The sequence below is a fragment of the Halichoerus grypus genome, chromosome 8 (genome assembly GCF_964656455.1).
Source record: "Halichoerus grypus chromosome 8, mHalGry1.hap1.1, whole genome shotgun sequence".
NCBI classification, from domain to species: domain Eukaryota; kingdom Metazoa; phylum Chordata; class Mammalia; order Carnivora; family Phocidae; genus Halichoerus; species Halichoerus grypus.
In genome coordinates, this window is record NC_135719.1 from 106009007 (window position 1) to 106153185 (window position 144179).

Below are 144179 nucleotides of genomic sequence, written 5' to 3' on the forward strand. Positions count from 1 at the left end.
ACATGGCTATCAGTTTTCCGTAACTCACAGAGTTGTAAAATAGCTCAAAGGCAAGAAAAGGTGCAGAGCCCCCACGGGAACCAGGTAACCAAGAAGCGTGTGCTCGGAGCAACGCCTGGCTTTCCATCAGGGCACAGGTGTTCCACAACAACCGAGGCCCTCTTTAGGTGCCAGGCACCGACTAAGTGAGTTAGAAAAAGAGGAACTTTGTGTGTGCCCTGCTCCCAAGGATCTTACCATCCAGTCATATTACCATATTCTATACATGGAATGTTTGTGTCCCCCCAAATTCATCTCTTGAAATCTTAGCCCCCAATGTGATGGTATTTGGAGGTGGGCCCTTTAAAAGTGGTGATTAGGTCATGAGGGTGACTCCTCATGAATGGGATTAGTGCCCTTAGAAAAGAGACTCCAGAACAATCCCTCATTCCTTCCTCTGTGTGAGGACACAGAAAAGACAGCTGTCGGTGAACCAGGAAGCAGGTCCTTACCAGACACCTTGATCTTGGACTTCCCAGCCTGCAAAACTGTGAGTAATACATTTCTGTTGTTTATGATCTACCCTGTCTATGGTATCCAGCCCACATGGACTACTATATTCTGTGATAATAGCAGCCCAGATGGACTAAGACACTATACATCCCATTACTAACGTTGGAGCATATGCTGGTTCTCATACACTGATGAAGTATTTCTGAGGGTTCATTTCTGTCTTCTGGGTAATAAAAGCTACTGTCCGTTTAGTGCCTACTGCATTTCAGGTTCTTGGCATCCTCCTTAAAGGCCCTTTGGATAGAGAATATCATCCCGTCATTTTACAGGGAAAGAAGGAGCAGCTGAAGAAGTTCAGTCACACACATGTCCAAGACCCTGGTGTATCTGGCTTCGCTTACACTCTCCCTGCTAGTTCAGTGCTGACCCAGCAGAGCCTCCCGGGCAAAACATGCATTTTGCAGTAAATAGTCACACCAGAAAAAGTAGTTAGTTGTGTTGACCCTTGAAAATCATGTGTTTTTATGAACCCCTGAACCCAGTGCAGAATTTTCAACAACTCTTGCTCAGTAATAGTAGGACCTCAAAGAGCTGTTTTGTTGCCTTCATCGTTTTTGGAGGATATTGCTAGATGGTCTCGGGGAGAAAAATTTACAAAGATATTCTCTCAGGGAGGTGTTGCAATTACAGATGGAGTTAAAAGGGGGCTGACAGATGGCTTAGAGCAGGAGTTTGGCAAACCACGGGCTATGGGCCAAATCTGGTCTTTGTAATGGCCTACAAATGAAAAACGGTTTTTACATTTTTAAATGGTTGGAAAAAATCAAAAGAAGAATGACATTTGTGACCTGTGAAAATTAGACAAAATTTAAAATTTCAGGGTCCATAAATTAAGTTTTGTTAGAAAACAACCACACCCATACGTTGTGTAATTTTTGTGCTACAACAGCAGACTTGGGAAGTTATGACAGAAACTGCAGAGCCCGCAAGCAAAAGTGAAAATACCTATTATTACCAGAAGAAGTTTGCCAACTCCTGGCTTAGGGGGGTTTTCTGCATGAACGTTGAGAATAATTTCTCAGGAACGCCAAAGTAAGTAGTTCTGACTTTAACGCAGCATGAGCTAAATGTGGCAGGTTTCAGAATTACTTGGGGGAAATTTCTCTTACTGCAGGAGTCTTGGTAAGGAGGCAAACCCCACTAGAGGCTTTAAATCCTCATCTGAGCGTCACTTTGGGAAGGTTCTCTGCTGGGTTTCCCGCCCTTGGCACTTCTATCACTCTGTGCCTGTTCTGGTGTATGTCCTGTGGAAGCTCCACTTGCATTTACCATTAATTACAATAATTAAAATTAAATGGTGCCTCCTGTGTGGGAATTTTCCGGTCCCGGCAAAGCGGCTTCCAAATAATTCTTTTTTAAAGAGCACCCTCTGCTGGTAAGTTCTCAGAAGGCACCACGTCATCGTGTTTCCATCTGCAGGTGGGTTTTGGGGCCAGGAAGAAGCCGAAGGAAGATTTTGAGCTAGAGACATGAAGCATCGTCTCAGTGCTGTGGTCAGGTTTTTCACAGCACACGGGCATTACATCTAAAGATAGAGAATTTCATTGTCGGACTTGGTGAGAGAACCAAACTCCCTTTGAATGCAAACTAACAATCTCCTCGTTAGGTAGGAGAAGCCTGGAGAGGACAAAGCGCTTTTGACTGCTGGCTTCCCAAACAACCTGTTAATGAGGCAAAGCTGAGTTTATTGCTAACCACCGTACGGAAATCTGATCGTGTCTTGATAGGGAAAGGGGAAGGTCTGATTAAGACTTTGAGGTCTGGTTTAAGGTAGGTTTTGGGTTTTTTTTTTTTAAAGGTTTATTTATTTATTTATTTGAAAGAGAGAGAATGAGAGAGAGAGAGAGAGAGAGCACATGAGAGGGGGGAGGGTCAGAGGGAGAAGCAGACTTCCTGCTGAGCAGGGAGCCTGATGCGGGGCTCGATCCAGGGACTCCAGGATCATGACCTGAGCCGAAGGCAGTTGCTTAACCAACTGAGCCACCCAGGCGCCCCTTGTTTTGTTTTTTTAAGGTTTTTTTTTTTATGTTTAAGTAATCTCTACACCCAACGTGGGGCTTGAACTTTCAACCTCCAAGATCAAGAGACGCATTCTCTACTGACTGAGCCAGCCGCACACCCCTAAGGTAGATCTTTTGATGTGGGGAGAAGGAGGTTTGTTTAGGATTCGGTAAGGATTGGGTAAGGAAGGATTGGGTAAGGATTCGGTTAGGATTTGGGTAAGGATTGGGTAAGGATTATAACAGTCTACGACTGTGGGAAACAACAAGGTAAGGCAAATCTAGGATGTAAACTATCTGCTGATGACTTGACAAGACTTCCCAGAATTTCTATAATGAAACAAAGTTTTGCAACTTTGCTTTTCCAAGGTAAGAGTCTCTAGACTAGTAAAGTTATGCTAATGGAGGTGACAGAATAGTGAGGATGAATTCCTAAAGACAGTAAGCTGCAGGGTTTGGGGATAGAGGGTTTGGGTTCTCAGCTCCTTAAGAGGGTGAATGTTGTCTCAGGAGCCCCTCCCCCTGCTCCTGTGTGTGTGCTCTCTCTCTCTCACTCTCTCTCTCAAATAAATAAATAAAATCTTAAGAATAAATAAATAAATACAAATAAAATAAATCAATAAACCTTAAAAAAAATGTGTGGATGGGACGGCAGCACAGCCAGGGCGCTGGTGACTTGAGGCAGAATGTGGGACCTGCTCTGGGTTTCCAGATTTGCTAGGAGTTGGAACGTGTTTACAACTCTTCATGTTTAGATGTGGGACTCTGTGGCTATGAGGTAGCCCATGAAGGAAACCAGAATATGTCACCCCAAATTATACCTCTTTGACATAAAAGTTATTTTGAGGGTTCCTGGGTGACTCAGTCAGTTAACCATCCAACTCTTGATTTTGGCTCAGGGTTGAGAGATTGGGGCCTGTGTTGGCTCCGCACTCACCAGGAGTCTGCTTGAGATTCTCTCTCTCCCTCTGCCCCCTCACCACATGCACATGGTCTCTCTCTCTTTCTAAAATAAATCAATAAACCTTGGGCGCCTGGGTGGCTCAGTCAGTTAAGTGTCTGCCTTCAGCTCAGGTCATGATCCCAGGGTCCTGGGATAGAGCCCGGCATCAGGCTTCTTGCTGAGCAGGAGCCTGCTTCTCCCTCTCCCCCTCCCCCCTCCCCCTCCCCTCCCCTCCCCTCCCCCTCCCCTCCCCTCCCCCTGCTCCTGTGTGTGTGCTCTCTCTCTCTCACTCTCTCTCTCAAATAAATAAATAAAATCTTAAGAATAAATAAATAAATACAAATAAAATAAATCAATAAACCTTAAAAAAAATTGAGCTGAAGGCAGTTAGGGAGCAACAAACCTTGAGGGGAAAACTCCCCCTTTTCTATCAGCAGGAAATAAATTCTTCTTTTACTGGAGTCAGACTCCAGTCAACCCAGAGATGGGATCAGAGCAATCTGCAAACAAATCTTGTTAAACTAACCCTTATCTTCCAAGCACTACCTAGCCCTAGTTGGATTACACCTGGCCCAAATCCCTTTGTCTTATCAATTCTTCACAAATTCACTGTTTCTTTGTCTAAATGGTATAAAAGCTTCCTGCTCTGGTCACCTTTCTCTCTTACAAAGACTCTCAGTACACGTAAACATTTAAAAAATGTGTATGCTTTTCTCTTGTTCATCTGTCCTCATCAGCTTAATTTTCAGACTCAGTCAGGGAACCTAACAGGGTAGAGGAAAATGTCCTCCCCAACACCTGGAAAGGGGTTGATCTCTGTAGGCTGCTGCAGTACTTGTTAGTGTCTGCATTGGGCCCCAGGGGGGCCAAGACAAATGAAAGACCACAGTATCCCCTCCTAGTAGGGGATATGCAGGGGTTCTCATTTAAATGAGAGCTCTGCAGGGGCTCTCATTTAAAAGCCACTGCAGGTGCACAGGGGATAGGGACCAGGCTCGGCTGGATGTGAGGAGAAGTCAGGGAAATCTCCAGAGTTGACACTAGAGCTGGGATTCATGGGCTGGTGGGAAATCGCCAAACTGGGAAAGGAGGGCCCACCGGTAGGCATCCCAGGCCCAGAGGCAGGAAGGCTCCTGTGTTCTGGGAATGGCAAATGGTTCTGTGTGGTTGGACTCCAGCATGCTTTGGGAACAACACAGCAAAGAAGTTTGGGATCAGGTGCTCAAGGGCCTGGTTTGCGAGAGTGTTGAACTTCATCCGGCAGGTGGTAGTGGAAAAAGTTTTCATAGGGAAGCGCCAAATGATTTGATTTGTTATTTAAAATCTGCTTCAGCTGCTGAGTAGGGGGCAGGTGCAGAAAGGACTGCCCAGCTTGGAAGCTGTTTTCTCAATAGACTGCGGATCTTCACTAAGAACGTGGCTTTCAGGGTACAAGGAGGAAAGATTCAGGATGAAGGGGCAGAATCCCCACACCTTGCTAACCCACCGAATGTGTATGAGGAAGAGGCAAGGTTTTCTGGCTTGGATGATGCAGCAGACTTTGGCTCAATTAACTGAGATGGGAAAGGCAAAAAAATAAGTGGGTTATTGTGGAAGGTGAAGGGTGAGAATTTGTCATCCCCAAATAGGCCCTGTTGGCATAAAGATTGTTTTGAGCTGATTATTTTAAGAAACAGCAGACAGAGGAGAAGCTCTGAAAACAGAGTAGAAGTTACCTTTTTGTAAGGGAAAGTTACATTTATAAAAGAAATCTGCATTTGTGAGGGTTTTTCCCTTCTATACCTGGAGGAGAGGGGTGAGTGAATCCTAAAAAAGTCTTATCAGTGGGGAAGCCACCAACTTAAATCTGCATAATAAAACTCTGATGGACCAAACTTTCCCTGGTTATCCCCATACACTGGCCTTCCCCATACCCTTTTTTGTTTCTAGCTAAAGATGGTACTTCAGCCTGAATTCTAAACCACCTCTTGGAGAGTTTCTCAGTTTTCCCCTGGGTGTGTCCCATGTATACATGAGATATACAAGCTAATAAACTTGTTTGTTTTTCTTTTGTTAATCTGTCTTTTGTAGTAGGGGCCTCAGCCAAGAATTTAGAAAGGTAGAGGGAAAATTTTTTTCCCCTCCCCTCAAAGGTGATATGTTCTAGCTTTGGACCTGTTGGCTGGGAGTTTCAGAGGATGGGGATAACCCAGGGAATGCAACAGTAGAGCTTCTCTGAGAGGTGGGGGTGGAACAGAGAAGATGGTTAGGCTTCCCTGGCAGGTAGGAAGCTGAAGCATGAAATAGCTGAAATCAGCATAGTTGAGCGCATAGGGGGAGAAGAGATGAAGAAGCTGCCTGCAGGAAACAGTGATATTGAGACAGAGAAACTAAAGGGACCCCAGGACGGAAAAAGCTGGTTTTTTCCCTTTGCTTCTTTTCTGGCTTCTATTCTTGCCAGGACCTGCACGCCCACCTCACTCTACACACGCCTTATAATGCAAATAGTATATGTCCTCCTTGTAAGGGACAAGGAGTTAATGATTTCTCTAGAATAGATAACATCTAAGGAAGGACCAGCTGAGAAGGACCAGAGGAAGGAAGTTATCCTGCATATTCCAGACCACTGGTGCTAGACATCTCAACGTCAAGACCCCTGACTTCAGGGAATAAGTGACTTATGATGTCCACTTGGATCTTGTCCTCATTCTGACGAGTTTCTGGATGTCTGAGAGGACAAGTGCACCAGCCAATCATCAATAAAAACCCCAGAGCCCAAGCAAAGATGAGACTCCCTCTTTTCCTTTCCTAGTGTCCCTGATGCTCTGTATCTCTCTCTGTATATATCTTCAGTAAACTCTGCTTTTACCTACTGCCGGCTCACATTTGATTTCCATCCTGCTCGAAGCCAAGGACCCTCTTGACTGGTGCTGTGGGACCCCAGTTTGGGTCCTTGGACTTGTCCTGCCGGCATCAATATGTACACTGCAGTGTCAATGGCTGAGCAAAGCAAGATGGCTTACAAGCTCCTATGATTCTCCCTTCAGGGATAGGGGTTCTGCTCAGAGGACCAGAGACGCCTCTTAGAGCACCTACGCAGCATCTGAGATCCTCGTGCCCCCCTGCCCCGTGGAGAGGGCCTTGACAACGTAGAAGACCATGCTGAGAAAAAGGAAGGAAAAAGATTACCCCACCTCACAGGACAGAATGAGGAGGACAGAGAAGGTAACTAGTTTTTATGGAACAGAGGATTTGACCTATTTCTTCCTCTGAATTTAATCAACTCAATGCCCGAAAGATTGGGAAACAATAAGGTGGGAAGGAAATTGTTCCAAAGAAGGCTGTGCTGGCTGCAGGAAGAGCAGGTGCGTCTGTGCTGTTGCTCATGTCTCCGTGGCGGAACCAGAATGATGAACGGTCCTGCAGGGAGGCAGGGCTGAGCCAAAGCTGGGGGAAGGGTCTGAATTAGAGACTCCTGGGTAGAGGAAGTCAGCTCATGGGAGTGCACCAACTTCTCTGACAGCCATTCTCAATCTTGAGCGCATCACCTGGGGGGGCCTGTTTAAACACAGATTGCTGGCCCCACCCTCAGTCTGAGAGTCAATAACTCTGGGGTGGGGCTGGAGAATGGCATTCTTAACAGGTTCCCAGGTGATGCTAATGCCGTTGATCCAGGGAATCCTCCTTTGAGAACCACCCGTGTCTGAGATTCCCCAAAGGGTAATGAGCATGCCATCACCCAAGATCATCGTAGAAACCACGCAGATGACTATTACACATTGTAACAGTTATATTTTTTTTTTACGTGTATTCAGAAGTGCCCCTTGCATATCAAATTCATGAATTTAAGAATATTTTTGCTTAGAACAAGGCTTAAATGGGCATAAATAAAAAGTGATGAATTTAAATAAAAATGTTAAGCCAAAAATGAGTGTAGGTAAAATGTGAATATAGGAAAAATCAGAAAGTGGTATGCAAATGACTAATATTTATGAAATATGAGACGAAAAGGAAAGCAACTTGACATTTATACCTAACATGTAGCTAGGGGCTAGGGTGGCTGTTTGAAGCTAACAACCAGAAAGGCATGGACACTGCCCAGTCAGGAGGGACACAGCCCGAAGTAGTCCACTCTGCCACAGAGGTTGATCCAGCTAAATGCCATCGCAGGTAGAGTAGTTAATTGGGGATGAGGAAGTTGAAGTTAAGCGAAGTTGTTTTCCAAGATCACAGTCAAATTAGGGGCAAAGCTATGGCTGGAAGCTACAGCACTGCAGAGATAAGAGCAGCAAAATGTACCCAGGGCACTCACCTGCAAAGCTGGCCATATTCCTGCTAACCCTGCCCCCTTCCTCCACTGCCCGGGAAATAGAGGGTCTTCTCCCATTGTACTACCCTATGCCCTCCTCCCTCTCCTGTAGATGGCCCAGGCTCTCCACAGTGGTCATTGTCCACACTTACATATGTATATATGAGCCCTGCCTATAGATTTTTTTAGATTGCACTTGTTCAACAAATATTTTGTGAGCCCTACTCTGTGCCTGGACACTGTGCTAGATGATGAGCATCCCAAAGTAGTAAGACACAAATGCTACCATCAAGGAGTTCACAGGCTAGTGATGGGGACAGATAAGAAAGAATTACATGGAGTGGCGATATGCTGAAGGGAGTTGCCATGTGGAAAGGACACCTAACTGGAGAGAAGGTGATCTAAGGCCACCTAAAGGTGGTGACCTGATCTGAGTCAGAAAGACAGCCAAACGGAGGCTATTCTAGGCTGAGAGAGGAGCAAGTGCAAAGGAGCAGAGAAGAGAGGAAACCACTGTTGATTCAGTGTGGTTCAAGCACTGAGCATGAGAAGAAAATAATACAATGTGTACTATGTTGCAAGCACTTTATATACACATAAACACATTCCTTGCATATTCATGTATACACATATGTACATATGAATTAACATACACACAAACCTATACACATGTATATATATAAAACATACATATGATATGTATGTCACTGCATACAAATTTGTGTGTACTGTGTATATACATATATGTACATGTATGCATGTATAATGTACAATATATTGGTGCGTATATTAATTAAATTCTAAACTTCACAAGCCTATGAGGCAAGTGCCATTATTATTCCCATTTAACAGATCCAGAAACTGAGGCATAGAAAGCTTAATAATTTCCCCAGACCTGAGGGTATGTGTTTGAGAATAAGCAACCATATGGCAATTAAAACCATGGAAATGAATAAGAATGTTGGGGGATGTTTGACTATACAGGGGGAAATGGCTGCAAATGGTTCCCAAGACAGACTAAGAGGCAAATATTCAAAATTTGGGGGGCAGAAAGAAGGGAACATCAGCCACAAATAACCTGAACCCCCATGTCTTGGCTGAATTCCAAACAATCTCACATACAGACTTTTAACTTCCACGTCAAGCTACAAATGCTGTGTGTGTGTGTGTGTGTGAGAGAGAGAGAGAGAGAAGAGAGAAGGAGTAATTTGGTATATATTAAACATTTAATATATACCACAATTTTTACAAGGTTTTGAGTTCCTTAATTTTCAAAATCAACCTAAAACCTCAAAAACTGGAAATGGTCTAGCCTCCCTCAACTTCAGGGAGGCCCTGAATGGGAAGTCAGGATTTTACATGGGTCCTCAATATCCCTCCCAAGCTGGCTGGTTCCTTCCCTGTTGCAGCCCTGAGAGGTGTTCTTCTCCAAGAACAATCTCTTTGAAGCTGGATGATCTCCCTCTAGCATCCACCTGAGTAACACCCTTTTGGATCTCTTGATTCTCTTGAGTTCCTCTCCCCATCCCCTTTTTTAAGCCAGAAAAAGAATTAGGAATTCCCATTCTTGGGTGAACATGTACCAAGGTCAAAGAACGTGTGAATTCTAATTCTGAGGCTTTTACATGTACTTCTTCAAGATGTCTGAACATTCATTATAATTCAGGTAAGATACTCAGACTGCCAAATTTCACTCGGCAACAATAAATAGAGCTGTGGTTTTTTTTGTTCATCAGATTTTTCTGTGATACTCTATAATAGCTCAAGGTTTTTTGTTTTTACTTTTGCTTCTAAAATTCAGATATGCCATAAAATATCGTGTAAGTTTAAGGTGTGTAACTGAACCAAATGAGAGTTTGTCTCCCCGATGTGCAGTAAGCCAATAAAAACGGACACTGGGCTTTTTCGGAGAAGAAAGAGAGCTTGTCTGTTGGTGTGGCATCACCCAGGGGAACAGGGAGCTGATGCTCAGAAGTCCTGAACTCCCTGATGGCTTGCAAATGGAGGGGTTTTAAGGGCAAAATTTGGGTAGGGGTCTTTTGAGAAAGTGGGTGCTGTTGGTTGGATGCCCATGATATCATGCTAGCAGGTTCTCTGGTACTGCTTTGTCGGGTCCCTCAAGGTCTTTTCCCTTTCGAGAGACTTAGAATCTGAAAAGATTTCTTTATTCTTTATATTAGAGAATTCATTAGGTACACTTGGTGATTATCTCTCTAATGTCGTGCTGGTTAACTACTCGTAAGCTAGGGGGTTGCAATTCCTACAGGTTCCTTGGTTAGTTGGGCTGAGCCTGGGGGTGAGAGGACATCTAGTGTTAATGGACGCTGGCTTCAGGTATAGGACATGTTGGTTTGGTGCATTTATATAATGCAATAGGATTAGCTAACACCTCTATCACGTCACATAATTATCATTTCTTTTTTGTGGTGAGGACAAGATCTAGTCTCTTAGGAACTTTAAAGTTTATGATACAGTATTATTGACTGTATTCACTATTCTGCGCATCAGATCTCCAGAACTAATTTCTCTGCTAGCTGTACCCTTAACAACATCTCCCCAGTGTAGTAACCCTAGTAACCACCATTCTAATTTCCATATATATGAGTTTGACTTAGTTTTTAGGTTTCACATGTAAGTGATGTCATACAGTATTTGTTTTTCTCTGTCCGACTTACCTCACTTTTAGGGCTAAATTTGTGAGAATTCGTGGTAATTAAACTAAGAGCCCAAAGCACTGAGTTTTGTTCCCACTTTGCCAGCAACACTCTGTGACCAATCCAATGGCTTCCTCGCCTTTTTTTTTTTTCATTGAAGTACTTCAACCCAGCAATGGTGTGTTGAAAGCTTACCATATACAAGGCTCTGGGTTAGTACCGTGGGAAAGTGCTAGAGCTGAGGAGGTTTAACATCGGGTAGGGGTATGACGACAGAGTGCACAATTATCATTATACGATGCCAAGGGGATGGGAGTCAGTCTGTGCCCAAAGGGGGTTTCCAGAGCAGGTAAGATGCCTCCTGCCAGAGGCTACATTTGAAAGGGCCTTGAAGGATCAGAAGGTCTTCGGAAGTTGAACACGATGTGGGGGAGGGAAGGAAGGGAAGGTGGACAGCAAGCACGGCATCCTGGTAGAGGGAAGAGCGTAAGCAAAGCCACGAAGGCAGAGAAGTCTGGGAATTGTTTAGGGCCATGCTTACAATTGTTATTGATCCACAGTAAGGGAAGTACAGAAACTCAGAGTAAGCATTTAAAAAGCTTATATAGCAATTTTATAGAGTAATTTTGTTTCTGTTCACACTAAGAATAATAATAAATAGAGCTTGTATTTGTGTGTATCTTTTTAACTTCGTTTTTCTGGTATTACATTTTATTATTATTATTATTTTTTAGAAAACGACTGATTTGTGATAGATTGGAAACTTAAAAATTGGTCCTCCACCACAAAGAGTTGGAGAAACATGGGGTTTAGGGAATGTGGAGTCTTTAGGGCCATACAGTGTTACCTGTGAAGCAGACCCGGAAAAGAAAGCTTGAAGTGGTTGATAGAGGCATGTTGTGGGCAATGATTTTTTTTAAGGTGATATAAGCCTATTTGTGGGCTCTGAGAACACCAAGAGACAGAAAAGGATGGGAGGAGAATCTGAAATATGTGAAATCTTCTGATTTATGGGATGGCTCTAATTTTTAATTTTTTCATCAATCGGTACATATCAAACAAGACACACCTGAGGGCTGCATATGGGCCACCAGGTGCAATCTTCAATGTGAGCAGGTAGGGCTGAGTTACTCTGTTTCACAGGCTGTGGCAGGGGATCGATGCTGCGGTGCCAGGGGTCCCAGTGGCCATGGAAATGGAGTTCCTGTCACTTTGATGGGGCAGGAGCCCTGAGGTGTTTCTGAACAACGGAGGGCAGCACGACACAGAGAAGCCGGAGACCCGGTGGTGGGCAAGAGGCAGGCACAGCAGTCTGGCCACAAATGAGAACATCCCAGTGGAGGTCAAGGAGGACACTGAACCGATCTGCCACTTGACACCCGCTCCTTGGCTTTAGAGAAGTTGCCCCCAAATTTAAGTGCAACCCCTAGAGAAAGAGACCCTACGTGTGACTTGGCTTCTACCTTGTGTGGAAAGGAGGTTCAAAGCAGAAAACAGGTTCACATTTGTGGACTGCTTTTATTTCCCTTTCTCCAGCGATGCTTGGAGTGGACAGGCTGGGACCTACTTTATTTCCCAGGGGCGCTATCAAAGACACCCACATAAAAAAAAATTCCAAATATTTGCTGACTCTGAGGCAAGGGTGTGAAAATGACAGCAGCTGCCAGAAAGCTGGGCTCACTGGGAAAATAACTCAAGCCCTCATTAACAATCTCAATTATTTATTCCTATGCAGTCATTAGCGGGACCGATGAAGTCCGGTCTCAGGTTCCAGCAGTGCCGTCCGGGAGACTGCCTGATTTCAGCTGGAGAGGAAAGGATGGGAGAGACGGCCTGTCCCCTGCCCTTGCTGACACCTGTGCCCACCATGGAATATTAGGTACCGAACGCTGACTTCCCAGGAGGCTGCTTGCTGTTCTCATTTGCCAAAACTAAAAGCAGGAATGACCCAGCAAACATGAAAAGCAGACTGTATTCAAGTGTTAGAGGAAAAAATTTGCTCTTAGTATCCAATGTCGTAGTGCATTGACAATATTTTCCAGGAGCTTTGTAAAAGAAAAAGCATATAGGGAAATTACCGTGCTTTTCCTGAGCTGAGGGGAGGAATGGGGACCAGCATCTCACTGGAAAATAGGAAAATCTGTTTGAATTAAGAGGCACAGTGGGAGAGCTGGGAAATGTGTGTCCTGACTGATCACAGCTGTATTTCTCCCTTTCTTTCTAATGTTCTCTTTCTCTCGGCATTAGAATTTATTTTTCTGCATTTGAAAAATTACCCAAATGGTGATCCAGCTCTCCCAGCAATGCTGAGTAATAAATGGGAGAAGTAGGGAAGCAAACAGTTCATGGGAATGACTCTCACCCACAGTGATGGCCGAAAGAGAGTAAAGGGTAATTTGCGACAGCTACCTCTTGATAGTTTATGATGTACTAGATAGACACTGCGCATAGCTTGGATGTTCACCCACCCACTGCAGTGGCCTAACTGGCCTCTGACTCTCATTCTTTCCCAGCTACATTCTGTTCTGCACGCAGTAGCCAGAGGGATCTTAAGACCTAAGTCGTAGCTGCTTAACCCTGTTTAAACCCTTCACAGACTTTCTGTTACACTTAGAATAAAACCCAGACTTCTGGCCGGGCCTCGAAGGTCCTGCTGGCCTGAGTCAAAGATAAACAAAGCTGGACACTAATTAGAGTGGCAAGGACAGATTTTAATCAGTAATAACTATTGCAATAGGAAAAAGGAGTCCATCCTGAACTGAACTCAACCTGGATTTGTAGAGCTGAATGGGCCAATGAGGGAGTAGGGAGAGGAGGCAAATGGGGCCTTAGTGCAGTCGGGGAAGTGACAAATTACAGATTACAAAGAGATGGTATAAATGTGGTTAGGCCAGCTACGTCTGCTAGCTGGCAACTACCCACATTTGGACTATAGCCTCCCATGGAACTGAGGGCCAGGGGCCCTGTCCTCAGGTGATGGCTTAGGAACAAACAGTAAAGGTTTTTGACAGCCTTGAGTTTTCTCAGGCAGGTACTTTAAGGTGGGGGGTGGGGGGGTGGAGTCATCTTAGGGATGTGGCTGTGAGCTGGTAGAAGCTGGTCTTTATACACCAAGGTTGAGGGCTAGTCGAGAGCAGAGGGCTCAGAGGACCTGAGGGTCTTTGTCACTTGCCCTTCCCCTGTCCTCACTCCCTCCTCCCTGAACCCTGAACACCCCCTCCCCCTTCCTACCACTTGGTGTACCTTCACTTCCACAGTGTCACACCCTTCCTACCAAATGGCCTTTGTGCTCACACTGGTTTGTGTTTTTTCCCCTCATTTTTACATCTAATAACAGCTCATGTCTTATGACTTAGCCTAAATGACATCTCCTCCAACAGGCCCCCTCTGACCACCCTTATCTACGGTAGTGCCATCATGTTCATCTCTATCTCCTCTGCCTGTTGCTGTTGTTGCCAGTCTCCTTGGGCTGTAAACACCATGGAAGTGAGCATCAAGTCTGTCTTCATCATTATAATCTCAAGGGTCTCGCATGGTACATAATCGCTGCTCAATAAATATCTGCTGAAAGAGTGAATGAATGTCCTCGACCCTCGCCCAGGTCTGACTTCCCCCTAAACTGCCCTAATTTGACAAAATCCAACCCAACCTGGCTCAGGCACCAAAAGGAACTTATTGGCTTACGCATCTGAATGTCATTTGAGCGCAGAATAATTCTGTGACGCTTTGAAGCAAAAGGGAGAGAATCTTGTGTTCCTGCGTCAAAATAGAATTTTCCCTAAAATGTCCTCCTGTGTGAGAGCCAGTGTGAGATCTGGGCCGATCTGGAGGAGTTCACCATCCCCTGCCTTCTTTGCAGCTTGCAGGCTGAGCTCCAGGGCTGTGGTTTGCAGGGAGGTGCCTGGGAAGTCTGGTCCCAAAGTGAAGCCTGAATTTGGAGCCTATCCTACAGGACAGTGCCTTTTACAAGATGATCATGGTCCTTGGAGAAACCTGACTTTCCAGCACGACCAGGATCCCCGCAGTAGTAGCCTGGGGCCAACTCCCAGCATCCTGGAGAAAGACCAGTTCTCAGAAATTTGAAAAAAAAAAAAGAAAAAGGAAATGGCCAAGACTTTGTGGCTGCCTCAGAGTGAGCCAATCTGCCTGAGCGCTCACTGGGGTGATGAGGAGAGGGATGAGGAGTATCAATGGGAGTCTATAAAGCAGATTATCTAAGTTGGACTGTATGTTAGTTACTATATGAGATCGTAATCTCTCCCTTATTACCTGCTTTCAAGCCCTCTAAGGTGGCTTTTTAATAACTTTCAGGAGAAGCCTCCACAGAATTCTGTCCCCCAAATGTTGATCTCCATTGTCCTGCCCTGCCTCTCCAAACCCTCTCCTCTCTGCCTTTTGGGACACGATGTATTCCTTGTACCATTTATCCTTCCAACCACTTTCTCATGAAAACTTTTCCATGACTCTCTCCTACCCACTTGAATGGGAATACTGGGTTTTCCTGAGATGCAGTTATCACCCCTCTTTTCTTTCCACGGCTTCTCAGGGAGCTCATCTTGGTGGTTTCAACTACAACTTGACATGGATGGTTCCCCCGCTGACATTTCTAGTCTGGATGACTCACTCTAGCTCAGTCCTGAGTCTCAGGAGTGTGTATGGGTGTACTAGAGAAGACATAATTTTCCCTCTACCCTCTGAGTTCTTGGCTGAGACCCCGGTAACAAAAAGATTAACAGGAGAAAACAGTTCACAGGAATACCTTGTTTTATTGTGCTTCACTTTATTGTGCATCACAGATACTGTGGTTTTGTTGTTGTTCTTTTGTTTTTTACAAATTGAAGGTTTGTGGCAACCCAACATCAAGCAAGTCTATCAGCACCATTTTTCCAACTGCATTTGTTCACTTCACGTCTCTGTGTCACAGTTTGGTAATTCTCACAATATTTCAAACTTTTAAAATTATATTCATTATGGTGATCTGTGGTCAGTGATCCTTGATGTTGCTAATTGTTTCGGGGCACCACAAGTCGTGCCCACAGAAGACCGCAAACTTAATTGACAATGTTGCTTGTGTTCTGACTGCCCCACCGACCTGCTGTGTTCCTGTCTCTCTCCCCCCTCCTCAGGCCTCCCTATTCCCCGAGAAACAATAATATTGAAATGAGGCCAATAATCACCCCATGATGGCCTCTAAGTGTTCAAGTGAAAAGAAGAGTTGCACGTCTCTCTCTTTAAATCAAAAGCTAGAAATGGTTAAGCTTCACAAAGAAGACGTGTTGAAAGCAGAGATGGGCTGAAAGCTAGGCCTTCTGCACCAGTTAGCCAGGTTGCAAATGCAAAGGAATAGTTCTTGAAGGAAATGAAAAGTGCTTCTCCAGTGAACACATGAATGGTAAGAACGCAAAACAGCTTTGTTGCTGTTAAGGAGACGCTTTCAGTGGTCTGGATAGAAGATCAAACCAGCCACAACATTTCCCTAAGCCAAAGCCTAATCCAGAGCCAGGCTCTCACTCTCTTTAATTCTGGGGAGGCTGAGAGTGGTGAGGAAGCTGCAGAAGAAATGTTTGAAGCTAGCAGAGGGTGGTTGTAATCTACTCCTGGTGGAGAAGTTGTGAAGAAGTTGAAATGATAACACAGGATTTAGAATATGACACAGACTTAGTTGAAAAAGCAGCAGCAGGGATTGAGAGGAGTGACTCCAGTTTTGAAAGAAGTTCTAATGTGGATAAAATGCTACCAAACAGCAAGCATGCTACAGAGAGATCATTCGTGAAAGAGGAGTCAATGTGGCAAACTTCATCACTGTCTTCTTTTAAGAAGTTGCCACAGCCACCCCAACCTTCAGCAACCACCGCCTGATCAGTCAGCAACCATCAGTGCTGAGGCAAGACCTTCCAGCAGCAAAAAAAAAAGTGACTTGATGGTCACATTCAGTTGGTGGTTAGCATTTTTTTAGCAATAAAGTATTTTTTAATTAAGACTATACATTTTTAGGGATGCCTGGGTGGCTCAGCCAGTTAAGCGTCTGCCTTCAGCTCAGGTCATGATCCCAGGGTCCTAGGATAGAGCCCCGCATTGGGCTCCCTGCTCAGCAGGGAGTCTGCTTCTCCCTCTTCCCCTCCCCCCTGCTCATGCACGCGCTCTCCTTCTCAAATAAATAAAATCTTAAAAAAAAGATCATACATTTTTTAGACATAATGCTATATAGCATACTCAATAGACTACAGCATAAACATAACTTTTGCATGCACTGGGAAATAAAAAAATTCATTTGCCTCACTTTATTGTGATATTTGCTTTATTGCAGTGGTCTGGAATCAAACCTGCAATATCTTCGAGGTACGCCTGTATTAATACATGCAGCGCACATCACGCAGCAGAAACCTAAACCAAAAGTAACTCGAAATGAAGGCTTAGAATTCCAGCTCATGTAGCATCTTCAACAATTCATTTGTAAAGAAATGACAGGACAAAGCAGTTTTAGTCTCCAAGGGCAGCAAACCATGGGAAGGTAAATATATGAGCGGAAACAAATGGAGTTAAGTTTGTTTGCAGATTCCTCTGTTGCGACTCTGGGCCGGTAAGAGTCTGTCTCTAGTAAAAGGAGAATTTATGCCCTGTCTTTAGGTATAAAAGGGAGAGATTTTGATAGGTTTAGCTGCTTCTAATTGCTTTCAGCTCAAAATAATTTTTATGTTATAACAGCATATTTAGAGGTTTCCTACATAGGCTACACCTACCATCACCTCAAATTCAACTTGAACTTGATTCCTGAGCCTGCCCAGCTGGTTCACTTCTACCAGTGTTCCTGTTTCTATGCCTGTACCCACTGTTCTTCAAACCTCTGATGTGCGACACTTCCAAGGTCACCTTTAAGCCATCTATCTCCTTCTCATCCCTCATTGAGTCCCACCAACTCTGTGGATCATCTCTTCTAACTCTTCCTGGAATCTGTCCTCATATTCAGACTGCTTCAGTTTTGTTTTGTTTTAAGATTTTATTATTAAGTAATCTCTATACCCAATGTGGGGCTCGAACTCACAACCCTGAGATCAAGAGTCACATGCTCTACCGACTGAGCCAGTCACGTGCCCAAGGACTATTTCAGTTGTAAGTGACAAAACCCAACCCAAACCGGCTCAAGCACCAAAAGGACTTTATTGGCTCACATATCTGAAAGGCTGGGTCTAGGCCCTCATAAGACATTTTCAGAAATTGCCTTTCTCCACCTCTTGGGTCTGTTTTCTCTTTGTTGTTTTCATTATCGGGCAAGCTTTTCCCATGCTGTATCAGATATGGAAGGTGAATGCTTCATGATCCTTGTATGACTGAGGAAATTCCTACTTATTCCTCTTCTGTTTCTACGTTTCAAATTGAGCTCTACTTGCTTGCTTTTAGCTTTTCGCTTTTCATGCTAAATCATGAAATTCCAGTGCCTGACTTAAATTAAAAAGAAAAAGAAAAAGCAAGTCTTCATAATTAACAAAAAGAGTCTCAGAAAGAGATGAAGGAGATGTTTGCTCTTCAGTAGCCTCCGAGGAAGAAAGACCTCTTTACATTTACAACTTGTTAAAAAAGATCTGATTTAATGGGGTGTTAAACTGATAACATTCATTAGAACCTCAAACTTGTTTTTCTGTGCAATATAGAGACTTCTGTGGATATTCCTAAGTGTTACCAACTTGTTCTGTTCACTGTCTTTGGAAGAATAATTCGAACAAAGGGGTCTAGTAAAACAGCTAAGACTTTAAGAAATGTTGCGAAAATAACCTTCAAAGAACAGCCTGTATCTATGATTTGTTATCTTACTTGATAATGTGTTGGCCTGGTAATAATGGTGAAATTGCCACCCCTGCATTTATGAAACCATATAAACTCTTACAAATATTTTAGTGTTCATGCCCTAGTTTCTGTTAAAACTATTCCACTCAGTCCTTGTAGTGCCAAAGCAGCCAATAAGCAAATGGGTGTGGCTGTGGTCCCTTACCACTTTATTTAAGGACACTGAAGTTTGAATTTCATACAACTTCCCTGTGTCATGAACTACTATTTTTCTTTTGATTTTTCAACTATTTAAAAATCTATAAGCCCTTCTTACGGCTCATTTGTACCAAGTGCTTGATCTTGAACTGTCTTCCTCCATTCATTCACGTAGCTAACTCCTTTATCTCCTTCAAGTCTCTGCATTTCCGTTTCTCAATGAGGCCTAACCTGACCATCCTGTTTAAAACTGCAACCTGCATCATTTCCCACTGCCTGCCCCCCATGGTCCCCACCTCTACCCCACACTCCTCTTATTTCATTATGATTTTCCCATAAGACTTACACATTCTAAAATACTAAATAATGTACTTATTTATAATAATACTGTCTTCCCTTGCCAGATGGCAAGCTGTCTGGGGGCACAGGTTTCCGTGTATAGGTTCACAGGTGCATCCAAAGTGCCTGGAAGACTTCCTGCCACACAGATGACACTTAACAGCTTTGCTGGATAATTAAACAGATGGATTCATGACCCATCAAACCCTAGATCAACCACTAGGTTGGAGTTCAGGTTATTTGATGGTGAAAGTTGGTTTCTCCTCCTCGAAGCATAGAGGGCTTAGTCTTCAGAGATGAAATTGTCTATGATTCACTTCCCGTTGGACACTTCATTCAAGATAGGCCAAAGGAACTCCTTCCAATGCAGGAAAAAAAGACAAAAGATTTTCTTGTAAAAAAGAGATTGAATGCTTATAACCTATTATACTTCTTTTCCAGAATTAGCTTTATCCTCTACTCAAGTCTTGTGGGTCCCTTCAGCATTCTGTCTGAATCCTCTTTCAACTGCCCCACACCTGGGGGTGGCTAGAGCTGATGACCAGAGACAGTTCCAAATGACTGGAACCTTAGGGCCCTGAAATAGACAGTTAGGTGCAAACAACTTAGGTTATTGTTGTTGTTGTTGCTGTTGTTTTGCATTAAAGGGTCAATTGCAGAAAACAAATCTTAACAGATGCTTTTTTCCGCTTGTTAAAGAAATGCATTATCTGCAACTGCATGTAAACATTCCTTTATTATTTCCCTTCCTTGTCTGGTTCATTTTTTCTTCTTTTTTTCACTAGTATTTCATTGATTATACAACTAGCATGCACCACAGTATATGCCTAAAGCTGCAGCTTTGATCAAATTTCAGTTGAGGCAAGACACTCTTGAAACTGGTTTTCTTGATTCACTCTTTGAGCTGCTTAGTTGGAAACTACAGATTGTCTCACAGTGCCTCCTTAAAGCTGTACAGGTATCCCCTGCTTTTCAAAAGTTTGCATTATGCTACTTCACTTTTACGAAAGACCGCTATCAGCCCCTCTTTTTGCTAACTGTAAGAAATCTGAAGGGGATTTTTGCTTTTACAATAAAAGGCGAGAAGCAAAAATAGTTTGCAACTTTTGTTTTGCAGTGAGCCATCCTAGAGACAGCAGCACCCGAAGCAGCAACAGGGGCCCAGCCAAGCCCCTTCCCCAGGAACTACACTTAGCATCTCTGCATCAAGCCTCAGGGCTTTGAAGTCTGTCTGTGAGCACCTGTGCTTTATTTTGATTTATTTTGTGCATTCATTAGTGAGATGTGTTTTAAGGTATCAGAAAAGCCTAAGAGAGGTCATTTTTGAGGTCTGGGAACACTTACAATTTTTTTTCCATATAAATTAATGGTAATTGCTTCTTAGCTTACACCATTTATAGCTTATGAAAGTTTTCATAGGAACGCTCTACTTTGGGATAGCGGGGGATACCTGTATTTTGATCTAACAGCACACTTTGCATTTCCTATAAATTATTACTTTCGAACTCTATAAGTATTTTTTTACATATCTATCTTTGCTATTAAACTTCCTGAAAATATTTTATGCCCCACAAGTGCTAATACAGTATTTAATAATAATCTGTTGAATGAAATGAAACATATAGAATTGGCTTACCACCAAGAACTTCAGAAGCTCCTCTTTTTATGGCATGAAAGGCTTTTCTTGATCAGGCCCCCGTCTCTGCCCACTGTCGTATCAGCTGTCATTCTCTCCTACCTTCCAGATCCCATAAGCTCTAGCCCCTCTGGACCATGCTGCTGCTCACTCCTTGCCTTTGTACATTTGCCTCCCTCAAAACACATTACCCTTTGACTGCCTGGTGAACTCCTGGCCATCTTCAAGCCATAGTTCATACTTATTTATCTCTTTATTGTTTGTCTTCCCTCGGTGGCCTTTTAAATGTTATGAAAGTGGGGGGCCTGGTCTGTCTTGCTCACTGCTGTCTCACCCATGTCTGAAAACAGGGACTCAATCAGTCTTAAATACAGTGAGTTTTGACTATTTCCAACAGGCAACAGGGAATCACCCAAAGATACTAACCATTAAAAAATTATAAATAGATCTTTGTTTTAGAAAGGCACTATGGTTGCTGTAGAGAGTGGGAGGGAACGGATTGGAGAAGGCAAGACTGACCCTAAGAAATCTGATCATTGGAGTAAGCAAAAATGATGAAGGCCTGATTTGAGGTAGCATCAGTGGGCTGGGAAGAGATGAGGGATATGAGACATGAGAGAACAGCAGGAATGGATGATCTATGGGATGCCATGACAGGGGGTGAGAGGTAGTAAAGGATGGCTCCCAGTTTCTGGCGTCAGAGATTCTGCAGCTGGTGGTGATGTCTGGAATGATCACACAGTGTTACAGTTGTATGTTTACTTGTGGGTGTCTCCCAACTAGTCTGAAAGGGACCTTGCTAAAAGTCTTTGAATTAGCAGTGTAACAAGAGCACCTATTGGGCACCTGGGTGGCTCAGTTGGTTAAACAGCTGCCTTTACCTCAGGTCATGATCCCAAGGTCCTGGGATCCAGTCAAGAGTGGGACTCCCTGCTCAGTGGGGAGTCTGCTTCCCCCTCTCCCCTGCTCATGCTCGCTCATGCTCTCTCGCACGCGCGCTCTCTCAAATAAATAATCTTTTTTTTAAAAAAGAGCACCTATTATGTGGGAGGCATATAACAAATGAATGAATGAACGAACACATTAAAAATACTAAACAGTACTTCTATGGCCCAATGAGAGGAATGCCTAATAGAAATTCTACAGTTACTATTCTCTGCCTGCTCTATCAAGAAGGCAAGCAAAACAAGAGGAAACTTGGCTCGGAAAACGAAGTAACTGGCTTCCCAGCCGCTTTCTGCCTATTGTACAACCAGGAAGCTGACAATAAAGTTTATTTGAGCGTCGACGTGCCCCGACGTGGCCCCGCCTCCCCAGCCGGAGCCGCGATTGGTGGGCATTCGCCGGCTCCGCCGTTCCTAAGCCCCGATTGGCGAGGGCCGCCGTCGTTTCGGAGCGTCCCGGCGCCTGCCCGCCCTTTCGCCGCGTCGCCGGTGCCTGTGCTGCCCGCTCCTCCTCGCCTGTCCTCTCCCGGCCGAAGCCCGGGGGACCAGAGCGAGACGCGGGGACCATGTTCCGACGCAAGCTGACGGCCCTCGACTACCACAACCCGGCTGGCTTCAACTGCAAAGGTGAGGCGGCGGCCCTAGGCCGGCCGCGCAGCTGTGACCCCGCCGGCGGCCGCTCCCTCAACGCCCCCACCTGGGCTTCCCACCGGGACCCTCCGCGGCCTTGTTCCCCCCCCCGGGGGTCCCCTGGCCCCTCTCTTCTCGGCCGCCAAGCACCTGTTTTGCGCCGCCCGTGCTTGGCTTCGGAGCCCCCTCACCCACTCCTGCCTGGGCATTGCCACTTTGTGCACTTGCTAAACTCCAACCTCTACCCCGCACCCACACCTTCAGCACACGAGAGGGTATTCGCTTTCTCACGTAGCTCTTCACTCCATCGTTCCCCGGGTAATTGGGCGATATTTTAAGCACATTGCTGAAATCTGAGGAATGTGCTGAGTAACTTGAAGACTAGTTCACTGCCCGCCAGGAACTAAGGGGTGACTGGGGGTGTGGGTGCAGTCGGAGCCCACCCAGCAGTTTGAAATCAAGAGAGTGCACAGTTAAGTCCAGGACCGACAGTTTCCGGGTAAGCACGCACAGTAACAGGCTTGTGGGGTCGTGCAAAAAAGTTAATAGGTGATCAGGGCGGTTGAATTGTAAATGGAAAGGTATTTGGGATTTCCCAGCATTAAAATTTTAAAATGCATTAACATTGCTACCCATGTTATTCAGTTACTACCCACCACTACTCATTTCTTCCAGAGTGTTTGGCCTGTGGTAGACTAGTAAGTTTGAAAGTGATCCCATACAACTCAGGGTACTAAGACCATTGTATAATTCTCAAGACTTCATCATGGAAGCCTGAATTTGAAATTGAAAATGATTTCTGAGCAGTATAAGGGTGTTTTGTTGATCTCCTGTAGAAGGAAAAAAAAGGGTCAGTGGTAACAGAGCTTCGATCTAGATTTGAATCTTTGGACTTCAGTTTTCTCATGTGTAAATTGGGGATATTACCTTCCTCAGAAAGCTGTGGGAGGATTAAATGAAATGAATGAACTTTTCTAATGTATGCACTTAGGATAGTAAATGACAATGGTATCTTCTATTCTTCTGTGTTGTCATTTAGTTTCTTGTACTTTACTATTACTTTGCTATAAATTTTACTTTGCCCTGTCCTCCCTCATTCTCTGCCCTCAAAGGAACTGGAATAATAACCAACACTTAAAGAGCAAAACTATGTGCCAGACACTGTTTTTATCTTTATTTTCATAACAACCCCAAGAGGTAAGTCCTATTATTACGCTCATTTTGTAACTCAAACTGAGGCACAAAAATTTAAGGTGATAAGCCCAAATCCACACAACCACTGAGTGTTTGTAGCTAGAATATGAATGCAGGCCAGAATTTGAACAGAACTTGTTAATCTGTTCATCCAAAACCTGCACTTTCAACTCCTACTTCAAGCAGCTCAGTTAATTTACTATTTGAGTTTTTTAAAAAATCCATGAGACCTTTTATTTGTAAGAAGAAAGTGTTTTTATCTAGTGCTTCTAGTGACTTATGAGATATTTTTGTTGCAGATGAAACAGAATTTAGAAACTTTATTGTTTGGCTTGAAGACCAGAAAATCAGACACTACAAGATTGAAGACAGAGGTAATTTAAGAAACATCCACAGCAGTGACTGGCCCAAGTTCTTTGAAAAGGTAATGAATTAGAAAGTTAAATAAAAGTAGTACAGAGAGCTTTTCTAAAAATTATGTGATGACAGTTAAGCTTAAAATTACTTTGTTCTGGGGCGCCTGGGTGGCTCAGTCATTAAGCGTCTGCCTTCAGCCCAGGTCATGATCCCAGGGTCCTGGGATCAAGCTCCGCATCGGGCTCCCTGCTCCTCAGGAAGCCTGCTTCTCCCTTTCCCGCTCCCCCCTGCCACCCCCCCCCCCCGCTTGTGTTTCCTTTCTCGCTGTTAAATAATTAATTAATTAATTAATTACTTTGTTCTTTTAAAATAAGTAAAAATAATAATGATCGGTGTTAGAAAAGCTAGATTTCAGGGATTTATTTTTTTTATTTGTTTTTAAAGCAAATCATGTTACCTTTTACAAGATTTCAGTGTTAGAAAGTTTTGTCTGAAAACACTGAGATTTCTTAAATAAACGGTGACATGTATTCTATAAATGGTAAAGGTGGCCAAAATCAGATTTTTTCTTTAGACCAAAAGGTAGCTATAACACACTTACTTTGTTAAAGGAAGACACTGACATGCTTGAAAACTAAGATTATTTCTTGTTTGTGGTTCTGTTTAACGTACACAGATGTCCATTGTTGCGCACAATATAAGTAATCCTGAAAAGGTCTGTGTATATATCTTACTTTTGTGGCTAGACTAATTTTCCTGTTGACTTAGTGTAATTGTAGTAACATTTTTGCAGAAAAGGGAATTGTTTTCAAAGTAGAATAAAAATCACATTTTCCGGCATCATTATTTACATTAAACATTTTAATCAGCTGTATTTGAAGAGTAAGATATTTTCCTTTAAAAATATGAAAAGTGACTAAATTTTTTATTTGCTGTAAAGTGATCAGGTACTTTCTCTTTAGAATCAGAGAGTTTATAAATTAGGGAATTGTGTAAGTTACACACTAGCTCTATGACCACAGGCAAGTTTTATTAAGCTTTCTGTGTCTCAATGTTGTCAATAATAAATGGGATAACAGTGGTTCCTATGTCAGAGCAGTGGCATGTGTTGTTAATGAGTGATACATAGCTATGCTTGGCCCATAGCAAGTGCTATGTGCTTTATTATTTCCCCTGCCTGTACTACCATTATTGCTACTACTGGGTTGTTTTCTTTCGCTCTTAAAAAGTTTTTCTTGTTTGTTTGTTTGTTTTGAAATTTCTGATATGTTTAAGACTTGGAAATATGTTGTTAGGATTTTATATTTGTTTATATCACATCTCATGACCCATTCATGTAACAAGACAACACATAGTTTCACAGAAGGGTATTTGAAGAATATAAAAAATTTTCTAATGAAAAACACCTAGAAGTGATGACAGTAGAGTAGGATAACTTAAATAAACAATCCAGACAGACATTATCTTTCAAGTTGGTCTCTTTGGAATGATGATGTCATTGTTTAAAGCATATTCATAACTTTTGGAATTACTTTTAGATCATGAGACATATTTTGAATATCTTTAATATTGGTAATTTTTTATACTTTGAAGGTAGATTTGTTTTTTGCATCATGACCAAATCTTGTGAATGAGGTGTTTTCTTTAAAGCAGGGGTATAAAATTTTTGGTTAGAAAATGAGTTACAGCTAAAAGTACTGATTTATTAATTAGGCCCAAAAGGATTTCCAAAGGGGAGTTGCAGAAGTTTTGACTAATAGCATTGTTCCTGGAATGAGATTTTAAGCTCCTAAGAGACCCATTTGAAGGACAGTGGTCACTTGGATATACAGCTTCTGGCAATCATCTGAAATGCTTGGTTACCTTCTACATGTATGTCACATGGTTTACTCTATTCAGTGGCATTTCTGTAATATGAAAGCTAAGGTTTAGATAATAATTGGTTTATTTGTATATTCTTCTTTTTAAAGTTTTTTTTTTTTTTAATTGTTCCATGTGTTTTCAGACCTGAAATCAGAAAGTTTTAGGTTCAAGTCCCAGATCTAAGTTGTGTAAATGTTGGCAAGTGTTATACTATCTAGGCCTTTTTTCCTCATCTGTAAAATAAGGAAGTTGTTTTAGAACAGTGGCACCCTACCTGGAATCTGCAAAAGTAAAAATTTCCAAAAGCATGATGGAAATACATTTTTTCTTTAAGTGCTACATTTAAATGTTTCCTTCCTTTGGATTATATAATTGTGTCAACAGTTTAGTAATGTAAATGTTGTTTATATTCTTAGAGCTCCAAACTAAGATCTCTTTCAACTCTACCATTTTTTTCATTCTCTGATGTTATAGTAATAGTGAAACTAGATATTTTTTTTTCTTCACAGTATCTCAAAGATGTTAACTGTCCTTTCAAGATTCAAGATCGACAAGAAGCAATTGACTGGCTTCTTGGTTTAGCTGTTAGACTTGAATATGGAGATAATGGTATGTTTTGTGGGGAATGTGTGTTTTAAAGAGAGGGAGAGGAAAGGCGGGGCAAAAGGAGTTTTGTTAAAATGTAGGGAACTTACCAGTTTGAGTTTCTTTGTCTTACATTGTTTTGCCTTGGGTTCATTGTAAATAAGTTTTATATAGCCTCATTTCCCTTTTTAGCATCTATTAAAAAGTTTACTTTTGTAACTATCCTTCTGTGTGCAGCTCTCATCCACCACCACCCCCCCCGTAACTCCCAAATTGTCTAGGAAAGAGTTTTCTTTTCAAAAATTATAGTCTTTTATCATAAAACATGAAAAGCAACTGTTTTTCATTGGTATTTAGATTTTTCTTTTATAGTTTGAGAATGGTGTCTCCTGGTAATTGTCTTCTCACAAAGTAACATTACGTTGGTAAATTTGGTATCTTTCACAGTCTGTACCTTAGCCTTCTGGGTTAAATTGTTAGAGCCCCAGAATTGATAGGATTTCAGAGTGTTGATTGCAGCAGGTAATTTCACAAGAGACTGAAACATACATCTAATGCCAGTAGGTACTATAGGCCAAAATATGTTTCTTATTTACGTTTTGTGTTGTTTTATTATAGATACTTATATTATTGGAAACTTTTAAATATTAGTACCAGTAGTAAAAAAAAAAAATTAGTACCTGTAGTAAAAAAAAAAAATCCAGTAAACTTGTGTTTCCTCTCATTAGACCATTTGATTTTGAAAGGCCTGCCAATGTCTAAATGCAAATCCAATTATCTTACCTATATCCTCTGAGTTTTATGTTCTCTTCTATGGGGCTGTCACTTCCAGTCCTTTTCGTCTTCTGCTTTTGAAGCCTTTTTTTTTTTTTAAGGTTTATTTATTTTAGAGAGGGCATGCATGTGTGCACACAAAGTCGGGGGTTGGGGGAGGGACAGAGGGAGGGAACCTCAAGCAGACTCCCTGCTGAGTGTGGAGCCCGAGGCAGCTTAGTCTCAGGACCCATGAGATCATGACCTGAGCTGAAACCCAAGAGTGGCTCAGTCGTTAAGTGTCTGCCTTCGGCTCAGGTCATGATCCCAGGGTCCTGGGATGGAGCCCTACATCGGGCTCCTGCTTGGCAGGAAGCCTGCTTCTCCCTCTCCCACTCCCCCTGCTTGTGTTCCCTCTCTCGCTGTGTCTCTCTCTGTCAAATCAATAAGTAAAATCTTAAAAAAAAAAAAAAGGAAACCCAAGAGTCAGACGCTTAACCATCCAAGCGCCTCTTTTGAAGCCTTTTTGCCTTCTCCTTTTTCCTCCCATTCTGTCACCATCCATCTTTTCCGATGTCCATTGTACCTTTTCTTCTTTATTCCCACTGCTATCACCCTGGTTCAGGCTCTTGTCATTTTCTGCTGAGTTTATTGTAGTATCTTTCAAACTCATCTCCCCTTAGCGTCATCCTCTATTTTCATCCTCATGGCCCACCAGGTTTAGTTTTTGAAACATAAATGTTTTAAAATGTTATGCTTTCCTTTCAAAGAACAGCTCTTATTATATATTCAGAAACACCATTGCTTTCCCTTTTTCTACAAAAGGAGCTCCAGGTCCTTTGGCCTGGTATTCAAGGCCTTTGAATATTGGTGTCTAACCAGTATTCACATACTTGACATCCCAGCCAGACTATAAGAGTGCTGTTTCCTGTTTACATCTTTTTTTCTCCCCCTAGATTTCTTTGCTTACACTTTTCCTTGGCCATTATGCCATGTCAGTCTGTCTCTACACATCTAAATTCTATCCATCCTTGTAAGATCCAGCTTAAATGCCACCTAGCAACAATAATATTTTTTCTCAACTTTCATAGGTTTTAACTCTGTGCCTTGTATACTCTTTATGTCATTTGTCACTTTGTTTTGCTTATATGTCTTACTTACCTCATTGTTTCCCATGTAGTACCTCTCTTTCTTATTGATGCTGTAACAAATTACCACAAATTCATGACTAAGACACAATTTATTATCTTACAGTTTTGGAGGTCAGAAGTCCAACATCTACTGGACTAAAGTCAGTTTGTCCACAGGGCTGGTTCCTTTTGGAGGCCTTATGGGAAGATCCATTTCTTTGTCTTTCTTGCCTTCTAGAGGCTGCCTGCATTCCTTATCTCTGGCTCATTTATCTTCAGATTTATAGCATAGCATCTTCAAATCTCTCTCAGGACTCTGCTTCCATTGTCACATCTTCTCGGACTCTGATCTTCATGCCTCTTGTAAGGATGCTGTGATTATATTGAGCCCACCTGGATATAAGCCCCCCCATTTCAAGGTCCTTAATTTAATCACATATGCGGAGTTCCTTTTGCCATGTAATGTAACATAATTGTAGGTTCCAGGAATTGGGATAATGGACATCTTGGGGCTGGGGGGGTTGGGGAGGCAGGGGACCAGTCATGATTTTACTGCCGCAGTATCTGACACAGTAGATGTGCTCATCATCTTTAATAAATATTTGGTGAATATAGTGTATGAATGTTTACGTATACTGATACGGAGCATCAACCAGTGTTTTTTGCTGGTTCTTCAGACTTAAATTTCAGAAGCCTCATGGCAGAAATCTTAAGGAAAGCTCTAAGGCTTTCTTTACTTTCAATTTTAGTTTAGAAAGAAAATACCGTGATTCTCTTCCTTTAATAAATAAATGTAATCATAAGCCTTGGTAGCATTAGTTGATTTTTAGGGTCTTTAGCAAAATCTTTATCTGTTGTGGTCTGAGTTGGCAGAAACTCTGTTAATTTGCAACAAAATTTTCTCCAGCTTTTCCAAAGTGTTTTTCAGCTATTCCCAAATAAAATTGTTGTCACATCTCAGTTTATTTCTGTTTTACCCTTCTTTTATTTCACTTGTCCCGTTTTTATAATACTGCAGTTTAGGTTACCTAGGTACCGAGAACAGTAGATGCCATATAATTGTGTGTCCCTACAGTTGACTGTAGCTCTTAAGTACATTTATCTATCAGTGATAGCATGATCTTTTTTAGTGGGAAAAAAACCAAAAACTGAATTTGTATCTGAAATATGGTAAATTTTTTTATATTGAAAAATTGTAATTGAATTTTATTTGAAACTTTAGGTGAATTACAGTTTAAAAGTAAGTAGTATCAAAAACGTATTAAAAATTTAAACTAGAAAACAAGTTTTTGTTTAATTTTTTGGAAGGTTTAAAGTAGTAATACTGTCCCTTATCAATAGGAGGTGCTGTTGTTCTTTTACATTAATATGTTGCATTCTTCTTGACTTTTAAGGTATTTAGATTTTGATTATTTGATGAAACCATTGTGGATTTTTATTATCTGTGCCTTAACATTTTTTAATCCTTTCATTAGCTTGTCAATTAAGGTGATTAAAATCTGACTTAAATGTTTTCTTTTAACTTCTTTGACATAATTTCAGATTTACAAAAGTTGCAAAATAATACAAAGAATTTTTACATTTCCATATTTTGCAAATGTTAACATTTTACTTCATTTGCCTTATTGTCTGTGTACACATATACATATATGTAATTTTTTTCTCAACAATATGATAATAAGTTGTGAATGATTCTTTTCCCCTTACATACTTTAATGCACATTTCCAAAAAAAAAAAGACACTGCCTCACATAATTATAATAAAGTACTGACTCAGAACTGTTCTATATAGCTGTTATTCACATTTCACCAGTTGTCTCAATAATGTTCTTTATAAAAGCAAAAAACAAAAGCAGTCCTGGACCATGTGTTTCATTCAGTTATTATATCTCTTTAGCCTCCTGTCATCTGGAACATTTACTCAGTCATTATTTGTGCTTCTTCATGTTGACATTTATTTTGTAGAATGTCTCTCAGTTTGGGTTTGTTTGATGTTTCTTCATAAGTAGATTCAAGGTTTGTACTTTTGTTAAGAATAACACAGAAGTAATGTGTTCTTTTAAGTTAGTGATATGCCCTGTTACTGGTCATATTGTTCTGATCACTTCGATAAGTTTTCTCCACTGTAAAGTTAATATTTTCCCGTCTGTAATAAATATGTATCTTGTGGGGAGATACTTTGAGATGATGTCAGTATGCTTTTGCTCCTCAAAGTTTACCTCTACCTTTAGCTTCCATTTGATTATTCTTGCCTGAGTCAATTATTATGTTGATGATGGTTGCTAGAGGTGTTTTTCTAATTTCATCATTCGTTCTACATTTATTTGTTGGCTTTTTAATGTGAAGAGGAACTTTTCCTTCTCTCCAATTTATGTTTGTTTGTTTAAATTAGTGTAGGTATGTGTATTCTTATTTTACTCAGTGGGCATAACGGTTTTTTTTGTTGTATATTTTGATGTTTACACTGTTCTGATTTGGCCAGTGGGAACTCCTTTAAGCTAACCCCTGTCTGACTTAAAGTTTAATGCTTTTATTTTCCCTCCTGTTTCATTTACAAATCACAGAAACACTGTAACCAAAGATGGCATTTTGGGCATTACTTTTAATAAATAATTATTAAATACTTAACATTTGTAAAGTCTTTTTAAGTACTGTTAAGTATTTCTCGAGTAAAAGTAATAAAACCTGCCTTCTAAGTTTCAGGTCTCCATAGAATTATTTTAGGTTTATGTATGATGTGTATTTGAAGTGCTGATTTTTTTAGAAGGCAAGGTTTTTGGATTCCATATATGGCATTCAAGAGATTTGGAAAGAAACTTTTTAGTGAATTTGTATTGAATCTCATGTAACCTATACCTACCTTCCTCCCACTCTTCTACCCCTGCTAAGTTTCTGAGCAAGCTGTAAATGCACACCCTCTCTCCTCAAACTTAGATGGTGTTTGAAATGTCTTACTTTTACAAATGATAATGAAGAGATATTTGTATAGATATTTCAGTAATCATTTTAGCTTAATCAGAAAGCTACAGTCACATTGTCTTCTGATGGATTTTTTAATAACATAAAATAACTTTGGATGAGTTATCTTAGTCTTACCAGTTTGGCGCAAGTAAATTCAGTAAATAAGCAATGTTTATTTTACCTTAAGGTACAGTTCTACAAATTGTATTTTTGCCTCTGTTTACAGCTGAAAAATACAAGGACTTGGTACCTGATAATACAAAAAATGCTGACAATGCAGCTAAAAATGCAGAGCCATTGATCAACTTGGATGGTAAGTATGTAAGTGCATAAAAATAATCAACTTTTTTGGTCCCTTAAATGTTCTTTATTTCCTAAAATGAGGAAGCCTGGGTTTCTTTGGTTTTAGTAAATTAAGAGTGCTTTATGTTGATGTTTTAATCTCTGTTGTTTTTTATTATCATTTACAAGATGTTTTCTCCCTCCTCTTATAGCTGAATATCTGTTAGAATGCTGTTCTTTGATCTCTTCATAACTGATTTGGGGGTTTTGATTTGTATTTAATCATGGTGGTGATTGTTTGCCTTCCTGAATGCATAAAATATTTTTTCTAACCTAATGACATGAGACAAGTGGTAAAATTTTTCATTATTTTTGCTTCCAGATGCCTTTAAGTATTCTCTTTTTAAAAGTATAAAGTTTCTAATTCTATTATAATAATTTAAGTTACTGTTTCGTGACAGATTCATTGTGACCTATAATTTACAAGTTACTTTTATGAATTAATAAGCTGCTTACCCTTATGAATTAATATGCTGCTTGGACAGACTGCTGCTGCTTAGAGAAAAGGTTTTGGGAAAATTGTCCATTGAAGGGGTCTAGTTTAAAATTAATAGCGTTGGGAAGAAATATTACTTAAAAGTGCTACATAGGGCGCCTGGGTGGCTCAGTTGGTTAAGCGACTGCCTTCGGCTCAGGCCATGATCCTGGAGTCCCTGGATCGAGTCCCGCATCGGGCTCCCTGCTCGGCAGGGAGTCTGCTTCTCCCTCTGACCCTCCCCCCTCTCATGTGCTTTCTCTCTCATTCTCTCTCTGTCAAATAAATAAATAAAATCTTAAAAAAAAAAAAAAAAATGCTACATAAATGTGCCTTGCAAGAAAAGTTACAGCACAATCCTACCGTGAGTTAACTTAGTCATTTGTTGGTTTGTTCAGTGTGGCTTATCAATAGGGAACCCATTGATCTGATCAGCTTACCTAGTTGTCAGTGTCCCTACACTGCTCTTAGCAGCAGCAGTTTTAAAAACAAAGAGATTTTTTTTGTTAGGAAAATTAAAAATGTTTTTTTGTAAGTTTATATGCTTACATATATGTCTGTAATTACATGCTTGCAGAGCTATAAGTATCCATTTTTAATCTTTTATAGTAAATAATCCTGATTTTAAGGCTGGTGTAATGGCTTTGGCTAACCTTCTTCAGATTCAGCGTCATGATGATTACCTGGTAATGCTTAAGGTTAGTTTCGTATTCTTGATTCTTGACAGTAACTCTGTATGTAGAAGAAAAACCTCATTTTCTAAAAATTACCTATGTTTGATATGTAGATATATGGCTAAATGACTGAAATGTGGAGGAGTGTGGGACTTAAAGCAGATTTCATGATTTCATCTGTTTTAGATTATCTAATAACCAATATGAAAGCGTGTTTACTTTGTGCCTGCTACTGTGCTCAGTCCTTGGCAAAGATGATTTCATTCAGTCCTCCCGGCAATCCTGGAGGTAGTGAAGGTAGATGCTGATATCCTTTCATTTTAATATGAAGAAATTGAGACCTAAAGAGAATAGGTAATGTCCAAGATGACACAGAAAATGAGAGAGCCAGATTTTAATCTAGGCACTCTGACCATGTGGTCCATTCTTTTTCCTGTATCTTCCTACTTACATTTAATCAGTCCTTTTAAAGGTTTGTGATCTGTATTCACTAAGATAATAGAAAATGCCATATGAGTCATGGTGGATTTGGTAAAAAATATATGCCCCAAAATGTCTTTGAGGACTGAATGTTTTTGTTTTCCTAGTGCTCCATCCTACATAGGCCACTCAGTTCATACCTATACTTTAGGTAACCCAGTGATCTGAATGAGATCTCTTATTTCTAAGAGGAAGAGTATACTTCTACTTCAGAAGATTATGTCACGTAATTGTGATAGTACAGTGGGCCAGGATGGGGGGAAGGGAGTAGTATTTAAGATAATTAAGATTCCAGACTTAGAAATTATTATTGATTTTATGAGAAATTGAAGAGCATTTTTTATAAGTAACAGTAACTCTGTATGCTACTTATACATGTAAATTATTTTAATCTACTTTGCAGTAAATTTAATAGTTAAATTCCATTCTACCCACCAGAGATTAGCCATAACTTATTCTACTCTTTTTAGAATTGTATGTACTAAATGATAGTTGTAACATGAGAAAAACTTTCTAGATTATTATAATTCTCTATACTGAATCTGCATGTTAACTCAGATTTTCTCAACTCAGACTGGATGCCAAGAGACAAAAATTTGAGAGTTGGTAGAGCACGTGACTCTTGATCTCAGGGTCATGAGTTTGAGCCTCACGTTGGGTGTAGAGATTACTTAAATGAATAAATAAAAACTTCTTAAAAAGAGACAAAAAGTTGTTTTTATTGAAATTTAGCTCTTTCAAAGGCTTGTTCGTTACTCAGGCAGTTATGTAGATTGCTTTGGAACAGTTGTGCAGTGGTCATGTCACCTTAAATCATAAACTGAGTGAGAAGACAAATAGACTAGCATATTTGGGGCACTTTTGTTAGACTTTAAAACCCCAAAGGGAAAAAGTATAAATCAGCAATAATCAAAAGCTTTATAAAATTGTAAGCTGCATGTTTGGAGTTACTTTAAGAAGCATTCAAACAATCCATGAGAGCATGGAAAACATCTTGATAGATTTGTGAGAATCAATATATATTGACTATTGGGCAACTGAACTGATTAATAAATTTGTGACTCCTATTAAAGACTGGTTTAGTGGTTCTTTTTAAATGTAGCATTTGGCTTGTTCTAGTAATAATTTTTCAAGTTTTTGCACTTGAGTTACAATTGTTATCCACTAATTAAAATTCCATTTAAAAAATCTTATTTTTTGAGTGTGTGTAGGTGCATGAATGCACTTGTATCTGCTATAATAAAATGCCTTGGTGATGAAGAAAAACAATGTGTCTATGAGAGATCTGAAAACATTTTACTATAATTAAGTGAAAAAAAATTAAGGGTAGTGTATATGTTATGCTACCCTTTGTGTCAAGAGTTTGCACCTGTGTGCGTATTTATACTTGAGCATGTTTGTAATATAATAGAATCCTTGTAAGGATACATAGTAATCTGGTTCCAGTGATTGTCTGGAGGGATGGTTGAGGCTTGGGTAGGAAGGAGACCCTTTTTCTTTTTTTTTTTTTTTAAACCACGTATCCTTTGTTTAAAAAATTTTTTTCATGCATATAAATTACCTATTCCAAAAAATGTTTTTAATTGTTGTGAGCATCTTTCCACATTATAAAGGATTAAAATGAAAACTTTCATTCTATTAGCAGTTTTGTTTTTAATTTATTGGTGAATTTTGTTAATGAACTAGGTAATTCTGACTTCATCCAACTGGGTATCCTTATTCTCTAGACTCAGAGCAGGAAAGATGAACAGCCAGTAAAAAGTCAAAAAACTATTTTTGCGTTTCTTAGGCAATTCGCATTTTGGTCCAGGAGCGCCTGACCCAGGATGCAGTTGCTAAAGCAAATCAAACGAAAGAGGTATGCGTTATTTTTTAAATAAATTTTAAATTAATTATTAATGAAAGTTTCTTCTGGTATTGTCATGAGTTTAAATTTTGTACGTATCTGCTTAAGATAACCATTCTTTGTTAGAACTGTCCGGAGAAAGGGTAGCTTATTTCAGTGGGATTGAATTTGGTTCTTAAGCAAATTACAGCCATTTTTGAGTGAAAAACTTCTCACTTCATACCTTCAAGCAGCTATCAGTAGCACATCCACAGTCTACCAGCACAAACCACTGCACGTGCCCACTGGTTTATTTAAGAGAATTTACCTTATAAAATTTACTGGGTTATTTTGTCTCATTGCTGGAAAACAGAACACACGTTGTCTTTCTTACTAATTTCCTTCTTTTGACTTAAATCCTGTCCTTTCTCTTTTGTTTCTTCAGAGAAATCTGTTCTCATTTTATTCACATTTCCTAGTATCACTTATGAGAAAGTAACTTACCTCAGGCCATCTGGTTGGTAAGTGGTTGAGCTCAGGCAGTCTGATTGAAGAGCCAAGTGCTCTTACGGTAGTTGGGGACAAAGGTCTTTGTGTGAAGGCCTCCATGAGCTAGTTGAGCACCCCTCATGAAGGGGTAGGGGTGTAGAGGCTATATTATATTAGACTGTAAGTTTCTGGGTACAGGTGACTGTACCTGTCCTCTTTCAGGCCTACTTTGTAGGCTGAGGAAACCATACACCGTAACTATTTTTCCCTTAATTCTGAGATATTTTAGATGAAGTGCATTAGATATCCAAATACTCCGTAAAGTCTCACTGACTGTATGGACAGTTCTCAGAATGTCCTCAGGGGTTAGCAGCAGCAGCTGCAGGTGTCTGATAACGCTTCTTGCTGTGCATAGATACTGCAGTGAATGCCTTGGGCACAAGGGACATTCTTGATTCTGGTCCTTTTTTGTCTCCCCTAATTCCCCAGTGTCTTTTGTCCTCTGATCTCATCTTTAGCAGGGCCCAGCAGTGTGAAAAGGTTATTAATGCCAGGGCAGTGTAGTCCCCCCTGAAAGACACTGTTTGTTTTAAAGGCTCTTATTGCTTATTAATTATGTATGAATCGGGCCACTGGAAATTGGATTAAAGATCAGCTTCTTTCACCCACACTGTAGAACAGTCAGTAAATTGTTCTGGCATAATAAAATCATTCATTCATTCATTCAGCAAAACTATGCCTTAGGTTTGAAGGCAGTGTAAATAAGGGCATAGGCAGATCTTTTTGCTCTTGTTTGCACAGTAAAATTTTATTTTCAGTGCTCTAAGTCTTAAGTTTAGTTCATCTCAAGGTACCATGCTATATAGTAATACCAGAGGAGAAGTTCTTACAGTTAGTGTTCTTGTTTATAACCATAATTAGCATTTGGTCAGGATCTTTAGGGGTAGCTGTTCCTTGGTGGTCTGTTGGCAAATAAAATGAAAACAAGACTGACATAGAAAGCCACTCAGTGCAATTCTACTTGTTAGTTTTGCTTGCTGAATTTACATACCCGTTTATTTCTTCATTACATAACGTAGTAGTATTTGAAAGCAGTTGGAGCCTAGGTAGATTTGCGTTAATAGATTAGGCAAGAATCAAGTAGTGACAGCTTAGCATTTTGTAACATTGAAAGTGTAGATTTTATACAGTATACGACCAGCAGAGTGTTTAGACTGCCTGTTCTTGTTACTGTGAACTCCACAGAGTTCGGCATCGTGGTCACCATCTTTGGCGTACCTCTGGAGAGCTGCTGACAGGTTAACGAAATGCTTTAGAATCCGTTCAGTTTCCTAGATTTTAGAGTAACTTCCAAATGAACTCTTAGTGAAAGTTAAATTATATATAGGTAATCTGGTAATCATGCGCTGAAAAAAAGGTAATAGATATTTTAGATTTTGTATAAAGACAATTTAATATAATGCTGTTCCATTGCCCTGTACTCTGCTGCTTACTGTAGCCGAAAGAGGATAGAGCAGCCCTGCTCCGTCGTCCTTCCGTCGCAGCAGCGACAGAGCATAGCCGTCAAAGGAGCTACTGTTTTATATGCCTAGTCTTAAAGGAGGGACTGGGTGATGGAACTAGCTTCCCACTACATGCAGGGGCCATTCTTGCACTCATCGAAAGGCAAATCCAGAGAGAAAATTCTCCACCCCCTTGCCACTGCAGCTCAAAGGCCTAACAAGAGCTAGCTTAGTTCAGTTATAGATGAGAACAGAACATGAATCTTAACTATAAAGTTTTATTTTGTCTTTTTTTTTTAAGGGCTTGCCTGTTGCTTTAGACAAACATATTCTTGGTTTTGACACAGGAGGTGAGTGATTTTGTTTGAATTCAAACTATTTTTAGAGACTAGGTGAATATTTGGGGGAGAAATGGGCAAGTAAATGGTCTTGAATACTGATTAATGCAGTTTTCTTATAAAATAGATGCAGTTCTTAATGAAGCTGCTCAAATTCTGCGATTGCTGCATATAGAAGAGCTCAGAGAGCTACAGACAAAAATTAATGAAGCCATAGTAGCTGTTCAGGCAATTATTGCTGATCCAAAGACAGACCACAGACTGGGGAAAGTTGGAAGATGAACATTTTAGGATTTCAGCTTCTCACCTCCTTAGTACCATTGGGAACCATGTACGCTCTGGCATGTGTTTGGAAATCAAATGTCACATTTTCAAGGGAAGAATCCTAGAAAATTGACTCTGTTCTCGAGATTTACCATCATTGCTTTTTCTTTAATAAAGTTCAGGAAAGTGGATTTTTTTTTTGACTGTTATGTTTATGTATCTATAATGCCGACCCCGAGCTTTGTTACAGAGACAATACAGATAGTCAAATCATAGGAAAACTTAAAATATTTTATTGGAGTAATCTAGAAAATTTGAGAATTGTTACATCTTTGGTATTTATAAATGTAGTAACTTCTGTGGGTAACTATAGAGGGACTTACAGAATCAGAAGATACAAATTGAAACATTCTAGCACCTTTTAATATAAATAGAAATGCAGTGATGCAGAGGTAAAAAAAACAAAAAACAAAACTTAGAACTTTCGCTGGAAAACTATAAATAAGTTGTTTTTTTCCCCACCAGTTCTGCATAGCCTTCTCCAGGTCAAGGCTTATGATCTTTAGGATTGTATCTTTATACGGATAACCTTGCTTTAACTTCTTGGCCAGAAAATTAGATTTAAAAAATTAGATTTAGGGTTGTCACATATTCTGATTGGTTCTTAGTTGAATGAACTTGACCTTTTAAATGATAGAAATGTTTATAAAAAAATTGCTTTAATAAGCAGCAATTAAAATTGTTACTTTTTAAAACTTGTGGTAACTTTTATTTTTCAAAATACAGTAGTAAAGATTGAGGTATAAACTTTTCACAAGTTATATAGTCTTTGTCCTGCAAGTGTTCATCTTGTAAGTCCAATTCCTTTTTCACTTTCTTCATCTTTGTTTGTTTGCAGTAAATGTTCTTTAGGGTCCAGATTCTGATTGTAAACTCCCAAGTCCTTTGTGATGCCATATTTACTTTCTTCCTGTGAGGAGAGGTGGAAGGAACAGTGGGTGAATATTTTATAACCAGTTGCAACAGCAAGTATTGTTAAGGGGAAATATCCTAATAGGCTGACCTTTTATGTGTATAGTTAAGCTAGGTAGACTTAGGGGTGAACAATCGTTAGTACCCTATGTGTTGGCCATTAACTTTTCCATTCAAAGTGGCTCTCACTGGCGGTGGCAGCCGTATTTGGGCCACAGGTAATTGGTTACCAGATACATCCTTCTCTACCCTGCTGGTCCAAAGGAGCAGCCTGAGCATTTTATTTACCTGTTGGGCAGTAGGGATAGACTGCAGTTATCCCGTAGAGATGAGATCGCTGCTCTGGGAGATACTCATCAGCAAACTGGCCGCTGTCTCTATTTACTGATATAACACCATCCCTGGTAACAGAAAGGAAGAGTAAATTCGTAGGATTTAAGGTGGGGAAGAAAAAAAGTCACTTTCAATAGAGAATCTCTGTTCGCTAGCCTTCTAGAATGTATTTTTTAAATTTAACCAAATGTGTTTTGACTCATTTAGATTCAAAGATTTTTCTCTATCACTGGTTCTCAAAGTGGTCCCCAGACCAGCATCATCTGGGAACTTGCTAGAAATGCAAATTCTTGGGCCTCAGCCAGACCTACTGAATCAGGAATTATGGGATGGGACCTGGCAATATATTTTAACAATCCCTTGGAATGATTCTGATGCCACCGTAAAATTTTGAGAACCACTGGTGCAAATCAGTGCTTCTCAACCCTTGCTGAACAAATTACTTGAGGATCTAGTAAGATACTGATGCCTGGGCCTCCTGCCAGACCAATTAAATCAAGACTGCAAGGGATGGGGTAGAAGGGCTTAGACATCTAGATATGTTTTTAACGTTCCTCCTTGGAGAACTAGTCTAAATTACAGTACTTTTCCTTCTCCCAGGTGGACAACTAGTATGTCCATAATGTCATTTTTAAAAAAATCAATTTAAATCACACAGCTAATAGAGCTCAGGGTACCACTTAAGTGTAGTCTTTTATTCTCTGAAGATCAGATTTAGATTAATGCACTTCCTTTTTTGGATAGTTTAGTATCAGTTCTGCCACTTTTGAGCAGCATGTGAGCAATACCATTAAGTATGATTTTAAAAGCAATAACGCTTGAACAATGTTATCTATTAATTAAGAGATAATGAAAACTTCAGTGAAAAGCTTAATTACTAAAGTCATTAGTGACATTAGGTAAAAGGTCATAAACGGTGGTATGTCTTCCAGACTAGTCTGCCTTTTCAGGCTTGGCCAGGGTGTGTCAGGCTCACCTCCTCCAGTCTGTGTGGTAGAAGTGATCTGCATAGCTGACAATACTGAAGGGGTAGTTGAGGTTGTTCTGAATGATGCGACGTCCAGTCCCATCAGGTAGCGTACACTCTAGTTTTTTGGTTCCTTTTAAAACACCAGAGAGGGAAAATGAGATCATTCATACCATGAGAAAAGAAAACTTTGCCAAAAATTGTGGCAGGTAGAAGCCTTCTGAGGTAGAATAGGAAATAAGACCTTTTAATTATATACAGTGATACAAATTAGAAACTAAAATCTTCCTATTCTACTACCATTCTTCAGTTTGTTTGTTTAATAGCATTGTAGTTTTTAGAATTTAGACTCTTGATCCTTTCTTGGAAGAGAGGATTGCATTTTTTTCTCCCAAAATAGGACATTAGAGATAAACTTTGTTCTAATTAATTTCAAGTGTCACCTCGTAAATTGTAAACGTAACATCTAGATAAATACTTGCCCTTCATAAGCAGTGTATAATGCCTTTTAACTAAAATCCTTAAAACATTTTTAAAAGACCTGTTATTTCCTAGATAGGAATTAAAAGTAGCTAAAATGGTAACATGGCTCATGTTTTTCAGTGTAAAAGAAGCAGTCTTCAAAATTTTGTAATACCTAAACAAGTTTCTTATGGAACCTGGCTTTAAATTTCAAATAGTTTTTAAAAATGTAACTTTAAAAAAAAAGTAACTTGTTTTGGACCAACTGGATTATAATATTGACTCATCTGCGTTCTAGTCCTTTTTATTACATTATAAATTCTTTAAGAATGGACCTTTTTGTATTCTTTAGTATGTAAGTAGACCTATATAGCATCTTTTCAAATTGTTCTAATAAGGAAATCACACTACAGAAAGAGGCAACCTGAACTTACTACTGATGGCCATCCTGCCACATCACTTTCCAAAGAATGTTCTCAGCATACTAGCCTCCTGACTGGTAAAGCAACAGATATTTAAAAATGTCCTAATACTGGCAAAAAAAAGAAAACCTTTTGTTCACTTACTAAGTTTGTCAGTTTCAAAAGTAAAATTTCTTTTTAAAAAGTATACCAAGTGCTTGTGTGGGGGAAGGGCAAGCATTACAAAAATGAGTTGGACATAGTACTAGCCCTCAAATTACCACCTAATTCACAGACCACCGCCCCCCCCCCCCGAAAACCCTGGGAAGGATTATAAGTATCCATACAAAGTGTTCTTTAACAGTTTATACACCTACTAAAAGGAGTAAGTTCTGTGCTGTACTGTTAAAAATTTAAGCCAAAAGCTCTACATGATGGCATCTGGTTTTGTTGTAAACTCTGAGGTAGAGAGTGGCCCCCAGGGTAATGAAGTGCTGTGTGTTCGCTACCATCAGTAATACCTGCGTCTGCCCAACAGAGCAGTTTGGAGAAGGGGTCAAAGGTTAAACCATTAGGTAGTCCAATGTCTTTATTCACCAGAATTCTTCTGTTTTCTCCTTCTAAAGAAGATGTTTCAATTTTGGGAGCTTCTCGATTCCAGTCCGTCCAGTACAAGTTGCTGTGGGATAAATTAAATACAGTGAAAATGCAGTCCAAGAAATAAGTGTCAGTTTCAGAGTTTTGGTTGCTTTCACCATTCAATGAAGATAAACCTAGGATTTCAACACTAGGATTTCCTAATGCATTGCTGAAGGAGACCCGCCTCATTCCAGGTTAAGTGTTAGGCAGCCTGGCCCGATCATCTGATCCGCATCAGCCCCAGTCCTTCTCACATAGTCTGTGAATTCTCTATGTATTGTACCACAGTCTTAATAATTTTCTAGTTTATTCATTAGTTTACGACCTTACTTCCTCCTAGAATGTTCTCAGCATACTAGCCTACTGACTGGTAAAGCAGCAGATACTTAAAAATGTCCTAATACTAGCAAAAAAAAGAAAACCTTTTGTTCACTTACTAAGTTTGTCAGTTTCAACAGTAGGTAAAATTTCTTTTTACTTTAAAAAGTATACCAAGTGCTTGTGTGGGGAAAGGCAAGCATTCATGAAAGAATGGACCTTGTCTTTACCTAGAACAGTGTCTACACCCAGTAGATCCTATATACTGTTAAATTCACACATTGGAGCTTTTCCGTTCTTGTTCTGACCCTCCCCACATGGCATTTAAAATCCAAGGGCTTCAAATTAGGATCTAAGGAGGCAGGGGAATCAGGAAGCCCAGCTGACCCTTGGATTGGATCCACAGCAATGGCCCGAGGATTCACCAGGTCCGTGTGGAAGAGGGCTTGGCGCTCAGAGCCGTCCAGCCTGGCCCTCTCTATCTTATCCAGGCCACTGTCCGTCCAGTACATTGTTCTACGGAAGTGGTCGATGGCAAGTCCTTCAGGGCTTATCAGACCTGGAAATAGAACAATGGCAGGACTGGAGCATTTGCAGTATGAAAAGGGAACCTGAAGTGGAGAGAGATTCTAGGTTTGAAAAGTTTAAAAAATAAAGTCCTGAGAGGCTCTCAGTTGCAAGGAGCAGGTTAACAGAGGAACTTGTTCTGCCACCTCTAGTTCTCCTCTAGACTAACACACCGTCCGGCCTGGTGGCACCAGGCATATTCACAGTGCGGGGCCAGGCAGCGTCAGCCATGGCCGCCCTGAGTTCTCTCGGGAGCCCTGTTTCTCAGTAGGAATCACCTCCTCATTTCTCACATATGAACGTGTGTTTACAGAGGGGCTGGTATATACCGGTACCACTCAGTGAAGTGACTTGTATGGCACTTGACCTCCCCTTTTGCACTTAGTAGAGTCAGATGAAATACAAAGGGGTCTTCTGGAGGAAGACCTGACCTGAGTTGATGATCGTCTCAGGCTCTGCTCCTGGTTCCAGACTGGCACGGCTGATTGTCCGTCCAGCAACGTCTGTCCAGTACACCATCCTCTCGCGGCAGTCATAGTCAATTCCCACCACTATGGAGCCCTTTGTGGACCAAGACATGAAATGGGAATAATTAGGGCTCCTGGCGTTTCCCTGGAGCTCGCGCTCAGCTGCCCCTCGCATGGCCGTAGTGAACAACCCGTAACGTAGTCTCAGGGCCAGCTAAGCAGCGTGGTTACCTGAGTGGGCCTGGAGGCGGACTTCTGGGGGCCCGGCCAGGCTTAGCCACCGACTAGCCGTGCGACTTAACCTCTCTAGGCCTGGGTTTGTTCATTCGCAAAATGAAGATAACAGTACCTCCTTTATAGTGCTGCTCTAAAAATTAACACCATAAATGCTTCTACAGTGTCCTAATCAGTCATTAGTCTGCAGCAAGTGCTTAATAAGCGCTATTACTGCCAGCACTAGTAAGATGATTTCATGAAAAACAATCAGCCCCTTCAATGATTAAAGGACAAACGTTAGTCTTAGCAAAGTAAGTTCTTAATATTTTACTGGGCAAAAAAATAGCCGTTATTCCTTCCAAATGGTATCTGCACTTTTGAAACAGCCTTTCTAAAATTCACCAACATATAATGACAAAATCTATTCCCCTCCCCCTGTGAATATAATCTTTCCCCTGAGGTGTCCTCCCTCACCCCATCTCTCTCCTTACTACAAAGCAAACTTTTTGGTTGTATGCTTAAGTAAAAGTCTCCAGTTGGATGGGTTAAGGAACTGGAGACTGGTGGTCACCAAACCTCTGGCTAGGAAGGTCTTCCCTTCTTCATTGCTAAATATATTTAACAGTCTTTTTTTTTTTTTTAATGCTGAGTCTGTGATATGTCTTTGCAAAACTCTGCACAGTACTTGCTTCATTCAATTTCCAACTCAGACTCCTGGTCTGAGAAACTGAACAGATGTGCAAAGCCAACATCTAGGGGCCATCTGGCTGTCCCTGAGATCACACCAGTTCCTGACTTGCCTAACAGAGCCTCCTGGGGCTGGCTTGACATGCCTCTGGGAGCAGAGTCAATATAAAAAACACTGAACAAAGCAGGATTTGGCTCCTGTGAAAAAGTGGGCAGTATATATGGAAGGATCTGAAGGTCAAAGTATAGTTTCACTTGAAAAGTAAAAGTCCTCTGTCTCAGGCAGGAATGCACATCCATGTCCGTTTCCATTGACCTAGGGAATCATGGGATCTGTTAACCCATGTATTGACTTCAGAGTTTCTTGGAGGAATAAATCATTTTAAGTAAATTTCCCCAAGATGTGCTTACAGCCCATGTTCCATTCTCTTTCAAAAGAGTTCCACTAGCAGCACCACCACCCTGCCCTAGGAGCGGCAAGTTCAGAGATGCAGGACAGCCGTCAGACTCGGCTGGATGGTTAGACTGAGGTGTTGACAATTTCTTAGTTTCTACATCTTTTACAGAAACTTACACAACAGCTTGCTAGTGTTTGCCAACACGACTACAAAACCTAAATCTTAAGAAAAAACGCATCTTCCTCTGAATACTGGCTGCTTCTACACTTTTTTTGGAATCTGATAAGGCATTAGTTCGTTAACAAAAGTAAAGGCAAACATGGACATCGTACTGTTCTTTTTCCTAGATAGCAAGTACCTGCTGCATGAGGTTTAGAAATGGAATCAGATGGCTTTCCTTTATAAGTGGCAGTGCCTTTCTGGTGAACTCCCTTCTCTTCTCTCCATTTTAGAGAAGAAATCCCTCCTCCAAAATGGAGTGCCTTGTCAGTAGGGATGCTGCTGGCGCAGGAAGCAACAGGCATCTAGGGAAAGCTTGTTGGCTCCTTTCCCAGCATCCCCCTCCACCCAGATCTTCTGTGAAGGAGTTAGAGAAGAGACTGATCCACAGAACCAGAACGGGAGGGGAGGGGGCTGCAACAATGAGGCAGTCATTAATTTCTTTCCACTTGGGATTCGTAACTGACCACAGAAACCACACCCTTTCGCTGGTCCTCCTGGACCGTCTGGAGAGGTCTGGCACGGAGAGGACCCTGGGGACTTGGGTTAAGGTTCTGTCACTTTTGCCTTGGATCATCATACTGCCTCAATATCCTGACAGATCTGAAACTCCCTTTCCACTTATCCGAAACCCCATGAACCACTGGAGAAAGCCTGGGTCAGTCAGACGAAACTCCTGGCAGCAGTGCCCCCACTTCCTGTGAGAGCAGTGTCAGACTCAGGGAGTCGGGGTCCAGCCCAGAAACTCTCCAGGACCTCCCCCTCTACCTCCGGCCCTTGCCCAGATCTGAAAGCCCTCTGCAGCCCCGCCCCCACGGCAGAAATCCACTTTACATGCAGTGACAGCAGGGTCTTGGCCATGTCCTTCTGAAGCCTGGTTCCGTTGAGGGGCAAGTGACCGATCTGCTGGCCCTGGGCGTAGAGCAGGAAGGTGCCCACAGACGGAGGGGTCACGTCAGGCCGAGGCACGGGCCGGACTGTGGGCGGAGCAACCGTGGGGATACCTGCCGTGGGAAAGTACGAAGAACAGAGAGGAAAGGCAACAAGGGTAGGTGGGGAGAGGGGAAGAAGTTACTTTCCACACACAACCTCCAAAAACATCAAAAGGTTTTTACCCTAGACAGATGTGTTCCAGATGTTCCTTAAAAGAAATTCTAATTTCTAAGGTTTTTGTCTTCCCAAGGATTATGTAAAACACTGCCAATTACTAGGGAGGAAGACAACAAAACATTTCCCCTCAGAACAAAGCAAAAGGTTTTTTCTTTTTAAAGGAAAGAAACTAGCCAGTATTGTGTCCGCTTTTCTTTGGGCCCCCAGGGTGACACGTGTCTCCTTTCACCCTGCGCTGGGGAGGAGGAGTAACTGCACGTTGAGCTGAGTTCCAGATGTTCTAATTACAGAAACTGCTAATGACAAAACCAAACATGAAATCCAAATTGGGCTCTTGGGTAGACCAGATTATAAATCAACACGGCATATTACTGACTTCTTTCACCGGCCTTGGGAACCCCCTATTTCCCCATCTTCACCCAGAGCTGGCAGTTGCCCTCCAGCAAACCCTCCGAGCAGATGTGGTGAATGGGGGTGGTCCCTGGGTGCTTACAGGCAGGGGTGGTGCCTGGCTGCGAGCGGGTGCCCTGCACTTCTCTGCCATCTTTGTCCACGCACCAGCAGAAGTCACTCGTCCCGTGGCACTGCAGGGGGATGAAGTGGCCCAGGTCATCACACTGGGGCACATACTGGTCGTCCCTGGGCGTGCCACCGTAGTGCTCCAGCAGGTTTTCCCTCCAGCGCTCACAGACGGTCCGGGGCCTCTGGGTGGGCTCTGAGCAGATGGGGACAAAAAGCCTTTGATGGTGAGCCCAAGACAGAATACAGCATGTAGCTGAAGTTCCCCACACCTGGCCTCCCTCCTCCTAGCGTCCGCCAGCAAGGCCTCGGCCAAGCCCCCGGACACTGGACCGAAGCAGTAAAGTGCTCTACGAAGCTCTCCACAGGAATCCGGAGAAGCAAAGTTTCCTGGGCCAAGAGGATTTGTCATCAAGGCCCAGCCACATCGGTAGCCAGAGGAGGTCAGATCAGGGGTGCAAGGCACGCTCAGGCCGGGAGAGGCCCACGGGGACCACTCCGCCTGGGCCCAGAGCCTCTGCTAACAGAGCACTTGGGGGGGACCCTCATCAGGAACTCAGTGGCCTACATGATAATTAAAGGTAATATTTATTCTTTCCCACTTGGTTCAAGCTCCAGGACCTACACCCCAGAGGGCAATCTTGAGACTGGCCATGTGTCTTAGAAACTCGCTGAGTGCTCTACTTACGTGGCCCTCAGTGTCTGCTCACTGGGAAACTATGGAGTAAGACTTGCTGTAATTAGCATCTGTGAGCACAGCAGAGGTGGGGGCCAACTCCATACTGACTGACAGACACTCCAGTTCCTGGAAGCCCTTTGGCTCAGAGCTGAACCTTTATTTCGGCAGGCTCCAGCTTCCCGCCATAGAGCTCTGCCCCCTCCCTTCTCCAGCATCCTCCCCTCTCTGCTCCCCCTCCCAGCTCCCCACCAGGCTCAACCTCCTGCGAGCTCTTGCAGAGTGGTTTCTCTGGCTGTTTTCTCCCAGCCTTGCTTCCAAAGGGCTGTCACTCTGTCGTAAACATAGCGGTTCTTGGTCTGCAGGGACTCTGCTGCAGGATGTTTAAATAACTCATCCACCCATCTAGCATAGGCTTATCTAAAGGAACTCAAATAGAAGGTGCTGCTTTTTTAATTCCTGCAACTGAAAGCCTGTGGTCTGTAGAATCATACAGCCAAGTACCTACTTGATACCACCACCTAGATGTTTAACATCCATCTCAGAACAAAAATGGGGCCCCTCCTTTCCACCACCAAAGCTGCTCTGCCCTAGACTTTTCCCTATCAGTAAACAGCACCTCCATTTTCCATTGTTTGGGCCCAATCATCCTTGATTGCTTTCTCTCGCTTTCCACATCTGATAGGTCAGAAAATGTCAGCTGTCCCTTCAAAATACATTCAGAAAATCACTTCTCACCTCATCTACCCCTATCACCCTGGTCCAAGCCCCATGGTCTCCTGCTAGGATTATTACCAAAGCTTTCTTACTCGTTCCGTGGCTTCCCCTCCCTTTCCTGCCCCCCAGTGTAAACTACCAGCAGCCAGGAAGAGTCCCTTTAAAACAATCATTTCATGGCACTCCTTTGGTCAAAACCTCCAATGGCTTCAAAGAACAAAGTTGGAAACGTTACACTTTGGTTCTAGTACCAAAGGGTACCTCTAGGAAAGCGGGAGGGTGGTCAATAAAATCCTCAGAGCTCAAACCCAACTAGCTCAACTACAAGACTCACTGGGTTTGGGGGAAGTGGATGCTTTTCAGGTCGTCTCTATAGCTCATGACCCTTGGGAAGCCAAGTTCTTTTTAAGACCTCATGGAGAAGGAGTCTCGCACTTCCTCCCCTAGATGTGTCTCAAAGACCCCAGACGGGGAAATGTCGCTTCCTCAAACCACTAGCCATCCATCTCAAGGTGGGATTCCCTGCAGAAGCTCCCAACACTGCCCCAGGCCCACATGCAAACTCAGAGGGCACGTTCTTGGTTCAGGGGGCCACCCAGTAAGGCGAAGTTCTTTGTCTGGGATGCCGCCACACAGCACACCCAGCTTCTGGGAAATGGGCACCTCACATCACTGATATGTGTGCCTCCCTCTTGTTCCTTACTATTTGGAGCTCCTTCTTAATTCAACCACAGATTTCTCTCTTTTCTGTTTTTGGTTGGCAGGGCTTTTAAATATTTTGAAATCTTAGACACAGAGTGTTTTTTCCCTCCCTTCAAGCCAACCCCATTAATGCAGAGACTAGTCAGAAATGGCAGCCAAGCCGAACCAGCACCAAGAGAGAAGTCTGGGCCATGGAGAAAGATTCTGCACAAGAGAACATGTCCCTCCTTTAGTCGTTAACTTCTCATTCTCTTGGCTTCCTTCTGAATCACTGTCCTTAACACAGGCTTGTCTTAGTAAGTGTAACAGAACTCTAACCATTCCCTAAGGCGTGTCCCAACCATCTGATTTCTTTAAATCCCAGATGGAGTTAGAACCGAGACTTTTTAAAGAGTAGACATGAGTGAAACAGGATTTTTCTGGGTGGGTGTGTTTTTTTTTGGACCTACAAAATCTTTTACTAAAAATAGGGACAGAGAGGAACTAGGAGTGTCACTGTGGAAACAAGGACATACATCGGAATCAAGCATTACCAATTTTTACCTATATGCACCTTAGAAGCACTAATGTGCTGGCCGTAACGATATTATTGAAGGGATCAAAACTGGTGGTAATTCTCCAGCTCTTCTTACTCTTATACGTGAAAAGCCAAAATTAGTATTTAATCTTTCTCAGTAGTAAAAATGGACCTCTGAATAGCAAGTTCATGGCTTCAGGAATTATTTTGGCTACAATGGTATCAAGTCAGTCCTATGTTCTTCATAATAAAGTTCTGCCCACTCTGAACAACTCAGCAAGGAACACAAGTCTGCCCTGGCATGAAACGTGAGCACTTGACCGCCAGGCCCCACCCAGACAGGGAGTGCTCAGACGGTAACAGACGAGTTCACTGTCAGCATCTCCGACCGCACGGGCTAACACGACAGGTTCCTGCGCCTCTTCTGATGCTGGCCGGGGCAGGCAAGGGGTTCCCCATCCACATGCCAGGCCTGGCTGGACACAGCTGGGGTGATCAGCTTAGCGCAAACCAGCTGGACCCACCCCCAGGTGTCCTACCTATTCTTCCTATCAGTACTAAAATGGCCTTCATACTGTTTGCTGCAATTCGGAAGGCGGAGCGAAGGGATAGGAATATGGGCAGGCAGTTTTCCTTTTGGACGAAAGGCCAGTCTGGCAGGATCCTCTCGCTCTAAGATCTCCCAAAGCTGCCGTAACAGGTGCAGGGCAGTGGCCTCAGCCTGACCGACACACTCAATCTCCACTTCCAGGCTTGTCCTGGACAAGTGTGAGGCCACAGTCCAGCGTGCGGCAGTGATCACATATGTACCTCCGTCCGTCCCTGTCACAGCAACATGCACACGGGTGTGCACAGACCATTCCAGTGTTCCTAGGAGGAAGGAGCCGATGACAGGGTGGAGATCGGCCCAGGGTCTGCACGGTCTGGGCAGGGGTGATCACCTGCCCCACCCCGGTCAGCACCGTTCTGCTTCTGGAGCCCCAGGCTGAGGCTGGAAGCGGTTCTCTTCCCTGACTGGCTCACCTGGTGGTCCGCAGCGCGGCGGCATGGAGCCGGGGGGAGTCCGCGTGCCGGGGACTTCGCGGCCGTCGGGGTCCACGCACCAGCAGAAGCCGGTCATGCCGTGACACTGCAGTGGCAGGAAGCGACCCTGCTCATCGCACTGGGGAATGTGCAGCCGGCTGCCGGTAGAGGTGTGCTGAGCCTGCGCGTGGCGCTGCTGCTGTTCGCAGGGCTTCAGCCCTGAGGAGGGGTCTTCCGAGGCCGGGGTAAAGGAGATGTACAAAGGATGAATAAAAGACTGCAACCCATCCACTTTTACCAGCTAACTTCAAAGCTCCTATCCGAGGGGTTTTTTGTTTTTCCCTCTGTATACTTGGACGATAGCATCGCATGGGAAAAAGAGCAAGGCACTGAGATTTTGAACTCCTGGATTCTTTTAGTTCTGTCACTATCTCCCTAATTTCTCCCTGATTCTCACAGTTCACCCTGTCCTGAGCTGACTCCCCACCGCTGTCGGGGTAAAATGAAGAAACACCCATGGCTTCTGTCCAAACATCCCAAGAGACTTGGGAGAAAATAAGTAAAACTCTGTTCAGCCCCTGAAGTCCAGAATTTAAGTCTGAGAAGCTCCGAGTCAATGGCAATCACTAGATTGCACCGTGCTGGCCAAGACGCCCTAGAATAGTCATGGGGGCTGACTACCAACTCACTAGTGCATACGTTTAGTAAGCTTGATCTCAGTACTTCATCTCAATCACACTTACTGAGGCAAAGCCCATCACGAAGGGAGCTGACCACAACTGGTGGGACGCTAGGTAGGACAACGGATGGGTCATACTCCTGGCCTCCCAGAACGCTAATAACCAGTGAGCTCTCAGTAAACTAGGCAGCTAGAGGGAACAGGAGAAGCCTTGGTCTCCAATAGGAGTGGACTGAAGGCTGTAGAAAAATCACACTGAAGGAGTCAGGGTTTTCTGTGCCTTGCCTGGCTCTCCAAACCTTACCTGGTGTGCACTGAAGTCCATCCCCATGGTAGCCAGGGTGGCATCGGCAGGAGAAGGAGCCTGGGGCATTGTAGCAGGTAGCCGAGGGGTGACATCTGTTTTCCGAGCATTCATCGACATCTGTGGAGGCAGGAACAGGGATGAGGGGGTGGGGGAGGGAGGAAGGAACAGCATGACTTCACTGAAAACAATCGGGGCTACTACACGGCCTTAGTACACGTGGGTCAACGGCAAGGGGTCAACCTCAGAAGACCTCTGGGCATGAGCAGGGATATGATGACAGCTAAAGGCAAGCTTAATGTACAAAGTTGAGGGACACGGGAGTTAATGTGCAATGTGGTCACTTCCAGAAAAAAAATATCCTGCAGTGTATTTCTAGAGCATCTTTCATCCACAGTGAATTCCAGGAAGTCATCACCTTTGAACTAGCCTTTAGACTGTAAATCATTCACTTCCTGTCCGTCCCGCAGCAGTGAATGTGTGTAACAATGGCTTTGTTCTTGCACTGCTGGCTCGCTGTCCCTCTAGCATCGAGATGCAGATGCAAAGCAGCCAGAAGAGGCTCCCAGGGCTTTTTCAACTAAGGTAGAAGCACGTTCAGTCTCATGCAATCAGAGTCCTACTATCTACAATGCCCAATCAATCAGAAATTTTCTCTACTTTCTACCTTTAGAAGAAATAGAAAAGTGTAAGAAAAATATCACAAGTTTTGAAACAACACATAAAAAAATCTAAATTTGTTAGGATTATCAGTGTCAACAATTCAGCACCCCCCCTCCACACGGTACCAGAAGATTTTCATAATTCTCAAAACTGCAGCATCCCGGAACTTCAAACGCCGGCTTATAGTCCTTTTATTTACTGCAATCAGCATGGGCTGACAGTAGCAAGGCTCTCCTCCCTCTCCCCACAAAAAACCTCTGAGAGTCAGACTATTAAAACCAATGGCCAGGGGTGCCTGGTGGAGCATACGACTCTTGATCTCGGAGCTGTGAGTTCGAGCCCCACGTTGGGTGTAGAGATTACTTCAAAATTTAAAAAAGAATTCTTAAAAAAATACATAAAACAAAAGCAATGGCCCATGATTAAGCTATCTGCAAAGACAGGAAGTCTTCCAGAGTAAAAGGAAGATAAAGGGTGTAGGTCTGATCAAGTCTCGACTGAAAATAAAAGAAAGCAGTCGCTTCCACAAAGATACCCCAAAAATGATTTAAAAATGTGTGAATAGGAAAAAATGTGGGTTGGGATGATCAGTGTGAAACCTAGAAGTCCCAGAAGCACATTGCATCCATTCGCTACAGCCCGCCAGGATGACAGCCTGAATGTGATGTGAATTGGCTGGGGACAGAGGTGGCTCCTTGCCCGGCCTCCCAGGCACCTGATGAAATCTGCTCTAGGGCTGTCGGTACCAGCCTTGTTATGACCACGCTCTCACCGAGCCCCCTTCCCATGGCTCAGCTCCTTTCCCAGGTACTGGTGAGCGGACATGCTGGATGTGAAACCCAGATGTCTGTTCACAGGAGAGGAATCTCTTACACTGTAATTAGCAAATTCACATTCTGTGTGTCCTCAGTCTTGGGGAAGTCTGGTCAAAATAAATGAGCTCCCTTAAGTCCAAAAGAATCCTGAATGCTTGACACAACCAAGTTCAATGCCACCCAGAGAGGCTCTGCCCAGATGAGCAGCTGGCCTCCCTGGTTACCTTCCTGTCCACCTACAAAGGTGGGAAAGTAGTTATACATTCATCTGCAAAGTCAGAAACAAACCAGGTTTTCTGGTTAGCTCCTCAGTTAACCAATCACAACAAAAACCCTATCTCTGATCTAATCAATACGGGTTCTCTATTGTCATATTTAATTATCCCTGAATTTGGCTCTTGTCTCTTCAGAAGGACAACCCCAGTACCTAGCTGGGTGAAGCCGGTGGCCATCCAGCTCCCTGGGCCTGCAAAACGCTGTGAAACCAAAGCTGTAAAAATGAACATCCAGCAGGAAAGTAAATGCAGGAAGTTAAAGCTATTCATAATACATATGCTAAAAGTACTTCTCATGCTAACAGGAACCCCAGGCAATGACAGGAAGCAGGAATTCCTGAGACACAGGGCCTAATTCTAGAACCCAGGGATCAGTTTCTTGAGATTATTTTTGAACTCAGAGAGAGGGGACGCCCCAGAGCTACCAAGTTAACTCATGTTCAGAAAGCCTATGGCCTAGGAGTTCTGATCAGAGTGAAAGAGCAGGTATCCTCCCCACAGATACGAGAGTTACGGGGGGGGGGGGGGGGGTGTAGTAATGGGTATAAATGACCAACTGGGAGATGGAAAGCATTACAAGTGGGGAGCCCCCGTCCCCTAAAGGCTGGAGGAGGTTAAGTCTCCCCGAAGCACAGTCCTTGATGCCTCCTTGAAAGACAGACCTCCCACCATGACAGAAGATAATCCTGTCAGCCACTCCAGGGCCTGAGCTCAGAGCAGGCTAGGACTCCTCCTCAGGAGTGCTAACACTGCGGGGGGTTTGGAGGGAACTGGAGCTTTTGAGTAAAGAAGGGGAGCTCCTCCCTATGTCACAGGATGTCAGGTGTCAGGACAGAAAGCATGGAAAGACTTTCAGCCCCTTGGCAAGGGAGAAACTGCTTGTACCACCGGGGGAGGGGGCTGCCGTTGATGCTTATCAATGCCAGGGGTCTTTAGGAGCTGTCAGGATACTGAGGTCAAGACAACAAAGTTCAAGGCATAGTAGAGCTCCTTTGCTATTCAGATGATGAAACATGGCTTCATCTCAGCATAATTCTCCATTCTATTACCTATTAAACTGGTAAAAAGAACAAAACAAAACAAAAAAACCTGTATGGAAAATTTGTTAAAATCCTCCATTTTGAATTCATACTTCGGTGTTTCAACACTCTTGTCACTGCCCTCCTTCTGCCCACACCCAAAACCAGGTGAAGTCCCTTTGAAACAAACCCAGGCACTGGATTACCAGATTCCAGCTCCCCCCAACCCATCCCACCCCACCCCCTTTGCTTCCACACTATCCAGTGAAATTTCCAGACCCCAGTAAAGGCTTCTGCCCACAAGTTCTCATTCCCCACCTATTCAATCAAGCACCCGGCTGGTTGCGCCCTGGTGTGGTATGCGGTGACCCTTTCTCTGGGACCCATGAATGTAAGAAACTCCTTCCTTTCAAGCCCTGCTCTCTTCCGCTGCAGCTGCACCGACTTTACCATACCTTACCTAACCTCTGCATTCTTAGAACAGGAGACCTGAGAAAGACTACTCCACATACCTCTTCTCATGTCCCTCCTGAGCAGTCAGGGCTCTGAGCGACGGCCCACCTGTTCAACTCACACTTGCTCCTCCCTGGAAAGATCCTAACTCAAGACAATCTGCTTTTGCACCTAGCAAAGTCACCAAGATCTAGGAGGACCAACAGGCCTGAGAAACATTGGCTCACTCCAATACAAGGTTGAAATCAACCCTGAAACCATTGAAATCGGGGTTGATTGAGGGAAGCTGGAAAAGATTTAACTCTACTCGGGTAAAAGTAATTCCTGCTGGTGACTCAGACTAGACCGAGAGCCCAAAGCCAAGTCCAGTCTCTCCAGGGAACTCAGTTTTTGACCAACTGGCTAGAGCAAACCCCCACACCTTTTTATTGCTACTTTAATGGAGGAAAGAAAAATATGTGTGCTTCAAGAATGCACACTTTCCACAAAATAGAGCCTTTATCTCTGTTTTTCTCGTTTTGCTCTTTTTTCTCTCTCTGTGGTCAGAGACACATGCACACTGTGGCATGCCTTTAAATATGTGCATACACACACACACACACACACACACTTACATACTTATCCTGCAAGTCGCCTTCATGATTAGCCCAGACCGGTTTAGGCATGGCATAGGTCTTTAGGAAAATGACTATTCATTCTCTATTCTTCCAGTCTGAAAAGCTTAAATGGCAACTGATTTTGGGAGGCAGCCTCTAAGGAACCCCAAAGATCCCTCCCTCCTAGTATTTGTAACCTTGTGTAATCTCCTTCCCTTGAGTAACTTGCATCTAACTTCCACTTTGCTAGCAGACTTTCTGCTACTGGCTTTGAGGAAGTAAGCTACTTTGTTCAAGGTCTGTGTGTCAAGAAGCTGAAGGTACCTCCTGGCAATAGCTAGCAAGGACCCGAGGCTCTCTGTCTTCAAGGAACTGAATCCTGCCAGTAACCATGTGAGGATCTTTCTCCAGTTAGGCCTTTAGATGAGATCCCAAGTCTACCACACCCCATGTTGCAGCCTTGTAGGATCCTTTAAAGCAGAGGACCAAACTAAGCCATTCCCAGGCCCTTGACCTATAGACAATAAATGTGTATTGTTTTAAGCTGCCATACTTGGGGGTAATTTGTTATGCAGCAATAGATAACTAATACACTAGGGAGGCAACTGATGGGTTTGGCATGTTTTCAAGTTTGTGGGTTCCAGAGAAAATCCCAAAAGTAGAGAAGCAGAGATTGAATAGGGACAATTAAAAATGGCAGAAATCAGCAAGAAGGCAGTAATAACAATGAATGGCATTATTCCAAAGTCCTCAACTTGGAAAAATGGCCAATTTCAGGGTCCTAATATGACCCCAAAGGTAATCAAAGTCTTACAGGACAAGTAGAAGTTAAAAGAAGGAAAAGAGAATGATTCAGAAGGGATTAGGGCAAGAAACATCTAACTCAATTAACATTGATTATTAACACTCATCACATCTAGGTTGCAACTAATTTCAACTTGTTAGCTTTAAACCAAAGACCTGAGGAGTTAAATACCTTGAAAGCACTATCTCTGCTGTCCCGAGCAGCCAGATGTTTAAATATGAAATTCTGACAAGATTTTGATTCTCCATGTAGTCTCATTTCTTAGAGCCAGTAGTGTGTTAAATGAAACTGAATGACAGGGGTGCCTGGGTGGCTCAGTTGGTTAAGCACCTGCCTTCGGCTCAGGTCATGGTCCCAGGGTCCTGGGATCAAGCCCTGCATCGGGCTCCCTGCTCAGCGGGAAGGCTGCTTCTCCTTCTCCCTCTGCCCCCCCACCCATGCACACACATGCACACACTCTTTCTCTCAACTCAAAATCTTTAAAAAAAAAAAAAGAAAGAAAGAAAGAAAAGAAACTGAATGACAAAGTTCCATGAGAGTGGAAAAAATATTATTCCCACTGTAAGAAATAACAGAACAATGAGGAGTTAGGGCACCTCACACCTTGACCCGCACACCTGTGGAGGCTACCCTCTCTCTGGAGAGTCCTATGACAGATGGAGCTCTTGGGCTGGTCAAGTGAGAGAAGCATCTGTGAATTCCAAATCTACCTCGGTCTAACTGGAGAAACACTCGAGCTCTAAAGCAGGGGGGTGTTTTTAGGAGGGAAAAAAAGAAAAAAAGAAAACAGGGCTGAACTGAGCCACCGCTTTGGGTCATTTCAGTATAAACTGTGTTTTTAAGAAAACCCTACAGCACAGCTTCTGTACAACAGACGTGGAAACATTAAAGAGCCGGTTCAGACAATACCAAATGGCCCGTCACATCTGGGAAGGAGAGCACGGCTGGCTGCCCGGACACATTTGTTCTGTCCACAACATATGGCTTCCGTCTGCTGGTTCAGGCGGCCTCTCCAAGGAAACCGAAGGGAGGCGGAATGGGAGGAGGATGAGAAGCCAACATTTGGTAAAAGGCGGGGCGGGGGGGGGGGGGGGGCGTGCTATTTAAGCTGCTGTAAAACTCCCAGGAGTTACACAGCTGTTCTGGCAAATCAACTCAGGGTGCCCAGGTGTAGGGTGGCCTGGCCCATGCAAGCAGCAATTTGAAGAGAAGGGGGGAAAGCCTATGTTTCGGGTTCATAATCTCCAAACAGATCCTCTCCCCACCATTCTCTCCCAGTGTCTCATTTTCCCATAATTTGGGGGTATTACTGACAGCATGAAATTGAGTTTCAATTCCATCATGTCACTGGATACATTTTGAAAACCTTTAGTGGATTATGCAGATTTGCTAAATAATCTCTGTATTAAAGTACTACTAATCCCGGTTTCATGAACATATATACCCAGAGAATTATACCCACTTTTGTAACAACGTCTCGCATCATTATTACTATTTAACCAGGTTAAATTTTAACAGTCCACATTCCAGTTTAGTGATTTTATTAAATACTGTATCAAGCCTTAACCATCTTAAACATCTTTAGATTTCCGGGAGAAAAGTTGTGAGTGCTTAGGTATGCATTACTGTTCTTTCAGAACGGTAGAGTTCTTTCTCTCTCTCCCCCCCCCCCTCTCTCCGGGGAGAGGAGGGAGGGGAAAAAATGAGAGAGAAAGCATTGCATGTATGTTTAGAGATTGCTTAAAATGCCACTTCGACCAGTGGGATAGCAACCAAAAGTCAGGCATGACTGGAAGTGCCAGATTAAGCCATTAACCAAAGAGACTGAAGGATGGAGACCTCCCAACAGGTGAGTGGGCTTTCCCAAAGTTCCTCCAGCCTACACTAGCTCCCAGGAACAGGAGGTTACAAGCTGCCAGTGGCTTCCTAGTGCTCCAGGGACGTCTCCACCAAGGACAACCATATATGCTCAACAGTCTAGTCCAAGGGAAATCACCCTTGGCTCCGCTTTTCGACTCAAAGGACAGCTTCTCTTTTGCTCTTTAGACAAGTCCAAGGCTGCGTGAGTCAAGCAAGGGAGAGGTCCTTCTGAGAAAGGTTCTGGCTATGTGGGGGTGTTGCATCCAAGGCGACTTTCCAGAGTCACTGAGGCTGACAACCCACAGGTACTCACCACTACACTGGTGCCCGTTGCCCGTGTAACCAGGCAGGCAGGCGCAGCTGAACGTGCCGCCTCCGTGGTAAATGCACCGGGCCTGGCCAGCAGGAGCACAGGAATGGCTGCCATCCTCACAGGGGTTGGGAGGTGGGGTGAGCACTGAAAAGAGAAGAAGGCAAGGACGTCCAAGAGTTCAGGCCTGCGAATGGGTGAGACTTGATCCTCACAGTGTGATCCCCACACCAATGACATCAGGACATCTGAGGGCTTCGAAGGCCCCATCCCAGAGCCAGCAAATCAGAATCTGACTTCGAACAAGATCCCTAGATGGCTTGTATGCATATTAAAGTTTGAGAAGCGCTGCTCTGGGTTTGTGGTTAAAACACTAGATATGGAGATCAGTCATTAAAATAGTCCTTGATTAAAGTTTATAACTCACCAGAACTACACACACACACACACACATAGTTTCTATGATCATGGCTACTTTTTCATCTCACTGGGTTAAAAAGTGTATTTTCTCTATTATCATCTGGCTCTACCAATGGGATGAATCTGGAATCCTAGTTCTTTTGGATCTACTTTTAGGTCCAAAGATGTCTTTTTCTTTTTCTTTACCCTAGAAAGAGCTCTATTACAGAGGGTGTTCTATACCTGGGCACGTGGAACAAGCATCTTTGAATTATAATCCATTCCATTTAAATTTGAGAAATATTTTACTTCTATCTAGAACTGGTGGTATTAGAGGTTCATAGTCTTGCAACATGATTCGGCCAAATACCAAGACACATGGGAATCCCAACTGGGGGAACACCTTTCAATAACTCAACACCAAAAGTATCTATTTAGAGGAAAACAACAACACAGGGCTGAACTGATCCATAGCTTCGGGTTATTTCAACGTTAACTGTTTTCTAAAACCACATGGCAGAACTTCTGTAGGTCAGAGTGGAAACATTAATGAATCAGAGAACAAGATTCAACGCCATCTTGGCCAAAAAGAGAAGCGCCTTAACACTCACAGATGCAAGTGTGCCGGTCATCTGCAAACTCGTAACCACTCCGACACTCACACCTGTAGCTTCCCGGCAAGTTGATACACACAGAGTTGGGGCCGCAGCGATGGAAGCCGGTGGCACACTCATTTACATCTAAGAAGAAATAAGGACAGAAAGGCACTGCTTAAATCAAGGGTTCCCCAAGTGGCAGGTCTGAAAACCCAATGTTTTCTCACTGCCATGATGCTCCAACAGAACAAATAAATTAGTGGGGGGGAAATATGTCAAAACGTAGTATTTCTAAGCATCAGACGTGAATGCATGTTGCAGGATAACCTTCAGATAATCTTTATCTCAAGTCATTCAAGTATATAAGTCACAGGGAAAATATTTGAATATTCTGAGAATTCTTTAAACAGTAAAAAATAAAACCCACTCAACATTTAAAAGAAAAACACACCAACAATTTTTCTTTTAGAAATGTAAAATTTCGGGCGCCTGGGTGGCTCAGTTGGTTAAGCGACTGCCTTCAGCTCGGGTCATGATCCTGGAGTCCCTGGATCGAGTCCCACATCGGGCTCCCTGCTCAGCAGGGAGTCTGCTTCTCCCTCTGACCCTCCTCCCTCTCATGCTCTCTGTCTCTCATTCTCTCTCAAATAAATAAATAAATAAATCTTTAAAAAAAAAAAAAAGAAATGTAAAATTTCTGTGGCTTGTGGGGATGTCATGGGTGAAAGGAACACAAGGTCTGAAACCTAAAGATAACCAGAAAACATATGTTTTCATAAATACAAGAAATACTTACTACAGGGTTAAAATGACCAAACTTGAGAACTCCAAATATGCAGGAATTGCAAATACATGTCTTCTTTTCCCAGTCCCAGCCCCAAATACCCACCTCCAAACTACCCTCTCAACTCTAACCAGAATATGCTTTAGTGTTGAAGTAAGAGCATTTAGATTAACAGCTGCTAAACGTGTCTCGTGCATCAGTAGAGATCCTTAAGCAGACACGCTGGTCTTCTGTTAACACAGAGCTGGAGGACCCCGTGAACAAACAGGGCGCATACAACTTACCCACACAACTGCGTCCGTCTCCCTGATACCCAGAGACACACTCGCAGGTGTAGTCTACCCCTGCCCCCGGGTGGCAACGAGCCCTCGTGTCACATGTGTGTCTCCCATCGTAGCAAGGATTCACACGGATGGGGTCTGAGTCCCCTGCAATGAGTAGAGAGGAAATAGATCACACAAGCACAATCTGGTTGTTATAAAGAGAACGGCGCCAATGGGAGATCGAGGACTCCTCGGGACGGCCCACATACTCATCTGTTTGGGGGCGCGCCTGGCGACCTTGCTAAATTTTTAATACCCCAAGCTGGGCTAGATTATTTAAATTGCAGTATTAAATTCCAGAATGGCCTCCTCTTGCCTACCCTACAGACAACTAACATTTTCTTGCTTACAGTAGGCTTGTGCCCAGGGAATAAAAACATCACACGGCATAATTTTATCGTCAAGTGCTCTCACTCGATCACCTTGTGTGATTCTCAGGATGACTTTGTGAGGTGGGCTGTCATCCCCATGATTGGTAATTTTCACAGATAATTGAGAGACATTGGAAAAATTGCCCCAGCTCACAAAGCCAGGAAACGGTACAGCAAGAACTCACACCCCAAATTTCTGCCTCTAAACTGGGCAGTCTCTCACTAAAATTCACTATTTCCTAGGTCAAAATTTAATTACTGGGAAAATCTTGCCTTTTTTAAGGTTTGGAAGACTAAAGAGGGATGATTTTTGCAGTATTTACTTTTTAGGATTAACCTTGCCACAGATCCATCCATCCACTAGGTCGTGATAATACTTAACATCTGAAATCTTCCCTAAAGAGTTTTGTTTCTGGATAGAGCACAGTAGTAATGCTTATTGCAACCCTATTTGCCAGGCACTGTTCTAAAACCTTTATATATACCATCCCTTTAAATCCTCACGACTGCACTTGTGAGGAAGGTATTACTATCTTCATTTTTCCTATAGCACACAGAGGCCAAGTAACCTGGCAAAAGTCACACAGTCAGAAGAGGTGGACAGAGCAGGGATAAAAAGCCAGGCTGGCTGTGCTTTGCACCACTTTGCTACGGCCACCACCGAAGGAACTTCATACAGTTAGCTAAGCCGAGGGCGCAGAGATGATGTGGGAAAGAACCCCAGACACAATGAGTCCATTAACTCTGGGCAGTTTCATTCACTCCTCTGATTCCTCAGGTGTAAAACAGGAATAAAGATAAGGATTATATCTGCTAAAACTGAAGAAAATAAAGAAACCCTGACATGATATATATGAGTGGCAATTCCCCCCGTGGGCAGGCTTACCCAGTCCCTAGGGGCGACGTTCCTTCTTCCTCCTCAGTGGCACCCCTGGCTCGTCCTCAGTTGGTTTCAGCTTTGTCTCAGTCCCAAGAATTAATTCTGGTCTTAGATCTCAAAGGTTTCAGGAGCTTCACCCAAACCTCCCAGGCTTCACGTCAAGCCATCCCAGCTACCAGTGGGGCTTCGTCTAAGTCATAACTTGAGCTTCTGCCTTGGATTTCGGCCAGTGCCGGAGTCCCTGTCTTGACGGCCAGCTCAGCACAACCCAAGTCCTGCCTCACTCTCACGGCTCCAGGGACCAGCATCTTGGCATCAGTAGACACAGTGGCAGTACCACCTACCTTAACTTCCTGGTACCACTTCCTCCTGGATTCCCTCTCATTTCTCTCTAGCTCACCCACATCTCCTCACCCCTCTTACCTCAGGCAGGTGGGCCTTGCCTATGTAACTCCCAGTCTAGACCCAAGTGCTTGCTGCTGTCACCTGTGTCAGACTGGACGCCCTCCCTGTCCTTCAGGATGTCCAGCCACCTCCCCACAGCTTGCCCCACTACCCACGTGGAGCCTCCCGCTATTCTGTGTTAGTCTGCTGTGAACTGGGGTGCCTTGGCTGAGTCTCCGAAGGGACCTCCCTGCATTCTGGTAAATTCCTCCCGTTGCCTTAGAAGACACCCCCACCATGTGCTCCTGCAGGAGAATATCCTTATTCTCATATTATGGCCTAAAAAGAAAAAAAGGAGGGCCACGGGTTTATCCTTGGATTGCTGCAATGCTGCTGGCTGGACTAGGTTACAGAATCTTTGCCAAGAGAAAAGGACCAATAAATGGCTCCGGCACTTTTTAAACCTGATGAACTTAAGGATGTCAATGTGAGCCTAGCTCCAGATAGCAAGCAGACACCTTGCACATCCCTCGTTCTTCCCTCCGCACCTCTTGGTGGACAGGACGGAAACACAATGCTGGGGTTACGGGGTTGTACGGACCAAGTTCCTGAGACAGTCCCCAGCATGGCTATAGTTAAGAACAATAGGGTCATGTCCTCACGGAAGGCCTGATGCAAGACAATTCTTATTTCTCCATTTTAGGAGAAGATTCTGTATAAAATGCCTGGCCTACCCAGCCAAAGGGGGAAGTGAGCTTTGAAATGATTTAATTTGTAAATACTAACGCTTAACCTTCTTGCTCCGTACTTCCCAGCATCCAATTTGCACTGTGGCACATTCTGGCAAAGATTAGTAAGTATGCAGAGATGTCAAAAGCTTACCACCCAGCTAGGCATGCAAAAAATGCAGTCCAAAAGCTGACTTTCAGACTTGGATGGGATACCCTGGCCTACCTGAAACTGAGGGGGAAAAAAATGTCCATAATGACAGGACACTGATTTAAAATATGCTTCACTGACTCGGCAGGCCACATAATTCACAGAGCCCAGTGCAAGAGGAAAATGTGGAGCCCCTTGCTCAAAAATTAAGAGTTTCAAGAGGACAGCAGCAGAGCATTAAACCAGCATACAGCCCCTCTGAGCACAGGCCCCATTCACGGAATTCGGTTTCCAAAATGCTTGTTTTAAAAATACATTCCTAAAACCACCTGGCTCTGCATGCTCTCTGGCATGTTCGCGTTCTCCCTATTGCAGCACGAACAACGGGATCCTCCTCACGACGAGTTCTAGTTCGCCCTCACCCTCTCCAACAGCCTGACTCTCTGACAGGAGAGCTGGAACTAATTTACTCATTTAATCAAGAGAAGAGCGGTTTTCCTTCAAGAACAGTCCGTTCCGCTTCCCTGCGTGGCCCTCTGCCCAGTCTCCTCAACTTGCCAGAAAGAGCCCTGAAGTGGGCGCCAAGGGGTCCGGTTCTAGGAGCCCAGGAGGGCCGACCCACACCTGAAGTGCAAACACTGGGCGAGGTGCGGGGGCTGCAGCTGGGCCAGGCCCCGGGCTCTGATGGCTCACCAGGCGGACGCAGCCCCGACGGCACAGCCTCCCCGGCCCTGGGAAGCCACGGGCGCCCATGTCGGCTGGGGCGGCCACGCTGTATCCCAGACGTTCCAGCCGGACCGTCATTCCCTCTGGAGAGACGGAAACACTCAAGATGATAATGCTGTGCATGGAGGGCAGGGGAAAAGGGAGTGCAGGGGGGTGGGGGGGTGCAGGGGGGGCGGGGGGAAGGATTTTGTCATTTGTTTTCTTTTGCCCCCGTTTTTCTCCTATTCAGGGAGCATAACCCATATTGCAGTTTTCTATAGGGGTGGATGCAATAAGGTGCAGACACACAGGGTTAAAACACACATTCCCTCTTGCAATTCGGCCCAAATTTTGAGGAGTCCTGAGGCCAGTAGAGTCCATGTGGGAAAGCAGGGCCAGGCGAGGGACGGGGGTGGGCTCTGGAGCTGGTGCCCGGGATTGGGTCCCAGCTGGCCGCCTTGTAGCTGCAACTGGGCAAGTCTCTATAAAATGGGGGCTGATGATCCCCCTACTAGGCAGGGGGTTGTGTGGGACTAAGTACTCAGAACAGGGCTTGGCACCAAGTAAACTATCCTTTGCTATTGTTAGGCTTTGACTTGCGTGGAAGGGAAAATCACATAAAGTTCTAAAGACAAATTAGCAGCCTGGTACCTGATAGTTTGCTGGCGTTCTTTCTGTTACTCCCATCTGGTCGGTCTCCAGGAAAAGTACACCCAGGGATTGATCTTTTCCCTACATACTTCTAGAATCGGAGCGGGATTCCTTGGCCTGGGAGGCTCCTCTGCTAACTATTGGTTTTTACACATCAGACACCTTACACCCAGCAAAGGGCAGAAGGAGGTTTTCCTTTGTTTTTGTTCAAATCTTTTGAGAAAGAGGCAATAATCTTTTCCCTTCTTCCGATACACGTTTCTCTAAAATCAACTGACATTTTCATGCTATTAATTCAACACCTTATAATGCTTGGGCTCCCAATGCCTGCACCCCCAAGCAAGTTTCCTAAAACCAAACTGCCCACCCACCCCGCACCAGCAAACTCCGGATTCTCCTTTCAAGTCATCTCTGCATCCTTGAAGAGTCCAGCCCTCTGGCCTTAATCTCGGTATCCTATTGCTGAAGTGACCGTTGCACCTTGAGCGTGAGGAGGCTTCCGGAGCCCTCCTCTCCAATGCTGAGTCCTAGAATCAGCTCTCAGAGACACCAATTCCGGCCTCAGCGGTATCAATAAGGAGCCACATGTGGGAGACCCTCTCTGTTCTCCTCCTGTGCCCCTCGCATTCTAGGGGAAAGCACTAGCTACTGGCTTTCAGAATTAAACCGTCCCTTTCAGGCACCTGGGTGGTTTAGTCAGTTAAGCGTCTGCCTTCGGCTCAGGTCATGATCTCAGGGTCCTGGGGTCGAGCCCCGCATCGGGCTCCCTGCTCAGCGGGGAGTCTGCTTCTCCCTCTCCCTCTGTTCTTGCTCTCTCTCAAATAAATAAAACCTTTAGAAAAATAAATAAAAGGTCCCTTCCATCTGACAATTTCCTACCTGCTAGGGGTTCCCGGACTTGGCAAGCTCATCTTCTGGCTCGCCTAAACATTTTTTATTTTTTTAATCAAGATTTATTTTTAAAGAATAGTTTTAGGTTTACAGAAAAACTGAGCAGTAAGTAAAGGTTCCATACCCTCCCCTTTCTCCAGTTTGCAGTTCATTAGCTTCTTGTATTAGTGTGGTACATTTATAACTGATAAACCAATATGGATATAGTATTACCTAAAATCTCTAGTTTACATTAGGGCTCACTCTTTGTGTCATGCAGTTGTAGGTTTGGTTAATAGCTTCACTGTCCTAAAAATCCCATGCTCTCCCCATTCACCCCATCTCCCTCCCCCTGAACTCCTGCTAACCACGGATCTTTTTATTGTCTGTAGTTTCACTTTTCCTAGAATGTTATATACAGTTGACCCTTGAACAACGTGGGGGGTAGGGGTGCTGACCCCCTACATAGTTGAAAATCTGTATAACTCTTGACCCCCCCAAAACTAATAGCCTACTATTGACCAAAAGCTTTACCAATAACACATATTTTGTATATTATATACTGTATTCTTATAATAAAGTAAGCTAAAGAAAATCGTAAGAAAATACATGTTCAGTACTGTATTGAAAAAAACCCCACATATGAGTAAACCTGCCCAGTTCAAACCCATGCTGTTCAAGGGTCAACTGTAGTTGGAATCACACCAAGGTAGCGTTCTTCAGACTGGCGTCTTTCGCTTAGCAATGTGTATTTCGGGTTACTCACGTCCTTAATGCTTCATAAGCCTAGAACATTTTTACCATCATGTTTATCAAGCTTCACAGTTGTGGTTAATTCTAACTGAAGCTTGAGAAACACTGCTTTGGTTTTTTTTCCCCCTACAGCTATTTTTTTTTTCCAGTTAAGATAGAACTCACAAACCATATAATTCCCGCATCTAAAGTACACAATTCAATGTTTTTTAGTATGTTTACAGTTATGCAACCATCACCACAATCAATTTTAAAACATTTTAATCCCCCCACAAAAGAAACTTGCATCCTTTGGCTATCCACTCCTTACCCTCCTATTATGCCCCAGCCCGACGCAACCACTAATCTACTGTTTTTGTGGATTTGCCTCTTTTGGATATTTCATTAGATAGAATCAAAATGTTGTCCTTTGTGACAGTTACCTTCACTCAGCATATTTTCAAAATTCATTCCCATCAGTATTTCATTCCTTTTTTATGTGTTGATAATATTCCACTATATGGATACAGGACATTTTAAAAATCCATTCATCAACTGATGGACATTTGGGTTGTTCCTACCTTTTGGCTATTCTGTATAATGCTGCCATGAATATTTGTGTCCAAGTTTTTGTGGGGACATAAACTTTCATTTCTCTTGGTTATATAGCTAGGAGTGGAATTGTTCAAGTGGTAACTCTGTGTTTAACTTTGAGAAACTGGACTGTTTTCCACAGTAGGTATACCATTTTATACTCCTGCCAGCAGTGTATGAGGATTTCAGTTTCTCCACATCTTCACCAATACTTGTTATTATCTGTTTTTTATTGTAGCTGTCCACATGCATGTAAAGCAGCATCATTATGGTTTTGATTGTGCTTGCATTTCCCTGATGACTAATGATACTGAGCATCTTCTCATGTGCTTTGGGTGTTTATCTTCTGACAAAATGTTCTGTCCAAATTTCTTTTTATTGTGTTGTAAGAGTTCTTCATATATCCTAGATACAAGTCTCTTATTAAATAAAGGATTTTCAGGGGCTCCTGGGTGGCTCAGTAGGTTAAGCATCTGCTTTTGGCTCAGGTGATCCCAGGGTTCTGGGATCGAGCCCTGCATCAGGCTCCCTGCTCAGTGGGGAATCTGCTTCTCTCTCTCCCTCTGCAGCTCCCCCTGCTTGTGTTCTCTCTCTCTCAAATAGATAAATCAAATCTTTTAAAAAGTATAGGATATTCAAATATTTTATCCCATTCTGTGGGTTGTATGTTCACTTTGTTGATAATATCCTCCAAAGCACAAGTTTTTAATTTTGATGACACCCAATTTTTCCTTTGTTGCTTATGCTTTTAGTATCCTCTCTAAAGAAGCCATTGCCAAATGCAGAGTCACAAAAATTCACACCTATATTTTTTCTAAAATTTTAGCTAAATTATATTAGCATCTTTGACCCATTTTTGGTTAAATTTTTTTTTAAAGATTTTATTTATTTGACAGAGAGATAGCGAGAGCAGGAACACAAGCAGGGGGAGTGAGAGAGGGAGAAGCAGGCTTCCCGTGGAGCAGAGAGCCCGATGCGGGGCTCGATCCCAGGACACTGGGATCATGACCTGAGCCGAAGGCAGATGCTTAACGACTGAGCCACCCAGGCGCCCCTGGTTAATTTTTGCATATGGTATGAGATAGAGGTCCCTCATCATTCTTTAGAATGTGGATATCCAGCTGTTCCAGAACCATTTGTTTAAAAAACCTATTCTCTCTCCTCACTGAATTGTTTTGGCAAGCTGGTCAAAAACCAACAAACTGTAAATGTGTTTGTGTTTATTTCTGGATTCTCGCTTCTATTGCATTGATCTGTATATCCATTTTTATGCTAGGACCACATGGTCTTCATTACTCTAAGTTTTGAAATCAGGAAGTGGAATTCCTCCAACTCTGTTCTTTTTCAGTATTGTTTTGGCTATTCTGGATTCCTTAAATTTCCTTGAATTTTAGGATCAATTTCTCAGTTTTTGCCAAAAAGCCAGCTAATAGGATTGTGTTGAATCTATAGGTCAATTTAGGAAGCAGTGCCATTTTAATACTAAGTCTTCTGATTCATAAACATGGAATTCAGTCTTCTAATTTTCTTTTTATTTAGGTCTTAATTTTTTTTTTCCAAAAATGCTTTATAGGTTTTAATGTAAAAGTATTATACTTAAAAAAATTTTTTTATTCCTAAACATTTTTGGAACAGAATCATTTAAAATTTCCTTTTCAGTTTGCTCATTGTTACTATATAGAAATACAAGATCAAAATACAAAAATTATATCCTGCAACTTTGCTGAACTTACTAGTTCTAATAGTTTAATGAATTAGATTTTCTACATATAAGATTACATCACAGGGGAACTTCTTCCTCTCCAGTCTGGATGCCTTTTTTTTATTGTCTTGCCTAATTGCCCGGGCTAAAACTTCCAATCCAGAGCTAAATAGAAGTGGCAAGAACACACACCCTTGTCTAATTCCTGATCTTAGAGTGAAAGCATCCAGTCTCTCCTTGTTGAGTACGATGTTAACCTGGGTTTTTCTTACATGCGGTTCTTTTTGTTTTTCCAGCCACTGGCTCTTTGTCTTACCTTGACTTGGTGAAATCGTTCTCTTCCTTTAAGTTCTAGCTAAAAATGTCACTTTCTAGGGACCTCTTCCCTGAACCTCCAGGCTAGGCTCATAGCACCCTGTTCTCATCACAATTGTAACAAATACTTGTCAGCATCATTTTCCCTCCTGACTTGGCCTCACCTTGTCCACAGGTGTCTCCCCAACACAGACTGGCACACATACAGGGTTTGCCTACAGATCAACTTCACATATCGTACTCTATTCCTTCGCTTGGCAGGGACACTGTTCTAAAAGTTCCATTTCTACCTCTGTCTCCACCTCTAAGACAAGACTCTGTTTTATTCATCCTTACCCTCAGCACCTAACACAGAGCCTGGCCCTCAGTAACCCTTAGGAACCTCTGTGAATCATTCTGAGGTGACTCAAAAAGGAAGCAATGTTAGATTCAATTTTTGCCCAAAACAACAGAAGGAAACGTACCTTCAACTGGGCCAATCTGACTGGTCACAGCAAATCTAAGCACCCTTTCTTCATCCGTGTACAAGGCAAAGACCCGGTCCACATTCAGCTGCTGGGTGGTGGGGACGGCCGGGTGTCTGGGGGCGTGCCTGCAGGCCTCGTAAGTGATGTTCTGGTAGATGCGGTAGGACCGTGTTTGGTTGATGGCACCTAAGGTGAGTGAGTAGTCTCTGGAACTTGTGGAGGTCACAGCTGCAAAAGACATTATTCAGCCCAACTGGTAAATGTTTAAAATATTAGAGAGTTTCATGTGGGGTCGATTTTTTCTGTAGGGTTTTTCACCTAATGCCTGGAGCATATTCCCTTGGGAAATTCCTGAGTTTATATGGAAAACCCGCAAGGCAATTCCGGGAATCTGAGTAGATGCAAAGCCAAAGTGCTGTCATTGCTGTCATTATTAGCAAAGAATAAATTCTGCTACCATGTGCCAGCGACGCCAGGCGCTCTATAAGCACGGCCTTCTTCATGCCTCATACCAGCGAGGTGGGCCTCGAGATCATGTGCAGGGAGCCTTACAGAGGTCAAGAAGTAGCCTAAGACATGAGGCCAGCGTGTGATAGAGCTGGAACTGGAACACGAGTCAGCCTGACTCTACACCCCAAGTTTTCAACCAGTCCACACTCTAGAGGACACAGACGTGACCGCTCCCAACACCCTGCACTTAAGCCCAAAGGGCTCAGGCAAAGGAAGGGGCCGTTTCTCTCAGTCTGAGCGTGGAGTCGGAAGCCCGGACCAGTGTTCTGTTCACTGTCTGGGTCTCCACTACCCGTTCTTCTCCCTTCGTCTCCTGCCTGGCTTCCAACTCTCACACCAGAGAAGGGAGAAAGGCACAGCTCCAAGCAAACCACTCTGCGGCAGGACGGCAACTGTGACTAAGCCAGCATCTTGCACTCGGGTGGTTTTCCAGAACTCATCAGGATGGACACATGTCAACCACGGAAAGCAAGGAGGAAAGGTGTTCTTATGCTCATTCTGAAGAGAAAATAGGCTGTCAGATGGTAAGTGACCTTATCCCCATATATTTTCAACTACAAATCCGTGATGTGAATTCCTATCTTCTGACTCCAAATCATTTTACAACACTGTGCAGCATCTCATTTTAAAACAGGCTGAAACGAAGGTACAGGACAAGTAAAAATTCCAATAATCCCTACTTTCCTGTGGTCCAGATGGTTTAAAACTGTATGTACTTATACAACCCTTACACACCCCCAGAGACAAGGTTGCGGTTTCTTACATTATCACTGGCATTACATTAATACTGGGATGGGGATACTGATATTCATTTGTGTAGCAGCCAACACTTCTCTCACTTATACTATATATTTGATAAGAGTAATAAAAAGGATATTGAGCTTCTTTTATGTACCACACGCTGTTCTAAGGACATTCCACGTAATAACTCATCATCCTCACAAATATCTCGTAAAATATGGACTATCCCCATGTTATAGATGTCAAAACTGGTTATACATACCTAAGTCCAAGTAGTGGTAAATCTCCTTGTAGGGAGCTATGTGGACTGTGAAATTTGCTGGGATGTAAGGCACCTGGCCTTGAATATTGGTCTTAATGCTCAGATAGTTCTCTGGGTCAAGTCCCTCGGCAGTTTGAGTGATTCGAACCGTCTCCTCTCCTGGGTAGAAAGTAACTTCCATATCATGGGTAAAGGTAGCGCCTGGAGAGGAAGAAAGACTTCAGCACAGAGCTAGGATGAGGTAGCATCTTCCAGGAATAATTACCAGCGCATACTTCTTAATTTCTACTGCTGCTGGAGATGGTGCCTAAGAAGATCATCTGATATCCAAGACTAAGTACTATTAGCTGCTGATTTCATCCGGTTCCCCAAATTTCTATTAAACAGTGAGGTTTCATCCCGCCTCGTTTCACACTGCTTCTCTTTCTAACAGCTTGTTTTCTGTGAGAAGCTACTGGGGACATCTTGACCCTTCTCTTTGTAAGGTTGCCAGACTTACAAAACAAACAAGCAAAAAAAACTTAGGACACCCAGTTAAATTTGAATTTCAGATAAATAATGAATATATTTTAGCAGAATATATCTCATACAATATTTGGCGCATACTTTTACTAAGTTATGCAGATGATGATTGTTTTATTCAAAACTTGCTGAAAAACAAGATCCTCCGAATAGCTCTTGAGTCTATAGCTGGAGGTGGGGGGAAGAACTTTTCTCTCAGTACGTTCTCTGTGATAAAGATAAATCCAGTAGGAAACAAGCCTTTGCAGGTAGGGAGGAAAGTGCCCCAAAGTATCCTCTACACCCTTGCTATCAAAGGGTGGTCCTTAGACCAGCATGAGCGTCTCCAGGGAGCTTGCTAGGAAAACAGAATCATAGACCCCACCCCGGGCCCACAGAGCCAGCATCTGCCTTTTCACAAGGGCTACAGGTGATCTGTGTGCAGGTTAGAGTCTGAGAAGCACTGGTCTGTACCATTATCGGTCAGCGTTGTTGGGGTGAGAGGAGGAAGGAAGTTTACTCACGAAGTAAACTCCTCTTCAGATACCCTGTGATCACCATTTGTGCATCCCTATTTGACAGATCTGTGCCTAACAACTCAAGTAAACACAGCCTGACAAATAAGCTTCAACCCATTCGGGTGAGAGGACGTTCGTGTTCCAAAGGGAATCATCCTATTCCTCAGGACAACGTGGAGAACATGTGGATGGAATCAGTCTTTCAAAAACAGTCCTGTGAGACCAAACCATTCCCAACTACCTCCCCACAGAAAACGAGACCCCCTGAGGCTCTGGAACACGGAACAAGCCAATCCTCACTCACGGAATATCAAGACCAAAGCATGATGGCCGCTGACCAGCGGCCCCTTCAAAGGCCCTTCCTACTCACCTGTGAAGCTGAAGCCATTCTCCCAGCCTGGTTTCTGTAAAGCAAAGAGCCAGCCAAATAGGCCTCCGATTGGTGTGAGCGGGAGAAGGGCTTGGGCCGCAGGCTGAGGGACGTGGCTGATGGCCGTGTAGGCTCTGCCGTCATTGCCCACAATGTAAGCATGCAGGTCCACGTCCTCGAAGTGCACGGGCGTGTGGCCCACGCGGAGGTGGCCACTCACTTTCCCATTGACCCGATGAGGTGCCCCTGAAAGACAGCAAACCCAGTCGACTAGGACCATCGTCCAGGTTGGCGATGGGCGTGCGGAAAATCATTCCACTCACGATTCCCAAAACTCAGTCTTTGGCCAGCCTCATGATTCCGTAACCGACCGATTAACCGTCTAGGTACAAAACAGACCTGTCTTCGATTTCTTTTCTCCCATCCTCCCACTCTCCCGTCCACTTTGACTCTAATGAGCTGGCAAAAAGGAGGAAAGACTTCTGGCTAATCCTCAAATTGGGAAAGGAGCCCAAATGTGTTCATTTCTCAAACATTTATCCAGCACCTGCGAGTGGCCAGTGCTGGGATTCACGCAGTGGAGATGCGCGGTCCGTAATGCAGAGTTCACAGCCCCAGTCGCAAACCAGCGAGCAGCAAAATCATACACAGCGCAGCCCCCAGCGCGGTCAAGCGCGCACGCCTTACCTTCTGGGAGACAGTGCTTCCCATTTCCGTAAAACCTGGACTGGCAGTGGCAGCAGAAGCCGGTGGCGTAGTCGGTGCAGAAGGCGTGCCGGGAGCACTGTCCGTGGTGGTGTTCACAGGTTTCCTTGCCGGCAGCATTATACGTGAACACTGGAAAGCAGAAACCGACTTGCGTTAAAAGGATAGATTCCAGCACCGTTGCTGTCGAGCTTCATTATGGACACCACATCTGCGCCATAAAATCGGCTTAGATGGCAATAAACAAATGGGTTTTTGATGTTTAAGAGACAGGAACAACGTTCAACCCAGGGGAATTAACTCGCTTGGTCTTCTGGCAAGGAGCACTGCTGACGGCTCCCATCTGGTCTCAGGGCAGAGCAGGGGAAGGCGGAGGAGGCTGCACCCCTCCAGGGCGAGTGCGGGAACAGAAAGGCCGGCCAGGAAGCATATGTTAGGCTGAACTGCATGAAACTGCTGTCCTGGGGGTCTACAACGGTCAAATAGCAGGTTTATGTGGCTCAACCCGAGAGTAACGACCCCGAGAGGAAGACTGAAGAGAGAAATAATGAATGCAGTCTTGGGTCCAAGCATTCTTCTCTTCTAGGGGGACCCTGAACCTAGAGAGAATAGCTTGTAGCTTGTCTCACTGCCCCGGGAAGTAGGTTTTCTTGTGAGAAGGGCCTGCAAGAGCACACACAACCCCCCCTAAAGAAAGTCTATGGAGAGGGAGGGAGGAGGGGGAAAGGAAGAGGGGAGCCAGCTCTTATTTGCCCCGTGCCTGTGGCAGGGTTTCTGGTGGCGGGTATGGTACAAGCAGACTGCCACACAGTATAAGAGAGGGGGCCACAATCACAGCTCCTCTAGGAGACCCATGTGGACCAGTAGTGGTTCCTGCTGTCTCCCACTTATTCTGCCCATTAAAAAAAAAAAAAAAAAAAAAAAAGAGGGCCATCTGTACTTCCAAGAAACAGAGGAATTGGAGCAGATGCCATTGTCCATAAAAGAAATGGCCAAGGGAGCGGGGCGTGGCTGGGGGGGCGCTAATGGAGAAGGGGGGGCTTTCTCCGGACACCAGGGATGATGCTAATCCTGAGCGTGGCCGCCAGGAGGCAAAGTGGCTGTGCACACCTGGCCTCCACCTCCCTGGGAGCAGCAGTTGGGGGGAGACTCCGGGAGCACAGGGGCAAGCAGGGACAGCACGGAAGCCTAGTGCTGGACCCTGCTGATGCTGCAAGGGGTCAGCTCCCGAGGAAGACAGATACCCCACTCCTGGGCGAACCTAGCTGGCAGCCGTGCTCCAGATCTAGGTCTGAGGAGGAAACCGGAGGGCAAGGAAGAAATGGAAAGATTAACGGGTAGGGACACAGGATTCCAGGGAAGAACAGAAAAAGAAACCAAGGGAGGGAAGATGTAGCACCACGTTAAGTAACATCAGAGCCAGAGACTTATCAGCCAGTGAAAACAGCCCACAGTTAACATTTAAATAGTGCTTCCTCTATGCCAGATACTGCTCTATGAAGTTTATTCACGCTTTCAGTTTGCGCACGAGCACGGGCCGTTTTTATTCCAGTTCTGCAGATAAACAAGCCGAAGCACAGATTAAAGGGACTTTCCTGAAGTCATCCAGGCAGTAGGTAGCAGAGTTGGGATTTGCACCCAGGAGGTCTGGCTCCAGATTCCTAACAGCTGTACTCCAGTGGAACCCAAGTACCTAGACCGAGAGAGCTAGGTTGAGGATCTGATCAGGTGCTTGAGGTTGATCAGCATAGGCTTCAGCCGGTCAGATTTGAGGCATACTTTATAAATCAAGCCTAATGAATGGTAGGAGAAGCGCGGAGACGGGCCAGATGGGGCTTACAGCACGCTGGGGGCAAAGCACAGGAAGAGCATTAGCTTTTGGACAGTAGGACAGTCCTTGACTGATGCTAACAGGTTCTTGAGAAAGCGGCAGGCTGAGGCGTTGGCAGGACAGGTAATACGGTCTCAAGTGGAACATCTGGGAGCAGCGGGAGAATGAAGTCAGTATAGCACCTTGAGGACACAGTTGAAAAATTTCAGTTTGATAAAAATAGATATTTAGGCGTAACCCTGAACGTTTTTTTAAAATAGGAAAGTGATACAGAACTCACATCCCCCTCACCCCAAAAAACCCAGAGTGGATATTATAGACACTGTTGTGAAGAAAACTATGCATCACTGTCTACCATTGGTTTAAGAAGTCCTGGGGGATCCAGTTTGAGTAAAAAGAAACCAATGAAAAAAAAAAAGAAAAGAAACCAATGTAACTTGTCAGTCTCAGGTGTCTCCAGGCCCTAAGGTAACCGCTAAGTGTAAAGCAACAGCGCCTGGAGGACCTCGCCCAGGGGCAAACGCTCAGGCAGGACTCACCTCCACAACAAGGCGGGGAAGGGACGTGGCTGTGTGGGGAAGAACAGCAGGGTGCTCCCCAACCTCTAGAACTCAACCTTGCCCATGGCTCAGGGGGCTCTGTGCAAACCGCAGCAATGCACTCTCGGTTCCCTCCTAGAATCGGGTGACACCCCTTCACACCTCCGTTGCCAGAAGTCACATTTTTCCTGAACGTACTTCTGAGTACCAAGGTAAAGAAGCAATGTGATACAGGCCTAAAGGATAGTCATTTTCAGGTGAAGTCGAGTAAAAATAAAACCAAACTCTAAACACTATTCTCCGGAATTAAAGAAATGGTGGGTTTGTGTTATATTCCCTGTATTTGTTATTTGGTGAAGACTTGTCTTTGCACTCAGTCCCCATTGCAAGAGTAGGTCATCAAACAGGGAGAGACAGGAAGCAGGAAGACCACTGATAGGGAGAGTTAGGTTAATTTAACTAAAAGGCGCAGGCATGGCTTTCCTATGGGCAAAAGGAGAGGAGCTCAGCGATGCAGCCAGCAACTTACGAAGGCAGCTGTGCAGAAGTTTGAGCTGATTGCCATATGGACTGCATTTTTCTCACAACAAAAAACAGTGCTTAGGCTCCCATGAAAGGCCATTAGGCAACTGAAACTATAATTATGACAGGTTATTGGTTATTGGGAAGCTGCTCAGGGATATTCATAAGCAGTTTTGTGGAATATTGCATTCTCTGGATGGAGCTTACTGAGTCACAAACAGAAGCTCAACCTTCCAGCCCCATGACAACTACACAGGGAAAGAAGATGGGTTCGCTTCTAACAGGGGCATCCCAGGCTCCCCTTAGGATCCCTTTCCCATGCCTGCCTTCACACAGGTGTGCTCGCAGATGCACACACTTAAAACTTACAACATCAGCTTGTTAGGGGAAAGAGGTAAATGCCTGTTGCACTTTTCTTTCATTTATTAATTCAACAAATAATGGGAGCACTCACTATGGGCCTGGCTCTGATCCAGGAATTAGGGATAGAGCAGACAAACATTCTGTCCCGAAGCTTACATTCTCCTAGACAGCAGTGAACAAACAGGTAAGTTATTTAGTACAGAGGTTGTCGTTAAGAGCTATGCAGAATCTTAAATCAGGGAAGGTCAAGAGGGCTGACGGGGGAGGGGACTTCGCTCTTTTTAAACAGCGGGATCAGGAAAGACCTTGGGAGGTGACCTCAGAGCAGAGGCCTAGAGGCAGGGACAACAGGACACAAGGGACATGGGAGAGGGGCAGGGGCGAGAGAAGGCTGGGGAGGTACTGGCCAGTTGGCAGAGGGTCCTGTAGGTCACAGGAAGGAGCTGGGCTTCAGTCTGAGTGAGAAGGGGAGCCACTGGGGCGTCTGGAGCAGAAGAGTGATGACATCAGACTTAACGATACCTCGAGAATGAGCCAGTAAGCGGCTGCTCTGGCAGCTGGAAGTGCTGTTGGAGAGAAGAAGGGCCCAGATACGGAATATTTTGAAGATGGAGCAGACAGGGTTTGCTGATGGGTTGGACGGAGCAGAGAAAGGGAGCAGAAAGGGGGAGAAGGCGAGAGCGAGGGAGAGAGAGAAGACAGAGCAGAGAGAGAAGTCCACGTGATATTCACATCTTGGTGAACTGCCATCTCCGGAGACAGGGACGCTGTGGCGGAGGTTTGTGAGCGATCGGTTCCAGCAACAGCTTGGAGGCATCAGGGAAGCTCTGCCCCCTCTGACAGGACCTACAGCCTCAGCAGGGCCCCATTCAACCACGCAGAAGGAGAGCTGCATTTCTCTGTGGGCTGGGGAGGGGGGACCATTGCATCAGAATCACCTGGGGTGCCTGTTAAAAACACTAATTCCCAGGGCACACCTTAGTGCTACCAATCCAGATTCTAGGGGTGGATCCCAGGTATTTGCACCTGAGCCACTCCCCTGGTGGTTCTTATGCCCACTGGTGATGATGTTCAGGACGTCTGTAAACTTTCCATTTCTGAGCTAGGGAATGCTCGTTAACGTAGTTAATGAATTTCATCTGACAGCAGCTCCTAGGGTGGTGGGATTTCAGAGAATGCTCTCACATTCATTCCTGGCCGGCTGAGCAACAGGACTCAGTGCTTATTGCCCACTTGGGCCCAGATCCACAAGCAAGCAACGTGAAGATCCTTTAGTGGAGGAAGCCCAGAAGCTAGACCCTTCCCTGAAGAAGAGGCAGAACTGCACCTAGAAACAGATCCCACATGCAGCTATCAATCCCAGGCAAGAAAAGCCAGACTTTTGGCCAATGGGCCTTCTCAAATTTCTATGGGAAATGCAGATAGATCCAAAGATGCTGCACTACTTGAAGGTGTAGAATCAGTGTCTGAAATCCCAGCTGGATGAGATGTGCGATGAGCTCATCCCAAAACAAAGTGGCAATTTTCTTTTTCAGTGATATGCCTCTTCACATCAGAGTTCTGGATGTATTTTCACACACTTCTTCCTAGTCTGGTAAAGAAATATTATCTCCATTTTACGGATGAGAAAATGGAGGTCCATGGACATGATAATGGTCTTCTGGCTCTAAATCCCATGCTTTTTCCATTACACGGGGCAGTACTCAGGTGTGGCCTTTGGAATCACCAGGGGACCTGGTTTAAAAATGCAGATTCTGGTTCAGAAGGTGGAGGAGGGGTGTGGAAATCCGCATTTTAAAGAAGGGCCCCAGGTGAATCAGATGCAAGCGAACTAGAGCTCACCCTGAGAAATCCTTTTTCTTCCATGGCCTCCTTTCTCCTGAATTTACCCACAGGCTCTTTCGTAGACCCTTCTGGGACCCACTCTGCCCGAGAGCACCTGTCACAGAGACTCAAACAGTAGAGACAAGTCTGCTGGTTTTTCAGGGCACAGCAGGAGGGCGGAGGCCGGCCAGGTTTGAAGCACTGAGTTTGCAAAGGCTTTGTGAACTGTGGTTAGACAGCAGGTAAAGCAGTCTTCACATGAGGACTTTTAAATCTCTTTTCTTTTTCCCATTTAATGCTTTTTTTACTCTTCTCATATCCTTAATAGAAAGAAAAATGGGTACATAAAAGAAGCAAAAGCATGGCCAAAGTACTTGAGATTTGTCCTAATTGGGAGTTACTCATGAAAATGGAAAACTCTGCACCAGATTTGATCTGTCCTTCAGTCTTCATTTTGCCAGCAACATTTAAGCACCTGTCTGCAGCCTTGGGCCTGCCCTCCCTTGTTAAGGGCTCTGGCCCAGCCACGTGGAAGAGGGAAGGCGGGCAGGTTCCAGGCACAGTGTGGGAGCACAGAGGAGATGGATGGTGTCCAGCGTGGGGCTGCCCCTGGCAGCTGGAGTGACTTTTACTTTTAACAGCTTTTACTACTCAAGAAAAGGACCCACATTTTCACTGCAGGAAAGATCTTCCTAAGTCTCCCTGCCTTGAAGAATGATGGATTAGTAAGAAAAACCACATCTAACTTTCTAATGAAAAACAGTGGCTTGCTTTTTCCTCCCGTTTTCACGTTTATTCCTGGTATGTGTGTCTGTGTGTAGTGTATAGTGATGCTAGCTGGGCATCATTATTAGGACCATGACCCCAGCAGGCTCTGCCATGCAGGTGTCTTCACGGGTATGGGAGGCCTTGGTGCTCACAGACGCCGAGCAACCTGGAGCTGTACCCGGGAGAGGGGCTTTCTCGTCTGGAAGGCGGGGTGAAGAGGCAGAGCCTGCTCTAATCCATCGCGGGGTGGAAGCCGCATGAGTAACACATTCCTGCAGCCTTTCCCAAAGCCAAAAGTAGGGTGGGACTAGAAGCCGCAGGGAAACCCCTGTGACACCCTGGGCTTTCCCGGCTCGACTGCCATCTAAGGAGGAACACGAGGATCCAACAATGGAGTATGAAGAGGTTTTGAAAGCCAGGTGTCCCTCCCCCTTTCTAACTCACCATGCAGATGGAGGCAGGGTGCTGCTCCTCGTAGCACCACCTCAGCAGGTGTAAGGATATCTAAGAGCTCTGTAAGTTATCATCCCTGCTCCCCACCACACAGGTGGTCCTGGCCAGCTGTCGTCCTCACCTCGCTCACCTGCCCCCTCGACTCTCTCCCTCTTTCCATTTCCACACTCGTCAGTCCTCTGTGCGGACTCTTTCCCCAGTTTCCCTCTCTGGACTCAGAGTCTGACCCCATGGGCTGGCTCAAGGTCCTCCTCCTCCGCGAAGACTTCCAGACTGTAGGGATACATGGGTCAGCTCACAGCTGGGGCCAGTCCTTCCATGGCTTCCTTGCCTCTTACTCAGACAAGTCAGTCAGTATTTCCAGGCTTCAGTTTCTTCCTCTGTAGCATGGGAAGACTAACAGTATCTACCTCACAGGGCAGTTCAGAAGAGCGACCGTGACAGCACAAACTAAAGCAAGTTCCCACTGAGTGTCCCAGTGGGAATGCAGGAAATGCCAGCCCCAACTTCTACTGGTGCCTCGGTCAGAGGAGGACACGTGGCAGGTGCGCACGTAACTTTCTGGGCTCTCAACAAGCTCCTGGAGCTCCCTGGAGAAACAAGACACCTCAGACAGAGGACGCTTGCATTTCCATTTTATGGCTGGTTCTGTGCTCTATGAAAACAGACCACAGCGAATGATACACTTGAGGCCAGAACTGGAGTGTGGTTGGGACATTCTTGCGTGGTGTACACATGTTCTGAAAAGAATCTACATTTCTCAACAACAAGAAAAGTCTGTAAAAAGAGTCCCTAAGGGCAAAAAAAAAATTTGAAAAGAAAGGGAGAGATATTTGGGGTTTCTTTAGCTAAATCTTAAGATCTTCGTTTGGCAAGATGACTTCTAAGTTTAAAGGGGAAATTAAAACATATGGGGCTTGGAGCTTCCCATATTCAATTTTGGTTCTCACAGCTACTTCACGAGGTCTACACTTCCTCCATGTTATAGCTGAGGAAAATGAGGGTCAAACAGAGTATACATCTTACCCCAAACCACACAGCAGAGCTGGGAATCAAGCTCAAGTCCACCTAATACCAAAATCCATGCTTCTCCATGCCATCAGTAGAAACAGCCAGGCAGGATGGCTCACGGTGGGGCCCTTGTAGGCAATGTTCTGTGTGTGTCTCTGCCACCCCCCCCCACCACCACCACCAGCTGTCCCAGAGGAAGTCCACTTCTGCCTGACGGACCTCTGGGGTGCCAATGTTTCGTCTGGAAAAAAAAAAAAGTAACAACTGCATGGTTCCATAATCCACACAGTCTTCCTAAAGCCTGAGGTGAAAATAGAAGCTCACCCATTTTCCCTCTCTGCTTTCAGGTTTTAAAGTCTTCCCTCTGTGCTTTCTAACATGCGGTTGCTGATTTTTTTTGTCCTTCAAAGTTCAAAAATGTCCAGTTAGATATTTTTTTCTAAATGTCTTAGTGTATTAACCAGCTTTTTCATATGCATTCTGCCATTTCTAAGACGTCAGGAGTGGACGCCCTCCAGCAGCTGCTAAATATCAGAGTTCATGCCCCAGAAGTGTGATGGCTGCCGTCTCTGTTCTCAACGTTCCTTAAGCCTCCTCCCTGTCACTCCAGTGAGCTCAGCCTCTCATAGCTCAAAGCAGGCTGTGCAGCCCTTTCTTCTGAACTCTTTAATAAATCACTCCACAAATTTGCTTCTTCATATCTCAACCTCTTCCCAGGGGAGGCAATCACAAAGTGAAAAGACCATTTTAGGATTCCATCTTCACTTCAAAATCCCTTTACTAAAAATCTTTGATACTTGGCTTTACATTTTCTTTAGATATATGGAATTTTCACTGAAAAGTCAGGAGGTTGTCAGAAGGGTGTGAAGGTTCTGAAGCCTTCCAATCAAATTCACATCTTGGATTTGACAGAAATGTAGCCCGTCGGCACAAATTAAGGCTCGGTGATTCAACAAGCCTATTGGCTAGTCTCTAGCCATCCCCCACCCTGTTCCCACCCCTTTAAATCTCCTATAATTAGTAACAGCAGCCACCATTTATAAAGGATCAACTGGTGCAGACACTGAGAACTTTGTTATCTCATTTAGTCCCCTTGGCAAATTTAGGAGAAATCTGAGAGGCTTGGGGGTTCCATGAGTTGCCTCAGGTCACCCAGCAAGTGAGCGTGCAAGCAAGCGAGCAGCTAGGATTCAAACCTAACTTTGACACCAGTGCTCTCCCTCTAATCATGACACGATGCCACTTTCATCACAAAATAGTTTCTTTCCTCCTAAAATAGCACTTCTTCAAGCATATTCTTGCAGATCACTACCACAGCAGAAGAACCCAGAAGGCCCTCTTTGCTGGGTCAACATGTCTTTACTACAAAAGAATGGGAAACAGAAAAGGTAGGTGGGGGGGGGGGCGTGTGAGGGGGTAAAGAGGTCCTGAAGAGTGCTTTCACCTCTGGCCCCCTTCCTCCTATTAGAGGTCAGATGAGCAGTCCCTGGAACAAATGGAATGAATCCCTGCTCAGTTTCCCACTCACGTGTTTACATCCCTGACTGGGAAGAAAGAACTGAAGTGACAAGTCTCAACCAGGAGGAGAAGGCGAAATGGCTCCATGTCTGTATTAATTAACCACTGCCTCCTCCCGGCATTTCTTTTCTGGCCCCTCACTCTGGTCAGTGAGTCATAAAATGAGGACAGGACTCCAGGGAGGTGAACACCACAGCTGCACGGCCATGAACCAGAAATGACAAGACACAGGTGGCTAGCGACTTACTTTCCCCACGGGTCTCTGCTCCCACACACCCCCGATGCATCTCTAAGCAAGGGGCGCACAAGCGTTGTCCCGCAACAGAGAACGAATCGGGAATGTTCATCTGAGCCAGCACAACCAGCCACTTAAAACTACAGCCTGAACCCCGCCATCCCTGTAATGTATATGAAACCTCAGAACGTTTCACCTTTGCTGAACTTTCAAACTGAAATACTTCATTACACTTGAGAGCGTAGCTGGCCCAAGCAGCCTAGTTCCTCCCCACTTGCTTCATGAGGCCCGTTTGTAAAAAAACATTATTAATGGTCAAGAGATTCCAAGAGAATTTGCCTGCCAAGATTTATCTGGCAAAGGAAACATACTCCATCTCCTGAAACACAGGTTTAAAAAGTCCGTTCCAATCTTCGTTTTGCTAAACGTTGCGCCAACTCACTTGAGAGAAAAATCGCAACTGTGCAAACCAGCATTTTAAAAATGAAACGCCAGCACCCGGTCTCGTCAGGCACTTACCCTCAGTGCTGGAACCGATGACGTCCTCCACGCCTAGCACTTGCCTCCCCGGGCCCAGCGGTGGAGTGTGAGCGGGCACGGGGTAATTTAGAAGAACGGCCTTTCCCTCAGGATGGACCGGAGGAACATCCTCTTCCAAAGGTGGTGCCCCTCCTTCTGGGTAGGAAGGTGGGGCTCCCCGGGCAGGACCCAGCGAATCTCCTTCTATCTCTGATGCAGCTGGGCCTCTGGTCCCTGGCTGTTGCCAAGACTCGACTGGGCCTCTTAAACCTGGGGCATCTACCCCGCCCAGAGCTCTACCCTCTTTGGCTTGAGGGTCCAAGGTGGCAAATTCGGTTTCAGGGTAGAGGGGCCGATCACTAGCTGTCAGCTGTGGCAAAGGGGAGGCCGGGTCAGATTCCGACGGAGATATCCCACCTCCTAAAGGTCTTGGCTCAGCTTTCGGCTGGAAGGAAACGTCAATCCTGCTGTGGTCATCCCAGGCGTCCTCTGGCTCACTTGGGAGGTATTCCACTTCTCCCTCATTCTCATCATAATAATCCAGATTGTCCTCAGTGTAGTCACTTCCCGGGGCTGCCGTAGGGCCGAAGGACTGCTCCGGGGGAGGTGAAGGGTGGGCTTTGGTAAGGTCTCCAACAGCGGCTGGCCTGATACTGTCCAGTGGGGAGGAGCTGCCGATATGAAAAGCCCACACTCCAGGAACCCCCAGGTTGCTCTGTCTAAATTAAAAGGAAACAGTGCATGACACAAGTGTCCATTTACCCACCATCCCACAACAGTGAGCAACTTATCATAAAACTGAAAGGCTATTAAGATCAGATTCAGAGTTTTCACTAGTATAAAACCAAATAAAAACCAGGCCTACATGCTAACTAAAAGGAGTATACTGGAATTTTGACGTAAACTACCTCTTATTTAACTTTAGGTTTCAGAATGCTAGACCATCAAATTAGAAATCTGCTCTAAAATTCACATTTTGTCTAAAATCTGGCTATTTGAAAACAAACAGGGAATGTGGGAATACTTTATACTTTCTCTACTTTTAACACACTCAGGAAAATGTATGCTTAAAAACCTTTGCCAAACACTTAAACAATAATGACTAGAACATACTTTTGAGACTTAGTCATGTACCAAATGCTTAATGTTCTTCGATACAATCTGCAAGGTAGGGGCAGTGATCGTGCCCAATTTTACAGAGGAGAAAACAGGTTTAGAGAGGCTAACTAATCTTCTTAAGGTCATACAGCAAATAATTGGCAGAGCTTGGACCTGAATTCAGCACTGACACCAAAGCCCATGCTCCAAACATCTACATTATGTCAAAAAACCAATATACTACAGTCTCTCAGCATCTGAATTACCATTGATCCACAGAACGTTACAGACAGTTCCCTGTTCAAGCACATGGATTAATCAATTAACTAATTGACATACAATGGTGAGTTGATGTAAAAAAAAAGAAAAACTCAAAGAAAAGTAAATGCCCACGTCTAAAAAATGTTGAGCAAGTGCAGAACAAAGTTAAGGGGAATATAAGAAAGCAGTTTAGTCAAAATGCCATGGGTTATAGGTGAGAGGTGTTCAGAAACATCTGGAACCAGACAGCTCATGCATTTTCTTTACTAGAAAAGAACATGGACCCCATTCAGTCTTCCAAATGTTCCAGTGATGCATTATTTTACTCAATGATACATTCTAAAGAGAACAACTACATAAGATTTCTAAAAATTAAAAAAATAAAATAAACTTTGAACAAACAAGGGTCTGGCTAGCTTGAATGCACCAGTTTCTATACTTCTCTGGTAATGTGCAAAATACCAGGCTCAGAGCCCCCACGCTACGGGATTTCCTCAACAGTCAGTCAGTGAAGTATGAGAGTTAAAGACTAATAAGGTAATAAGAAATTGATCCAATCATTATGAGAACAAGGGACTTGTGCTGATTTGGGTAGGTACTGATCACATTCACATGGATTCCTATAGCAGTAATATTTTTCAATACAATTCTGAGAATGTCTCTTTCCCTCCTTTCTTCCTCTTCACCTCTCCCTCTCTCTCTTTCGTGTGTGTGTGTGTGTGTATGTGCATGCACACGCATGTAGTTATTTCTGCTGCTATTATAGTTACTTTAGGGAAAGAGGAGCAGAGAAAGCAAAACCACGATCCTTTGTGCAACATACTATGTATACTTGGTATGTTCTAAGATTTAATGTTGGTGTTTTTTGGCAAGCAAATAAGGAACACTTTAGTAAAAAGATAAGGGAGAATCCTGAAGATCTGAGGATACTGCATTTATTATCACATCAGAGGTGTTGCAGCTGTGATATTTCTTCTTGAAGTTAGAGAAAACTATAAAAGCTTCAAAGAGTAGGAAAATACAAATTATGGCAGAAAGAAGCTAAGTAATATAACCTTCTAATGAAATACAAATCACCATCTTGGCTTTTGTCATTGTGCGTGATGGAAAAGTAACCAATTTGAGCTTATCCTAAAATCCGAGGTCATTTGGAAAGCTTGGTGATAGAATTTATTTTCTAGAAAGGAAAACAAGGCTACAAAATGGGATGACAGCGCCTTCCTCCCTGGGTCGTTAGGAGGAGTAAGTAAGAAAGCCACATAAAATGCCTAGCATGAGGCTCTGCACATAATTAGTACTTAGTAATTACAATTTGTCTTCGAGGAGATAGAAAAGTATAATCTCGAAAAATACAAATGGGTGGATTCACATTTAAATTGCCGGAAGAGGAGTTATGCCAAATCCACTATGAATTACATAATTTATTACCTTTAAGCTTACAATTATGAGACAAATTTGAGGAAGACAAAGATTCTATTGACTAGGAAAATAACTTTATTCTTTAGAGATGCACACTGAAGTATCTAGTATTTAGTATGAGCATGATGTTGGTAATTTACTTTAAAATTCTTAAGCAAAAAAATGATGAATATTGGCAAAATGTCAACAACTTCTAAATCTAAGTGATGAGCTTTTGGGCATTCATTTAGCTATTCCCTCCACTCTCCTGTGTATTTTTGAAAATTTAAATAGTGAAAAGTAAAACAGAAGATTAAATCGGGGAACATTTCTACAATTTGGAGGTAGAGAAGGCTTTCCCAAGAATAACAAAGATCTAAAATCATAAAAGAGCAATAACTTTGCCAACCCTAAACTTACAGCTTCTAGATGCTAAGAAACTTTAAAGATGAGCAACTGGATAAAAATATTCACACCGTATTAAGAGGATTAATTTCCTCACTATATTTTTTCTTATTTATAAGAGCTCTTTGGACACACCTGGACAGAAAATAGCAAAGGACAGGGGCAGAGAAGTCACGAAGATAGATATATGGCTATCAAACATACGAAAAGGTGTTTGGTTTCACTAGTAATCAAATAAGAGTGAGAGTATGAACATTTGACACCGACCAGATTCACAAATATTGAAAAGAAAAGAAGCTGCCGATCACAGCCCTATCTTATTGGTGAGGACATAAACTGGACATTTCTGAAGGACAGTGTGTTCACGTTCATCAAAATGTTTGACTAAGTATAGCTTTTCCCGGCAATTCTACTCTCAAGAAGTTATCTTTCACGGAAATGAGAATCCGACCAATGTGTGTTATGCTGTTTACTGCAATGATATTTATAAAAAGAAAATAAAAAAACAAGTTAAATGTTCATCAATAAGTTATTATCTTAATAGTATATAAATATGACACGATATTTTGTAGCCTTAAGATAATAAAACAAACATCTTCCTGAATGATACCTCTAAGACAGTGGTAAATGGGAAAATGTCACATGTATAGCAAAAGAACCATACTGGTTTTAAAAAGTTCTTGCATTCTAGAAGGACTACAAATATTGGCTAGCACTTGAAGTGGTGATGGTGGGTAATTTGTGCTTTTATTTCGCATTATTCTGCTTTCTTTTTTATGATAAGTATGGGTTATACTAAGGAAAAATCCCTCTGTCAGTCCCATGTCTTCCGTCCTCGTCAAGCAACTCAGCGGTATCTGGGAAGCATCAAAGATACAAATGAGGGCAGGCGTGGAGGGCGGTACATGGGGGTGCTGTGCGGTGCACGTGCACGCCTCTGTGTGTGAGTGAGTTCCGTGGGGTCTTTATCACCGTGGTGGGGGAGCTCAACTGCTTTTTCCTACAGGCTTTTTGGCCCCCACTGCCTCCGGTACGCTGAGTACAGTTGGCACTCGTTGCAGTGCTCCAGACCGTTGATCCGTTCATCTGCCCACCCTACCAGAGTGCAGGCTGCTCATGGGCGGGGCCTGCGCCTCGGATACCTTTGTATTTCAAGTGCTTGGCCCATTGTGATCTCTCGATAACGTCTGAGGAGTAGAGAATCTCGGGGCTCCAGAGTGGAAGAGGAAAGTGGAACCAGAGGAGAGAAAGCAAGGAGCTCAGTTTTCTCACATCTGGACTTAAAGGCAGCCTGGAAGGAGACCTAAAGATGCCCAAGGTGGGTCCTAAGACTGGGAAAGGAGACCAGGCTTCGGCACAAAACAAGTAGTTTGGGTCTCCAGGCTTGTGCTTGAATTTTTGCCACTGAGTAACTTCGAGGTCACAGGCAACTTAACTTCCCTAAACTCATTTGTCAAATTGAGAAAACAATAGAACTTACCTCCTAGGATTCTTGTGAGTTTTAATTAAGATAACTTCTGGAAAGTGTTTTACACAGTGTTTGGCAAATAATAAGCTCTCAATAAATGTCAGCTCTAGGTAACCATATTTGGTGGTAGGGCCCGCTCCCTGGCAGCTGAGCAAAGCAGATGGCATGCAAAAGTGTAAGGGCTTCCAGTGCCCAGGAATAATGTAATGGGAGGGAGAAGCAGTTAAGCAAGGCTAAGTAACCGATGTGTTCTGCCTGGCTTCTAGACCAGGATTTGGGAAAGGAATAAAAGCAAAGATACTTTTTCACAAGCCCTGAAATTAATAAATCTCAACCGGTGCTAACCCAGATATGGTGCTATGTGGACTGACAAACAGCAAAAGGGGCTTATTATTACGCTAGCAGGGTAAGCCTCTGCTGGGTCTCAGGAATGTGCTGGCTACCTCATGGAAAACCAACCAGTATGGTTTCAGTTAATGAAGCCATACAGAAACCCTGAGACCTCTAACTGCTACCCATGTGTCTGGTTTTCCCTTTTCCCCAAATTACACTATTCTTGATTTGACTTTTAACATGTATCTGTCTAAAGGACTAAATCACAACATCTCCTCCTTGTGAAATGATTAACCTGGAAAAATCTCACTCTGGGCAGTTACATTACTGGATATTTTTATGTGGCTCCAAGAGCAATGTTTTTCATAGAAGCCTCAGTGGTTGTGCAAACACACACACACTGCTCTGTTTCCGGTATCTATACCCAGTAGGGCAGGAAGAATAAAGGGTCTTTTATATTTTGGTGAATTTGCTCCCCTCAGGGTCTAATCTGGTGTCTGGTTTTGACCTGACGCCTCCCTTAGAAGCCACCAAGATATTATTTAATGGTCTTATGGCTACTCGAGTTTGGGTAGCTCCGATGGGTCCTTACATCAGACAGGGAAGGGCTTACTTACTGGTAGAGATTTTTCACAGACTGTTCAGTGCTAGTCAAGCTGAAATAGGGTCCCTCTCTCTTCAGGTCATCGATCTCCCCTCGGCAGAAGCCCACCCGAGCGGGAAGCTCGAGCTGCACGTTGTAAGACTCCTTGGGGCGGGTTCCAAAGAACTGAAGGCCATTGGCAGGGTAAAGAAAGAGGGCGTAGGTATCAGATTCATCAGATGCCAAAACTGCCTGGAAAGTGTTCAGCTATGAAAGACAAAAAATAAGAAATAATCTTAATAAAACAAACAAGAAAAGAAAAAACAGAATGCAAGCAAAGCATCATAAAGTACAAGGGTCTTCCCCCTTCTCAGAACTCCTCCAAATTGCTTTTATGCATTTTATTCTTTTTAATTTCCTCTTCAAGTTGTAATTGTGTAAGCCATATTATTATCATAATCCTCCTTTATCATTTAATACTTGAAATAATGCATAGGTAAGAACCACAGGTTACAAAAATAATGTTTTCAAGGTTTCAGACTTCTCTCATCCAAACCTCTTTAAGAGCTAAGAGCAAGTCCAAAATTAACCTGTATATTCCCACAGCCGCTGCCCTAGTTTACTGCCCTGGGCACTCATGTGCATCATTCATTCATTCATTCATTCACCTGTTTACTGAACGCCTATTACGGGCAGGCACGGTGTTAGCCGTTGGCTGATCAAAAGGCCTCCTTACTGTTCTCACAGCCTTGCTCTTTTTCTCTTTCATCTGCCTTTTCACAGCAGCACGTGAGTTATCCAACCCCCCTTTCACAGACCAGGAAACAAGACATGGGGGCTAACAGATCTGCCTAAGGCCAGGTAGCTGGTACATGGTGGCAGGCCAGCCCGCTCCAGAGTCCATGCCCTGCACCACTAGTCCGCCCCAACTACTCCTTAGCATCCCATTCAAGGTGGTTTATAACTGCCCCAAACTCTTTTCCCAGGTTTAGATCCACTGCATCTTCATCAGACTATGTCATATTCCCCCCCTGTGCCATGTACTTTAATGCTTCTGTATTTTTGCTCATTTTTCCCTGTGCCAGGAAACCCTCCTCACCCTCTACTGCTGCCCTTCTGAGGTATTCTGTGATTCCCTGTAGATTTATTTCTGTTCTCTGACCATCCATAACACCGGGTGTTTCTGGTTACCATCCACCTCATTTTGCCTGGTTAGCTGTTTAAGTGTTTGTAAACTCCACTTACTAATAATTCACTTGCACCTTAATTCAGCCAAGTACCTACTAAGCTAGACATTATGCTTGGTGCTGAAGGAAAAGGTACCGAAGGAAGGGAGACCCTGCCCGAGACAGTCTTACACTTAGAAGGGAACAGCCGTGGCTGGCATTTAGGAGAGTTGGTGGAGAGGATAGTGGAGGCCAGAGAAGGGTGTGTGAGACGTCAGGCTTAGGTGCGGAGGCGTCCCCACAGAGGTGACCTGTGAACGTTCATAAACACAGGAGGAGCCAAGCAGACCAGAGTGAGAGACCAGGAGTCTGAATTAGCCGCAAACTCAGCACCCAGGCCCTCATAAAATCACTCCTTAAAGTTCAATTTATTCTTGTATTTTCAGCCAGATAGTTTTTGCCTTTACCTAAGTAATGCTACCTCCACCCACACCCCGACATGATCTGTTAGTGGTACTTCCTTATCTTAAAAAGGTGTTATATTTAGGACTCTGAGAACTCTTCTCTAAGTCCCCCCCTTTTTATAATTTGGTAGGGAACTGGGAGCTATTTATAAATACCACTACTTCCTAAATAATGTGACTCTTAGAAATGTTATTTACTGGTAAAGGGTATCATTTCTCCATTTTGCTAGACAGACAAAGGTAGGCACAGAGAAGAACATCACATCTTACTAAATAAAATAGCAAACAACGGGAATATGTCCTGCATTTTGTTCTGTCCTGGGCCCTTCCCCATATGGTGCTCAGACTCTTCCAATGTTTATTCTTCCTTTCAGTGCTTAATTGCAAAGTATAGTTTTGACACTTTGCTGATAACACAAATCAATTCAGGTGTTAAATGCTTTTCAAGAAAAAAAGCACACAACCTTTCTTTTTGTTCTCTAACATAGAAACACCTTATTTCGCTTTCTTTTTTCCCTTTTTTAAAGATTTATTTTTAAGTAATCTCTGCATCCAACATGGGACTCGAACTTACAACCCTGAGATCAAGAATCGCATGCTCTACTGACTAAGCCAGCCAGGCACCCCTGCTTTCTTTCTTTAAGCTCACATACTTCAAGATGGCGGGGGGTGAGGGGGATGGGCGGGCAGTATATTTGTTATTTTTGCAGTTGTTCATTGTTTCATCAGCAAAGCTTGCCTGTTCCAGAAACAAAAGGCAAAGGATGCTTTCTAGAATTACTCAAAGCTAGGAAACCATAACTTCTGCCAAATGTAAACAAAGCCTCTTCTGCATCATGTCTATACATAATATATACTACATCATCGATTAACGTTGATTCCATAACGTCAGAGTACTCCTTTAGTCAGAATCAACAAAGTTCAGCTAGGGAAAGGAAAGTACTTGAGGAAAGAGAAAGGACCTGTTGTAACAAGCTAGGCTTTCAAACCTCCTGGCATTGATTACTTACAACAAATGTAAGATAGGAAGAATCCTGGTTCTAAGTTTAGAGAAATTCTGTTAAGATAAGGAGGAGGGGGGGGTCCCACAGATCGTGAGGGAACTGAAGGGGATGGGGGAGGAAGGGAGGGAGAAAATAAACAGAGCTGTGAAGGGGAGTGTCTGGCTTTTACTGTGGAGTCTGGGAATTTAGCACTTTATTTTATTCATTCTGTCAGTCAATAAATTCATTTCGATGAAAATTTATTCAGTGCCTTTTATAGGCCATCCCTGAGCCAAGCACTTATATACAGGTGGCAAGCCTTTATTTAATTTACTTGTCTCTACTGACAGGCAAAAAGGGGGATTTTAGATAGAATTTCTGATCCCAAAGTACAGGCCAAAAGAGTTTGGCTGTTTAAAAAAAACACCCACACACCAAATGATCACTTTTAAAGTTCTCTCTTTTGGCTCTACAAAATTCTACATCTAACTGCTAAAGAGCACACTTCACGAAGTCCTGAAGGACTCCTCCTCCCAAAGCACTCCTCGACTAGCTTCCAGACCGGAAAGGAAAGGTCTTCACATTCCTGGAGACGAGCGCCTTTGCAAGAACCGCACATGCTCTGTCTCTGAAGATAAACCCTCAGATGGGCTGCCAAACCCCACAAAAGTTCACCGGTTCCCAACTTCCTCAGGATCCCAGGGAGGAGAGGGGGGCCTCCATTGGAGGACGAACAGCACAGAGGCTGCCTGGCTTCAAGGTTTCTGCCATCCTGTTATCCGAAAGAGAGAAAAGCCAGAGTTGTCAGCAGAAACCCGGCACGCTCTGACTCTCCCTTTCAGGTATGGGACATCAAGCAATGCTGACTTGACACTCGGCAGAGCCAGGCTGATGGATACAGAACATGCCCCTCTACAAGCTTCTAAATTTGCAATTCATTTAATTAATTTCAGCCATGTAGTGAAGAAACAGAAGAGTGCCAGCCTTGTCCCAAACGGGTTTGCCTACGGTGGCTTACAAAAATCACAGAGAAAATGAAGAAGTAGGGTGACTCTTACAGGGGTCACAAAGTTCTCTTTCCTGCCTTCCTTGGGATCACATACTCTCCACGATGGTGGTATCACTGACTTCTGGCCGCCAGGGTTTGGGTTGAGCACTAACCTCCACTCCTTAATATACTTCCCCATCCCCCAGCCCCTGTAGGTCACTGTCACAGGCCTGATCTTCTCTCATTCATTGGTATGCCCTAAATCCTACAGATCCTGCCCCAAATTCAAAGATCTGTGCTCTAGTCTCTAAGGTGACATCCTTCCTGACACTTAGTCTTTAGCAACACTTAAGCATTTCATTAACCAATTTCCATATATGTCTCTATTCAGTACATCTTCATAGTGTATTTTAGCCTCAGGTTAAACGTTTTCAGATAGATCCCAGACCGCCCCTCTTCTGGACTTGAGCTCCAGAAGTCAAAAAGCTACAACAAAGTCCTTCTTTTACCTCTCCTCCTCTCTGTGGATTCGCCCCCCTCCATCAACAACAGTCATCCTTTGAAATAAGTCAACACACTTTAGTCCCCACATTGAGGTTCCACGACTCCCCTCATCCATGTCTCCTACCTCAGCTTTCTCTGCCTGCTCCCAGGACAAGGCTTTGCTCAGAACAATTTCTCCTGCTGCCTCATTCTCAAGATCCATTCTTTCAGCCCTTTTGGCTCAACTTAAATTCCAGGTCAACAAAAAAAACATCTCCCATATCACACTGATTTGTGTGACCCAGTTCTCCACAACTCCCATCCGTCAAACAACAACAAAACAATTTTCCCCCTCCCCCAAAAACCACAGCTGAAGTAAACACTAGTCCTCTTTATGTCTCTGTCAACAAGTTCTTTGAAGGTCAATACCATGACTTCTTTGCCCCGTAAAGTACCTATGACAGCTGAGGAGTCTCAGATTAACTGAACTGATAAGCACTATTTGTTCTTTTTTTTTTTAGAGAGCGAGTGCACCACCCCGCCCCCCACCCCGGCAAGCCAGGGGGAGGGAATCTTAAGCAGGCTCCATGCCCAAGGCGCCCAACACAGCAGATCTCACGACGCTGAGACCAGGACCTGAGCCCAAATCAAGAGTCGGACACTTAACCAACTGAGCCACCAAGGCACCCCATATTTCTTCACCTTTTTTTTTTTTTTTAAAGGTTTTATTTATTTGACAGAGAGAAAGACAGCCAGAGAGGGAACACAAGCAGGGGGAGTGGGAGAGGGAGAAGCAGGCTTCCCGCGGAGCAGGGAGCCTGATGTGGGGCTCGATCCCAGGACTCTGGGATCATGACCTGAGCCGAAGGCAGACGCTTAACGACTGAGCCACCCAGGCGCCCCTCTTCACCTTTTTTTTAGTTGTAGTTACACTTTGCCATTCCTGCAACATCACATACAGCATCCTGTCATACCCATCATGAATATCCACGGAGAGAAAGGGCAACAACTGAAATAGTTTTAAGTGGTAAAGATGTTCCTCTGGTATCTTCAAGTTTGCAACATAGGGTTAGTGTGTAAAGGTTTAAGCCACGTAGAACTCACACAGCCCTTCACACAAGGCAGATTACTGTTTGCCAAAATCTATCTCGAAAGAATTATTAAAATAAGAACTCAAATCACAGGGCTCTTTAAAGTATTCAGAAGAAACTTCAATGTGGGTAATTGAAACAACATCCTCTCTCCAAACAGAACCCTTATCTCCTTTCGAAACGAAACAAATTCTGAAGCCAACTCAGCATATGGCAATGTCTGAAGAATGATTTTAACTAGAAAAGAGAGATGGAATCTACAAATCCTCCTGTACTTCCCACCCAAAAGAGACCAGACAGAAGTTGTAGTTCAGAAAACCTAGCATTTAAAGAGTCCTTATGCAAAGGCCTTACATCACAGTGTCCTTACAAGACAGAGAAATTTAAAAACCAGAATCTTCCTATCAAGCCAACATGGAGGAGCACAGATTGGCTGAGCATCCACACCCACTAGGTCTAAAAGAATACAGTGACTACTTAAAAATGTCACCCTAATTAAAAATGCCACCTTAGTTAATTCTGACAACAATCCTGTAAAGTAGGCATTGCTCCCCCATTTTACAGGTTAGGAAATAAGAATGAGGCTGAGTCATTGCTTCCAAAGTCACTGGATAACCTTTCATAATGCACATCTTCTTTCAAAATGTTTTTATATTGTCATGGTCTTCACAACCACCCTGAAGGTTGGGTGAAAGAGTGGTATTCCCATGCTACAGATGAAATTGAAACAATTAATTAACAAAGTCACCATGTCCGTATTATAATTTTGGTTTCAAATAAGCTGTGAAAAAATGGAATCTTAAAGCTCTAGTGTGATTTCACCATTCCAGCACGTCTGTGTAACTGCTCATCTCCGATTCATCTCACTCAACTCAACTTCATCCTTATTCTGTTGAAACAGTAAGACAAACGCAGCTGAATTCTCTTCAGAGCGCACAAGCTGGGGGTGGGGAGGGGCAGAGGGAGCGAGAGGGGAAGCAGACTCCCTGCTGAGCAGGGAGCCTGACTCCAGGCTTGATCTCAGGACCGTGAGATCATGACCTGAGGGGAAAACAAGAGTCGGTTGCTTAACCACTGAACCACACAGGTGCCCCTGATTTTATTTTATTTTATTTTTTTTTAAAGATTTTATTAATTTTTTTACAGAGAGAGACACAGCGAGAGAGGGAACACAAGCAGGGGGAGTGGGAGAGGGAGAAGCAGGCTTCCCGCGGAGCAGGGAGCCCGACACAGGGCTCGATCCCAGAACCCTGGGATCATGACCTGAGCCGAAGGCAGACGCTTAACGACTGAGCCACCCAGGCGCCCCTGCCCCTGATTTTAAATAAGTTTTTTAACCTTATATAAAAATGAGTGAATGAGTGAATGAATGTAACATAATTCATCTTCCTCCAACCCTCCACCTAGCCCAATGCCCTGCACAAAGGAAGGCCCAATATATTTGTTTGACTTGAATGTATTCTGCTGAACTGAATCACTGAAATATCAAACCCGCATCTGTAAAAAAAAAAAAAAAAAAAAATTACTCAAGAAAAAAACTAAATGCTGCCTGACAAAAAAATGAATGTCAAAAAAAAAATTCAAGTATCTTTTATTTCTAGATCTTCTTTGAATAGCCTTTTGGGGCTATTTCTCTTACAGAACACAAAACAAGAATGGCCACCATCTTGAACTACTCAGTGAGAGCGGGTAAGCTGCTTAATCTTTCAGGGAGGATATGTGCCATCTTTCTATAGCTAAGAAACACTATGATGAGTTAAATAGAGATAAATTAAAAGAGTGGCAGCCCTTTGAGTATGAAATTTTAAAAAATTTTAAACAAATTTTATTTGTTTATTTGACAGAGAGAGTGAGAGAGAGAGAGCATAAGCAGGGGGAGTGGCAGACAGAGGAAGAGGGAGAAGCAGCCTTCCCCCTGAGCAGGGAGCCCGATGTGGGACTCAATCCCAGGACTCTGGGATCATGACCTGAGCCGAAGGCAGATGCTTAACCGACTGAGCCACCCAGGTGCCCCTGAGTATGAAATTTAAATTCAGGTCTTATTTCACAGGAGGAAGCCCTTACCTATTCCAGGAAAGAAGCAGGTTACCATTTGCCAAGCCACCCTGGTCCCACCTGATGTCCGTTTGGAGTTCTTTAAATGTTGCTGCCAAGCCTACAGGGCTGGGAGCTCGGGTTGTTTTACCTTCTCAAGTAGAGACTATAAAACAAATGGAGGACAGTCCTCTATAACCCAGGGAGCATGTAAACTGATGTTTCTAGGACAATTTGGCAAAAGCTATCAAGAACCTTATAAAGTGGATCCTCTCTGGCCCACCAGTTCCACTTCCTGGAATATCAAGTAAGGACATGTGGAAAGATTTAGCTAAAAAAAAAAAAAATGTGCTTCACAAAATTATTTATAATGATGAAGAATTGGAAATAACTTTAATGACCACCGGACACAGTGGTAAATTCACTGGGTGGAATATTATGCAGATATTATAAATGATGTTGTAGAACCATACTGAGTGACAATGAAACATATTCACAATATACTACTGAGTGAAAAAAATAGTTTACAAAACAGTATGTGCAGTGCAAACCCATTAGTGTTAATAGACAGTGACATAAATACAGATATTAATAGGAAAAAAACTTCTGGAAGATATAAATGAAAATGTTTAACAGTGATTATCTTTGAGTGGTAGGAAAATGAGTGGTTGTTCTTTTTTAAATTGCCTGTATTTGCTGATGTTTTCCCTTCAATGAACATATAATTAGAAATAATTCTTATATAGTTAGAGGTGATTCTAAAAATAAACAACCAAACAGTGAACTGCCTTGTGTTCTGAGGGCCTTCCGCATCTGCACTGGCGCCCTCATATCCGATCCTTGCTAGAAGTGGCCATCTCTCCGATCCTTAGAGGACGGCCTGGAGAAAACAGCCTTCTTCACTTTTAAGCCACTTCAGCCCTGGTGCCACCAAAGGATCCATCAGGTTCGCACAGGAGCCGACTCAGAAGAAACTCCAAGCCAGTCCCTGGGCTCCAGCCCAGAATTCAAACCCATCCCTCCATTGGCTCGGCGGCCAAGCACCCCTGGTCTGTTACCTCTCCTGAGGGCGGCACCCGGCTGCTGGCCTCCTCGTAGGCGCCCACCTGCTCCCAGGTGGCCACGAAGGCGTGGGTGGGGGTGAAGTACGCCGCGGGGCGCGGGAAGCCTGCGCGCACGTAGCGGGCGGCCAGGCCCAGCACAGCCAGGGACGTGTCCTCACGGTACAGGACCTGGCCCCTGCCCCGGCTCGTGTCGATGTCCGCCAGGAAGGGGGCAATGGCCGGAAAGTCTGTGGGGAAGTCATCGTCCACGTACTGGGTCTCCCTAGGGAAGTCCTGAGTGGAGATGATACCGTTGGTGCCCACCTGTGGGAGGAGAGGGACAAAAGGTGACGGTCGCGTACGCGGCAGGAGGCCCTCGGGCGGCCACCACAAGTCCAAATGTGCGCGCGCCCACCCGGCTACGCACGGAGGGAAGGGAACCGCCCGGGGCTTGAAGCTGCCCCTTCCCTACCCGCTGGGAACCCGACTCCTGGTTCAGGGCGACCAGCGCAACTTCAGCCCGCGTGCCGCCCACCACCCCCACCCCACAGCGCGGGGCGATAGGTCCAGGAGCCCTAAAACTCCTGGTTCACGTATCTTCTCACTTCCCGCACAACGCTGGAGAAAACCCCCGGGTCCGAGGAGGGAACGCACTAGCTCTGCAGACGTGCACAGCCTTCTCGCCGTCCTTACTGCAAACCCCACTGGCCGCCCCAGCATCCCCACGTCCTTTTCTGCCGGGGACGCTTATGTAGCTGCGAATGTGTGGGTCTGAATTCTCGCTCTTCCTCTCGAGGTAAAGAAAAGCAACTCAGACAGCAGCATCGCTGCAGAGCCACGTCCCACCCCAGGGGCGCTCGGGGACAGCCGGGAGTGCGGACTATTTCCTCCCCTTGGAAGGCAGGGGTTCGGTGAGATCCACACTACATCGGCCCGTGGGAAGAAGCTGCGAGAACTCTGCCGGTTCCCACACCAAGCGGGGGCTGAACTTACGTAGAGGTAGCTGAACTGGGCTTCGTAGAAGCGCAGGGGACTCGCCAGCTTCACCGGGGCTGAGCTTTCGTCGTCGCCCTCCTGCAGGAGCTGGTCCCCCCGCGACTGCCCGTAGGGGAAAAGCTCGTCTGGGTGCAGCGCCCCGGCCCGGGACAGCAGCAGCAGCAGCAGCAGTGGCGGCGGCCGCAGCGATTGCAGCGCCAGTCGCCGGGCTGCCCGGTCCCCCCGCATGCTGGCTCGGCTCCTGGGCTGCCCGGCGGCAGAGCGCGTCCCGGCCCGGCCCGCCAGCCCACTAGCCGCGCCGCGCCAGCCTCCAACCTGGATCCCCGCGGGCGCCCGGGCGGGCCGGGCCTCCGGGCCCTCCCAGCGCGCTGACTGGCTGCGGCCCTCGGCCGGGGACCAATCACCCGCTCGGGGAAAGTTCGACAGCGGCGGCCACATCTGGTTCTTGTTAAAAGTTTTCTAAGGCAGCGGTCGCGGGAGCGGCGGGGCAGGCGAGGTAGAAGCCTCGGGCCAGGGCTGACCGGAGTGCTGCTCCGCCTCCGCCTCCGCCTCCGCAGTCCCAGAGCGGCCGGGCTCGCTCCCGCCCTCCTGCGGGGACTGCTCCGCGGGGCCGACGAGCCCCTCCCCCGGGACCAAACGGCCCGCGAAGTCCGAGGGCAGCGGCGCGGCAGGAGAGGACCAGAGCGCCAAGGGGGAACCCCGCAGCGGCGTGTGCTGGCCGGCGCGAGGCGCCCCGCCAGGCTGGCAGGGCGAGGGTGTGGTGGTGGGGTCCCGGGCGCCCCTCGCTCTGGGGGCATTGTCGCAGCCGCAGCTCCCTTGCTCCACCCAGAGACGCCCTGCCGAGAAGCGCGCTTCTGTATGAAGCCGGAATGATGGGGGGGGGGGGTCCAATTCCTAAGTTCCGACCCCCATCCAAAGACTACCGCCTGGGAAGACTGGGCTACCCGCCGAAATGCCCACAGGTCTGGGTCTGGGTCAAGAGAGCGCTGTGTACCTTTCCCAGGGAAAACGGGACCTGGAAGGACCATGAAACACTACTGTGTGTGATCGGCTCCATGTGGGGCATGGAATGAAGCATCCCATTTGGGCACCAAGCGGAAATGGGTGAGGCGCCAGGGTGGGGGCACCTTGGGTCTCTCACCCGCTGCCTTGCCGGCATCGGGGTTGCCTTTGCGGTGGGCAAGGGGATGGTAACCTGAGCCCCTCCCTGGGACAGGAAACCAGCTGCTAGATGTGGGGGAACCCCATCCACCACAAACAACCCCTCTGTGAAGCATCAGGAGCCAGACGAGATTTTATTACCACTTTTATTATCAAGAACTTGAAATTTCCCAGATCGTCTGTTTTCCCTCTCTAGTCCCCATGGGGTCCTTGGAAGCAAAGGTATTTAAAAAGAAGGAAGAAAGTAAGCCTGTGGAAATGCCTTAAGGGATGTTCAAAAGACAAATTTCTTTTTGTGGGTGTTTATTCCAGTTACACAAATCCTTCTGGGCCCAGAGGGCCAAGCCCTGAAAACTCTGAAGATACCAGACTGTGAGACTCAGTATCAGCACAAAATGGAAAACTGGCTCAAAGCAGTTTGCTTCCTCTGATTGTGAAGAGTTGTTTGCTTGTTACAAAAGTGTATTTGTGTTTGCACATATATGTTCTCATTTCTATGGGAGATAGGTATTTTCACTGTACTGAGGAAGAAATGAAGGCTCAAAGACATGACGTGATTTGACCTAGCCAAGGTCACCTAAAGTTACTCTTTGATATAAAATCCTGCACCAGCTTTCTCTAGGTTTTCCCAGTCTCTCAATTGAACGTAATAAAAAAAAAGCTAACATTTATTTGGTGGTAATATAAGCTATCAGCTACTAATATAAGCTACCAGCTATAGGCTAGTGGCTTAAAATGACTCCCAAAGATCCCCATTTTATGGTGTTCATTCCCTTGTATAATCCCCTTCCCTGGAGTGTGGGCTGGCCTAGTGACTTTTAACCTATAGAATGTGGCAATAGTGACAAGAAGTCACTTCAGTGATTAGGCTACATCTGTCTTGGTCGCAGACCCTCTGTCACTGACTGATGACACAAGCTGTTATGCTGGGGAGGTCCACATGGCAAGGAACTAAGGGTGGGCTCTGGCCAACGGCCCGCCAGGCACTGAATTCTGCCAACAACCATGTAAGTGAGCTTGGAAATGGATCCTTCTCCAGTCATGTCTTGAGGTAATACCTCATCTCTGGCTGACACTTCGACTGCAGCCTTGTGGGAGACCCTGAAGCAGAAGACCAGATTCTGGACCCACAGGAACTGTGAGAACTTAATAAATGTGTGTTGTTTTAAGCTATTATGGTTTGGGATAATTTCTTATGCAGCAATAGATAAGTGATAACAGCTAGACACTGTGCTAAGGAAACCAAGACTTAGAGGAATTAAAAAAAAAAGAAATCAGTTAGTTACATGGCTTGTAAGTACCCGAGCTGGGATTTGAACTCAGATTTGAACTAATCTGTCTGATTTCTAAATCTCTGCTCTGAAGCACTAAATCATATTGCCACAAGGTCCTTTGCGAGTCTGTTCTAGCCTACCTCTCTAACTTTAGCTCTGGCCACAGCTACCATTTCAGCTGAGACTTTAGTTTTCAAATGCAACCTTCTATTTTATGGCGTGGAACACCTTCACATGCTAGTCCCTCTACCTATAATGCTTTTCCCAATCAGTCGCCTCTAGCCAACACTCATTCATCCTTCAACACTTGAATAAAAAATCATTCTCTTTCCAGAAGTTTCCTGGAAACCACAGTCTGATTGAGGATCTCCACGTGTCCTGTGTGCGCCATTATCATATCGCCAATCCCACCGTATCTCCCCTAATCCCTGACCGCCCATGTCTCCCTCACCCCTACCGCCACACCTTGAGGGCAGGGACTTTGTCTTACTCGGGGCCTGCCGCAATGCTTGCCTGGCTCCTCCGGAGAAACTTAGAGAAATGTTTGTTGAATGAGTGAAAGCAAGCAAACCAGCCTGGGGCTAAAATCCATGTCTGCTGACACAAAAGAAACATTCTTTCCCCGACACCACCTTTCCTGCTAATCTGACCTGAGTTTCAGACTCCTCTTTAACCAGGCTACAGAGCAGCTCACCTTCCACTGTTTTCCAGTTTGGGTCATTCTTTCATTCATCCATCCAACAACTATTTCCTGCAAGTTTACCATGACAAACACAACTCGGCAAGACATAATGGAGTATAATGGGTGACCCCTGACCTCAAGAAACTCTTGAGCTGGTGGGGGAGGGGGGAATGAAGCAAGAATATGACAAAGCAGCCACATCACAACGTAGCACAGATTTAGCAGCACAACAAACAAAAAGAGCTGTCGCCCTGAGAAGGTGTCACCAGTTCCGAATCGGACGCGGAGCACAACGAAGTAGACCCGACAGGGCAGGGGCTGAAATGAGCAGTGCTGGCTCCCCAGCTGCTTAAAGTGGCCGAATTCTTCTTGAAATACGAGGCTATAGACAGTTGTGCTTGAGCAGACATTCCTTTGAGCTCTTATTCTAATATTATTTTTAAAAGACCATGGCACCCAGTGGTTTCTCCCTTAAAATGTCACTCTGTGTCTTCAGGAAAAGAAAAAATCTGTCATAGTCATTTCCCTGGTCAAAGTAAATACTGAGGAAATACTTCTCTTGTATCCAGTCCCAGAGTAGAATTTCTGTGACTTGCCAGACTGGCTGAAGAGACAGAGGCCCCTTTGGGGTTGGCAGTTCTATAATTCTTTTTTTTTTTTTTTAAGATTTTATTTATTTATTTGACAGAGAGAGACACAGCGAGAGAGGGAACACAAGCAGGGGGAGTGGGAGAGGGAGAAGCAGGCTTCCCGCGGAGCAGGGAGCCCGATGCGGGGCTCCATGCGGGGCTCCATGCGGGGCTCCATGCGGGGCTCCATGCGGGGCTCCATGCGGGGCTCGATCCCAGGACCCTGGGATCATGACCTGAGCTGAAGGCAGACGCTTAACAACTGAGCCACCCAGGCGCCCCTGGGGTTGGCAGTTCTAAGAGGACCTCTATGGACGTCTTAGTCCTCTTGGATTGCATCTGCATGGTAGCTCCGAGCATTAGTTGAGAGGTAAGATGATTCAGGTGCAGAACTTTTTATCCCAAGCCAGGAATGGTACCAGACGCCTTGCCAATAGACCTCGTCAAGAGTCTCCACAGTTATATTTTTGTGTGTGTGGTTATATGTCTGTTAGAAATACCGAGACTTCAAGAATGATGATACTTCCTGTTATTTTAATCAAGAGAATGAAAACACATTTGCTCCACAGTGTGGCAAATAGATGTGGGGATTCAAGAGCAAGTTCTATGTATAGCCCTGACTGGTATGTGTGTGTGTTTGTACTGGAGGTGGGCTTGGCAGAAAATGTCTGGTTCTTGTTGCGCATAGTGATTCTTTGCATAACTTTACTATCCATTAAATTCCAGGGTGGGTATATTAGCACGTAGAAAAAAAACAGGGCTGTGCAAATTAGCACATCTCCGCAGACTTAGGCTTAATTGAAATCGTTAGGCCTAAGAAAAACCATGCACTGCTTAGAAGTTCTGAGTAGTGCTTGGGATAGATTTGGTGGGATCCCTTTACATTCTAACGACCTCCAAATATATCCCAAGCGCTAGGCTTTCGCTTGAGTTTTTCATTTATATCCCTCCCCAGGTGGGATGACATATGAAACCTACTTCTAGAATTAGATCCACTACTCAGAATTTCTGAGTTGTCAGGTTTTGCTGGTGGCAGCAATAGCCACTCCTTCTTGATTACCATTGCCCTGTTTTCTGGTCCTCATCAGGCTCTCACCCGCTAGCCTTTTGTGGCAGAAACGATAGGTTAGCTACCCAACCCATATTCCCAATCTCCTCTCTTGTGTGAATCCACCACAGACGGAGGGAGATGAGGGGTGCTCTCTCGGGTTCTCTTGTGGCTAGAGTCACCATCTAGTGGAGTCCTGGCCAGACCGCTAGCAGTGTGCGGAAAGGCTGGTGATTTGCTCTTAACTTGGTGATTTCTGGGGATAGTTGCATCTTTCTCCATTCTTGCTGCCTTACATGTGGATGTGTTGGTTTGAGCTTGGACAACCCTCTTCTGACCGTAAAGTGACAACTATGAGGACAAAAGCCTGGCAATGCAAAAAGACAGGTAGGAGATGAGTGTCTGAGTCGGTAACTGCCTCCCTCCAGACTATGTGTGAGGTGAGAAAACAAACCCACATTGGTGTAAGCCACGTTACGTGCTGCAGTACCTAATCCTGATACTTGGCTAACTCCTTTCTCTACCTCTGTCTAACACACAAATCTGACCAGAACATGTTCCTGTCTAGGACCCTTCGGTGGATCCTCCCTCACCTGCAGGCTGAACCTTGAGCTGGAATGGCCCTGAGGCTTGGCCTCTGTCACCTCCTGCCCTTTCCTAGCTAGACCTTTAGCAAAACTGAACTATTGGTAGTTCCCCATCCACACTGATAGCTTGACTCCAGTGTGCCCTGTTTATTCTGTTCCTTGCCTGGAACACCCTTCTTATCTTCTGATGATCTCTCATTGCCTCCAGGACTCAGTTCAGACATCACTTCACATGGGCAGCCTCCCAGAGTTCTGGCAGACTCTGAGGGTTGTAACACCTGGGCACAATCCCGTCTCATGTCCTCACCAAAAATACCGAAGTGGTCTATTTATATCTGTCCCTTCAACTGGCTAAAAGGGCCTCAGGGGTAGTTTCCATATAATGGCACACTTTAGTCTTCTTTTCTTCTTAGGCACTCTTATGGACTCGGTACATCTATATCAGATCATTTTTACCACAAGCCTGAGCACAGAGAAAGAGACAGGCCTTGATAGGCCACTAGAATGCAAACCAACCCTGAAGACAGGACCGTATCTTCCTCATCCTAAACATCACAGGTCTAGGAGAGTACCTGGTACAACCTTCTGGGCTGTTTAGTAAACCGTTGTTGATTTGAATTGGGAACAATTGTGGTAAAGAAATCTTCCCCAAAAATAAATAAATAAAAAGAAATCTTCCATAATGCCCACACTTTTTCCTGAATAACCTACTCCCTGATTTTTCACATACTAGTTATATTCTGGATTGTTGTGGAATAAAAGGAATTGAAAGGTGTGGCTTTTATGTTGATAGCCAGGATACCTTCACTACTAATTATATTTGAAGGTATTATGGTTAACAGCATTATTTTCCTCTAGAAAGAATGGCACAGAAAGGCCAAAATTGTTCTCTCTCTTCTTGTAACTCCCTGGCGGGCACAGGCTGAACCTCACAAGTTAGCACTTAACATCAGCATCCATCTTCACAAAGACTTCTCTCCCCACCCAGACTATACGTTCCTCAAAGGGTCTACTTTTCACTTCCTTTAAATACTCCCACCACTCTCTGACACAATGTTGAATAAATAGGGCTGGTCAACTTCTAATGAGTTGAGTGACTGCCCAAGAGTGACCTCAGTGTGTGCTGTCTCCGTTGGGTAGTGGCTGTGATTGTGTTTCCAAAGGCTGTTGTCCTTGGCTTCATCTGTGCTTCTTTCCTAGACATCCTGTGCTTCTTACCAAATTGAGTCACCTCGTTTCTATTGCATGTGACCTGCTGGCCATTGTCCCTTCCTCTAGAAGTTAGTGTATGAGTCAGAACAATGTTAATAAAGCCAAAGATAATAATAGCAAGCCTTAACTGAACCTCTATATTGTACCAGGTTCTAGTTAAGGACTGTATATACATTATTTCATTAATCCATTCAACATATCCAGTTTGCAGACGAAGAAACGAGCGGAGAGGGATTAAGCAACCTGATCAAAAACTCAGCCAGCAAGAATTAAAACCAGAATTCAAACTCAGGTGGTCTGACTCTAGCACCCAAGCTTTTACCCTTGGAAGACTGGGGATCTGAGTCCCTGGTAGACCAGTTACTTTGCTCAGTAACATGTTCATAGATAGTATCTTTAATTCTGTAAGCCTGATAAAGGTAATTCATTATAATATTCCCTATCATTTATAAAGTTGGAATTGTGTTATCTTTATCGAAAACCATCTCATGCATGTTTAGGGAATTATAAATACCTAACCTTCAGAGAGAAAATATGACCCAATACCCTTAATGAGTTTGCAATCTAGATTTGGAGATAATAATAGCTATAATTGATGGAGTATTTATTATGCAAAAGACACTGTAATATATTATTTGCAATCCTTACAACAACCCTACAAGATAAGGAAAATGAGATTCTGAGGCTTTAACTGACTTGCTCAGGTTCTAACAACTAGCAGGAGCTGAGCTAGGATCTGATGGTGCCGGCAGTCACATCAAATGTAAGTACGGTTCTGTTCCATGCATCCGGTGACAGGAACCTGGTGCATAAGTCATACAGAACGACCGTGAGCACCAAAATGAGCCAGCAATCTTCCAAGCATAAATATCAGAAATAACAAAAACAACAAATAAATGAAGAAAAGACAAAAATGTGAAGGCTACAAAATCTTCTCAGTGCTTGATTCCATTAATATATTGATAGATTCCCCAAGCAGTAGCCCGCCCATATCAGATACTACTCATGTTTCTTTATAATGTAATACTACTACCAAGGTTAGCATGAGTAAGAACAAACTCTCAAGTTCTAAATGATGTACAGTGGGCCATGGCCCATGGCTGCCCTCTTTTTTTGTTGTTTTGTTTCTACCGTGGCCATGTAACCTGATAAAGATACTCCATGAATTGGCCAGGGTGCATTTCCACTGCCAAAGTGAAGTACATCAAAGTGAAAAGCACTATTTTAGCACACAGTCATAGTAAATAAGTATCTCTTTTTGGACCTTATTTTTCAGCCACCTTATGTTGGCAAGGCCCTTTGAGATATGGTCTTACTCTCAAGTCCAGTGTTCTACAGCTATAATTCTCAACAATAGCTGCACATGAGAATTACCTGCGAAATTTTTTCTCTCTCAAAGACAAAATAAAACAGAGCTCCTGGGGGTCAGACTTGGTAATCAGTATGTTTTAATGTTCTCAAGGTGATTCAAAATATCGCCAAGGTTGAAAACCACTGTTCTACAGATACCTTATAAATAGCTTATGCTGGCTGCTTTGACCTAAGGAAAACCTATTTATAAGTCACTGATTGTTTGAACCTACTCTTAGTATTATTTTCAAGATAAAATGGTCTCTTCTATAGCTGTGGTACAAAGCAGTAAGGTTTAAACAAATCCTTTAGAAGTATGAGCAGATTCACTATACCTTTTTTTGGAGAAAACTATGATCTTACCATCTCTGTGACCCACCTCTGTGAGGAAGTAGAATGATCTCTGGCCTGGGAAAGAATAAAAAAAGTAAGGCTTCTAAATTTTCCCAGCAGCATGTCAACTCTGTTGGTATATATCTGTGGCCTGCAGAGCTTTCTTTGATGAGCCGCAATGAATATTGCTGTATTAGGGAGCAGGCAGAGAATGTGGCCAGAAATTAACCAAAATCCACCCTTGGCAACAGTTTCCTAGACACATCTGATATTTGAAATACAGCCTACAGGACATATTCTCTATATTCTATCCCTATATTAATTTATGTCATTAGAAATAAATGTACTTGCATTATTTTGTCTTGCTGCCTCCAAAAACTACCTTGACTGAGTTAAGACTTACTTTTATGCTTTCAACTTTCATGGAAGGTCTTTATGGGAAAAGTCAACTTGACATATATTTTAGTATCTTTTTATAAAACTATACTTATAGATACTGTCTATGTTAATGAATTTTCTCATATTACGTTTCCAAAAAAAAAAAAAAAAGTCTCCTAAAATTTGGGACCAGGAATGAGTCCCAATCTGAATGTCTCTTTGATCAGACACTGAGAAACTATACCACTCCACATAGATCATCACCTGGTGCAAGTCACAAAACCCAAGAGTTGAAGCCAGAGCTCATTTCATTTTAGGAAAGCATTTTTTAAAAAGATTTTATTTATTTATTTGACAGAGAGAGAGAGAGAGAGAGAGACAACATGAGAGAGGGAACACAAGCAGGGGGAGTGGGAGAGGGAGAAGCAGGCTTTCCGCCGAGCAGGGAGCCTGATGAGGGGCTTGATCCCAGGACCCTGGGATCATGACCTGAGCCGAAGGCAGATGCTTATGACTGAGCCACCCAGGCCCCCTGAAAGCATTTTAATTAGATATCAATTCTTCAAGTTCATTGTGCTGAGCGCTGAATGTGTCACCTTTCACACCAACCCAGTCTTCCTCCTGCCTTCCATTGCTGTCAATTGCACCAGCATTTCCCCAGATACGCAAGCTGGAAACCTCAGTCCCCTCTGCTGGATTTCCCCCTTTCCCTTCTCGCTGACTTCCAGTTACCTGACAAATGGAATGGACCATAATTTCACAGAGATCAAGATTCTGCCTATTTTACTTACTGATGTATTCCCTGGCGCAATCCCTGACACAAGGTAAATGTTCAATAAATATTTATTGAGTGAATAACGTTCTATAGCCTTGCCAGCTTGCCTCCTACTCTCTTTAGTCTTTCCCTCCTCCTGCTCCTGCCTGCCATCATTCAAGTACAGGCTCTTCCCACCTTTCCTTGTCAGTAAATAACACGACTCTGTTCTGACCCCAGTCCCCATCTCCCAGTCTGTCAAATCAACTGTTGTTAGGTAAGCTTTCTAAAATGCCTGAATACGCCTCTTCCTTACTCAAAGGCTCCCCTTGACCTAGCATTCGAGATGACCGTCTGATATGATTCTTACATCTGCTTCCAATAATAACTATGTGGTATGAGAGAAAAGAAGTGGGAGCAGGGGCCAGACCATGGCAACTGTGAAGAAAGATGCCAATGAGAACGAAGCACAGGGTCAGGATGGGGACAAACAGCTTATGTGCCTTTCAGTGGGGACAGAAGGACGTTGCGTACGTGAATGCAGGTTAAAATGGTAAAACTCAAAAGGCAAGTATGTTGTGTCAGTAATAGATGTTCAGGAAGATAACCCTGAGCCATCCCAAAAAATTGCAAATTATTTCAATCTGTCTGAGAAAGACTTCTGTCCTGAGTTTTCATTCATAATCTCAGTAGCTCCCAACAATCCTTGCATTTGCAGAGGAGTTTGTGGTTGACAGCGCGTGATCTCCCATGCATTGCCTCACCTAGCTCCTTCCAACATCCTTGAGGGATAAGCATTAGCACCCTCATGGGGAGACCGAGGCTCGGAGAGGTTGGGTGACATGGCCAAAGTCATCCAGCTAGGAAGTGGCAGTACACGCCTAATGTAATTTATACTGTGGAATTTGTTTGCGGGCACATTCTTGGTCTCTGTGTTATCTTGAACTAAAACCCAACTTTGGAGGCCAAGTCTGGTGCCTGAGTCACCCCACCACAGTCATCCCTCCCCCACCCCATCCGCTGCCCCGTGGAGTTCTGGAGCGAGGCATTCACCACAAACTGTACATAGTTGCAGCAGCAGAAGTGGTGTTGGTAACTGACTTCAAATGTGTCACGATCCACGCCAGCAGGCATTATTTTATTTAATCCTCAGAGCAATTCTCTGAGGAGAATACTATTGTTATCACTTTTTACGTCTGAGGAACAGAGACCCAAAGAAAGAAATGTGGCTAAGGACACACAGCTACCAAGTACTGAGACCAACACTTGAACCTGGGCAGGCTGACTCGAAAACTTGAGTATCTAACATCACTATGCCGTGTGCCCTAGAACTTTAGAAACATCCCCGATCTTTCCAAATTGTCCTTCTCTCGTAGTGTCACTTGTCTCCACCTGCCGCTGCTTGACTTTGTATTCTACATATTGAATGAGTAGTATACTCCTACACAGGGGAGTTAATGATTCAGGAAGAATCCTAGGCCTCATGTATCCTTGAGCTCCATCACTGATTTGATCTCATTTTTTCCCCTTATTTCATAGACTCATGGCCTTTTAGAACTGGCAGGGGCCCAGGACACCCCGTCATCTAATCTCCTTGTTTTAGTGTGACAGAACTCTGACTCAGAAAGTTACGGTCACTTGTTCACACGTCACAGCACCAGTAGGAACAAATCAAGCCTAGTTCCCAGGCTAGCCATCACTGAGCCAGAGCTCTAGGCCTTGCGGCCCCAGCGCAAGCATGCCGGGGATAAACAGTGATGACCAGAAGAAGCACCCTCTCTCAGATCAGTTCCAGGCAGCAGTGAGACTCTCTCTCCTGAGCTTTCTGGCTGTTACCCTGTCAAAGACAAAGACCCTGTTCACTTGACTGAGATATGGAAGCATTAACTTGATGCTCTGGGTTAAAAGGACCTCCTTATAGCACCTACTTGAAGCAACTGGGAGCCACAGTAAACAGAATACCAGAGAGAATCAAATCGGCAGCAAGCTAGTGTCCCACTGTTATTTTCTGATGGGGGCAGGAGGAGATGTTCTATTAGAAGAAGGGAAATAAAACGATAGACAGGCATTTGGGGCAGGGCCCTCCCTTCAGTGTAGACACTTGGGCAGGCTGTTATGTGAAGCGGTCACTTCATTAAAAACATCTGGTGCATCATAACCATTACTTAGGGTGCCACTTTAAAGACTTATTTATATGGAACAATCTGTTTCAGGCTCTTCTATTAACAAACCCAAATTTGTCAAGCCTGACTCACTAATAAGCCATGTGAAAAGGGGAGGCTTCCTTTCTAGGCTGAGCTGCAAAATGGATGTGACCGAGAAAAGCTCAGGCTTCTAGCCTTAGGCCGGCAGATTTTGTTATTTTATTTTCTCCTTTTTCCCCTTTAAAAAATTTATTTATTTTTTGTTGCCCCTCCACAAGACACACAAACTTAAAGGGAAAATATAATTGGAAACAGTGCTTTTATTTTGCCAAATACCATGCTAACTGCTAAAGATTATTCTAATGTTGCCCACTAAGCATTACATAGATTTTGGAGCCCAAGCAGTATATGCAGGTAGGATCCACAAAACCGTTAGAGGGGAGAGAACCTTGCTTGTTCTGGCCCTCAAGGGCCTTCTTCACTCGAGGTTTGGATAAAAGGAGGAAGCAGCATAGGAATTTGAGACAAATGTGATCAACGATTTTTTGCATCTAATTGATAGGTGGCCAAGGCAACCTTCTGGTGCAAAAGGGGTTAAAGCCTTAACGGACAGCATCACAGTTTGTACGGTCTACTCCTGACTGAGTATTGACCCACACTTCATACAGTTTGCACTTATACAGAGAGTTTACCAGCTATGGCCCTGAACTCCCAATCTCTCCTCAAGCAGCAAGAATATCACAGTTAATTTACAATTGGCAAGCGCCTCGGTCCATTTAAAAGCAGTTTCTACCCAGAAAATTTATAGGATGGACCAAGACTTGTGGACTTACAAAAATAAAACATTAATGAGATCTTTTTTAAATAGCATTTAAAATTTTTTTTAAATTTACATATAATAAAAGTCACCTTTTGGGTGTATAGTTTAGGAGTTTTGAAAATGCTTTGAGTTGTATAACTGCCACTGCAAACAAAAAACCGAACAGTTGAAGCACCCGAACACCCTGCCCAGTGCTTCCAAGTCCCTCACCCCACCCCTAATCCCTGGATACCAACTCACAGTGGTGCCTTTTCCAGAATGTCATATAAATGGAATCATACAGCTCTTTGGGTTGGACTCCTTCTACTCGGTGTAACGCATTTGAGATTCATCTACGTTGTTGCATATATTAAGAGCTTGTTTCTTTTGACTGCTGAAGAGTAGTTCATTTTATTGACGTACCACTTTATCCATTCACCAGCTGAAAGACACTCAGCCGTTTCAGATGTTGATGATTATGAATAAGACAGCTACAAACATTCATGCACAGGTGTTGGCGTGAGAATAAGTTTTTCTTTCCTTTATCCTAATAGTGGAACTACTGAGTCATATGCTAAGTGTATGTTTAGTTTTATAAGATATTGCCAAACTGTCTTCTAGAATGGTTGTACCATTTTACATTCCCACTAGCAATGTATCCACGATCTGTTTTTTGCTGCATGCTCTCCAGCATTTGATTTTGTCACAATTTCTCACTTTAGCCATTATGATGGATGTGTAATGGTAGCTCGTTGTGGTTTTAATTTGTATTTCTTTAATTATGAATGATATTGAGCAGCTTTTCATATGCTTATTTGCCAGCTGTATATACAGATTTTAAAAAACACTTTATCTGATTTCAAACATGATATACATGCTTATTATTAAAAAATTAAAATGTTCCAGAAATGTTATATTGAATACCAAAGTTTCCTTTAATAATTTTACTTTCTAGAGCCAAGATGCCCTTCAACAGATGAATGGATGAAGAAGATGTGGTCCATATATACAATGGAATATTACTCAGCCATCAGAAAGGATGAATACCCAACTTTTACATCAACATGGATGGGACTGGAGGAGATTATGCTAAGTGAAATCAGTCAAGCAGAGAAAGTCAATTTTCATATGGTTTCACTTATTTGTGGAACATAAGGAATACCATGGAGGACATTAGGAGAAGGAAGGGAAAAATGAAGCGGGGGGATCGGAGGGGGAGATGACTACGAGACACTATGGACTCTGAGAAACAAACTGAGGGTTTTAGAGGGGAGGGGGGTGGGGGGATGGGTTAGCCTGGTGATGGGTATTAAGGAGGGCACGTATTGCCTGGAGCACTGGGTGATATACGCAAACAATGAAGCGTGGATCATTACATCAAAAACTAATGATGTATTGTATGGTGACTAACATAACATAATAAAATAAAATAAAATAAATAATTTTACTTTCTAGTTATAGCTACAATTAACAGCTTAGCTGTATATTCCTCCATATAGTTTCCATGTATATGCTGTACTATGTATATAGTAAAGTTTCATACAAGCGCAAAAACAGTGGCATTTTATCACTTAATAATCTTGGCTAGCCTTCCACATCATGCTATTCAGTTGCATGCTTTATTCAATCATCTAATGTATTATATTTTCTAATAAAACAGAAATTTTCTGGGGTTTCTTATGTAAAAAATAAAATCACATTTTCACAATTCCATATGCTTCCCATGTAATAGCCATTATATTTCTGGTATATTCGAGTAAACTTTAAAGTTGTACAAACTTTTTGATGAAATTATACACTGCACATTTCCCAGCTTTGAACTGAGAATTATGTTGCAACTTAAGGACTATTTTAAAAAGATGTGATCAGTTGAATTGTGTGGAAATAAGAAACAAAGTCTAGTCAATTTCATGTTTATGTCTTAAGAAACTTGGCATATGAGTAGTTGTTGTATCATAAGGAATAGCAAGACTACAAAGAAATTTATTACACTGTATTATTGCTCACCAGGGTTTTCCATAATAAACTGGTTCTGGCATGTACTTTTAATTATTTCATTTCAAGGCAATTACTTTCCACATCAATCACTCCCACTTACTCGTAATATTCTCATGGGGGTCAAATTACTATCACCATCCTTTCATTGATGATCTCATAGAGAATAGATATGGTGGCAAGGGAATGTAAATAATTTATTTCTTGTGACTTAACCTTAGACTCCTATGCTTGCTTAAGCTGAGAGAAATAAAGGGAAAATGCTGATAATATGGTCATTCTTAAGTAGAAGATTCTTCTGGTCTTTTTAACCACGGATAGGCATTATTTAAATCTAGAAGGCTATACAGAAGTAGGAAAGAAAAAGGAAATATCAGAGACCTTAGTGGGTATTTCTTCTCTCTCTTTCTCTCCTAAGAGTATTTAATCTTTTGGTTTTTAAAGCAAATCTCTTGCAGCTGCTTAGTTCTCTGTTCGTGCCAAGGACCCTTTGTTTATACTAACTGCACCCAAAGAATTCTTACACAAGTTGTACTACTTAAGCTCTTTTGCAAGGCTCAGACTTTATCACATCTATGGGGGAACAGAGCTATACTTTTCTTTCTCAACATTCCTTCTGGTCAAAAGAGAATGTAGAGGATTTAATTCCTTAAGCATCAAGTCTTGATACTGCCTGTGATTTGCATGTATCAATGTATGAGAAAACTTTCATAAGCCTGTGTCTAGATTCACCTACCATTTCTCTGCAAAGTGAATTTAGAGACATCTCTAAGAAGGGACCTGGAACAACAGTTTAGTCCATCTGGATTCAGGTGGTTTTCTATCCTAACCTTAAAATCAGCAAGAACGAAAAGGTCTAAGAAACAGAATAAAACAACTGGATCAAGTTCCCCTGGAGAAGACTGATTCCAGATATTCATCCATAAATTCACAACTTTTTAGTTCCATTTAAAAATACTCTTTTTGGACATATTCTTTAAAGCTCTTGAAGATTAAAAAATAATGTATCATTTTTTCTATCATCAAAACCCAAATTACACAATAATTGATCTAATTCTCAATTTGTTTTTTATTTTAAGCTCCACGCCCCACGTAGGGCTCGAACTCATGACCCTGAGATCAAGAGTTGCATGCTCTACCAACTGAACCAGCCGGGTGCCTCTAATTCTCAATTTTTAACATTTTCCCTGAAAGCTCAAAAGTTGTGAACAAAAGGAAGTTTTGTTCAGCAGTGTCTGTTCAACACCAAAACTTAATATTATATAAACATTTGGATGATTAACGCCATTCACTTAAATTGCCTCAGTTGATGCCTATTCAATCATTTTAGAGATGAGATCATCAAAGCTAGGAAGGATCAAGGGACACATCTGAGATCATGATCTATCCACTGGCTAAAGTGAACTCAATCCAGACCCTTCAATTCCTTCACATTCTTTTCACATGAGTTTCACCAAAGTACTTAAACCCTCGCCTCTGTTTCCCCATTCTGTGAAAGAAGGAGAGCAACAGCTATCTCCCCTTACAGAGAAAATCAGATGAGAAAATTGCGTGGGAAGCCTTTATGGCAGTGCTTGGCCAGGTGAAGAACCCAGGGGCAGTGCTCAAGAAAGCACACTACAAGAGTAAGTGTGTGGGAATATGAGGAGTAAGAAGACTGCGGACCTTGCCACTCAATGGTGAGTGACACGGGTTTGCTCCAGGCTCTAAAATATATTTGATAACAACATAATCTACAAGGTAAGCTGTGGTGTGCTGGGGCAGCTGATAGAGCTGAGAGCAGCGAGAGTTGGTTTGGTGTATTTCTTCCCCACTCTGTGTTCAGTGAGGTCATGTTGGTGGCTTGAACGTTTGGTAGTTGAACATGTGGTAGTTGAATATTTGTACTACTGGAAACTGGCAAGCACTATAAGGCAGACCCTCCCCCTCCTTACTAGACAGCTGGATGTTGAACATTCATCAGCACACTACTGGCAGAGACCCAGGCTTGGAGGTCAAATCAATCTAGGTTGGCACCCAAACCTAAATTATGTAGCTCCTAATGTACCCTAGGCAAGTTCCTGGAGCCACGATTCTCTGATTTCCGACCCTTAAAGTGAAGCTAATAGTACTACTGAGTTTAAAGACTATTGAGAAGATTAAGTGAGATAAGGTACGTGAAACACTTCGAACAGGACCTAGGACATAACATCAAATAGTAATTGGTAATGGTTATTATTGTTGTGGAAAGTCTGGAGTAGTTTAAAACTTACCAAATCCTATATATATTTCACTTCTTTTGCATGATACTTAATAAAGACATGAATGTGATTTTAGAGTGAACTTGTTAGTTTAAGTCAGGAAAGAATTTGCTTCACGGAAAAAAAATTTCTATTCAAGTTCTTTTATTGTTTCTGTTTCAGAAAATATTTAAACAAATTTGAACATCTAAACAAAGAAAGTTTTAAAGCCAAACATCTAAGTGCTCTGAGTCTCCTCTGAGCATTTTTCAACAATGTTGGGCCCAAAGCCAGAATATGTTACAACCCTTTTGAACCCACCCCACCCTGCCCCAACACCAGGCCTCCCCCAGAGAAAAGAATTTGATAAAATGCCAACAAGAGAATCTTCCTCCTCAGAATATCTTAAAGCTTTCATCCTTTTTGTTATTCTTCAAAAAAAAAAGTAGATAAAAATTTGGGTGTAACAAGCTTCAAAATATCCAAATGCACAGAGCCCAGAGAAATAAATATTCAGTATATAAAAATCTTTGGTTCAGAGGCATGTAGATGAAGGGCCTGGACCTGAGGTTCCCCTCGCCATACTGTAGAATAATCCAGACAACCACAGGGCGGGATTCCTGTCTACACCCAAGCCTTCCTCTTAGTTCCCACATCATTAAAGGAGTAGCTTGTCACACTCCTGTTGATGTCCTTTGGTGGAGGCCAGTTCAATAGCTCAAGGCAGTCCAGTTGGGCAGTTGGGTGAATGGTCATCCATTCATTTTTCACTCTGTTGCCAGGGCATGCCAGGGTGGGGCAGGAAAAGGAGAGAGCAGACATGACTTAAGAGCACTGGTGGAGTTCTGGAAGTTACACCCTAGAAGCTGGTGAAGGAAGGATGTAGAAAGGATGGTCCCTTGCAGGTCCTCCAGTGTTCTGGGGAAGTTCTACCACTTCCTCTTTATCCCCACCATCCACCTCCTTTTGCTGGAGGGACCGTTGGGAACATGTAATATATAGTGGGGTAAAATCAAGATTTTCTATGGACAGCCGCTTCTTTATTCTGAACCATGAGCTGTACCACCCTTGCCCCATTACTATGGAAGTCAGAAAGACAAACAGGACTTTAGAATTGCACCTTGTTCTACTGATAGGACTCCAAGGGGTGAAATCCTTTTTCTGAGGTTCACAGCTTATTAATTGTGTGCCTAGAGCACAGATTTTTTTTTACTTTCCTCCAAGTGCAATTTTCCCAGGCTACGCAGTGATAGCAGCTTTTCACCGCCAAGATCTTAAACTTCAAGTCTCTTTCTCTGAATTGACTTTCAGAATTCTGCTTCTTTAGGTTAATCTTGAACAAAAGTTCCACAGAGCAATACCCCTTCCAGTCCATTTGCTTTGAACACCAACCTGCTTCTGGATTCACTTCTCCGCATGCAGAGGCTGGACCCCAGGGTCTGGCTCATAGCTTTCCCTGTGTAATCGGCCTCGTCTGGGTCTCTTCAGTCCTCAGCTTTTCCCACTATGATCTCAGGCTGCTGGGCCTGGCTGGGTTCACACAACCTTAGCTAGGTCCTAAGTGCTACTAAGAACCTTCTTGTTCATCATTCCGAATGCTTACTTCAGCATTCATCATTGAGACTGAGCTAGGCTTTTCTCCCTGCCCAGTCCTCTTCACAGTCCTCCCGCCTGCCCCTACTTCTCTAAAAGCTCAAGAACTGAATTACAGCATATTAAGAACAAATTAAAGATTATGTCATTCAATGCTCTCATCCTACACAGAAGGAATCAAGATCACTGATGCTCAGAAATTAATGGGTGCTTCAAGGCACGTGGCCTATGCCTTGCCTTCAGGTAGGTAAAATATTATGTCCATGTTAGAGACGAGGTTCTAGACATCCAAAGACGTAATGTCATTTGTTCAAGGTCACAGAGCCAGCCAGGAGATTGTAGAGCAATACCCTCTACCTGACTCCCTGCCTTCATGATGCTCTCTAACCAGGTATCTTTTTCACTTTCAAGTATCTTTTGTGCAACTTACAATTAATTTATACTGGTGAGCACACCAGAAAGGTACACTGTTTAAAATCAGAATTTCTACAGGAATTTAAATTTTTCTATGACTTCGGTGGGAATTAACAGTATCTTCTTTAAAAATTTTTCCAATTTAAAAATGATCTGTTACATGCCACAGAACTTCAGAGTCTTGGAGTCTTGACTGTTTATCTGTAAGTTAGAGTGGACCCAGAATTGTTTCCTGAGGATGATTTCCATTCTGCCATGGTTCTGTCCAAACAACTGTCCTGGTCAGGCTCCTTAATTTCAATAAGAGGATCATAATCTTACCTTTGACTCCACTGATTGTCAAAGCATTTGGATCTGGTTTTAATTAGCAACCCAGAATATCCCCACTCCAAGTTTTGCTAAATATTACAACTTTCAATTCTCTGTGGTCCGAGATGGATCCAAAGTTCAACTAAAAATTGGAGCTTGACAAAAGCACATGGTCCATCATTCTGCTGGAGATTAGAAATTTTGCCCTTAGCTCAAGCAGACTCTCCAGCAAACATGGCTGTACTGTTAGGCCTCCTCTCCTCCCTTAAAGTTATATTTTTAAATTATATTTTCAACTGAAGAATCTCAAACAGCCATATAAATTCTGTATTATATGTAACCCCACTGAAGCAATGGCCCAGAATCTGAGTGGAGTCCTAGTCAAAGAAACATAGTCCAGCAACCAAAAGGCAGTTTAAAAATAATGGAGACTCTTAACTTGTGTTTCTTAAACACAGCAAAGTTAATACACAGTCGTAGCAATATTTTCTAAAATGTCATCGATAAGTTGGTTGACCTAAAAAAAAAAAAAAAAGCCAGCTCTTTTAGCTGCAAAATAAGTTTATTTAGGAATACCAGAGAATTGCAATTGGGACAAGCAAACTATGGCAAACCACAGGCAAAACTGGAAAACAGGGGAGACCGGCTTGCTTTTACGGAAGAAGGGAGGAAGTTAGGAGGGACTGCTTCCAAGAGTTCAAGTAATGGCTCTTCACTGGCTGAGTGTAGCAATTTCTCATTGGCTGGACTATTGCTGGACAAGGAGAAATTCTTCCCCTCCTCCTGCTGGAGTATGAATGGTAGTTGGTGAGAGCTCCCCCTTCAGGGCTTCCTGACTCCATTTTTGATCATTATGGTTTTCTTTATTTTCACAAGTTCATTATCTTGATTGTAATGATAGTTTCATGACTATCTACACATAGCAAAACTCATCAAATGGTACACTTTAGATATGTACAGTTTATTGGAGGTCAATTATACCTCAATGAAGTTGTAAAAACCAATAAAGCTACTGGAAAAAATGCCACCTGTCATCAACCATCTTACTCTACAGTTCCTACTGCATCTCTTACTCCTAAATCTCTAGGAAAATTCTGGATTTGTCCTATCCTGCCTACCCACTGTCCTTCACCATCCTACCCCCTGTCCTATTGATTTTTCATCATGAAGCCTCAGAAGCACTGGTCTACTAAAGGCAGGACACTGCTTAGACAACAGGACAGGAGGAAGAAAGCTCACTAGCTAAAGCCAGAATTTTCTTTGGGGAGCAACAGAAGTATGAAGGAGAGGCTAGGAACCCTCATTTTTTGCAGCCCTCACTAAGAAATGTCCTATAATTAAATGTGCTACTGGAACAATCACAATCATGCAGAACGTGAATCTGGCCTATACCTCTTCTTGGAGCTCTTTTAAAAAGGAGGCATTCATATATATTGACATAGAAAACAATTTCAAGTTAGTCATTTCTTGAGACTTCCTGTTTTGTTTTCATTTTATTTCTTTTTTAAAAAAGATTTATTTATTTGAGAGCGAGAGTATGTGCATGCGAGTTGGGGGGGAGGGGCAGAGGGAGAGACTCTCAAGCAGACTCCCCGCTGAGCAGGGAGCCCAGTTGGGGGCTCCATCTCACAACCCCTGAGATCATGACCTGAGCCAGAATCACAAGTTGGACACTTATCTGACTGAGCCACCCAGGCACCCCTCATTTTATTTCTAATGAAACAACATTGGTTAAGTGAACACACACCAGTGCATTATCCCTTAGTTTGCAAATCAATGTGGATCAAGTCTTGTTTGGCTTCTGTTCCAATGTTTCAAGATCACCTGTGCTCTTGGCCTAACCATCAGAGTGAAACTGTTTCTTGACTCTTGTCTGCATTGGTGATTTCAGTCCAGCACCTGGGTCCACTATCCCACCTGAAGCCCCTTGTAGATACATAATGACACCATGACCCACATCCATCAGTCTCAGAGTGGTGCCAACATCCACAGAAAAACCTGCAGCAACCAACTAAGATTTCTAAATGAAGCAATCCCTGACTAATATTTCTCAAACGCTATGAGGGCGATGCATAATCAACAGCAATGTTTTTGTTCTTGGGGCACATGGGTGGCTCAGTCGGTTGAGCGTCCAACTCTTGATTTCCGCTCAGGTCATGATCTCAGGGTTATGAAATTGAGCTCTTCATCAGGCTCCATGCTCAGCGGGGAGTATGCTTCAGATTCTCTCTCTCCTTCTCCTTCTGCCCCTCCCTCTGTTCTCTCTTTCTCTCTCTCTCTCTGTCTCTAAAAATAGATAAGTAAATCTTAAAAAAAAAAAAAAAAAAAGCATTTTGTTCTCCTGTGTTTCTTTCATGCCTCATGGCTTCTTCAAGCCAAAACTCCTCCAAAACTCCTTAGAGGGTTTCTCTCCCAATCTTAGTTTACACATATCTTGGCTCCCATCCTTCTCCCTTTCCTCCCAATTAGTCATCAACAAAATCGAGGGGGAAAAAGTCTGCAAAGGCAGAACTGTCTTCAACTGGTAGAGGGGGAGAAGCAGCTTAGTGAGCAAAACCAAAATATTCTTTAAAGAGCAGGGAGAAGGGAAGGCCAGCAGCATTCATATATTAATAAATTTGCACCATCATCAGTCCCTGTAGGGATTAAATGTGAGAGTACATCATCTATTACATCACTGTGCATCTTTCTGTGAACACAGGGAAATATTCATATGTCAGTATCAGGAAAAGCTGTGCTCCCACCAAACAGTAGATTTGTCTTCATGGATACTAGAAATCCTCCACTGGTACGGCCTCTGTCCCTGCACAGATCCTTAAGAAGTCTACAGCCACATTTACGCTATAACCCTAGTAATATGCAGTGTAGTGCTTTAGCATGCAAACCTATGTGCTGATACCCCATCTGACTGATACTTCCTGTGCTTATTTCTCTCGCCCACTAATTCTCTCATCTATTTGTACTCTATGTAATTTTATAAGTGGTTTCAGATCCATTGTGGAATGAGATGAAATGTTGAATGAATGAATGAATGAATGAATGAAAACACACATAACTTTCCTTCTATCTCCTCCTTTACAAGGTTACACATGCCTTTTCCCTTGCCTTTTAAATTTCAGCTCCACTGTACTCTAAACCCATTTCTGTCCTGGGTTCCCTTCTTTCTCCCAGTGACCTGGGATCAAAGTTAGACATCATCTTCAGCTTCTTCTGTGCCTTCTCTCTCAGGCAGTCACTAAGACCTACCAGTTCTCACTGCATTCCCTGCTGCACATCATTCTCTTCCTTTCCATTCTCAAGGACAGACTCTTGTTCAGGTCCTCATTACCTCATAGCTAGACTATTGCAATATTTCCTAACTCATCTCCTTGGCTTCAGACCTTCTCCACTCCAAATCATCCTACAGATGCTTCATCATTATTCCTAAATGCATAGAGACTCTTTTTTTTTTAATTTAAATTCAATTAGCCAACATATAGTACATCATTAGTTTTTGATATAATAGAGACTCTTTTGTCTTTCCTAAATTTAAACCCCCAATTCAAATTTTATAAAAAAAAAAATCTGTGAAGATTCTTTTATACCTAAACTATCTTTGAGATTTTCTATATGGTCCCTAGGTAACTAAAAGGATTTATCCCCTCACCTTATAAAAGGAGTGATGCTAAAATAATAAGGGATGTTTCATGCTCTTTATATTTTAAGTAGCTCTATCAGCTATACGAGTGACTGAAATAATTGTCAGTGCTCGCTTTCTGGATCCAGATACCAAATGAGCCTTTCCTTTCTTAAGCAAAAACTAGACTAACTCCCTACTTTGGACATTTTGACTTATACTAACCCCTTCTAACAATTTGTGCATAAAGGACAAGATTATATTTTAAGGGTACTTATTTCAAACCAGGAACTTATCATAAGCCCATTGCTTATGTTTCTCTTGACCCCTCATCTAAGGCTTATACACCTTGTTTATCTGCTGCAGGCAACCCAACAATAACCAACACTTTAGGCCAGTTGATTATCTACCACCTATTAAATTCTTGTGTTGAAAAAAAAAAATTCCTGTGTTGTCTATTTCCAACACACTAGTTAAATGTTGCTTTGATCTAAACCCAGTAACCCTACCTTCCCTTCCTTTTTTTAAAAGATTTTTAAAAAAATTTTTTAAGTAATCTCTACACCCAACATAGCGCTCAAACTCACAACCCCGAGATCAAGAGTTGCATGCTCTACCAACTGAGTCAGCCAGATGCCCCATTCTCTTCCTAATATAAGAGAATCTCATGACATCAAAGAGCTTCTCTAAGCATGTTCTGTTCTGATTTGACTGATGTTCAACCCTCATGACAATGATATATTTGGTGATTGCTCCCATCTTACGAATAATCAATGTATATTTTGTGCTGCATGAGTAATAGATTCTAGATATTCTGTTATCAATAGCTTATTCTCTTCAGATAGCTCTGACATGAGTATGCCACAATTAAGACAGGTCTAAGCTGATGTTTTGCATGATTTTGACATGTTATTCTAGAAAAGGGGGTTTTCTAACTTCTTTGGGAACTCCAATTAAAAACTTAAAAAATAAATTAATGTCTGCTTATTGGAACAATCTAATGTCTAAAGGAAGTCTCAGTAATTCAGACTGGTACCCATTCTAAAAGAAAATAGACCAGCCTGCAATTATACAAACACCCCTTGCTGGTGTTACTACCATTAAAATACAGTGGTTCAATCTGATTTCTGAATAAAATAGACTTCCTCAAATAAGGAGGGCATGTGTTGTAAAGAGCACTGCGTGTTACACACAACTAATGAGCTGTTGAACACCGCATCAAACACTAATGATGTACTATATGCTGGCTAACTGAACACAATAAAAAAAAAGAAAAAAATAACAATTTTCTCCACTTAAAAGATACTATTTCAAAATTTTCTCACATCCCTTGATGTCTTTCCAAACCATATCTCTAAATTTTTATACTTACACATTAAAAAAAAAACACACACAAGCGACAGTGGCAGGGCCAAATTGGTTCAGATTTTACAAAACTGAGTGGGAAAAAATTTACCTGACAGACTCAACAGATGATCAAGTCTTGCCATATATAGTTATCATAACCCAGGAACAACTGGATGATTTTTTAAAAATCTACTTTTCAATTAAAATTTTTGAAGAAACATTTAAAGAAATATGTTATTGACATAACCTTCCTGAAACTCTATGAACATAAAATAAGCTAATGGTACTTGACAACAAAAAGTGTCCCAGTTTTCCATTTTAATGGGATCTGTCAAAACCTCCATAAATATGCACTGTAAAAAAAATTGTAAATGAAGTTGTTGCATAAAGCCCTGTGAGACTCAGCTTGACTCTTCCCTTGGCAGATTCTATTTGGTCTTGTCAGATATGATCAGGTAGATATGTGGTCATAGGTCCAACAGATGTGAACTGCCATTACAAAAGGTACATAGTTGAATTTATCACTATATGATATAGATTTAGGAGACCAAGTATATTCAAACAGACCCCAATGAAAGTCAGCCTTAAAACTACACTGAGTTCAAGCCCCATGTTGGGTATAGAGCTTACTTAAGAAAAAAAAATGCAGGGCACCTGGATGGCACAGTCGGTTAAGTGTCCAACTCTTGATCTCAGCTCAGGTCTTGATCTCAGGGTCATGAGTTCAAGCCCCACAATGGGCTCCATGCTGGGCATGGAGTCTACTTTAAAAAATGCAATGCAATACATTTTGGGGTGCCTGGCTGGTTCTGTTGGTAGAGCATGCAACTCTTGATCTCAGAGTCCTGAGTTCAAGGCCCACGTTGGATGTAGAGCCTACTTAAAAAAAAATTACACCAAAAAGGGCTATTTCAGGTACTCTTAACCACAAAGACTTTTCTTAAGTTCTAAGACATATATTGTAGACACACGTGTGCCAGTAAACATACTTAGGATCCTCCATTTGTATCCTAAAGTCTAGACCACTGTATATCTGACTCAAGGCTCACTTAAAAGTCCTTCAGGAGCAAGACAACTTCTGGAAGTCATCAGCTTACTTCCCAACCCTCTATGGATGAAAAAGGTGACATTAAGTATAGACAGTTTCTTTTCAACACCTTTGGATGAACATCTATGATTGGTCAAAGGACTTATCATTGAACTTAAGATTTATGGTCTCTTCTTTATTTCTTTCCTTTTGTGTTAATCTCTTTTGCTCTCTTTTCAACTGCTTCCTCTCCTATAGAATTCTCTGAACTAAATTTGCCTTTCTCAAAGAATTGCAGTGACCACCAAACTTTCTAAATATTAAATTTAATCTATCAAAATTCACTAAAATATATATATTTTAACTTTGAAACATTTCTATACTTCAGTGGGATTCTAGATCCCCATCAATTGGCTGTTGTTACTGATATTTTTCAGAGCTTCAAAGGGATGTAAGGATATTAGAAAATAAGGAGACATGTGACTAATTATGCAAACTGGTCCAAATTATTTTTCCATAAAACTGTGCAGGAATCACTGCATGATTTTCTCTTAACTCTCCCAGGATTTTTTTTTTTAAAGATTTTATTTATTTATTTGACAGAGAAAGAGACAGCAGGAGAGGGAACACAAGCAGGGGGAATGGGAGAGGGAGAAGCAGGCTTCCCGCAGAGCAGGGAGCCTGATGTGGGGCTCGATCCCAGGACCCTGGGAACATGACCTGAGCCGAAGGCAGACGCTTAACGACTGAGCCACCCAGGCGCCCTGACTCTCCTAGGATTTTGTCCTCTACAATTAGACCAATTAAGATCAGTTTGTTATTAGTACATATTCTCATTAAACAAGCACCTCAATACTCTTAAGTCTATTCTTCCTGAATAACAAAACAGCCCTCTTGTCCTTACGATACTAAAATATCATCTGTTTTTTGGAAATGATAATCTGGTCTTTCCAAGCATTTAAAACCATTCTATCATTTACTCACATTTTTTTAAAAGACTTTTTATTTCATTTATTTGACAGACAGCGAGAGAGGGAACACAAGCAGGGGGAGTGGGAGAGAGAGAAGCAGGCTTCTTGCCTAGCAGAGAGCCCGATGTGGGGCTTGATCCCAGGACCCTGGGACGGCATGACCTTAACGACTGAGCCACCCAGGCGCCCCTCATTTACTCACATTTTATTAAGAGCTTTACATGATAACTTACCAAGAGTTGTTCAATATAGATTTTGTTGGTTTACACAAAGATTCCTGAACAAAGATTCATAATTTATGTCTGATGATGGCCCCCAGTATAAAATAAGAAAACTCAATCTTGAGTTGCTTAAGAGGCTAGTATAAATTTATTGGCTAAAATAGTCCTAAATAATAAAATTGCCCTGGTCTATTTCCTGGTCAGCCAAGATGCTGCCTGATAATATTTAATGCATTTTTCTGGAACTGGGTAAATAGATCAAAAAAGACAAAACAATCAGGGCGCCTGGGTGGCTCAGTTGGTTAAGCGACTGCCTTCGGCTCAGGTCATGATCCTGGAGTTCCGGGATTGAGTCCGCATCGGGCTCCCTGCTCAGCGGGGAGTCTGCTTCTCCCTCTCACCCTCCTCCCTCTCATGCTCTCTGTCTCTCATTCTCTCTCTCTCAAATAAATAAAATCTTTAAAAAAAAAAAAAAACAATCAACAAAGGGGATAATAGTCACTTGGTTAATTAAAACCAAGCAAACTAATCCTTTGAGACTTACTCTCCTGATTAGGCCTAGACTGACTAAAAATCGAATGCAAAACAGGTTCCAATTTTTTTAATATTTGTAATTATCCTCAACTATGTTTGCCTTGTTCTGCTCTTTACTGATGACACTGCACCAAAAAGAGCCTAAGGCCCTCAGGAAAACTGATTCTTTAGGAGTTTGCTTTGACAAGATTGTGTCCTTGTTTGTTTATTGTCTTTCTCTTCCATTGGAAACATAAGTTTCATGAGAAGAGGGACTCTGTCTTCTTCACCACTGTACCCTCTGCCTAGATGTAATAGTGCCTGGCATGTAATAGATGGTCAATTAGAACTTGTTGAATAAATAGGTGTCCCTCTCCTGCACTGATGGAGGACAATATAGAAGTATTCTCAACACTTGGAAGAACAGCCCAGCCGCATCTTGGTAGGGACCACATGTAGAGCCTGTCAGTGGTCATGCAGAGCGAGCAGTATTCCCCTATCAGCACAGACACCCCTCTGGGGGCTGTCAGAACTAGGAGCTCAGAACCTTGGCTTTGTCACCCACTGTTGCTTCAGTAACCAAGGCTGGGGCTTGGACACAAGTGTGCATTTCTGGGAATCCCGAGATTTATTTGGTGAGAAAGACACTATAAGACACTGAACCTCTAGTAATTGACTGCCATCAAGATGTGGACATGTATGTCAATGGACCACAGTTGTGTTTACCAGCTTTAGACACTAGGATTACACCTATATTTTCCATTTTGAATATGTATAATCAGCCCCCTTGACTCAATTGTAAATTTCTCAAGGGCATGCATTTAACATGAATGAGGAGTTTTATTGATTGATGATGGAATGAAAATAACCCCTACGCGTTTAAGTCTAGAGAAATGAAGAACAATTAAAAGCAGGTCAAGATCTTCCTTTCTTATCCCATGCTCTACTCATAAGGCCTCTGAAAATAATTTTTAAGCCATGTGATATGGGAAAAGGCAGCGGCAAGGAGGTTGACTAGATTAATCTAATTTAACATCCAATGTGATCTGGTGGTAGTATCTGCTTATTATCTTCCAGCATAGTCAAAAATAAGCTTCTTTTTTCATGCTTGTTATTCAAAGACAGTAGCCCAAAAAGAACCTGACAAGAGTAATGGGGTCAGGGGCGCCTGGGTGGCTCAGTTGTTAGGCGTCTGCCTTCGGCTCAGGTCACGATCCCAGAGTCCTGGGATCAAGCCCTGCATTGGGCTCCCTGCTCGGCGGGAAGCCTGCTTCTCCCTCTTCCACTCTCCCTGCTTGTGTTCCTGCTCTCACTATCTCTCTCTGTCAAATAAAAAATAAAATCTTTAAAAAAAAAAAAGAGTAATGGGTCAAACTTGATTTAGCTGATGACTTCTTGTGTGATCCTGATTCCAATATTTAACTTACTTCCAAATGTGTTTCCTCCTCTGCTAAACTAAACAAGGATCATATTTCTCTGTGTCACACAGAGTTGTTATAAAAGATTATATAATTTTAGAAAGGCATTTAGAATGTAAAAGATTCTATGTCAAAAGTGTTCTAGCATCCCTTCAGTCCCGGAATGCATTTTAAGCAGTATTATGCTGCGGGCCATTTGCTATCACTGAAAAAAACAGATGGTCCTCTATGGTACAAATTTATACGGATGACAAGGTCATTGTTTTGCAAAAATATATTGAAAGCAAAGAGTCCTCTGCATAAAGATGCAGAACAATTCAGAAAGATTCAGCTACGATTTCCTCAGGATTTCCAAAAGTGGAAGAGAAATAAAGCATGCTGGGATCACTGAAAGCTACATCTGGCTCAGGCAAACAGCTTACCTGTTTGCTTTTATTTTGACTCCTGGCTCAGAGCAGACAGTATTATTGCTGCTGATGCCTACAGACGATATTGCTCACTGTTACCCTCAGTTTCTTGCTAATGCAGAAGCATCATACAGGAAACATTTCTACAGAATAGGTTAAACATTGAATGAATTAATCAATAAATGTCAGAAAAAATTTGTAAATAAGATAAATGCACTGACATAAGATACTTATAAAGATTCCAAAAACTTTCAAATATTTTCTGTTTTTCTTATTATCATCATGCAGTACAGTCTGGTGTTTGATAAATGCAAATCTCATTAAGAAAAAGACACAGTTTTATTTTCTGGCAAGTGAAGCACAGGGAATGCATAAGGCAGGCTCCATGTCTTTTAATCTCAGGATAATGTGAGAATCAGAGAACCAGGAGTGTCAGGCAAACATTTGGAAGGTTTTCTATTTTGTCTTAAAAGATTTTGCAAAGATGAATAGTCTATTCTCATCTCGCATGGTCTAATGTTTGAGCTCTTAATTTAGATCAACAGGCAGCTTCTCTGCCTGGCTGAGCTCTTTGTTGCTGCAAGTTGAACAAATATTCCATCTCCTCTTAAGGAGATGAAAAACAACTATCTAGCATTATCCGCTTAACTACTGTCAGAATATACACTGCTACTGAATATCTATATATCAATATGTAAAAACTACACCTTCATGAGAATGAATGGGGAAAGATATATCCTCTGCATGGGTGCATATATTCTGGTGAGCCGAAGATGCCATGGTATGAGAAAAAGGTGCTCCTCTTACTGATGAATTCTGCCTGAGCCAGAGCAGATTGGCCAGCCCCCATTGGCTTCCTTGGCTGCAACCCTTTGTGCAGTGTGCAAACCTTACAACTGTATAGAATAATTCATCAGTACTCAAGGATAGTCATTATCATAGCCTGGCTTCCTAGCAATAACATTGTCCCACATCTGTCTGTGTTTTAGAATTTACAAAGCCCTTTTAATATTATCTTCCTTAATTCCTTAAAGAATCATTTAAGGAGATATTATTTCTATTACTTAGATAAAGAAGTTTAGCTAGGTTAAAGTACGTGACTAGAAGTGGCAAGACTGGGCATTAGAGACCAAGCCTTTTCTTTCACAGTGTCCTTGCTCTGCAGCATTAGAGCTGCTCCTTCTTTATTCCCATTTAAACATGCCAGATTATTGGAGCATTTTTCGTACATCTGTTTCTCCTCACTTTAAAATCATCTTTGTAGAACCATCAGTCCCATGTCTTTCTAGCACTTGGAGATCTAACATTGATACCCTGATATAGATCAAGTCATGTGTCCATAGCCTTTATGGACTGAGTGTGTTGTGAGGGGATCCAAAGCACTAAAAAGTGCAGCCCCAGGGCTTGAGTCAAGTACTGATCTCAAATTGATAAGCATGTCATTGTTTGCTTTGAATTGTATGAGTTCTTTATATATTTCAGATATTAACCCCCTATAAGCACCTTACCTGTGTTTGCTTCGCTTGAGAATATGGCATTACTACTTAACACTGTAATTTGACAACATTCATCACATTGTTAATGCCATACCCTCAGGTTTTCCTTATTTTGTTACCTGTAGCATTTCATTTTAGATCCTAGACGGCCACTTCAACTTAGTCATTTATCATATTTATTTTTAATACTTTTTCTGATATGTGATTAACAGTTCTTTCCTCCTCCTGCCTGATTTAGCAGGACTACAAATTTAGCCAACATAAGTTCAATACTTCATTTCAAGGCATGTGGGACATCTCTCTTATATCTTCTACTGTTGACAGAACCCCTCTGTAAGGGTATTCAATTGTGTAAGGCTATGTCTCTAAATGCATTAGAGCAGGGGTCTACAAACTTTCCCTGCAAAGGGCCTGAGAATGAGTATTTTCGGTTTTTGCAGGCCATACAGTCTCTGTTGCAAGGACTCCACTCTGCCATTAGAGCGCAAAGCAGCTGCAGACAATATATAAGCAACCAGGCATGACTGTGTTTCAGGACAGCTTGTTTTATGGACGCTAAAATTTGAATTTCATATAATTTTCACATGTCATAAAATATTATTTTCCTTTCAATTTTCTTCTGACCATTTAAACTTTAAAACCATTCTTAGCTTAGAGACTGTGCAAAAGCAGACTAGGATTGGGCAAGGTTTGGTAGCCTTGATATGGAGATCAATACTTAAATATTAACATATTGTGAGCTAGCTATATATCTTATAGGGGGTTAATATCTGAAATATATAAAGAACTCATACAATTCAATAACAAAAAAAACCCAAACTATCCAATTAAAAAATGGGCAGAGGAACTGAACAGTTTAATTTTTTTTTAAAGATTTATTTATTTATTTTAGAGAGAGAGCACGTGTGTGTGTGTGAGGGGGAGGGGGAGAGGCAGAGGGAGAGGGAGAGAAAAATGTTAACAGACTCTGTGCTGAATACGGAGCCCGATGCAGGGCTCGATCCCAGGACCCTAAGATCATGACCTGAGCTGAAACAAAGAGTCGGCCACTTAACCGACTGAGCCACCCAGGTGTCCCTGAATAGACATTTTTCCAAAGAAGACATACAGATGGCCAACAGATACATGAAAAGGTGCTCAACTTCACTAATCATCAGGGAAATACAAATCAAAACCACAATGAGATATTACCTCACACTCGTCAGAATGGCCATCATCAAAAAGGCAAGAGATAATAAGTATTACCAAGATGTGGAGAAAAGGGAATCCTTTTACACTTTTGGTGGGAATATAAATTGGTGCAGTCACTATGGAAAACAGTATGAAGGATCCTCAAAAAAAACTGAAAATAAAACTATCACATAATCCAGCAACTCCACTTCTGGGTATTTATCCAAAGGAAATGAAATCACTATGTTGAAGAGATATCTGCATCCCACTGTTCCTTGCAGCATTATTTTTATTAGCCAAGACGGAAACAACCTAAGTGCCCATTGACAAATGAATAGATAAAGAAAATGTGGTGTATACACACACACACACAGAGGAATATTATTGAGCCATAAGAAAACAAGGAAGTTCTGCCATTTGCTACAAATGGGTAGACCTTGAGGGCATTATGCTAAGTGAAATAACTCAGACAAAGATGAATACTATATGATCTCACTTACATCTAAAATCTAAAAGAACCAAACTCCTAGAAACAGAAAACAGACTGGTGGCTGTCAGAGGTGGGGGTGGGTGGGGTGGATGAAGGTGGTCAAAAGAGGCAAACTTCCAGGTATAAGATGTGTAAGTTCTGCGGATGTAAAGTGCAGACAGCATGCTGACTAAAGTTAACGAACTGTATCATATATTTGAAAGTGGCTAATAGAGTAGATCTTAAAAGTTCTTATCACAAGAAAAAAATTATAACTATGTGAGGTGATAAATATTAACTAAACTTATTGTGGTGATCATTTCAGAATACATACACGTATCAAATCATCATGCTCTAGTCCTAAAACTAATACAATGTTACATGTCATTTACATTTCAATAAAACCAGAAAAAGGAAAAAGAAAAATAAGTCTACTATCTTCTTTAAATATTCTATTAATTTTATATACAGGTATGTACTCTAGATGATATATTCTTATGAAAAGCCATTGAAATATAAATAAATAAAATACTCTATAAATGTTAGATGCCCAAAGTAATTGAGTCTACTCTAAGCAATATTATTTATACATTGATAAATATTACATATATAGATAGTCATCATTTATTGAAGAAGTATTTGTTAACTATTACTATGAACTTAAATAAAGGACACATAAAAAAGGAAGATGCACTCCTTTTAGGGAATTAACACTTTGGTGGACAGTGTTAAAATATTAAAAATAAATATAATCAAAATAAATATATAAATATATATTAAAATACATATATATATCAAAAAGGATAGGAGGGGCAGAGGCACTGTTGGGAACCAAACCCTAGCAAGTCTAATCACAAAGAGGAGGGATACCATAAGAAGGGAGAAGAACAGACCCCACATCAGGCACACCAGGCTCAGGGGACCTGCACTGGGAAGTCCCTGTAACATTTTGCCTTTGAAAATCAGTGGGGCTTAATTTTGTGAATTTTTACAATCAGTGGGGCTTAACTCTGAGTACTTTAAATAATCAGCAGGCTTAGCTCAGGGAGAGCCAGAGAATGATAGAAAACTGAGTCCCCACCCTTAAAGAGCTAGCATAACAAACAGCCCCTCCAGATACAGCATAGAAGCAGCAGTTTGAAAAGTGCCTGGGGTTTATGAGAAAGAGATTTATTTACTATCTCAGAACACACACTGGAGGGGCAGGAATATTTAGGAGATTTTTCCAAGAACAAAAGTACTGGCTGGTGTCATTTCTTTTCATATTCCCACCAACCACCATCCCCCCAGACTAGATAGCAGGACACTTAGGGGAAACAGTGTGATCACTCTCCACCTATCTCTATAACACCAGGCAACCCGCCCCCACATCTCCTGCAGATCCACCCCGTGCAACCTGCCCCACTAGTAGGCATCCCTCCAAATCCGCTCCTGCTCCAACACACCCTGTAAGCAACCCCAGCAGGGACCAGTGCCACTCTATAGTGACTCCTGCACTGAGGAGAGGGAAAGATAACCACACACACCAGTGCACCCATAGTCCCAAGAGCTGAACCTTATAATAACCTGCAGTACAGATGGAGAACCCTGCAGATTAGTGCAGCTGCAGCCCTGAACTGGGGCAAGCATTAGGTCTGACTGCTGGTGCACCCACCAGTGAAAGCTTCTTAGAGGACAATGCATGGAGAGTGCCCTACAGGTTGGTGTAACTGCAGCCTCAGCTAATGGGCTGAGGGCAGGCTTTTGGTATGACAACTGACACTGCCCAACTACAAACCCAGAGTACCCCAGACTGGCCCCTTAACAACAAAGGACCAAACCCTTCCTGGTGTACCCACAGCAGGCAAAGTGGACCACGGCAGCCAACTGGACTGAAGGTAAATGCAACTCAGAAACAACAGTAAGGCATATGCAGCCTATATAGGAAACATCCCTGAAGTGCCTGGTCCTGGTGAACAGGGGGCCTTGTGCTACAGGGCCTTCTTCTTCATAAGGCCATGACTTTCAAGAGCAGGAGACATAGTTAACTTTCCTAATACACAAACACAGATTTAGACAAAATGAGGAGACAGAGGAATATGTCCCAGTTGAAAGAACAGAACAAAATCACAGCAAAAGAGCTAAATGAAATGGAGATAGGCAATATGCCTGAGAAAGAATTCTAAGTAATGGTCATACAGACATTCCCTGGACTTGAGAAAAAAGAAGTGGAGGACCTCAGTGAGACCCTCAATAAACAGATAGAAAAAATAAAAAAGAACCAGTAAGAGATGAAGAACTCAATAACTGAGATAAAAAATACACGAGAGGGAATCAATAGTAGATTAGAGGAGACAAAAGAATGGATCAGTGACTTGGAAGACAGGGTAATGAAAGGAAGTCCAGATAAACAGCAAAATAAATAAATAAATAAATAAATAAATAAATAAATAAATAAATAAGACTAGGTTAAGGGAACTCAACAGCATCATCAAACATAATAATATTCATCTTATAGGGATCCCAGGAAGAGAAAAGAGAGAGAAGGGGGCAGAAAATTTATTTGAAGAAATAATAGCTGAAAATTTTCCAAATCTGGGGAAGGAAAACAGACGTCTAGATCCAGGAGGCACGGAGAACTCCCAACAAGATCAACTCAATGAGGTCCACACCAAGACACATAGTAATTAAAATGGCAAATGGTAGTGAAAAGAGAGAATTTTAAAGGCAGCAAGAGAAAAGAAAACATTTACATACAAAGTAACCCCATAAGCCTATCAGCTAAGTTTTTAGCAGAAATTTTGCAGGCCAGAAGAGAGGGGCATGATATATTCAAAGTGCTCAAGGAAAAAAACCTGCAACTACAAATAGTCTATCCAGCAAGGTTATCATTCAGGATAGAAGGAGATCAACAGTTTCCCGGACAAACAAAATTTAAGGACTTGATGATCACTAAACCAACCTTACAAGAAATGTTAAAGGGAATTCTTTGAATGGAAAGAAAAGGCCATAATCAGGAGTAAGAAAATTAGGAAATGGATAAAATTTCACAGCAAGTATATAATAAAAGTAGTAGATTAATCACTTGTAAAACCAGTGTGGGAGTTAAAGCACAAAAGCAGTAAATCAATTATACCTACAAAATTTAGTTAAGGCTTTCACAAAATAAAATGATGTAAAGTATGAATCGTATACATAAAACATGGGGGATGGAATACAAATTTAGTGCTTTTTAGAGTGGGTTCGAACTTAAGCGACCATCAACTTAATATAGACTGCTATATGCATAACATGTTATATATGAACATAATGATAACCACAAATCAAAAAACTATAATAGATACACAAAAAATAAAAAGAAAGGAATCCAAGCATAACAGTAAAGAAAGCCATCAAAAAGCAAGGGAAGAGAGCAGGAGGAGAAAAAAGGAACAGAGAACTCAAAAACAACTGTAAAACAACTAACAAATGACAATAAGTACATACCTATCAATAATAACTTTTGATGTAAATGGACTAAATGCTCCAATCAAAAGACATAGGGTGACGGAATGAATAAAAAAGCTAAGACCCATCTATACACTGCCTACAAGAGACTCACTTCAGACCTAAAGACACATGCAGACTGAAAGTGAAGGGATGGAAAAACTTTACCATGCAAATGAATGTGAAAAGAAAGCCATGGTACCAAGGTAGCAATACTTTGGCCAGACAAAACAGACTTTAAAACAAAAACTTTAACAAGAGACAAAGAAGGACACTACACAATGATAAAGGGAACAATACAACAAAAGGATATAACAATTGTAAATATCTATGCACCCACCATGGGAGCAAAAAGGAAGGAAAAAGTATATAAAAGGAAAGGAAAATATATAAAACCACTATTAAGAAACATACGGAAGAAACGTACGGTAATACAACGCTGTTAGGGGACTCTAACACCCCACTTACATCAATGGATACATTATCCAGACAGAAAATTGACAAGGAAATACTGGCTTTGAATGACACATTAGATCAGATGGACCTAACAGATATATTCAGAACGTTTCATCCAAAGAATGGAATACACGTTCAAGTGCGCATGGAATATTCTCCAGAATAAATCACATGTTAAGCCATAAAACAAGTCTCAAGAAGTTTGAAAATACTGAAATCATATCATGCATCTTTTCTAACCACAACAGTATGAAACTAGAAGTCAATCACAAGAAAAATCTGGAAAAAAACATAAATACATGGAGACTAAAGAACATGCTACTAAACAATGAGTGGGCAAACCAATGAATCAGAGGGGAAATTAAAAAAATACATGGAGACAAATTAAAATGAAAACACAACAGTCTAAAATCTTTGGGAGGCAACAAAGCTGTTCTAAGAGGGCAGTTTATAGCAATACAGGCCTACCTCAAGAAAAAAGAAAAATCTCAAATAAACAACCTAAACTTACACGTAAAGGGGCTAAAAAAAAAAAAAAAAAAAAAGAACAAACAAAGCCCAAAGCCAGTGGAAGGAAGGAAATAATAAAGATTAGAGCAGAAATAAATGATACAGAGACTAAAATAACAATAGAACAAATCAGTGAAACCAGGAACTGGTTCTTTGAAAAGATCAGCAAAATTGATAAACCTTTAGCCAGACTCATCAAGAAAAAAGAAAAAGAGGACTCAAATAAAATCAGAAATGACATCACGGAAATACAAAGGATTGTAACAGAATATTATGAAAAATTATATGCCAACAAAGTGGACAACCTAGAAAAAATGGATAACTTCTGAGCAACATATAACCTTCCAAAACTGAATCAGGAAGGAATAGAAAATTTGAACAGACTGACTACTAGCAATGAAATTGAATCAGTAATCAAAAAACTCTAACAAGGGGCACCTGGGTGGCTCAGTCAGTTAAGTGTCTGACTTTGGCTCAGGTCATGATCTTGGGGTCCTGGGATTGAGCCTTGCATCTGGCTCCCTGCTCAGTGGGTAGTCTGCTTCTTCCTCTCTTTCTCCCTCAGTTCCTCCCACTGCTCACTCTCTCTCTCTCTCAAATAAATAAATAAAATCGTTAAAAAAACCAACAACGCACAAATAGAAGTTCAGGACCAGATGGCTTCACAGGTGAATGCTACCAAACATTTATAGAAGAATTAATATCTATTTTTCTCAAACAATTCCAAAAAATAGAAAAGGAGGGAAAGCTTCTAAATTCATTCTATGAGACCAGCATTATCCTGATACCCAAACCAGATAAAGACACTGCAAAAAAAGAAAACTGCCAGTATCTCTGAAGAACATCAATGTAAAAATCCTCAACAAAGTATCAGCAAACTGAATTCAGCACTACATTTAAAAAATCATTCACCATGATCTAGTGGGATTTATTCCAGGGATGCAAGGGTGGTTCAATATTATAAATCAATCAATATGATACATCACATTAACAAGAGAAAGCATAAAAACCATATGATTACCTCATTAGATGCAGAAAAAGCATTTGACAAAGTGCAACATCCATTCATGATAAAAACCCTCAACAAAGTAGGTTTAGAGGGAACATATGTCAACATAATAAAGGCCATTTGTGAAAAACCTCACAGCTAACATCATATTTAGTGGTAAAAAACAGAGCTTTTCCTCTAAGATCAGGAACAAGACAAGGATGGTCACTCTCACCACTTTTATTCAACATAGTACTGGAAGTCCTAGCCACAGCAATCAAATAACCAAAAGAAATAAAAGGCATCCAACTTGGTAAGGAAGAAGTAAAACTTTTACTCTTTCAAGATGACATGATACTATATATAGAAAATCCTAAAGAATCCACCAAAAAAAACTACTAGAACTGATAAACAAATTCAGTAAAGTTGGAGGAAACAAAATTAATATATAGAAATCTGTTGCATTTCTTTAATAATGAAGTAGCAGAAAGAGAAATTAAGAAAATGATCCCATTTACAATTGCACCAAAAATAATAAGATATCTAGGAATAAACTTAACCAAGATAAAAGACCTGTGCTCTGAAAACTATAAAACACTGATGAAAGAAATTATAGATGACACAAACAAATGGAAAGATATTCCATGTTCATGGATTGGAAGAATTAATATTGTTAAAAAGTCCACACTACCCAAGGTAATCTACAGATTCAACGCAATCCCTATCAAAATACCAACAGAACTAAAACAATCCTAAAATTTGTATGGAACCACAAAAGACCCCAAATAGCCAAAGCAATCTTGAGAAAGAAGAACAAAACTGGAGGTATCACAATCCCAGATTTTACAATATACTACACAGCTGTAGTAATCAAATCAGCAGGGTACTGGCACAAAAATAGACTCATAGATCGATAGAACAGAGGAAAGCCTAGAAATAAAACTAAACATATATATTCAATTAATCTATGACAAAGGAGGCAAGAATAAACAATGGCGAAAACACAGTCTCTTCACTCTCTTCAACACAATGTCTTGGGGAAAGTGGATAGCTACATGCAAAAGAATGAAACTGAACCACTTTCTTACACCATACATAAAAATAAACACAAGAAGGATTAAAGACCTACATGTGAGACCTGAAACCATAAACTCCTAGAAAAAAAAACATAGGCAGTAATTTCTTTGACATCAACTATAGAAACATTTTTCTAGATATGTCTCCTCAGGCAAGGGAATCAAAAACAAAATAAAACTGTTGGAACTACACCAAAATAACAAACATTTGCACAGCAAAGGAAACAGTCAATGAAACAACAAGGCAACCTACTGAATAGGAGAAGATATTTGCAAATGACAAATATATCTGATAAAGGGTTAGTATCCAAAATATATAAAGAACTTATACAAGTCAACATAAAAAAAACCAAAAAACAAATATTCTGATTTAAAAATGTGCAGAGGAAAAAAAATTAATTAATTTAAAAAGTGCAAAGGACCCTAATGGATATTTTTCTAAGGAAGACATACAAATGGCCAACATGAAAAGATGGCCAACAGCACTAATTGTCAGGGAAATGCAAATCGAAACTGCAATGAGATATCACCTCACACCTGTCAGAATGGCTAAAATCAAAAGCACAAGAAATAACAAGTGTTGACAAAGATGTGAAGTAAAAGGAACCCTCATGCACTGTTGGGAACACAAACTGGTGTAGCTACTGTGAAAGCAGTATGGAATTTCCTCAAAAAATTAAAAATAGAATTACCATAGGACCCAGTAATTCCCCCACTGGATATTTACCCAAAGAAAATGAAAATACTATTTTTAAAAGATAGATGCACCCCTATGTTTATGGCAGCATTATTTACAATAGCCAAGATATGAAAGCAACCCAAGTGTGCATCCATAGATGAATGGATAAAGATGTACTGTGTATATATAGAGATTTAGATACAAATATAGATAATGAAATATTACTCAGACATAAAAAGGAATGAGATCTTGCCATTTGAAACAACATGAATGGATCTAGAGGGTATAATGGTATGTGGAATAAGTCAGACTGACAAAGACAAATACCATATGATTTCACTCACATGTGGAATTTAAGAAACAAAACAAATGAGCAGACAAAGAAAAAAGATACAAAAGAACCTAGACTGATAAACACAGAGAACAAAACATTGCCAGAGGAAAGGTGGGTGGGGGATGGGTGAAACAGATAAAGCAGATTAAGAGTCCTCTTTTTGTGATGAGCACTGAGAAATGCAGAGAATTGTTGAGTCATTATATTGTACAGCTGAAACTAATATAACATTATATGTTAATTAAAAATAAATAAGGGGCGCCTGGGTGGCTCAGTCAGTTAAGCGTCTGCCTTTGGCTCAGGTCATGATCCTAGGGTCCTGGGATCGAGTGCCGCGTCAGGCTCTGGGCTCAGCGCAGAGTCTGCTTGTCTCTCTCCCTCTGCTCCTTTCTCTCTCAAATAAATAAATGAATAAAATCTTAAAATAAATAAATAAATAAAATAAAAACAAAAAGTATTCTTAGCTCACAAATTGTACAAAAGCAGGCGAGAGTTTGGCAAGGTTTGTTGGCCCTGATGTGGAGATCAATGTTTATATTAACATTTTGTGAGCTAGGGACACCTATAAATTTCATGCTCCCTACTCTCAGTTCCCCAGGCAGTAAAGTCACTAGAATCAAATCCTAAAGACTAGAGATAAAAACTAATCAAAATGCCTTCGATGAAATAAATTTGAAATTAAAATCTAGAAACAACTGCTCCCTTCAAGTTTAATTCCATATTACTGTAGCTAAGAATATTCATTTATTCCTACGAGGTTTCAGATTTTCATATTTCCCTTTTCTCTTCAAACTTCAGCTTTATGAAGTGTTCACAGAAAAAAATATATGAAAAGATTTTTGACTCCACATTAATAATAAATAGCTCCAGGCAGTGAACGCTGGCTGCTCCTGATATTACCCTTGGCTCCAAAGTCTGATTGGCCATGTTGACTTCTCCTTCCCGTCTTGAGTGCTTTTAATTCAGGCCCCCCAGTCCAGGTCCAAGGTACTTGATTTCTAGCTTAGTTACATGCTTCTGTAAGTTAAATAAATGATTTGGATTCGGGACAGTAAGTTCTGGAGAAATCCTTTCTCAAGAGGAATTTCAAGCTGGCAGGATGAACTGGGAAGAAAGATAAAGAAATGGAGAAATTACCAGTGGTAAAACTGTAAAGTGGCCTCCAAGACTCCTGGCCTCATTTGGCCTTTGGACCTAAAAACACCACACACTAGAAGACAAAAAACTTATATCCTGTGGAGTTAGCTATTTTGGGCTTTAGTGATGAGGTCTGCATCGTAGACTGCTGTCTAAACCTTCCTGGTTTTCGCAGGGTCGACTCCTGTGGTCTCCACTCCTTTGCCTCATTCTGCTCTCAGGTGCCTCTGCTCCTGGCTTCTTCTACCTTGGCTGGGGACTTCTGGGTCTCTGCCTCTAACACTCATTTCCACCTCCATTGTCGTGTCTGTGCCATGGCTGTCCCTTTGAATTAGGGAGACCCTTTCCTTGGTATCCTGCCCTTTTCAAAGAGCAAAGTTGGGTTCTTGGGGACAAGAAGAATGCAAATTAAAAACAAAAGGTACTATGTTTCTGTATTAAATCAATAGTGAATATATAATATAAACATAAACATATATATACATTATATATTAAATATATATACATACATATATATTTGATGCTGTTAAAGGTGTCAGGAAGCGTAGTCTCACATAATATAGGTACATGTTCAAATCAGAACACTTGGATAGCCCTGTTGGGATACAATTTGACAACATACATCAAGAGCCTTAAAATTGTTTCTACCCTTTAATTGCACAGCCCATTTCTAGGAATATATCCTAGCAGAAGAATCCTCAATATAGAAAAAAGTTTTTAGCAGAAAGATATTAATTATAACATAATGATGACAGAAAAAGGAAAACCTAAATGTCCAACCATGGGGGAAGACTATTGTTAACTAAGCTGCATATAGTTGATGAGGAATGTTAGTGTTTATAATACAAGAAAAGGTGAAAAAGATGGATACAAAATTGTATGTACAGTATGATTGCCACTACTTAAAAGGATATTTGCATAGGGAAAAAAAGAAAAAAATTCCAAATAATAATTTCCTCTTCATACTTTCATGTATTTGATATTTCCTCTTGTATACACACTAGTATAATCGGGAAGAAAACATGTACAGTACTGGAATAGTCAGGGAGAAAGGTTAGTGATACAATGCTTAGGGAAAAGGGCTGAGGGGCGCCTGGGTGGCTCAGTCGTTAAGTGTCTGCTTTCAGCTCAGGTCATGATCCCAGGGTCCTGGGATCGAGCCCCGCATTGGGCTCCCTGCTCAGCGGGAAGCCTGCTTCTCCCTCTCCCACTCCCCATCCTTGTGTTCCCTCTCTCGCTGTGTCTCTGTCAAATAAATAAATAAAATCTTAAAAAGAAAAGAAAAGGGCTGAACATAAAATTGCATATGCAAAATGAATGCAATGATTAAAAAAACATTAAGGGCATCAAACTAAAATACCAACAGGAGCCAAATAGGCAGCATAAACAAACAACAAAAAAAGAAACTGCATTGGGACAATGACACATTGGCAAGCATGCGTTCCTTTTGAAGGTGACTCTCTCCTTAGCTCCTGCCATTTGAAAATACAGGTTCAATATTTCTTTTTTTTTTTTTTTTAAGATTTATTTATTTATTTGTAGGGAGGAGGGGCAGAGAGAGAGGGAGAGAAGCAGACTCTCCGCTGAGTGCAGAGCCCAACATGGGGCTCGATCCCACAACCCTGAGATCAGGACCTGAGCCGAAATCAAGGGTTGGACACTTACCCCACTGAGCCACCCAGGTGCCCCCAGGTTCAATTTTTCAAGAAAAATACTAAATCTGGATTTAATGTAAAAATCTCTTCATTTTTGCAGGTTAAAATCTAACTTAAATTATAAATATATTGCATGGGCCAAATAAAACATACCAGATTTTTTTTTAGCCAAAAGGCTACCCATTTGCATCTTCTGCTCTATATTTGGATAAATACACACACACACACACACACACACACACACACACACAGAGAGAGAGAAATAGACCTTAGGGAGACTCCAACCAAAATGGAAGCAGTCATCATGGCTGGAAGGTGGGACTTTGGTGATTCCTACTATTTTCTGTGCTTTCATGTATTCTAAATTTTCTTTAATATGCACGGATGCTCTTATAATGGAAATTTCAAAGCATTATTTTTCACTGTAGTACAGACAGAGCTTATCTTTTTTGAAGATTTCTCAGGATCTGAGCTTCCTTTTCTCATTCCTTTCTACATATTACAGCCATTAAATTAAGCTTTTAATTGTTCTTAAAGGGATTTTTATAAATAGCACCACAGATCACACGTAGATAAAAGACTTAAAGACACCAGCATAAAAAATGACAACCATGTCAACTGGACAGTAAAACAGGATGCCATTTTGATGTCACTGCCTAGTCTCTCTCTCCCCACCCCCTTGCCCCTGTCCCAGTGAAACCGAATCCAAAGGAATCACGTCCCTCCACCCTGCTTTCCCGCCACAGTACAGCCCGGGGGGGGGGGGGGGGGGGGGGGGGGGGGAGGAGAGGCAACTGCTAAGCTTATGAGAACTTAGGAAATGCAGGAAGAGTTGATGGCTTGGAAAAGGTGAAAGATTTTACATCTTACCCCAAATTATTTTAATAATTCTACTTGAAAGCTGAGCCTTTTCTCTAGACATTAAAGAAAAAAAAAGTAACAAAAGACCATATCCAATTCTACGTGGGACAGAGCTGCAGATGGAGAAAAAGTAGAAAGGAAGTTAGATTTGCCCTTCTACAAGTCAAGTGCCGTGAAGGCCTTTTTAATTTCCTTTATATTTTCCCTGTAAGTTCAAAGGGACCATTCAAGTTCACTTTGTGCTTAGAGATGCCAAGCCCTGTGCGTGGCAGGAGTCATATTTTCATTCATTCTTTTGCTTCTCCTTGAGAATGCGCCCTGTTTCCAGGCCTGTTCTAAGAGCCCTGGGGGGCTTAGGCATAACAAGACAGTGTTTGGGAAGGTGGGTTCGGGGGGAGTCCTGGGGCACTGCCGTGCGCAGGGGTCGTGAGGTCAAGTCGTTGGGAGAAGTGCAACTGCTTGATCAAAGAGTTCCAGAGTTTTCTCTATTTTTGACTGGGGTGTCAAAATAGATTAGAGGGCAGGAGAAGTCTAGTGGGCTGCTTTTGGAAGCAGTTTAATGGAAGTGACAAAAATGTTATTACAGAGAGGAGAAACAATGAAATAACTTGTACTTAAAATTATAGCTGAAGGGAGGTGGGGATAAGGAGACAGGTCCTCAACCCAGAAATGGATTTCCTTGAAAGGGGGAAGCATGTTAAATTAGGAACCTAGAAAGGTGGTGTACTGGGAACCGGCCTCAGAGATCTTGGAAGTTTGAGCTTTGGGACCAAGCTCAGCTGCCTCCTGAGAGAGAAACGATGTTGGCTCTGCTGTTCAGCTTGGAAGTGTGCGTCTGTATTAGTCAGCTCCCGCTGCAGCTCCAGCGTGTTTCCGACAACCCCCAGCTCAGTGCCTCAACGGTAAATGTTTCTTTCTCACTCACGGTCTGCAGCGCGCCTCTGCGGCTCAACGTTGATTCAGGAGGATACGGGTCTCTACGCGTATCTTCTCGGAGGACCCATGCTGAAGGACCACTGGCTTCCACAACGTGATCGAACGGGGCTTCTGGGGCCCAGAACTGTCATGTGGACTTCTGTCTACATCCCACTGGCCAAAGCGAGTCACATGGCCAAGCCCGCCGGGGGAAGTAGGCTCTGCCCCAAAAGCAAGGGGAGCCTAGAGGTAAATATTTGCTGAACAATATTCAATCAATCACAGCAGCTCTTGAAGGTATTGCATATTTAATGAGGTAATAAGGTATTGCCTGAGCTAGTGTTTCCTGAAAGTGTTCCTGAGCTGAAAAAGAAAAGAATGGACAAGAAGAAGGTGGGAAGCAACTAAATGAGCAACTTGCTATATCTTTCCCTAGAACGAAATCTCTCACACAAGCTCCTGGCCACCTCGAAGTAGTACTATCAAGAAGGAAAAAAGAAAGAAAGAAAGAAAGAAAGCGAGGGAGTTAAAAGTATTGCTTAACGGCAAGGGGGATCCTGATTTTGAGGGGCTTACAGTTTATGATTTAGGGGCTTTGAGAAAAGAAATCAAAATTACAGATATAAACTTAAATTTTATTTATTTATTTTTTTTTATTTTTTTTTTAAAGATTTTATTTATTTGACAGAGAGAGACACAGCGAGAGAGGGATCACAAGCAGGGGGAGTGGGAGAGGGAGAAGCAGGCTTCCCACAGAGCAGGGAGCCCGATGCGGGGCTCGATCCCAGGACCCCGAGATCATGACCTGAGCCGAAGGCAGATGCTTAACGACTGAGCCACCCCGGCGCCCTAAACTTAAATTTTAAAGTGTTAAAGCACATGTTTCGAAAAAATTGATCAACAAAAATGTACCAAAATCCAAATATATATATATATATATATATATATTTTTTTTTTTTTTTTAATTAACTAACTACCTGACACACCTCTATATGTCTTTCTACATTTTTTGGTTGCAAAAATTTTGAAAACCTCTTTATTTGACAATTTTGTAGTATCACTTCTATATGGAGAAGAGAGAGATTCAGTCATTCCTCTAACATGATAGCTCCTGACTGTATATTTCAAAGTGTTTCTCCACAACCCTCCACACTTCCAACACGGGGCACCCTGCCATCTGCATGGTGTGAGACCACCACTGGCCCTGGAGCTTCATGTTAGCTGAGTTCACACCTTGGTCAGGAGGAGCATAACTGGAAATAACCAAAATGGCTACCAATTGATGAATGGATGAACAAAACGAAGTATTATTTAGCCATAAAAATGAATAGAGTCCTGATTCATGCTATAACATGAATGAACCTTGAAAACATTGTGCTAAGTAAAAAAAAAAAAAAAAAGCCAGACACAAAAGACTACATATTGTATGATTTCATTTATATGAAATGTTCAGAATAAGCAAATTCATAGAGACAGAAAGTAGATTAGGAGGGGATTAAGAGATCAGGAGCTGGCTGGCAGTGGGGGAAGGAGAGAATGAAGAGTGACTAATGGGGTTCCTTTGGGGCATGGAGTGTGAAAATGTTCTAGAATCCAATAGTTGTGACAGTTGCACAGCCTTGTGAATACTAAAATAACTGAATTATATGCTTTAAAAGATTCATGGTAAAGGAGTTATATCTCAATTAAAAAACAAAAAAACAAAAAAACAAAGCATTCCTGAAAGCCATTCCTATAAACAGCTGGAAATAATTATACCTGGAAGTGCCTGCAAACTGTGTAAATACATCACACTGAACCAAATTCACTGTATCTTTGCTTTGACACCCCTTTCGTCAGATCCTGAAATACCCTTAGCCGCCACGTGATATGAAAGAATGGTGATGGAGGGAAGTCAGGGTAGAAGGAGACAATGGTTTTACTTTTGCAAATTTCACAAAAGCATATGACCAAGTGAACACATTGTCAGGGCCCTGAAAGGGGTCCTTGCCAATGAGAGCCCTGAAGTTCAAGCACCGCATTTAGTACTTCCCTGGCCAGTCCCCTCCTCTCTCCACCACATCTTGCTCCCACCCTTTGCAGACCGCACTCATATAAATTTTAGAAAATGGTCAGGTGGTCCTGAATCTTTTTATCCAGTTTCTTGAAAGGAAACAAAGCAACGATTTCTTAACTAACTTATTAAATCCTGTTTCTGTTTACATTGTACCTGAATAGACTAAAACACTTCTAAACAAACAAGCAAATGAAAACCGTTTTTTCTTTGTTCAGGACTTTGCAATTTTTTCCCCTTGTCCATGAAATAGAGAGTAGTCTCTGATTGGAATCTCTTTCAACAGGGTCTGCCCCTTCCCAGAGGATCAAAGCCGAAATTTCATTTCATCACCAACACCTAACCAGAATTCCCGAGCCCTCGGAATCCTCTCTGTACTGATGACTCAGCCCCTGAGGCTGACCCTCCCCCTCATGGAATTCCCTCTCTCCAGCTGTAGCCCTAATCTTGTCGTGCACCTGGTTGGCTCCTTCCCAAGCTTCTCTCCTGCTCAGCTGGATTGGATTCAGATGTCCATAAATTCTCCAGCTGCCTGGAACCAAACCATTTCTCAGTCTAGAGGAGGCCGCTCTGCCAGCTCCAGGGGCTTGAAATTCACTCATTTGGAGAGTATATAATTCCAAACTCCAAAAGGCAAATAGAGATGTTTTTCTGACATTGTGTTTCTTTGAGTGACCCAATAACCAAAAAATACTCTTTTGGATACAAACTTCTAACTTCCCATTCAAGTATCAATAAGAAATCGGCTTTAAGAAAATACACTTTTCCTGCTTTCTAACCAAATTTCCATGTCCTCTGCTCATTTCAGCAAAGATGGGTGAATAAACACAAATCCCAGGGACCATCAAAGACTGGCTTCTGAGATACGTGGGTGGTTTACCCAGAACAGAGACTTCCATTTGAAAATGGTGGACCAAGTACAAGTTGCAGTTTCTTCCAAATTCCTAGAAATAATTGTGCTTAAAAACTAGATAAGACTTTGGTCACAAATAACTTAAAGAACAAAAATTGAGGGGTCCCTGGATGGCTCATTCAGTAGAGCATGGGACTTTTGATCTCAGGATTGTAAGTTGGAGCCCCATGTTGGGTGTAGAGATTAGTTAAAAATAAAATCCTTTTTATTTTTTTTTAAAGATTTTATTTATTTGTTTATTTGACAGAGAGAGAGACACAGTGAGAGAGGGAACACAAGCAGGGGGAGTGGGATAGGGAGAAGCAGGCTTCCTGCTGAGCAGGGAGCCCGATGCAGGGCTCGATCCCAGGATCCTGGGATCATGACCTGAGCCGAAGGCAGATGCTTAACCGACTGAGCCACCCAGGCGCCCCTAAAAATAAAATCCTTTTTAAAAAGGAATAAAAACTGAGAAGATTGGACTGAAAGGGAAATCTGTAGTTAAGACTCATCTGAGACTGCTGAGAAAAGTTGAATCCCACTAAGGGGGTATACAAGTAGAGGCTGTCTAAACTTGTGGCAGAAGGGGCTCCTGGGCAAGAGACAGGGTAGAGATGTCAGAGTGACAGCAACCAGGCAGCAGTCATGGGGTGTCTGCCTCCAGGCTCCATCAGATCAGAGACGGGGCAGCAGGTGGCCGATGACCTTCGTGGGGAGTGGTGAGCACTAACCTCTAACAAACCAGTAAGGTGCCCTGCCAGGAGACGCATCCTGCCCTCCCTCTTCCTGAAAGCAGACCAGAATGCAAGCACGTCACCAGGACAACTCTTGCCTCTCTTCCAGGCAGATCATGCAAACAGATGTGACAGAGAATCTGACTGGGAATCTCAACCACACAGATGAGCCCACAGCCACAATATAGGAAGTACTCAAGAAAATCCACCTTCATGAAGGAGACAATGAACTAAAGAAGTGGAAGAACATATGTAGGAGGAAACGAAGTTAGTGGAACAATGAAAACAGCACTTAAGGATGAGAACCCGGCTTCCTCCTTCTGGGGCCACCAACCTGTCTTTCCCCTTCTTCACACTGCCGACCGTTCCTAAACTGGCACGCTCTATACAGCAGGAACAATTTTGAGACATTTCTTTATTTTCCCAAATAAAAGCAATTTTGGGAAAACACTTGCATTAGAGTGGGGAAAGGCCACACAGATGGGTAACTACTTCATTTCCTCATTTCCTATTTTATTTTATTTTTTTTTAAAAGATTTTATTTATTTATTTGAGAGATAGAGTGATTGAGAGAGAGAGAGCACATGAGCAGGGACAGAGGGAGAGGGAGAAACAGGCTCCCTTGCTAAGCAAGGAGCCTGATGCGGGGCTTGATCCCAGGACCCAGGGATCATGACCTGAGCCAAAGGCAGACGCCCAACCAACCGAGCCACACAGGCACCCTCCTATTTTAAAGAAGGGCCTCCCCATCCACCATGAAATGTCTGTATCGCCCCCTCCCCCGAGCCCCATCCGTCCATAGGCAAGGTCACCATCACCTCTCTCTAGAGGGGCCTCTGGGGGGCTCAGTCAGCTAAGTGTCTGACTCTTGATTTTTTGGCTCAGGTCATGATCTCAGGGTTGTGAGATGGAGCCCTCCACCCCCATGTTGGACATGGAGCTTAAGATTCGATTTTCTCTCCCTCTCCCTCCGCCCCTACCTCCTCACCCTGCCCCTGCTCATGCTCTATCCCTCTCTCTCTCTCAAAAAAAAAAAAAAGACTGCCCAGCTTTGTCACTCTCTCTGCTGTCTCAAGGCTCCACCACTGCCAGTCTTGTCCAGTCTTACCTCTTGACCCTTCACAACCACTCTGCCTGATCCCCTTCGTTCTAGGACCCACCTTGGCAAACTTCTTTCATTTGTTCCTCTCTTCTCCAAGCCGCTTTCTCTGCTTGAAACAGTCTTCCCTTCCCTTTTCACAAGGCAAATGCCTATTTCTCCTTCAGCTTTCAGTTCTGGGAAGCCTTCCTGCACCTCCAGGGTCAGTGGTGCCTCTCTGTTCTCCTGTGACACTATGCACCTCATTCTGCATTTATCTCTCCGGA

At 42.9% G+C, this 144179-nt stretch overlaps 2 protein-coding genes and 1 long non-coding RNA gene across 7 annotated transcripts; 2 read left to right on the plus strand and 1 right to left on the minus strand.

The window, feature by feature from the left end:
• Positions 1-1464: 1464 nt before the first annotated feature.
• On the plus strand, positions 1465-20260 carry LOC118546474 (uncharacterized). 2 transcript variants are annotated; one of them, XR_004922604.2, is made up of 5 exons: positions 1465-1584; positions 6522-6699; positions 12173-12316; positions 16745-16948; positions 19874-20260. It is a non-coding gene; the product is annotated as an uncharacterized LOC118546474 (long non-coding RNA). The 2 variants fall into 2 exon arrangements; XR_013440693.1 differs by lacking the exons at positions 16745-16948; positions 19874-20260 and adding an exon at positions 13818-14014.
• A 1353-nt stretch (positions 20261-21613) lies between these two features.
• On the plus strand, positions 21614-77002 carry RTRAF (RNA transcription, translation and transport factor). Of its 2 annotated transcripts, XM_036109209.2 has the most exons (8): positions 21702-21963; positions 23460-23584; positions 25890-25989; positions 31036-31122; positions 32236-32324; positions 34570-34638; positions 36898-36946; positions 37062-37389. In XM_036109209.2, exons 1-8 carry the CDS (start codon positions 21903-21905, stop codon positions 37214-37216), a joined length of 735 nt encoding a protein of 244 aa, XP_035965102.1. In that variant the 5' UTR covers positions 21702-21902; the 3' UTR covers positions 37217-37389. The 2 variants fall into 2 exon arrangements, with proteins under 2 accessions (XP_077909820.1, XP_035965102.1); XM_078053694.1 differs by lacking the exons at positions 36898-36946; positions 37062-37389 and adding an exon at positions 76554-77002 and having other exon boundaries at positions 21614-21963.
• Positions 37469-95846, minus strand: NID2 (nidogen 2). Of its 3 annotated transcripts, none has more exons than XM_036109205.2 (21): positions 95521-95846; positions 94543-94851; positions 86310-86542; positions 80730-81448; positions 71129-71278; positions 70442-70687; positions 69053-69253; positions 67537-67767; positions 58951-59094; positions 57898-58026; positions 56891-57034; positions 50092-50211; positions 49109-49339; positions 45448-45669; positions 44679-44848; positions 42289-42418; positions 41678-41849; positions 40855-41012; positions 39480-39603; positions 38459-38571; positions 37469-38168 (listed from the first exon to the last, which is right to left on the minus strand). In XM_036109205.2, exons 1-21 carry the CDS (start codon positions 95749-95751, stop codon positions 38158-38160), a joined length of 4188 nt encoding a protein of 1395 aa, XP_035965098.2. In that variant the 5' UTR covers positions 95752-95846; the 3' UTR covers positions 37469-38157. The 3 variants fall into 3 exon arrangements, with proteins under 3 accessions (XP_035965098.2, XP_077909819.1, XP_035965099.2); XM_078053693.1 differs by having other exon boundaries at positions 81147-81448; positions 95521-95845; XM_036109206.2 differs by lacking the exon at positions 37469-38168 and having other exon boundaries at positions 38451-38571.
• Positions 95847-144179: the final 48333 nt, after the last annotated feature.

Bases quoted from the DNA above. Each gene is read 5' to 3' on its own strand.
- RTRAF (XM_078053694.1), top strand. From the start codon at position 21,903: ATGTTCCGACGCAAGCTGACGGCCCTCGACTACCACAACCCGGCTGGC. The intron at 23,585-25,889 runs GTAATGAATTAG...TTTTCTTCACAG, and splicing joins GGCCCAAGTTCTTTGAAAAG to TATCTCAAAGATGTTAACTG. The intron at 32,325-34,569 runs GTTAGTTTCGTA...TGCGTTTCTTAG, and splicing joins ATTACCTGGTAATGCTTAAG to GCAATTCGCATTTTGGTCCA.
- NID2 (XM_036109205.2), bottom strand. From the start codon at position 95,751: ATGCGGGGGGACCGGGCAGCCCGGCGACTGGCGCTGCAATCGCTGCGG. The intron at 86,543-94,542 runs GTAACAGACCAG...TGTCTTTCATAG, and splicing joins GGGTGCCGCCCTCAGGAGAG to CTGAACACTTTCCAGGCAGT. The intron at 41,013-41,677 runs GTCAGCTGGGCT...TTTATCCCACAG, and splicing joins GCTGTGGATCCAATCCAAGG to CAACTTGTACTGGACGGACT.